The 139831-nt window shown below is 51.4% G+C and overlaps 4 protein-coding genes across 12 annotated transcripts in view; all 4 read right to left on the reverse strand.

The window, feature by feature from the left end:
* Positions 1 to 13148: 13148 nt before the first annotated feature.
* SLC41A1 (solute carrier family 41 member 1) lies at positions 13149 to 35340 on the reverse strand. Of its 2 annotated transcripts, none has more exons than XM_032878456.1 (11): positions 35282 to 35340; positions 31650 to 32689; positions 24180 to 24287; positions 23002 to 23073; positions 22239 to 22383; positions 21953 to 22099; positions 21184 to 21331; positions 20276 to 20355; positions 19226 to 19360; positions 18756 to 18904; positions 13149 to 15720 (listed from the first exon to the last, which is right to left on the reverse strand). In XM_032878456.1, the coding sequence occupies exons 2-11, from the start codon at positions 32022 to 32024 to the stop codon at positions 15535 to 15537; spliced, it is 1545 nt and encodes a 514-aa protein (XP_032734347.1). In that variant the 5' UTR covers positions 32025 to 32689; positions 35282 to 35340; the 3' UTR covers positions 13149 to 15534. The 2 variants fall into 2 exon arrangements, with proteins under 2 accessions (XP_032734347.1, XP_032734346.1); XM_032878455.1 differs by lacking the exon at positions 35282 to 35340 and adding an exon at positions 34393 to 34787.
* A 13868-nt stretch (positions 35341 to 49208) lies between these two features.
* Positions 49209 to 69458, reverse strand: PM20D1 (peptidase M20 domain containing 1). The gene is made up of 13 exons (XM_032878457.1): positions 69266 to 69458; positions 66156 to 66242; positions 64485 to 64717; positions 63982 to 64068; positions 62784 to 62917; positions 62318 to 62437; positions 61558 to 61633; positions 61121 to 61182; positions 60791 to 60869; positions 58862 to 58933; positions 53450 to 53618; positions 50671 to 50770; positions 49209 to 49487 (listed from the first exon to the last, which is right to left on the reverse strand). Exons 1-13 carry the CDS (start codon positions 69432 to 69434, stop codon positions 49364 to 49366), a joined length of 1512 nt encoding a protein of 503 aa, XP_032734348.1. The 5' UTR covers positions 69435 to 69458; the 3' UTR covers positions 49209 to 49363.
* Positions 69459 to 78555: 9097 nt separating this feature from the next.
* Positions 78556 to 105020, reverse strand: SLC26A9 (solute carrier family 26 member 9). 7 transcript variants are annotated; one of them, XM_032878461.1, is made up of 22 exons: positions 104838 to 105020; positions 97501 to 97605; positions 97186 to 97328; positions 94315 to 94454; positions 94083 to 94193; positions 93266 to 93441; positions 91300 to 91464; positions 90567 to 90719; positions 90177 to 90259; positions 89293 to 89440; positions 88881 to 88994; positions 88589 to 88666; positions 87941 to 88036; positions 85945 to 86051; positions 85213 to 85282; positions 84995 to 85087; positions 84766 to 84879; positions 83911 to 84192; positions 82792 to 82846; positions 81453 to 81598; positions 79896 to 79967; positions 78556 to 78678 (listed from the first exon to the last, which is right to left on the reverse strand). In XM_032878461.1, exons 3-22 carry the CDS (start codon positions 97308 to 97310, stop codon positions 78631 to 78633), a joined length of 2376 nt encoding a protein of 791 aa, XP_032734352.1. In that variant the 5' UTR covers positions 97311 to 97328; positions 97501 to 97605; positions 104838 to 105020; the 3' UTR covers positions 78556 to 78630. The 7 variants fall into 7 exon arrangements, with proteins under 7 accessions (XP_032734352.1, XP_032734354.1, XP_032734349.1 ...); XM_032878463.1 differs by lacking the exon at positions 97501 to 97605 and having other exon boundaries at positions 97186 to 97312; XM_032878458.1 differs by lacking the exon at positions 97501 to 97605.
* A 32325-nt stretch (positions 105021 to 137345) lies between these two features.
* The window catches only part of RAB7B (RAB7B, member RAS oncogene family), a 22377-nt gene continuing 19891 nt past the window's right edge, over positions 137346 to 139831 (reverse strand). For both annotated transcript variants that reach the window (XM_032878467.1, XM_032878466.1), the window contains one exon: positions 137346 to 137503. In XM_032878467.1, the coding sequence (XP_032734358.1) occupies positions 137423 to 137503 (81 nt within the window). In that variant the 3' untranslated portion in view covers positions 137346 to 137422. The remainder of the gene's footprint in view (positions 137504 to 139831) is intronic.

Here is a 139831-nt window from a genome sequence, read left to right on the forward strand (position 1 = left end):
AAATTCGGGGAAAAGAGCGGCTCACGCTTGGATTCCCGAGACCCTGGACCGCCTCAGGCTGCGCGGTCCCAGTTCTCCGCACGCGTCACGAGCGGGGCAGCTTGGAGCACTACGTTTCCCAGGTTACCACGCGGCGAAGAGACCTAGAAGAGTGCAGAAACTCGCCGCGAGGCCACCTGGGAAATGTAGTTTATGAACCCCCCCAAAATCTACACCTAATTTCAAGGCTTTCAAACTCCTTCGACGGTTCGAAATCTTATTTTAAAGTCATTCTGTTATAGAAAGATTCTTTGGAGGCTCTTTGTTCCATATGATTTCACCTGCCTGAATCCTTCTCCAGATTGATTTCTCATGATCTTTAAAGGTTTTATGGAACTGAGGCGTCTGGGTGGCTCAGTTGGTTGGGCCATTGCCTTTGGCTCTGGTGATGATCCCGGTTGGTCATCCCGGAGTCGTGGGATCAAGTCCCTTGTTGGGCTCCCTGCTCTGCCCTCTCACCTTCTCCCCTCTCATGCTCTCTCTCACTCTTTCTCTCTCTCTTTCAAATAAATAAATAAAATCTTTTTTTTTTAAATAAAGGTTTTATGGTACTAAGATTAAAAATTATTCCATAGATTCCATAAATTATTCTACTAATAGAAACTCAAGCCTCATCCTTCATGCTCCTAGCAAAGTCCATTTGCTATTACTTTAATATATTTATTTATTTTAGGGGCGCCTGGGTGGCTCAGTGGGTTAAGCCGCTGCCTTCGGCTCAGGTCATGATCTCAGGGTCCTGGGATCGAGCCCCGCATCGGGCTCTCTGCTCAGCAGGGAGCCTGCTTCCTCCTCTCTCTCTGCCTGCCTCTCTGCCTGCTTGTGATCTCTCTCTGTCAAATAAATAAATAAAATCTTTAAAAAAATATATATATATATTTATTTATTTTATATCTTTAAATTTATTTATATATTTATATATTTATATTATTTGTATATTTATATATTTATTTATATATATTTTTATTTATATTTACTTTAATTACTTTAAGATAGACAAGCCCAGGATCCTATGAATATGAAAGTTAGCTCTTTTATTTGCCATATGACCCAGTATCAGTCAGGTTTGGGAACATTTGATCAAGAGATTGACCCTTAGGAAATCTCATGCCATTAAATGTCAGATATTATCATTTGATAACTGGCCACAGCAGTAAAGGTAGAAAACAAAAGACAGTTCCTCATTCTCACTCCCACCATTCCTAGCCTATCATTTGAGCTGGATGGAAGTCCATTAGAGCACACTGGGAGACCTCCTCCATCTGTTGTTGCTGTTGCTCATAAATAATGATTAACCTACAGTTTTGCAATGACTTAAATTTTTCAGCCCATAATTTTTCTGACTTGTCCCATCGTTAGTTAAAGAGTTAAGGGGACATGAGTTTCATAGCAAGCAAAATAGCTCCGTTCTCTGGGCTGTTGGCCCAGAGGAGACGAGAAAAAAACAAGGCTATGGGAAACACAGCTCTGCCCAGGTCTCTTGATAGAGAGGCTATAACTTATACCCTGCGAGGAAAGAACATTGGCGTGGTTCTCAAGGTATTTAGCCCAAAATGTTTGTAACCCAGGTATGGGAGGTCAAGCTGGCTACCCATCTTTCCAGATGTCTGAGACCCCTTTCCAGCAGTCTCTTCTCAGTTCCCATTGGTTTTGACATTAACTACTCTTTGACATTTATTTCTCACATGGCTTTCTTGTTCATCCTCCTATCTCTCTGATGATAATCACCTTTTTCTTTTATGGTTTATTTTCTGTCCCATAGCCCCCCAAAGGGGCTATTTTCTAAGGCTTGGCTCTTAATCCCTGAGTTAATCATTCTTTAAACTCTCTCTCTTTTTTTTTCTTAAAGATTTATTTACTTATTTGAGAGGGAGAAAGGAGAGTGTGCACACTAGCAGGAGGCGCAGGGGGAGAGGGAGAGAGAATCTCGAGCAGACTTCACAGTGGAGCCCGAGGTGGGGCTCAATCTCACGACCCTGAGATCAGGATCTGAGCTGAAATCAAGAGTCAGACACTCAACTGCCTATGCCACCCAGGTGCCACTCATTCTTTAAACTCTTTAATGAAGGGGCACCTGGGTGGCTCAGTGGGTTAAAGCCTCTGCTTTCAGCTCAGGTCATGATCCCAGGGTCCTATGATCGAGCCCCGCATCGGGCTCTCTGCTAAGCAGGGAGCCTGCTTCCTCCTCTCTCTCTGCCTGCCTCTCTGCCTACTTGTGATCTCTGTCTGGCAAATAAATAATAAAATCTTTAAAAAATAAAAAAAAATTAGATAAATTCTTTAATGAATTGTCTTTGGCTTCATCTCTCTCTCTCTTTTTTAAAGATTTTATTTATTTATTTATTTATTTGACAGAGAGAGAGATCACAAGTAGGCAGAGAGACAGGCAGAGAGAGAGAGGGAGAAAGCAGGCTCCCCGCTGATCAGAGAGCCTGATGCAGGGCTCGATCCCAGGACCCCGAGATCATGACCTCAGCCAAAGGCAGAGGCTTAACCCACTGAGCTACCCAGGCGCCCTGGGTTCATATATCTCTTAGTCTTGATTTTATTTATATTTTTTATCTCCAATCGGTTATGTTCAACTGCCATGAAGGTACCTCTACTTGGATGTCCTTTCATAGCTTCCCTCTTACTACAGCTTCATGAAAACAGCTCCTTTTTTCAGGTTCCTCATTTTTGTCACTGATCTCATTGTTTCTTCCTTCCACTCAGGCTTTGAACCTCGAGCATTTAAAAATTTTTATTTTACTGTGGCAGGAATTCTTAACGTAAGACCTATTCTCTTAACAAAATTTTAAATGTGTAACACCATTCAAAAATTACAAATGTGTAAGTGTGCCATAGAGGTACTGTGTCTTACAGCAGATCTCTAGAACTTACTCATCTTGCTTAACTGAAACTTAGGCCCATTGATTAGTAACTCCCAATTCCTCCCTCCCCCATTTTTTTGGCAACCACTATTCCACCCTTTGATTCTATAAATTTGTCTGTTTTATTTTTATTTATTTATTTTTTTAAAGATTTTATTTATTTATTTCAGAGAGAGAGCACAGAGGGAGAGTAGGAGGCAGAAGAAGACTCCTTGCTGAGCAGGGAGCCTGAAGCCGTGCTTGATCCCAGGACCCTGAGATCATAACCTGAGCCAAAGGCAGACACTTAACCAACTGAGTTTCCCAGGTGCCCCATATTTGTATTTTTATTTTTTTTAAGATGTATTTATCTAGAGAGAGAGAGAGCGGGCATGCGCATGTGTGCTCGCACACAGTGTAGGGTGGTTGGGCAAAAGAAGAGAGAGAATCTCAAGCAGACTCCCCGTTGAGCTCTCCGGGGACCGAGACCCACTGGGGACTCCATCCCACGACCTGAGATCATGACCTCGGCCAAACCGAGAACTGGATGCCCAGACACCCCTAAATTTGTCTATTTTAGATATCATATAAATGGAATCACGCAGTAGTTAGTAGTTGTCTTTCTGTGATTTGGTCATTTCACTTAGCATAATGTCCTCAAGGTTCATTCATGTGGTTGCCTACTGCAGAATTTCCACTTTTATGGAAGGCTAAATGATATTCCACTGTAAGCATATACCCATTTCCTTCATCTATTTGTCTATCAATGGACATTTAGGTTGCTTCCATGTCTTGGTTATTTGTGAATAGAGGTTAATGAACATGGTAGTGCTATGCTAATATCTCTTCAAGCTTCTGATTTCAATTCTCTTGCATAATTACCCAGAAGTGGGATTGCTGGATCATATGGCAGTTCTATGATTAATTTTTTGAGGAACTGCCATACCGTTTTTCCAGAATGGCTGCACCATTTTGCTTTCCAACCAATAGTGTGCAAGGGTTCCAGTTTCTCCACATTCTTGCCTACAGCTGTCTTTTTATTTTTCTTGGGTAATAGCGATCTTAACAGGTGTGAAATAATATCCCATTGAGGTTTTGATTGGTATTTCCCTAATGATGAGTGACATTGAACATTCTTTTATCTACCTGTTGGCCCTCTGCATGTCTTCTTTGGAGAAATGCCATTTTTTAATCACGTTATTAGTTTTGTTATTATTATTATTATTATTTTTGCTATTGCAGGCCTCGAGTGTTATGAACACTTCCTTTTACACACATCACTTTATAGCCCCCTCCCTTTAAAAAAGCTGGTCACCACATCATCTGATTCTTCTTTCTTTCTTTTTTTTTTTTTAAGATTTTATTTATGTAGTATTTGACAGACAGAAATCACAGGTAGGCAGAGGCACCCAGGCGCCCATCTTTCTTTTCTTCCTTTTTTTTTTTTTTTAAGATTTTATTTATTTATTTGACAGACATCACAAGTAGGCAGAGAGGCAGGCGGGGGGGGGGTGGGGAAGTGGGCTCCCCGCTGAGCAGAGAGCCCGATGCGGGACTCGATCCCAGGACCCTGAGATCATGACCTGAGCTGAAGGCAGAGGCTTAACTCACTGAGCCACCCAGGAGCCCCCTGATTCTTCTTTCAAAACATTTCTCCACCCACTCTTTTTGCTTCATGTTAGGGTCCCTTTCCTGGTTTAGGCTTTCATTATCTCATGCCTCGATCATCTTTAATAACTTGTTCGTTGGTCTGCCTGATTCAAGTTTCTTTGTCTTCAGTTCATCCTACGTACTGGCCAGGATGATTTCCCTAAAACATCATTGTTCCTTCAACTGTCTAGCAAGTATCCAAAGATTTAGCAACCTCCCTGAGCTGGTATCCAACACCCTCTACCCTGCCACCCTCCCTGACCAACTTTATCTCACCTGATCTCAAATGGGAATTTCCCCCTTCAACAAGGTCAGGTTCCTTATACTCTTTAAAAGCCCTATTTCATTTCTGACTTTGCACCTTTGCCCAGGGCGCCTTACCTATCAGAGTACCCTGCAGGCTTCTCTTCACAAACCTCTCTTACCTCACTTCAAGTTCTCAAACTTCTGTGTGCACAAGAATCACCCAGTGTACTTGTTAAATATGGACATTCTGATCCAGGGAAAATTTTTTTGTTTGGTACCAACGTGATTCTTAGACCAGATTCCACTTTGAGAAATTATGTTAAGGCCTAACTTTAGTGTCAACTCACCGTGAACATTTCCTTGTAGCCCTCAACACCTGTAGCTTTTACAATCGGCTTGACTTGTAGTCACTTATGTGACCAATTTATAATAATCTAACTTAAAAGCAACCAGCATGTTGCAAAGTAAACAAAGACTTCAAATACAAAATTTTGGTTTTGGGCCCTGTTGTCTGTGAGAAGAACTTTCCGAAGTTTCCCAAATCGGAAAGGTGAGGACCAAAGATTTACGAGGGAAGATTAGCAAGTTCCTGGTGTCTCCCCCACCCCCGATCACAGTTTCTCTCCTCCCTTTGTTGGGGGCCAGGTATAATTCTTCCATAGTAAGTTGCTGTTTCGCAGAGAGGCAGTTATAAATAAGAGGGAGGGAAAGCCCATGCAGAGTGCCAAGCAACTGATTTGCATATGCATGTTTGGAACACAGTTGTTTGCAAGCTGGGGCAAGTGGTAAGCCTTGCTTTGTTACCATCACACTTCCTAGGGCTGTCTGCCTCACTCCATTTTACGTTTGATTTCTCACTTTTTATTCTGAAAATGTTCAAACCCACAGGAAATTTGAAAGAGGAGTACAATGCATACCAGTATGTCTTTGAGCTGGATTTCAATGACTAACATTGTGCCCCATCTGCTTTGTCTCTTTGTGTGTAGGGAATCATTTGAAAATAAGTAGTATACACTTCATCCCTAAATACTTCAGCACACAGCTCCTAATAATGAAATTTGCTTACAAAATCCAAATACCATGATCACACCTAAGAAAAGTAACCTCAGTTGAGGAGTATCTGAACCTTTACATGTTTCTATAGCATTGAAATATTTTTTCTTGCCTTTGATCTAGAATATTAAGTTCATGCATTGTGTTTAGTTCTTTTATTTCTTTCATTTTTTAAAAAAAGATTTTTAAATTTATTTGTCATAGAGAGAGAGCACAAGCAGGGGGAGCAGCCCACAGAAGGAGAAGCAGGCTCCCCACTGAGCAAGGAGGCTGATGCTGATCTCAGGACCCGGGGATCACGACCCAAGCTGAAGGCAGACGCTTAACCACTGAACCACCCAGGCACCCCTCTTTCATCTTATTTTAATAGAGAACTACGCTGTGTCCAGTACAGAACCCAGTAGCCACGTGTGGTTATTCATATTTAAATTAATTAAAATTAAATACATTTAAAAATCAGCTCATCAGTCATCCTGGCCACATTCCAAGGTGCTCAGGGGCCACACGGGCGCGGCTGGTGAACAGCCCAGATGTGACCATTTCCACCATCTGTCAGACAACATCAGTCTGTAATCTTCTTTTGCTTTTCATAACATTGACTTTCTTTCTAACGAGTCCAGGCCATTGTCTTGTAGACAGTCTCACAGTCTGGATTGTCTGTTTTTTTTCAGTGTTAGTTTCTGGAAGGCCATGTTTTGGCCAGAGCCCTACACAGAGGATGTGTTCCATTACTAATCGCAGGAGCCTGCTAGTGACACCTAAGGTATGAGTCGGTAAGTACTTACGGAAGTGGTGACCCAGCACTGGGCAGTCACCGAAGGGCTCAGGAGCTTGACTTCAAATAGAAGAACAAAGGGTAGGGACGCCGGGTGGCTCAGTCGGTTAAGCCTCTGCCTTTGGCTCAGGTGGGGATCCCAGGGTCCTGAGATCGAGTGCTGCATCGTGCTTCCCTGGGCTCCTTGTTTGTGGCGGGGCTGCTGCTCCCTCTGCTTGTGCTCTCTCTCTCTATGATGAATAAATAACATCTTAAAAAAAAATAAAAAAGAAGAGCGAAGGGTTTATATGGTCTCCAGAGCCTCTATCACTGTGCCAGAACAGGGAGGAAAATGCTTTGTGACATGAAATGCAGACAGAAGTGACACAGCAAGCAGCCCAGCAGCACAGAGGGAGAGGAGGCACGGACCCAGGAAGGGGGAGGTCATGGGGCTCTGGCTGTCCCTAGGCCCCAAACTCCATGCTCCTTTAAATAATCATAACTGTGGGGACTCTTGGGTGGCTCAGTTAGGTAAGCGGCCAGCTCTTGATTTCAGCTCAGGCCCTGATCTGGGGGGAGGGTCCTGGGATTGAGCCCCACATAGGGCTCCGTGCTCAGCAGGGAGTCTGCTTGAGGATTCTTCCCCTCTAGCTCTGCCCTTCCCCCTGCTCATGTATGCACTCTCTTGCTCTCAAATAAAGAAATAAATCTTAAAAAGAAATAAATAATCATAACTTTTTGGTGACTGCTTTGGGCACAGGAAGCAGCTTGGTGAGATGCCTGTGACCCAGCTAAGCATTCAGCCGGAAGGCTTCACAGCAAGGTCCCCTAGGGAACTCTCTAGAGAGAGGCTGGCAAGAGCAACTGCCACTCACTCCACAGGCTTGTGCCCTGGGTTAACTTTGCCCTCGGGAGCATCAAGGGAAAACACCGAACTCTAGTTTTTACAGTTTTGTTGCCACATTACCTCCTTGGAAGGATCCCCTCCCTTCCACCCCAAATAAAGTCCAGGGAAAGAAGACAGAAAAAGGGCAGAAGCTAGAGGGGAAATTTTGGTTTAAAGAACTGAGAGTATGGTCCCAACTGTCCATGTTGGGAAGTCGCGTCTGTAAAATGAAGGTGTTCTCTTCCAACACGGATGATTCTGCTCTAATTTTCTGTGTCCTTTTAGCTCTGCAAGAGGGGAGGAAGACAGAGATCATTGTACCTATAGACCATCCTTATTGTCCACCGACAATCCCTTGCCCCTCCACCAAGACCTGGAAATACCATTGTCTCCCTAGCTCTCGGAGTTGAACTCTAACGTGAACATTAATGAGAAGTCCCCAGGCCAGAGACTGACGAAAGTACACACAGATCTAAAGAAGGAATGCGTTGATCTATAGAGAAATTGGTCAACCTCAGAGGCAGGGAGAGGAGACTCGGGGAGTATACCGGTCTCACCTCTTCCTGCTCTGTCTGGTAAACACCAGAATCTTCAGGGAATATCTGGCTGGCTGTCAGGTATCCTTATCGTGGGGACTCATGGAGCTGAATAACAAGACCCGGTACCTTTCTATCTTCAAGTTATAAAATTAACTTCTCTGTTAGGATTCTAAACTCTCTGGGTACCTCCTGACTGCCTACCTTCCCACGTAGCTTGCTCTAGGGAGCGAATGTGCTGGGGAGCTGATGTGTCTTTTGTGCCCATTTGGTCTTAAGCCCAGGCCTGAAGGAGTCTGTGTGGGTCCAAGTCAGCCTCCCTGAGATGATTTCTGGATGGGAGCGAGTTTCTGAGCCTCTGAGAATGAAGCCAGGCTCAGGGGCAGGGTCTGTTCGCCCAGTGGAGACCTATCTGTGAAGACAGCGGGCCCCCCTCCCTGCACAGCTCTGTCCAACTTCAGCTGCACTCATGTCCCTGATGGGTAATATCCAGGATGGATCTGGGTCTGCTAACTTCTGGATTCACTAGTTCCTTCCTATCACCCCAAACTCTGTATTCTGAGTATTTCTCTTTTTGTTTTGCTCTACCACCAAATCAATCAACATTATATAGTAATAATAAAAGCTTCTGTTTATTGAATCTTCCATGTGCCCAATGGCCCCACAAAGAAGGCATTGTTGTCCTAATCCATAAATGGGACAACTGGGGGATCAGAAGAGGTGAATTATGGTCACCAGCTGAAAGAGGTGAGATTCAAATCTGTCTGTCTACCTCTAAAATTTGTGCTTAAATATTATTATTATTATTATTATTTTAAATATCTTATTTATTTTTAAAGAGAGAGAGAGAGCACATGAGCAGGGGAAGGGGCAGAGGGAGAAGCAGACTCCCCGCTGAGTGGGGAGCCTGATGTGGGACTCCATCCCAGGATCCTGGGATCATGACCTGAGCCAAAGGCAGATGCTTAACCAACCAAGCCACCCAGGCACTCTACTTAATATTATTTTAACAATTAAGCCCCATGAGATTAGGAGTTTTCTAAGTCTCCTCATTCTGAAAGTGGACATGGGGATTCTTACTTATTGAGGTCAAAGAATAAGAATCTGTCTTGACTGGAGAAGCAGCTTAGTGATCGTGCCTGGTGAGAGTAGGAGAATTCCAGTGCTGCCCTAGGGCATCCCAGGGGATTCTGACTGCCATCTTTGACCCTGATACAGGAAGGAAATAACCCAGATTCTACATGATGCCTTGTCCTGTCCTCCACAGCTCCACAGTTACCAGGGAGAAGGATCAGTAGCTGCTGTGCTCCAAGCTTGGGAGTGGCTCCCCCGAGAGCACCTCAGGCCTCGGGAACATTCCTCCACCCCAACCTCCCTGAACCTAGATGGAAGGACGGTTCAGATTTTGGCCTGGCAATCAGATCTTAGTAAATATTTCATATTTGACAGGGCATTTATTCTTTCAAAGCTTTAGTTTCTCTTTCTACAGATTTCTTTCTTTTTTATTTTATGTATATATTTTAATTTAAATTCAAGTTAGTTAGCATACAGTGTAGTATTGGTTTCAGAAGCAGAATTTGGTGATCCATTACTTACATTCAACACCCAGGGCTCATTCCAACAAGTGCCTTCCTTAATGCCTATCCCCAAGTTACCCCATCCCCCCACCCACTCCCCTCCAGCCCTCAGTCTGTTTCCATAGTTAAGAGTCTTATGGTTTGCCTTCCTCCCTGTTTTTATCTTATTTTATTTTTCCTTCCCTTCCCCTATGTTCATCTGTTTTGTTTCTTAAATTCCACATATGAGTGAAATTACATGATATTTGTCTTTCTCTGACTGACTTATTTTGTTTCTTCCCACAGGTTTCTAACTCCTAAAAACCAAACACTTCATTTCTGAATAACTTGTGAGGTAGTCAACAACTTGGGTAATGTACTTGAAACTCACACATGTGACAGTCTGTGGCAGAGTCAAGGACAGAAAAACATGTGGTTGTCCCCGGCCGACCGCAGTTTGGAGCAATGTTCTCTATCTACTCGTTCAACATTTCTTTGATTCCTTTGAACTCCCTTTGATGGGAGTTAAGAGAAAATAATTTCTATAATGTCCAAAATAAGGGATTTTTTTTTTTTTTTTTTTTTTGCCAGGTTACTGAGTGTGACATCACATTTAAACTTATTTGGAATTATTTTAAGTTTCTAAAAAAGGTCACCAATAGCTTGGCAGTATTAGTCACCATACTTAACTAAACATGAATGTTGCCATAAAGTCTTTCAAATTATGGTTAAGAAAAACCTTTTCTGGCTGGCCAAACTGTTCTCACTTTTCTGCAATTTCTCTTTTCTTTCAATTTGTTTGTTTGCTTGTTTTTAATTTCCCGAAGCCAGTCATTTTCTTGGGAGCCACATGAAAAGATGTTTGTATCTAGATAATGTAATAAAATGCAGTATAATGTGGTCAGCGGCCCGATACTGTCCATTAGTCAGTTTCTGGATTTTAGCTGGAGGAGAACGGATTTCAGGAGACTGTCCACTGGCACTGGTGAATCTTGGGGCTGGTGTTGTTGCCTGTAATTATGTTGCAAAGATACCATCAAGGATAGACTGGCGCCTGGGAGGCCTGCTTTTAAATGTCCACTGGAAGATATTATCTATTTCAGTAGACAATTAACACTGTGCGGTAATGTAAGGTGTCTCATGGGCAAAATGGACATAACAGGTACCACATTTCTGATCATTTCAGCGATGCCTTTGTCTTCTCTATATAAGGCACCTTGGCCAGCTGTTTTATCTGGCTCCAGGCGTGGTGGGAAGGCACTGGGCTGAGAGAAGCCTGGGTGTGAATATGTGACCTTGGGCAAGACACTTAACCCCGCTGAGACTCAGTTTCTCTCTTGTAAAAGGGCGATAACATCAATTTTGCAGAGTTATTAGAAATAATATTGAAGTTGCAAATGAGGCCATTATTATTTAAAAGTATACGGTATAGTACAATATACTGTGTATTAAAACATTATATAAATAATAATTAACAAGCAATTATCCTCTTTCTGTTAGTCCTTAATAAACCTTATTAACACATTGCTTCTTTGAAGAATTAGTTCCAGAGCCCAGGCCTGTTATAAAACACTGATTTCTGGACGCCTGGGTGGCTCAGTTGGTTAAGCGACTGCTTTCGGTTCAGGTCGTGATCCCGGGGTCCTGGGACCGAGTTCCACATCGGGCTCCCAGCTTCATGGGGAATCTGCTTCTCCCTCTGACCTCCCCTCTCATGCTCTCTCTCACTCTCTCTCTCCCAAATAAATAAATAAAATCTTAAAAAAAAAAAAAAACATACTGATTTCTTTTTTTTTTTTTACCTATTTTTTTTTTTTTAAGATTTTATTTATTTATTTGACAGACAGAGATCACAAGCAGGCAGAGATGCAGGCAGAGAGAGAGGAGAAAGCAGGCTCCCTGCAGAGCGGAGAGCCCGATGTGGGGCTCAATTGCAGGACCCTGGGATCATGACCTGAGCTGAAGGAGAGGCTTTAACCCACTGAGCCACCCAGGCGCCCCAACCATACTGATTTCTTAAATGTTCTCATGAAAAAAAAAAAAAAGAAAAGAAAGGAAAAGAAAAAAGAGGGGTGCCTGCATGGCTCAGTTGATTGGATGTCTGTCTTGATCATAATTACAGCTTGGTCATGATCCTAGAGTCCTGGGATCGAGCCTCATGTTGGGTTCCCTGCTTGCTGGGGAGCCTGCTTTGCCTCCTGCCCCTCACCTCACTCGTGCTCTACTCTCTCTAATAAATAAATAAATAAATACAAAATAAATAAATTCATTCTTTAAAGAGAAAAAACCGGTAAATATATGAAGTGAAGGGTGTGTTCATTAAGACAATGGGGGGGAGGAATCTTTTCTCAACGTATACATGTATCAAATCATTACGTTCTATTTTAAATATTTTACAAATGTATTTGTCTATTGTACCTTCATGAAGCTGGGAAAAAAAGGCTGATGACTGAGATGAGTAATGCTCAGCATTTAGCATATGCTCGGCAAGGTTGTCACATGTCCTGTGGGGGAAGGGTCCTGGGTGGGCAGGGGTTCCCGGCAGAGGCTTTGGAGTCTGACAGACTTGGGGGCACCGCACGGGGCCTCTGCTCTTCCATATCTGCTGTCTCAGAAACACGGCTTTGTCACAAACGTGTGTCAGCGTGTCTCATGAGGCCACGTTGTCACCCTTTGCCCTCCAAACTCCAGCCACATGCGACTGCCCGTGGTTTCCCAAAGCTAGAGGCTCACTTCCCCGCCTCGCATATTGCTCCCTCTGCAAGACGGACGGCTCTTGCTCGTCCCACTCTCTGCTAACTCTGATTCCCCTTGTCTTCCTCCCAGACTCCCCTGACCCTCGAAACTGGATTTCGTCTTTTCCATCCGCCGGCTCCCGTAGCCACCCTCCGTGTACCCCTGTGGTCACCGTACTGACACTGCCTTGTCATTGACTCATCCGCCACCCTTTAAATAGTGACTAGTTAGTACCTTGGGGTTTAGTGCGTGCTAGGCACAGAGCCCAGTGCTTTATGCATCACCTTGCTGAAGTCTCCTAGCAATTATAGGAAAGAGGTATTAATGCAGATAAGGAAGGCCAGGCTCAGAGAGGGTCCAGGATTCCCTAAAATCAGGAATGCAAGTGGAAGATCTGGGATCTGAATCTGGGCTGGTCTGACTCCAAACCTCTTGCAGTCCATTGTCAATTTCTAAGGGCTTCCAGGGTTGAGCACAGGGAAGGCACGTTCTCAGTACTCGACAAATTAGAGCTGTTAATAATTTTGACCGGACCAGATGGTAAGACTCTGCAGTGAGGGAATCTTACCCCACAGACGCTTGTGCTCCTCAGCACGGTACCCGAAGGAGGCGGGCTCCGTGTGGGGAAGGCGAGGACACGGCACTAGCTTCTGGTCTGTGTCCCAGAGCACTGTTCATTTTCAGTAAATGACTGATGCGCACTGTGGTTTTTTCTAATCACACATCTCTATTTAGGAGCTGTTTCTCTCCTGGTCACACTCTGGCCCCTTTCCGTTTCTGAGCGAGGACCGGGTGGGACTCCAGAGGGGACCGCTCTCGGGTGAGACGCATAGGAACCAGCCACCATCTAAATAAACGTCCTCTTTATTTTACCAAATATAATTTATCAGTTACGTTGACATTTGTCAATTCAGTTATAGTAACTATAAATAATTCTCTTAAGACACAGTTCTGTAACTTTTTAAGGATACAAGAGTAAACCAATGTCGCTCCTTGCAGCCAGGCCAAAAGTACATGCAGTTTGTGCAATCAGGGGAAAAGAAACGAATCTTCCACGGAAGTCCACTTCATTTTCTTTTCCCTCTCACCCCGCGGTCCTCCCTCTGCTCACGCACTTGGGGCTGGGGGCGCGCCCGCCTTCCTGCTTCTTCCGAAAAGAAGGAGGCTCCAGAGTCTCCAGGGTGGCCTGGCTGAACTCCAGAGATGAGGAAGAGGTGACGGACTGGGGCCAGGGCGACAGGAGGACACAGGGGAGTGGCCTCAGGGGCAGGGGAGCTGGTTTTGGTGCCTGTACAAGAGTGTGTGTGCAGCCGTGTTCGCAGGTGGATGGCGAGGCGAAAAGAGGGCCCGAGGGAAGAGTGGCAACAAGCCAGGGCTGGTGTTAATTAACTCTGCCGGCCCCAGCCCCAGCCCTGGGGCCTCTACCTTTCCTTCCAACTCGAAGACTCCAGAAGGTGGCGTGGGTGGAAGTGGAGGGAAAGGACAGACAGTCTCTGGAGGAACCGGCCAAGTTCTAGGGGTGAGGCACAGGGTCGGGAGGACCCGGGTCACTGCCTAGCCTACCCCTGGAGGTGGACCTTTTCTGCTACAGAGAGGAGGGTCGATGGCGAGGCTGCGGATGGGGAGCCTAGGGAAAAACCTGCATCCGAATGATCAGATTCACACACATGCGAGTGTGGACAGATTTCTCATGTGGTCAGAGCAATGGGTGGGGCGGATGCCGAGGCTCCCGTGTTTCCCGAAGCTTGTGCTGGGCAGAGAAGGGCAGCCGCAGCCGGTGCCGTCCAGCCTACTGGGTCTGAATCCTCTGTCGCGCGGCTGGTGAGGACAGGTGGAGGGAAGAAAAGGTGAGGAAGGGTATAGTTCAAGGAAGCGAGCTGCTGGTGGAGCGACGGGCCTGGGGGCTCTCGTGGGGGTCGGCCTGCACAGAGGGGAGATCAAGAGGCAGAAGCTGGCCTGATGACACAGATGCAAACCCTTCTAGCAAGGAACCTTTCTCTACCAGATTGGTAGGAGCACAAGACCTTTGTATCTGGGGATGAGGTGAGCTGAGAGCCAGCTCCCTGACCGCTGGCACAGGACCTACCATGCGGCTCAGCGGAAGCCTCAGACCACACCCGCACGGGACTCCTCTTGGGGAGGCTGTGTACTGGCTGAATGGGTGACTGAGGGCGTGATGGACGAGGGCAGAAGCCAAGACACAGGAAACCTCCACAGCAGGACAGCAGGAGTGATCTCAGGAAGTGATGGGGACTAAGGTGACCACGTGAAATGTCATCGGTGGCACTGAAACACCCCCGGTTGCCCTCTGCCTCCCAACCATACCCCGCGTCCTTGCTCCCTGTCCCTAATCTCGGAACCCAACCTGGCAAGCTCTGGGAAAGCTAGTGTTGAGAGACAATTAGACATCAAGATTGAAAAGAGATAAACAGTCGATGTTCTGGGCCCCAGAAGGACGTAGATCTTGGTAAACCTATTGGTGGCCTTGGGTCATCAGAGAGACCAGGCTCCGGTTCTTTTCTTCCCACTGTGACAGTCAATGGGAAGAAGATCAAAGGGAGGGGTTCGCCGTGTTTATCAGGCAATCGGGTAAGAGGTGTGTGTACAATTTGAATGGTTAGTCCACCTCAGTCTTTTTTGGGACAGAGGGCCGAGGATAGGGTTAGGGTTACAAGGGGCCAGGAGCAGCTATCTCTTTACTAGTGCTTTGAAGTTGGTCCATTTCTAGAAAAAAGTGTGTGTGTGTTTTAGGGGCTGGCGGGAGAGGGGAATGATACTTATCTCTCTGTTCAATCAAAAAGAAAAAATAAAGAAAAAAAAAAGAGAGAGAGAGAAAACAAAACAAACCCAAAAAGCCAGAGCCCACGCACAAAGGGTTTCTCATTAGGGCCACAACTCAGTTTCCTAAAGCTAAACCAAACGTCCCCCGACCCCAGATGGAAACCCCGCCTCAGTCCACCTCACCTGGAGGCACCCACCATGAAATTGCACTTGGTGATTGTCTCAAAAATCTACTTGTACTGCTTATCTCAGTCCATCTGTCCTGTCGGAATTCTTGCTATACAAACTTGGCTCAATGTATAAAAATTCCCATTGAAAATAATGAGAATTCGGTATCAAAGTGAAGTCCTAGAAAGAGGTGGGAGTGTGGAGCTGGGAAGGGGAACAAAAGAAAAAAATTTGAACAGAAAGTGCATGGGGCGGGGAGGGGGGCAAAGGTGGAGTGACCAGGCTAGTCCCCGACATCCGTGTCTCGGTCCCCGATGAGCCAGAGGACATGGAAGCTGAGTGCTAGGAGCCCAGTGCCAAGCAGGTCCCCCAGAGCCGTCAAGTACGGGATGGAGAAGTTGTCTGGGTCCAGGCCCCGGCCCCACATCCAGTGCACCATCCAGTCTGCGATGTACAGGAGAATCAGCACCTGGGGAGACAGACGGGCCCGGCCTATTGCCATCCCCTCTCTCCAGGGGGAGCCAGAGGCCACTCAAGAGAGCACATTCTTTGTAAGCCCGGGCTTGGCAAGCCACAGTCCCTATGCTGCGATAGTTCATCTTTCCACCCCAACCAGATCTTATGTTCCTCTGTTGCACAGCCACCGCCTGGGGCAGACAGTCTGCGTCCCGGGAAGATACTGCTACTCCCCAGGACCTCCCCCAGTGCCTGCCACGGGGCCCTCTCCAGGGGACTGGCAGGGGGCTGGGGCCTGGAGCTGGCTTTTCACACAGGGATTTCTCCTCAGAGCAGAATGGAATAAGGACAGTGTTTGAGGCGGCTGCCGGCACAGCTGTCTGAGGAACAGTCGGTTATCCCAAGCTAGCGTCCTCCTGGCCCTTTCCATTCTGCTGTTGTGGGCTCAGACAATGCAAGTCTAGTTTAACGTGAGCCCAGCAAAACAGAATTACGAGTAAGTCAGCCGAATAGAAAGCAGAGAGTGTGCATCGACTCAAAAGACATTTTGGATTATCTGCTGCTTTATCTGTGCCCTTGCTTCCCTTCCATGTCTACAGATCAAGCATGATCTCGACTAGACCTCTGCTAGTGGGCCCAGGACCAGTGGCATCAACAACAGCTGGAAGCGGGTTAGGAACGCAGAATCTCGGGGCGCCTGGGGGCTTGGCTGGTTGCATCTCTGCCTTCAGCTCAGGTTATGATCCTGGAGTCCCACGATCAAGCCCCGTGTTGGGCTCCCTGCTGGGCGGGGAGTCCGCTTCTTCCTCCCCTTCTGCTCCTCCCCAGCTCATGCTCATGCTCTCTCTCTCTCTGTGTCTCTCAAATAAATGAATGAAATCTTAAAAAAAAAAAAAAGAAAAAAAAAAAAAGAAAAAAAAAAAAAGAAAAAAAAAAAAAGAAATGCAGAATCTCAAGTCCGCTCTTGATCTCCCAAATCAGAATTTGCACTTTAGCAAGACTCCCATACACTCTCAAGTTGGCAAAGCACTTGATGTGCAACACCAGGGGAGAGTGGGCGGGCCTGCATCTTCTCTAGACTCGACACCAGTCCTGACATCTGGGCTCCTTAAATGACCGCATCTGCGTGAGGGTGAAATGCTTTCTAACGGTAAATCTCCAACACAGTCATTTGGGAGGGAGGTTTTACTCTTGACTGTACTTTGCAAAAACTGTGGTATGTAAATTCTGCCCTAAGGGGCTCAGATGCAGGAAATGGAGACCTTGGGTGATCCTGAAGCCAGAACTGATACCTAATTTTAGGCCAGCTTTTTTGTTCTCCAGTCTTCTCTCTGAGGCTCTAACACCCCCTGCTGCCCCACCCCCCCACCTTGCACACAGCTCCCTGGTGCTCCATGGCCTGCCCCTGGCCCTGTGTGAGGGCCGGTCCCCCATGGCCTTGCGCCCTTTCCAGCAGCTGCAGAAGAGTCCCAAATAAAGAGTGTGACCAGGACGTTGGGACATGCTCCAGGAAGGGCCTGGTAGCAGCTGTCCGCTCATTCCAGCCTCGTTCCAGAGACCATGGCCAAGCGGAGGGAGCAAAGCAATCAGGAAGCACTCTCCAGGGGACTCAGCACCCCGCTCTGGCCCTCCACAGGCCCAGAGGAGACTGCAGAGGTGAGAATAGGAGCCCAGGGCTAAGCCCCAGCAGCAGACCCTTGGCACCTCCCTGTTACAGCCCCCACCCCGCTTTCTCCATGGAGTATACTTAACTCCAGCTTGCAAGGGGGGAGTGGGGGCGAGGCAAGAGCCTATGGCTGGTTCTCGCTAAGCTGTCCCAACACACAGTCCTTTTAAGGTTTGGGGTGAGGGGCTGGAGGATGAGTGCTCACCTAGAGGGAACTGGTTACGTGAAATGATGTAATCTCTAGGGCAGAAGAATGCAGCCATAACAAATCTCCTCCTTATGTTTCCATGTGGAATGATCTCTAAGATCAACTGTGCTGCGAAAACACAGGCTGTGGACAGTGTGTAGAGTGCATGATGGGTGTGTAAAAAAAAAAAGGGAGGAAAACAAGAAAAATTATATGTTTGCTTGTATAAATATAGCAGGAGCTTAAAGGATATACAAGACACGGACTGCGTGGACGGCTGGGAGGAAGACTGGGTGACAGAAAGGGTGGGAAAGAAGAGCTTTCACTGTGAACCTTTAAAAAGTTTTGAACGATGGGACTGTTATTATTACTCAGAAGTCGTGTCTATGGAAATTGACAATGTCTAACAGGGTGAGTGTGGCCCCAAGCGGAGCATAGGAGGGGGCTTGTGAGGGGCGAACACTTCTGTGTCTTCATGGGTGCTGGATGGATGGATCAACACAGTGGACAGAACCGCACAGAATCACACACACGCGTGTGCATGCACACGGGTGTGCGTAAAGCCGCTGTCCTCTGAGGAAGCCCCATGGACTGTTCTGCGATGGGGCTGAGCTATGTGAGAGGCTTCCAGTGGGGAAAGCGGCTGAAGAGACATTAGGCCTCTGTGTACCTCCTATTTGCAGCCTCTTGTGAATGTATAATTCTTCCAAAATAAGTCGAAAAAAATAATGGGCTAACACTACCAGGGAGAAAGCAGATCGTGTCAGAGAACGTCAAGGCCGGGCAGGATCCCGCAGAGGACCCAGTGTGGTGGATCTGACACCGTTTTGAGCTCTGAAACCCTTCATTCAAATGACGTCTTCTCAGGAAGCCCCAGCATGCAAAGCAGCAAGAGGAACTCTGGGGCCAGGCCAGGGGGGGCGGCCCACCCCGGGCCCACCTGCCCGGCACCCAACAACCACCACCTGCCCACAAACCACTACCTTGGGCCCATTCTTCTCAATTGGCAAATGCATCCTGGAGGCTCAGAGAAGTGAAGCGACTGGGCCCCGAGTCACACAGCATGTGAGTGACCCTGCCAGACCCACACCTGGTTCTCCAGAGCCCCTGTCCTGCGTTTCTTGGCCAGCCAGGCCCAGAGCATGAGGCGACAGAGTGGGTGGCAGGCCCTCCCCGCGCTCCTGCTCGCCTATACCTGGAGCAGTGCAGCTGTCATGTAGAAGATGATGAAGATGAACGTGAGCGTCGTGTGCCCGCCCTGCATACAGCTGATGGTGTAGAGGAACACCAGGTGTCCTGGAACCACGAGGAGGAAGAGGACTCGGGCCGAGCGAGAATTCACATCTGTGGCCAGGGGAGAGAAGGGGGGAGGAGTGAGGAGGAGGAGCCCTGGCCCCAAGCCGGAGGTGCCCCACTATGCCCCAGGACAGCAGGTGGCTGACAGTCTCTACTCACCACCCCGAGGTCCCCTGCCCCAATGGCGTCCCCAGAAAGGACAGTCTCCCTGCCTAGGATCTACTCTCCAGAGAGCCAGTGCGGCCCGGCAGAGAGGGAGAAGCGACCTCGCCAGGTCCCAGCTGTTTCTGAAGGGAGGTTTCCTCCCTCACTATTGGCCCCCTCCCTCCAGGGCTGGCACGGACCAGGAGGCTGGGACTCTGCCATTACCGGGACTGAAGAAGGTGGTACAAGGACTGGGGCAGCGGCGAGGGGTTTGCTCAGAGTTCTCCCCTGGCATCCCATTCATGTGCAGGAAGGTGGAGATGCGGCTGGCCTGCACTGCCACCAGATTCCCCCCAACACCTGCAGAGGGACAAAAGTGCTTAGACGGGGTGGAGTGAGGAGCGGGGAGGGCGTGACACATTCACGGGTCCCCAGGAGGAGAGTGAGACTCCAAGAAGGAAGACAAAGATTACCGCCCCCCACCCCACCAGGGAGTCTTCTAGTTGCTTCTATCCTCCTCTCTATGGAGACACGGCTGTCCCACGTGCCCCCAGGGTGACTAAGAGTGCAGGAAGGGGCACCGACAGATCTGCCCACTCAGGCAGCCTGACTTCACCAGCATAGCCTGCACACCTGCTGTCCCACCCAGCCGAGGTGACAAGGCCTTGCCCTGCCCAGCCCCTCTCCGAGCCGACCCAGGCATCCCACGCTCCTGTGCTGGTTCCAGGAACCAAGTTCAAGTGTCAGGTTTGAGCTCTGGACTCTGGGGCCTGTACTAGGAACCGTGTTTGTTGTTTGCCCTCCCAGCCCTGACCTTGCCAGCCTTGCTGCTCTTGCCAGCCTTGCCTGGAGCTCTGAGAGGCTGACTACAGACCGCGTCCCCCAGGCTCCCTAGCAGGCTGCTTCTCATCCGGTTTGTTCAACAGGAGCCACCAGGACACACTCTGGGAGGTGGAAGGAGGGCGAGCTCAGGTATTTTTTTTCCTTTATCCCTCTCTTTTTGGCAGTGGCTTATCCCCATCGGGGGCAGAAGGGTGCTCTCTCTAGGCTCCTGTAACATTTTTTTCTCCCCTTGACCCTTGAGGATGAGCTTCCGGCTATTGTTCATCTCTGGGTCCTGCCCCCGATCCCCGCTCTGTGAGCCGCCCCTTCGTTCAAGTCTGAGCTATCTGAGCCAGATGCTCTTGCTGTGGGAGTCCTGACTGATACGAAGGCCCCCGCGTTCTCTTCTCCTGCCCCTTTCCTTTTCCCCAGCAGCTGATGCCAAGACCTCACCATTAATCACAGGCGTGAAGACGGCCATCCCTGCAAAGTTGGGGTCAGAGACAGTCTTGTCCAAGATGAGGCCTCCCACACTACAGACGAAGACAAAGTGACACAGAGATCACTGAGACGTTGTATGTCAGTTACGGGGAGGACAGGCCCATCTGGCCTTGGGGAGCAAGGGGCTCCCAGGGATCCCTTGTCTCCTTTGCCAGAACCAGTTGCTGCTTATAATATTCAGACTTGGCACAGTGCCCCCCAGAGCAAACTGGTGGTGTGGGGTCAGGCCCCTGCCACCTGTACCTGCCCCCCGGGTTGGCGAGAGGAGCCCCGGGCGAGCCGCCCACAAGGACCACTGGTGTTCTGCCCATTAGTCCCCCTTGTGGTAACAGCACTGGGCTTGTCCTCAGGAACCACCTCTCTCAAACTCAGCCCCTATGGTTCAGGTGACATTGTTCTAAGGATGGCTAGGCCCCAGCCCCAACCAATCAGAGCAGCACATCCCTGAGGCCACAGTGAGACAGGGACAGCCATGTGACTGGATGAGAGCCAGTGAAATTCTCTGGCGGGACTCCGTGGAACTGTGGACTGACTTCTTCCCGCCGGAGTAGTTGGAACCTCGAGCCACAGGCCATCACAGGGAAAAGCAGAACCGAGAGACACCACCACAGCCCAGATGGTGTCATCAATAGCCCTGAAACCAGCTGTGCCCTTCTTGTGCCTTAAGCCAGTGCATTCTACTTTTCAAGGAAACGCACGTCAGATGGTTTCTGTCACATGTGACAGAAGGCCATGGAGCTGATACACTCTGGAAGGTGTTTCTAGACTCTGTACCACTTTTTCTCTCTCCAGGGCTCACCAGGGCATCTGTGAGTGGGTGTGAGAGAGGGTGAGGGCATGTCCCAAGGGCCTGAGCCTACCTGCTGATGGCCATGGCGATGATGACAGGCTCCCAGCCCGAGTACAACACCTCCCTTGTGGCTGGGCTCCGTCGGGCCAGCACCACCCACACAGGCAGCAGGGCCACGAAGAAGGCACACACCAGGGGGTAGATGTATTGCCAGTCATCTGAGAGAGGCAGAGAAGAGGGAGGTAAGCGCTGCAGCTGCCCGCTCAGGCCTGCCCCGGCTCGGCCTGACAACGATCCTGCAGATCGGCAGGAACCAAAAACGCAACACAATACAACATGCAACACAACACAACACGGGACCTCATTGATCCTCCCTGCAAGCCTGGGGGGGGCGGCGGGGAGCCTTGTCCTTTGTGTGGATGAGAAACCAAGCTGAGAGCTCCCTAGGCCGGGGGCTAATCAGGGGCAGAGAGCAGCTTCTAACGTCCCCTGCTTGGAGACCCAGAAAGCACCGTCTCCCCGCCCCTTCTCCATGTTGCGGGCAGATTCCAGGCTTCAGCTTCTCTCTTTCAGCCTTTCCCCTTTACTCCTCCAAGGTAAGCAGGAGACTGCAGGACCAGGCAGGCACAGAGTTCTCAGATCCTTTCCCCTGTGGCCCTGCTGCCTTGTGACTTTGAGAGTACTAAGCCCCAGTCTCCAAGCTCGGGCACAAAACTTCGCTCCAACCAGATGGTTAAGAACATAGAGGAAAGCCTTACACATTTGCAAACCCACCGCCGTCTCCCCACATCCCACCCGGGGATCCGCCCTGGTCACACCCCCAGTGGCCTCAGCCTCACCTCGCTCTAGATAGAGTCCCCAGCTGATGCCTGAGAGCAGTGCCAAGGTGATGAGGTCACCCAGGCTGGCGGCAATGGGTGTGGCCACGTTGTCTGGGTTGATGCCAATCTTTCGAGAGCCAATGATGACTCCGATCATGATCATACCTGGGGAGGATGGGGTGGGGCCGGGCAGCGGAGAAGAGATAAAGGGGTATCAATGAACAAAAGGAGAAATTGGAGGTGCCAGGCCCCGCGACACCTCTGAGGCCACCCCCCCTCCCCTGCCCCTCCCTTCCTTCCTTACCCAGGACCAGGGAGGCGATGAAGGCCGTGGCCACGCTGCTGGCACAGAGCAGGAAGGCGTGCGGGATACTGAAGTGGCCGTCAGGGATCCAGCCGAAGACAACGGCTGCGATGGATGCCAGGAAGCCCACGACCGTGGCCTGCACCTGAGGCAGGAGTGGTAACTCAGAGGAGCCCAGGGGCCGCGGGTTTCCTAGCGCAGGTCGCCCGAGCGCCGGGCCAGCCTTCTGCCTGACTCTTAGCAGCCCCAGGAGGCAGGCTGGGCTGGACTGTGCAGTCCTCCCAGGCCGGAATGATGTCTTTATTTATTTAGTTTCTCCCCAGACACTAGTCCTGGGCAGTGCACCCCGCAGGAGCCGGTCATCCCTCTGGGGATTGGGGTGAGAATCAGCAGAGCCTAAGCCTGCAGTCAGGAGACAAGGCTGGGACTCAAGCGGGGAGACTCCCAGTCTGGAACCCATGTCGCCTCACACAGATTTGACAACGGTGGTCGAGGACAGTCCAGCACTCCTGAGTCTGGTCTGTGGGAACTCGAGCCCAGCGGACCCCTGAGAGCTGGGCCCTGACATGGGACCTGCTGGGGCCCTCCCCGTCTTGGCTGCTTGCCTGGGAAACTTGGTTCCCTCCTAGAGCCGCTTTGGGAGCGGCCAGCTCGGCAGGATGCTGGCGCCGCACTCACAAGCTGGCTGGGGCTGAGCTCAGTCTTTCAGATTCCTGACCAAGGGGGGAGCTTAGCCCACCCTCTCTAGTCCCTGCTTTCTTACCTGGATGAGGGCCATGTTCCCAGTGATCATACGCCAGAGCTCCTTGGGTGTGTCCATGTGCCCAATGTTGGCCTGGGAGAGGGAGGGCAAGGGCTGGAGCTCCAGGCTGGAAAAGGCCTGCGGCTCCTTCGTTAGGACCCTGCCTGGATCAGGAGGCGGTGCACGGGGTCTAGGACTCGGGGACCGGGACATAACCCCCAAGGAACATGAAGCCGCATCAAGGGGGCCAGAAGGCAGGAGCTAACAAGCCTGAGCTCATGCAGCTGGGCGGGGGCAGAAAGGAGGCTCCCAAGGCAGCCCCCTCCCGGTCCCCCTCTTTTCAGGACTGCTCCATCCTGCGCCCTGCTCATCCCAGGAAGCCCGCGCCCGCGTGGGTCAGAGGGACCCGATCCCTGGCCCTGCAGCCAGCCTGCCGTGCCGGCGCAGGTCAGCAGGTCAGGGCAGGTGCTGGTGCGGGGCTGAGTCTGCAAGAGGGTTTGGGAAGAACGAGGTGGCCCAGGAGTACGCCGGAAGCCAGGCCGTGGGTGGGGGTGGGGTGGGCGGGCTGGACCAGCTGCTGCTCTCTCTGCCTCCTCTAGACTTGTAGCCACATGGGCCAGCCCTGCCCCCCGGCCCCACTGAGCTTTTCTGCTTCCCACCTCCCACCCCAGAGCCCTGTACCCGGTTCAGTCTCGGGACTATCATGACCCATCTACGGGGCTGTGGGCAGGGGGACTGATAAGCAGCCCCCTCTCTATTCCCTTAGTGAGGAGCAAGCTGCCGCGAGGGAAAGGGAACGGGATGGATGGGGGGGCTGGGAAGCCCTGGCTCTGCTCCTGCCCAGCTGCGGAGCAGGGCTGGAGATCAGAGGAGGCCCCCATCTGTGCAGGTGGAGGGACCAGCGTGATGCTCGAGGGTCAAAGCTGCACAAACAGTCACGAGGCGGGTTGCAGAGCAGGGGGCGAGGCAAGAGTCCAGGGATGGCCGGGACATCCAGAAACCAAGCCTGGGAACCACTCTGGGCAGGGAGCCCCTGCGCAGGAGCAGGACACGCGGGCCGGGATCTCCCCACACCTTCCCACCCCAGCCCCACACTCCGGGCCTGGGCTCTTGGGAAAGGCCTGCAGTGAGCTCTCAGTCTGGCTCCACGCTGCCCCGAGTCTTCCGTGTGTCCCGTGTTTCCCCGCCAGGACACTCACTGCAGTGGACAGCCTCGACGCCAGGGTCATTTCCAGGTTCCCCTTAAGCCCCAGCAGCGCAGGCACCAGGATGAAGACCTCTGTCACCTTCTGGAAGACTTCCCAGTGCTACAAGGTGAAAACAGAACCCAGGAATTTCAGTGCCCCAAAGAGCTGGCATCAGGTTGAACAGATAGTCTGGGATCAGGGGCTTGAGGAGGAAGTGGAATCAGCAGGGTGTGAGCACGCCTGCCGCCTTTTCGCCAAGAACCCTGGACCCAAACCAAGACCACGGTGCTCCAACAACACAGCCTCCCACTTCTTGCCACCCAGAAACGGGGAGACATGGAGGTGCTCTTCCAGGTGGGAGACCCTAGCCTGGCTCTTCTCCCTCTGCCTGCTTTCTGGAGCCGACGGACAGGAGGTGGGAACCCACAAGGCCATCACCCCAGGCTAGCTCACACCCCAGAACTCCTTTGTGATCCCCCCTCAAATAGCAATCCCCAACCTCTTTGCCTTCAGCCTAGTTTCTCCGTGGCCTCAGCCTTGGGTGGTGTTGTCTCAGCTGTGAGAGCTGGGCACCATGGGGCTGGGCTGGGGCCGAGGAGGTTCGAGTTTGTTTGGTTTCTGTGTCCAAGGGCCTTGGGCCTCAGCCACAGCAACTCTCCTCTCCAATAGGCTCTGAATTAACACCGGGGCCCCCAGACCTCTGCAAGAGGTTTCTTACACGTCCTCTGCAGTCCCTCACCCCACATAGCTTCCCCAAGATCTCAGTTAGGAGAGGCGAGTGTACACCTGCAGGAAGAGCACTGGATTAGGAGTCAGGAGACCTGGGTTCTAGTCCCAGGCCCATCAGGCCCGCTCTCCTACCAGCTCTGTCAGCTGAGAGCCGTTCAGTGCCCACTGCGCGCTAGGCGAAGCGATCTCCTTGCATTTGCTCATTTCGGCAGATCAACAGTCCATTGCCATGGGGGCTGTTTTGATCTCCATTCTGTGCACAAGGATAGTGAGTTTCAGAGGCCACTGTGCTTGTTCCTGCTAAGGGGGAAAAGCCAAGGAGCCAGGATTGGCTATTTGAAAGCTACTTTAATTGCAAGTGAAACTGAAGACTTGCAAAAAAGCCTGGGATTGTGCCTCCCTGCCGGGGCTGCCGGCCACATGGGTTCCTTTCTTTGTTCTTTATTTGTTTCAGGAATGGAACGCCTTCAGGTTGGGAGGAGGGGGCAGGCAGCCCAGGCAGGCATATGGAGGTTGATGAGGGGGTCAGGAGGCAGAATGCTGTAGGTGTGAGGACACCGGACTGAGAGCCTTGGGTCTCCTACAGAGACCACGGTGATGGGCCTCAGGATATGTCCCAGCGTCCACCCACACGGACCAGCGTGGGGACCTCAGGCACACTATGGGGGCCTCAAGCTCCCGACTATAAAATGTACAATCTGGGGACCATGTCGGAGGGTCCCTAAAGGCAGTTTCAGCATTGACACTCCACAGTTGACACACTGCAAATCAAACCCACAATGAGATTTATCACCTTATACCCATTAGGATGTTACTACAAAGACACCCCAGGAGATAACAAGTGTCAGCACGGGTATAGAGAATCCAGAACCCTTGTACACTGTTGGTGGGGATGCAGAATGCTACACTATCTATGGGAAACAGGAGGGGGTGTCCCCCCAAAATTAAAAATAGAACTACCATGGACCCAGCAATCTTGCTGCTAGACACATATCCCAAAGAAGGGAAAGCAGAGTCCTGAATTCATGTTTGCTCACCCACGTTCCAGGCCGCATTATGCACAATGGCCGAGATGTATGAGCAACCGAGGCGTGCACGGGTGGATATGGACACACGAAGGGTGGTACACACATCCAGTGGGATCGTATCCGTCCTTCAAAAGGAAGGACATTCTGACCTGCACTACAGCACGGGTCAACCTGAAGGACATTATACTAAAGTGAAATAAGCCAGTCTCAAGAAGACAAATACTGTGTGATTCTACTCATGTCAGGTGTCCAAAGTAGTCAAATACACAGAATTGAAAAGTAGAACGGTTGGTTGCCAGGGGCTGGCAGAGGACTTAGTGTTCAGAGTTTCCGTTTTGTGAGATGAAAAGTTCCGGAGATGTTTCACAACGATGTGGATATACTTAACACTACTGAACGGTATATTTAAAAATGGGTGAGGTGACAAACTTTGTTAGGCGTTTAAAAAAAAATAGTAGTAATAACAAAATATGAGCAAGGAATAGCAGAGGGGGCCAGGGCTAGGGCCAGAGACCTGGGGAGGCTGAACACCAGGAGCGCCTATAAGGTAAGGATTTCTCTTCTCTTCTCAGAGTGCGTTTTGTTGGGGGGTGTGCCTGTGTGGTGGGGGGAACGTCCACACCAGGACTCTGGGGGAAGGGCACATCTCCTTAGGGCTACAATATATGCTGACCTGAGCTCCTGGTCTGGTCCCTCACAGGCAAAGGGCCTAGGACTCGATTCAGGGGACTCCCTCTCCAAGACGAAGGATGGGAAAGAACCCCCTTGCCCTGCTCCCTCTCCCCCAGCAACAGGTGCTGAGCTTTGAGATACCCACAGGAAGAACTAGGCTCTTGCAAATGCTGGAAGGGATGCGAATCCCTTCTCACTCCTCCGGGGAGCCCCGAGAGAAGGCAGTGGAAGTCCTGAAGGAACTCGGGCACTGTTACTCTTAGACACAGCTGGTGCCTACCATGGGGGTTCCAGTTCCCTGCAGGCCTGGCCACACTGGGCTTTGTCTCATCCTTTCTCACCTAAACTGGACCGAAACTGGACAAACAGCTCCAGAGAGGGGAAGAATTCCCCTCGGCTCCCCTCCTCTCATGAGGGTGGCTGACAGGGGGCTTTCGAAGCTTCTCTCGGAGCACAGCCTCATACCCCTCCTCCCTGCAGACCACCTGCTCCTCCCAGCTTCCAAGCTACTAGCTTTGTGTCGAGGCGTCTATGACGAATATGGGCTGGCAGCGTCAAGGAGCCTGGACAGACATACGCTAAGCGTATGCATGGAATATTGTCTCAATTGTTTGTAAGGAACACTGTCTTTGCGATTATTTAAAGACAAAATGTAGGAAGTACAGCTAGGCCCCTTTGGCTGCCCCCATCAACACTCCCAGAGCCCTCCGCCTCCCAGCACACACGTGAGCAGGACCTAGAAGGTACAGGGTTTCAGCAGTGATGAGCTGGGAGGCAGGCCAGGGGAACAAGGCGCCACAATAGCAGGCCCTGTGCAGAAGTCTTCCCAGCCCACACACTATTCAGCCCGGGATCTCACACCACCTGACCTCCAGCCCGGGGCTGGCCAATGCCTACACACATTCTCGACGCACAGAACCTTCTCAAAGAGGCAGCTCAGGCGTGGGCAGTGGGAGCTTCTGACACACACACACACAGGGGGCCCCCAGAGGCTGGGGATGTGGAACCAGCCTGGGGGGCAGGGCAGCCCTGAGGTTGAACGGGTAAAACGTGGCAGGCGAGGCAGTGAGCGTCTCTCTTTCTTCCTTTGGCCTAATTCAGGCCCATCCTGTTCATCCTGGCCAGGAGTGCCTGCCTGCCCCTGAAGCCGAACCTGTCAGCCAAGCCCACGCCCACGCCTTCCTGCTCTGCTGGGGATAGGAAAGGGCACGTTCCAGGAAACACTGCCCCACTTGGCAGGGGGAGGGCGTCCACAGAGAGCAGTGCTTTGCAGAAACACCGCTCCTCTTCCCTGCCTTTCTCCATCCTAGAGGGGCCTGAGGTTGGGGGCTCAGGGGGCTCTGCTATCCAGGGGTGAGAAATGAGACTGCTCCCCCCATACCCCTATAATCCTGATTCAAAGCGATCACCGTAAGTTTTATACTGCAGCAGCCCAGCTGGTACCCCTTCTCTGTCCTTCCCTCTTGCCTCTTCTGTCCCTCACCTCCTCCAGCCCCATATACTGACTCCTGCCTGTTTTGGGAGTGTTCGGCTCTGAGCTCTCCTCCCCACACCCCACACCCCACATCGGGACAGCAGAAGCAGGGAGGAAAGTCATAGCCAGGAAGAGTTGGAGTCAAGACATTAAGATGAAAATCCCTAGAGGTAAGCTCTGAGCACCAGGCTGTGGGAGGACCCCAGAAGCTGGGCTGGGGTTGATCTTGCGGGGTGAGGACTGAGTCAGATCCCCTGTCTGAGGCTTTCCCCCTCTGGAAGCATCCCAGGCATCCAAGGAGGAGGGCCTCAGGGCAGCGCCTGGGTATTCAGGGCTGTACAAAGTGTGAGAAAGGAGGTGGTCCAGGAGGACGGGTTCTGAGAGTCCCGTCCAGGAGCGCAGGAGGCCCCGGGAACAGTCCAGCCAGGGGGGACCGCTTCTTTCCCCTCCACTCCACTTTCATCTTGGTGGACTCCTCCATACACACAGCAGGGAAGGGAAGCTGGAGGAGGAGGTGTTTGGGTGAGGGGGTTGTCTCCTTTCCTTGAGATCCTCAGCAAGTGAGTAGTGAGTTAAAATAAGGACCTAGGGGTCCCACCTGTCTTAACACAGCTGGGAATTCCGAGGAAGCAACCTTCCCCAGCCTTCCCCACCACCTCTTGTCCCCCCTATCCGTCAAAAGGCTGACAGCAAAGGGGAGTGAGATGCCCCCCAATGGCCTAGGACCAGACTTGGGGGGGCGGGGCCCAGAGCACAGGTGGCAGATCCAGAGCCTATCATGTTCAACCCGCTCCAGTCCCAACGTGGGGCCTGATCCTGCTTTCCTTCCTAAATATGGGAGCTGGCAGCCACGGTGGGACCGTGGAGCGGGTGGCAGTCCATTTAGCCTTTTTCTACTTCTGGCTGGTACAACAGCCCCTTATCTCACTGTAGAGGCTGGCTGTGTACGTTGACTGGGCAGAAGGGCAGATAAGAGGCAACACAAATGACCTTCCAGAAAGAAACTGAGTCTTCTGCAGTAGTAGGGAAAGATGGGGGGCCCTGACCAAGGAGACACTGGCACCAACTCAGACTTCTGCTCATCTGCTCTGAGATACTGGGGACACTCTCTAGCCATCTCCTCCAGATGGCCCCAGTCTCTTAGGCACTCCCAGATTCTGTCTCACTGAAGGCCAGCTTAGCTTATGAAAGGGGGATGCAAGTGTGAATCCCTAGAAATCATCCTTCTCTTCCTGAATCTGAGCTTGTCAACCACCCCTCCCCTGCCCCTGACCTTTGCCTCCATGGATGTGGAATAAGAATGTCCCTGTGGTCCCATGTCCTGGTCTTTCTGCACCCTCCTCTTCCCCTGATATCACTGTAGCCATCTGCTTCAACCCAGCTGTGGCAGGAAGGCTGGGGGAGGGGAGCAAGGACAAACCAGCCATTGTCATCCACATCCAATGGACCCTAGCTTTAGGATTGAGCCTAAGGGCCACACCGAGGGCGATTGCTGGCCCTCTGTGGGCATGTTGGGCAGGCTCCAAAGGTCCCTACCAGTGTCTCTGGCTCATGGGTGCGGAGGGTAGTGGTGGGGCAAGAAGCTTCTTCCAGCTCTGGAATTCTTCAAGTATGTGGGAATGGGGGTGGGCGTGGGAGACTGCTAAGGACCTTTGCTCTTGTTCACTTTAGAATATAACTCCAATTGTCCCAGATTCTGATCCACCCTGTTCTTCAAGGGAAGACACAGAGAGCAGACTCCTCCTTAAGTCTTTAACCAATTAGTGAACCATGGACATGGTGTAGGCCAGAGAGGTTAACGGCATGGGCTCTGAGTCAAGATGACCAGGGACAAGTTACCCAATCCCTCTAAGCCAAAGTTCCCTAGCTACAAAATGGGAGATGATTACGTTTCCTCCTCACGGACCTACCTCCAGAAGGGCCCAACAAATGCTCCCCATTACTGTTATTAGTACCCAGAAAATAAAACAACTGGAACCTGGTGCTATGCCTCTATGTAAGTACCAAACCAGAACTCAAAACTCTTAAGAATGAGAATCAAGGTCACAGGAAAGGGATGGAAGAGGCGGAGAAACCGCTACCCCCGTCTTATTTCTCCTCCTGCCACCAGCCCCCCTCACTGCCCTAGGAGGCGAAGCAGCCACTAGGGGGAGGGATCCAAGGCCTGCCTTCCCAGCTCCAGCCTGGCTTCCCAATCTCCTTGAGGAACAACCTGGAAGATAGTAAGTTAGGGGAGAGGGATGGCAGCACATTCTGGCATGACATAAATACCATCCTCATTAGCAACAGGCTTCTCCTAAGGGCTCAAGTTAAAGTGGTCCGGGTGGACACCATTGACAGAACCACCTATAACCAACCACCCTCCGTTCCCTGGGACACCAGCATAGTGACCTCCATCCACCAGCAGGCCTCTCTGCATCACTGCACCAGTAGGGCTGGCTTGGCACTGAGAGGGGATACTGAGTTCCACGTCCTCCTGGGAGATTTCATGGTTAGGGACAAATCAGAAGGTCCTCAGGGCCAAGGCCAGATCTCCTGTAGTCTTTGCATTTCTCCAAGTACCTAGGACAGAGCTCAGCACCCAGCAGGAATTTGATACCTGCTAATGATTAACTTTGATAACCCTAGAGTCTTACGGGAAACCCTACCGCGCTTGTCATCCTCAACTTCAAAAACTCTCCCCTGGTAACAAGACTGGAATGATCTCTTGGACCTGAAGGTTCTGGGTGAGTCCTAACCTGCCGTACGTTACATAGCATATTCCTGGCTCTCAGCTTCCAGGTCCTGCCAGTTCCCACCCTTAACTTTACCCAGTAGCCCCACAAAGAGCCCTCTTTGCCTAGGGCAGGTTCATGAAAGACAGGTAAGAAGCAAAGAGAAGAGGGAGTTCTGCCCAGGCCTGGTTACATCCTGTCCCCATTTACGCCCCATAATTAGCACTTCCAGGTCTTGCCATGTCAAACACCCACCCCACCTCCTGCCCAAATCATGCATCAGATAGCATGTGCCCACCCCCGTTCCCCAAGGAGATCATGCCAAGGTTACAGGCAGATAAGCAACATGGAATGCCTTTAAGAACCTTCCCATTTAATCTGAGACCCTCTTGGCAGCCGAACAAATTCCTGCCCAGCAGGAGGATGGAGGGGAGACTTGAAACTGAACTTTCTACTGTGGCTATCCTTGAAACCCCAAGTGACGGGGTAAGTAAGAAAGCATAAAGAGGAGTCCCATGTAAGTGTCTCCCCTATGGAGCTGGCTCAGGAGGAAGGCCCGGGAGGGACAGCAGGCAACCACCTCATTCCATCTCTCCTCCTCCAAGCCTGAGCTCCGGAACAAATTCGGCTTCTGTTAAGCAATGCTGCGCTGACCACCTCCTCAGGGCTACTGGGCTTCCTCGAGGCTTCTGTAGGAAGTAACTAGACCAAGAAGAAATTGAGGACATGTTCCAAAGGGAAACGGTTCTAGGAAGCAGCAGCTGCTTCTCACAGGGAGGTGGAGAGAAAGCTACAGGAGTCGGTTTCCCAGGAGGAAACGGTAGCCCCGGGCTCATGGTCAAGAGTTGCCCTAGCCAGGTCCTACCTGCACGATGTCCAGCACCATGCCAGCAGCCACAGTCCCGAAGCCTGCCAGGAGGAAGGGGAACAGCACCTGCAGCCCGATGGAAAAGGAGGTCTCCTTGAGTGGGGAGGGCGGTGCGGGGCCACGGTCCGTGCTGACATCATCACTTTCATTGCTCTGGCTCCCGTTCTCCAGCAGGGCGTCCTCCTCCCGGACCCCCTTGGCGTTGGCCCGGGACTCAATCACCACCACCTCCACCCCGGCCCCATCAGGCCCCAGGAACTCGGAGGTCCCGGCCAATGGCTCTCGCCCGGGGCCATCTGAAGAGCAGGGTGAGGGAGCAGGGCCAGTCCCGTTGAGCTGGTGGGTGTCCTTCGGCTCTGGCTTAGAGGACATGACGGGAAGGGAGGAAGGGAAGGGGAACTTTCCTTTCTCTCGCCCTCTCTTTTTTTCTTTTTTCTTTCTCTCTCCCTAAGTCGGGCAAGCACTTAGTCTTGGGATGAACCCAGGCTTGGGCGCCGCGGGGCCTCTTCCCACGGCTCTCTGCTCCTACCAGGCGCTGCAAAAACGGATCGAGCGACAGGCAGCCCCATCAAGCACTGCAGCCGCGAGCTGGAGGGAAGCAGGAGACCCCCCACCAGACTCCGCAGCCAGCCACCAGGGGTGCAGAGGCCTGACTCCGGCCGGCCAGCGCACGGCTGCGGGGAAATGTATCTGGCCTCTTATCTTCTTTGGTTCTGAGCAGCAGGCTCCTCAGAGCCGGGGGCGTCCAGAGTAGAAGAGCCCAGCCAAGTTGGGGCACCCTCGGAGGTGGCCCTTCTTTCATGAAAAGTAGCCTGAGTTCGAATCCCCCAGAAGGCAGCCTTGGCCTAGGGCTGTGGCTCCCGCTCACGCCTCTGGCTGGGCTCCTTCGGCTTCCCACAGCTCCTCGGGCTCTGCTGGTCCCGGCGCACTGTCTGCTGTCCTTCCCCTTTCCTCCAGAGATTTCCTTCCTTCCTGGGAAGACCTTGTATTGCCCCAAATCCCTGGTCCTTCAAGTCACCGGAATCTGCGTGAAACACCTGGTGTGGGAAGGAAGAAGACAAAAAAGAGAATGTCATGACCTGGCCGAGGACAGTTCATACCCAGACGACTTTCCCACAAGGCAGGCATAAAGGGTTTGCTGATTTCCTCGTTCTTTTCACTAAAACTACCCATTCCTGCCCTGTGACCTCCGCAGGCCCCGCAGGAGCTATCCCTGCCCTCCTCCTGCCCAGCAGCCCACTGCCCCACAGAGCTCACCGCTGGTCAACAGCAGCGAGATGAGGCTGGCCTGGGGATTGGGACGATGTGACGCAAGAGACCCTGACATTGTCTTCTCGGCAACCAGGGGTGGCCAGGGATGTCCTAGGGGGAAATCCCTTCCTGAATGCTCATTAAAAACTCAGGATTATTTAAGTGTGGTCTCCCAGTGGGGTCAGTCATAAATTCAGTCACAAGCTCCCTGCCACACAGCGCAGACACCCCACTGTAGAAAGTGATTGTTTACAGCCACAAGACAGCTGCGCAAGACAAACAGGCAGAATCTGATCATTAAATGAGAGTCTCCAGACCCGTGTCCTAGCCCCCGAGAGGGGGAAAACAAAACAAAACTAGGAGGACTCCCTGGGCAATGGGGCAAGGCTGCCAGACCAAGGCCAAGAGCCAGAGGCCTACCCACTCCTGCCCTTGAGAGTCAGCAGTGTTGCAAAAAGCTCAGACGCTGACTGGGATCCAGGCTTCTGTCTCTACTTCTCTCCCCCCGGCTCTTGGCCCTGTGGGTCTGTCAGATAGGACAAGAGAGTTATCTCAGTTTGAACGGGGAGAGGGCAAAACTATTGGTTATTATGCACACGTTTCAGTTCCCTAGGTCCACCCTGTTCCCCTGGGTGACTGAGAGTTGGATATAGTGGAATTCTAAAAAACAAAAACAAAAAACAAAAGCAGCAACCCCCCCCCCAAAAAAGTAAAACAAAGCAAAAGCAAAGCAAAATACAAAGCAGTATAAGCCAAAATGCACTTGCTCCCAAAGGCCACCGTCTAGATGGAATGGCCCCACTTTTCTTGTTTAAGGAATCCCCAGGCTCTGATCCCACTCTACCCCGTTTCACCAAAATAGTTCTTACTAGGAGAAAAATAAATTTAAAGAGAATTTCCCTAGGCAGGATGAACAAGTACTTAAGTATTCCAGACACACACAATTAGTCAACTCCAGTTTGGGAAAGGGTGATTCAAACTCCAGTAACTGACCCATGGGAATTGTTTTCTCTTTCTATGGGCTCAAGTCACACATCCAGATTCCCTTTTCCAAACTCCTAAAACACAGTACAGTGGTTCTCTCAAAGACCCTCATGGGAGATCCAGAAACTGCCCTCAAGGCGGGAGAGATGCCCCTATGCCAGCAGCCGTCTGCTAGAACTTGACCCTCCCTCCTCCTCCCGTCTTCCTGCCAGGCCACCTAAACTGAAAGGGGGCTCGCAGGAAGAGAAGCCTGTCCCTCACTCCACTCCTTCCACTAAAGACACTCCGGACAGGCCTAAGGCCCTCGGATGAAAGCAGCAAAAGTGAACCAGGATGCCCTGAGGAGGGAACAAAAAAGGCCCGTTTCAGTATCTGCAAACCCAGGGAGGGGGAGAAGTAACTGGGTGGCCTCCCCCGCCTCTCTCGAATTCAGACTCAGCAAATGCGCTGCGCGCCAGGGCTCCCGCCCTCCGCCACCCACCGCCCCAGACCCCACAGGACTGACCTGCCTCTCGCTTGGGAGGAAGGGGGGCGCCTGGCGAGTGGCAGCAGGGACCCGTGGTCTCGGGGGGTGCAGGGCTCCCCCTCTTCTCATCACTCCTCCTCGGCAGTCCTCCTCGGCCCCCGGCGTGCCCACCCCCGCACCCCCGGCCAAGGCGAGCGTCCAGCCGCGACACCCGGCTCGCTACATTTCGCCTCTGCGTTACAGCGAGGCCGCCGCTCCGCTTCCACGAGGGGTAGGTGGCCGGGGAGGGCAGGATATACCGCCTCGGGCCCGGGCGGGGGGGACCCGGACGGGGGCACCGCGGGGCTGAACTCACTCGCCCCCAATCGCTTCTTGCCCGCGGACTTGGGCCCGACTGGTTGGCTGCTAGTGGCAAACGTGATCTGGGGCAGACTGGGTGGCACCCCCCCCATCAAAAATAGGTTCGGGATGGACAACGGCAGTAGCCAATCGGAGGCCGGGGAGGGGGCGGGCTCGGTCTCGGCCGGGCCTCTTTCCTTCGCTTTGTGCCCGGGAGGCGGGGCGCCGGGGAAACGCAGTGCGAGGAGTGACGGGAGCTGCGGGCCCGCGGCCGGTGTCGCGAGCTCGCGGGTCCCCTCGCCCGGCGGCCGGCGACCTGAGGTTCCCGCTGGCCGGCGCTCGCGGCGCAGGGCCACCCCCTCCGGGGCCGCCCCGCCCCGCCCCGCCGCGTCGGGAGCCCCCCTCGCCCTTTAAAGGCGTGTGCGCCTGTGCGCGTTTCCTCGCGCGTCTTGAGTGTTTCCTCCAACCTGTGGCCTCCGGGAGGACCGGGAAGCGTCGGTGTGGGGCTTGCCAGCTCTGGCCCCGCGGGCTCAAGCAGCCATCCCCGTGCTCCTTCCCGCGCTCGGCCCTCGGAGAGAACCGTCCCCACCTCGTTCTTGGACACAGCCCCTCTCTGGTTGGCTCGGCACCTCGCGCTGCCTCCGGATCCCGCCTTCCTCTAAGCAAATGGCTCAGCCCTGACGGAACCGGCCTTAATAACGTCCCAGTTTTGGAAGGGGTGGGGATGGGCGGGCGGGAGGGAAAAGAGGTCAGACTCGCGCCTAGGGTCCCACGGGCACCACCTGAGGGAGGGGCGGGTGGGAGGAGCCTGGCTTCCTCTGACCCACTGATCCTGGTGGCAGCACAGGGGAGAGAAGTCTCCATCCCGGCCTAAACGAAATCCAACTTTCCCTGACGCACCTTGTGGGATCAAAGAGGGGTGTTCCCATCTCGCTTTTTGCCACTTCCTCCCTGGGGTATCTCCACCTTTCCAACGCAAACTCAGTACCAGCTCTCTTTGGGATGTTTTTGTGTAGGGGGTGTGACCTACCCCAGAAAGGAACTGCCACCCCCCAGGTTTTCCCCTCTTGTCAGTGGAACCTGTGATCAGTGGTTCCTTCCTGCCCTCTTCCACTGGGAAAAGTGGTTCAGGGGACATTCTAGCGTGACTCCAGACCCCTGGATGCGGTTTGGAATAAAGATGGGCCTGGGAGAGAACACAGTACTGGGTTTGAAGCTGTTGGCTGCCCCTTCCTCTCTCAGACACACTCGAAAGCACAAGTACCCTGAGTAGGTAATTCCTTTGGATGCAGCGACCATCATGAGCGCCTGGCCCCCTATCCCCCACTCTAGTACTTAGGATTATTTCAGTTTAGCTGATAGGACATTTGCATCAACGGCCTGCCATCTCACAGGATCTCTAGAGGAAATGTCAGTGTCTTAGAACCCCAATTTTGGGGGCACCTGGGTGGCTCAGTCGGTTAAGCGTCTGCCTTCAGCTCAGGTCATGATCCCAGGATCCTGGGATAGAGCCCTGAGCAGGCTTCCTGACTTGAAGCTTCCCGAGCATCTCCCTGACTCTCTGCCCCTCCTCCTGCCCCCCCACCTCTTTCTGTTAAATAAATAAATAATTAATTAATTAAATAAGTAAAATCTTAAAAAAAAAAAGAACCCCAATTTTGGCTTAAAACACTGGGTCTCTTTGCCTGGAGACAGAAGTGGCTGTTAGACTGGGGAAACAGTGGGCTCCAGCCAGAAGGATCCGTTTTTGAATGAATAGAGGGTGTAGGATTAGGTGGGAAAGAAAGGCTGGTGTATCTGGAGACTTTTTGTCCAGGGACTGGAGACAATTCCTGTCCTGCTTGGTTCAACAGTCTTCCCTGTTACTTTAAATCGGTGCCACAGCTCAGCCCCTTGGCTGTAAAATCTTCATCTCCCCCTAGTCCATCCTCACCTTCCATTTTTTACCCACCTGAAAATAGTTCGCTCTCCTGTGGGTTTTGTTGTTGTTGTTTTTCATCAAAGTATACCAGACATGTGTGAAGATGCACAAAGCCTAAGTGTACAGGTCAACAAATTATGACACAGTGAACATACCCATGTAACAGTGACCCAAGTCAAGAATTAAATTGTTGCGGCGCCTGGGTGGCTCAGTGGGTTAAAGCCTCTGCCTTCGGCTCAGGTCATGATCTCAGGGTCCTGGGATCGAGTCCCACATCTGGCTCTCTGCTCCCCAGGGAGCCTGCTTCCTCCTATCTCTGCCTGCCTCTCTGCCTACTTGTGATCTCTGTCAAATTAATAAATAAGATCTTAAAAAAAAAAAAGAATTAACTTGTTACTGGCATCCCAGAAGCCCTCCTCGTTTTCCCTCCTAGCCACCACCCCACCCTCCTTACCAAAGGTAACCTCTAACACCGTAGAATGGTTTTGCCTGATTTTGAACCGGTATCGTTAGGTATCATTTTGTGTCTGGTTTCTCTCAATATTATGTTTGTGAAATTCATGCATATCACATTGTGGTAGCAGTGGTTCATCCATTTGCATTGCTTTACTGTATGGCATTAAATGAACATACTACAATTTAACTGTTATTCTATATATATATATATATTTTTTTTTTTTTTTAAAGTAGGCTCTATGCTCATGGAGCCCAACATGGGGCTTGAACTCACGATCCTGAGTTCAAGACCTGAGCTGAGATCAACAGTCAGATCATAACCAACCGAGCCACCCGGGTGCCCCTATCTGTTATTCTGTTGGTGGACATTTGAGTTGTTCCCAGTTTGGGGTTATTATGGATAATGCTGCTGTAGCACTTTTGTTTGTGTCCTTTGGTACACTTATGTTCATCTTTCTGTTGGGTATATACCTAGGAACAGAATTACTAGGTCATAGAGTAATCCTACGTTTAGTGTTAGTAAATGCTCCTAAATAATTTTTTGAGCGGCTCATGTTAATTATACTCCTGCCAGCAGTGTCTTAGAGTTCCAGTTACTTCACATTTTCAGCAACATTTTGTATTATCAATCTAAAAAGGTTTAAAAATTTTAGCCATTTAAAATTAACAAGTCAGGAAACGACAGATGTTGGCGAGGATGTGAAGAAAGGGGAACCCTCCTACACTGTTGGTGGGAATGCAAGCTGGTGCAGCCACTCTGCAAAACAGTATGGAGGTTTCTCAAAAAGTTGAAAATAGAGCTACTCTATGACCCAGCAATTGCACTATGGGGTATTTACCCTAAAGATACAAATGTAGTGATCTGAAAGGGCACGTGCACCCCAATGTTTATAGCAGCACTGTCCACAATAGCCAAACTGTGAAAGAACCTAGATGTCCTTCAACAGATGAATGGATAAAGAAGATGTGGTATCTATATACGATGGAATAGTATGCAGCCATCAGAAAATGAAATCTTGGGGTGCCTGGGCCGCTCAGTAGGTTAAGCATCTGCCGTTGGCCCAGGTCATGATCCCAAGGGTCCTGGGACTGAGCCCCACATCGGGCTCCTTGCTCAGCGGGGGGCCTGCTTCTCCCTCTCCCTCTGCCTGCCTGCATGCCACTCCCCCTGCTTGTGCTCTCTATCTCTGTGTGTCAAATAAATAAGTAAAATCTTCCAAAAAATGAAATCTTGCCATTTGCAATGGTGTGAATGGAACTAGAGGGTATTATGCTAAGCGAAATAAGTCAAAGAAAGACAATTATCATACGATTTCTCTGATATGAGGAATTGGAGAGGCGGGGGGGGGGGGTTGGGGGGAGGGAGGGGGAAAAAAATGAAACAAAAATGGGCCCAGGAGGGAAAAAAACCCTTAAGCACTCTTTTTTTTTTTATTTTTTTTTATTTTTTATAAACATATATTTTTCCCCCCGGGGTACAGGTCTGTGAATCGCCAGGTTTACACACTTCACAGCACTCACCATAGCACATACCCTCCCCAATGTCCATAACCCCACCCCCCCTCTCCCAACCCCCCTCCCCCCAGCAACCCTCAGTTTGTTTTGTGAGATTAAGAGTCACCCATAAGACACTCTTAATCTCGGGAAACAAACTGAGGGTTGCTGGGGGGTGGAGGGGGAGGGATAGGGCGGCTGGGTGATGGATATTGGGGAGGCTATGTGCTCTGGTGAGTGCTGTGAATTGTGTAAGACTGATGATTCACAGACCTGTGAATGAATCGAAGAAAATAATACATTGTATGTTAATAAAAAAATTTTTAGCCAATTCAGGTGGGTATGTAGCAGCATCGCATATACCCACCTGAATGGCGGTTTAAATTTACATTTCCCTGATAACCCATGAGGTGAAGCACCTTTTCATATCTTTTGTCATTTGGATATCTGTTCAAGTATTTTGTCCATTTTGGGGGGTCCATTTTTGTATCTGGCTTTCTGTCTTCTTGCTTTGCAGGAGTTCTTTAAATATTTCAAATATGATGGGGCGCCTGGGTGGCTCAGTGGGTTAAAGCCTCTGCCTTCGGCTCAGGTCATGATCTCAGGGTCCTGGGATCAAGCCCCGCATTGTGCTCTCTGCTCAGCGGGGAGCCTGCTCCCCACACCCCCGCCCCCCCCGCCTCTCTCCCTACTTGTGATCTCTGTCAAATAAATAAATAAAATATTAAAAAAATAAATATTTCAAATATGAGTCCTTTGTTGGCTTTAGATATTGCAAGTATTTCTACACATACATAAATACAGAAGACTTTGGTTTTGGGGTTTTCTAGCCCCAGGACCCCTGGGACAAGACTGTGAGCTCTGGGTCCATTTTGATCACTAGTGTATTCTCGGTTCTTGGCCCTTAGTAGGACTCGGAAAATACACTGCATGAGTAATGGATGGGAAGCTAAGACTCGTCCAGGTAGTTTGTCCTGTGTTGTGCTGATCCCTAGGGTCAGATCTCCAGAGGGGCTGGAGGGAGCAGATTTCCTTCCAGCCCAGCCAGCTGTGACCTTGGGAAGGGGAAGACACCCAGCCCTTCCCTACTAGAAGAGCAGAAATAGCTACAATCTGTGAAGACAGAAGCACGGATGTAGGGAGCAGAGGTCACAGATGAAAAGGCAGGAACTAGCAGCAGGTAGCAAGCCAGCCACATGCTTCAGAACGAGGGACCCAGTTGGGGGTGGATGCTCAGAGACTCCCAAGGAGACGGTGAGCATCACAGCAGACAAGAACCTTCGAAGTTCACATGGGCCTCCTACTGCCTCAAGACATGCCCACTCTTAAAGCTTGACAGCTGAGGGAGCTCACCTCCACTTAGACACACTTCCCTCTCTGAAGGAACTTCCTGGAGACTTTCCGTTGCCAGGTCTCCTTCCCACCTCCCCATGCGGAACTCTTTTTTTTCAGATCTGGGCCTTGATTTCCTCATGGCCTGTAATGTCTATCCTAAAGATGGAAGATAATTACGTCACTGCCAGTCCCTTTTCCGGGAAGTCTTTCCCCAGGCCTGTGGCATTCTCTAGCACTTCTCTGTCACTGTCCTTCTCTCCAGTGTCCTCTCCTTTCTTCCTTCAGCCATAGTAGATACCAGGTCAGCTCAGAAGTCTTTATAGGAGAGGGATTTCTCTCTTGCAACCCTCTAACACACTCACAGCGCCCCTCTCCCAGGTCCCTAGAAGACAGTGAGGTTAGCGGTGGCTTCAGAATTTTCTATATAGGATGAATGTGAGGTAGAAGACTGGTGGGAGAGAAGCTGGATGGTGTGTCATGAAATGGTGTTTGTATCGCACCCACAGTATTTTCACTCAGAATATGAGATTTTTGGTGGGGTTGAAGGACTTGGGGGGAGGGGGAGGTGTTGTTCACCGATAGGGGCCTGTGAAGGAGCCTGTGAAGGAAGCATCTCTGTGGGGCAGCCTGCTTCAGTCTTGCATGGCACTTTTTCTAATATGGGGTTCAACCAGCCTCAACCCTGAGGTCCTCCATGTCTTGTGGCCTTCCTTTAGGGACAGCTGGTCTACCAATGGCTTCTTCATTGACTACCTGGATACTCATCCTGAAACATCATAAAATTCCAGAGCACTGTACATCCTGGATCCCCCAACGAGTGTGGCATAGTCACAAGACTAGCCCTGACACGGCTGGAAACTTTTCTGTCTTTTGTTCCTGCTCGGGAAGGGATGCCCCCTCCCATTTTTCCCCTTGCCATAACCCCTCCCCTGCAATCTCCCTCCCAGAGGTCAACTTCTTTCCTGCTGCCCAGAGCTGAGGTGATATCCCCTTCCGGCTTCATTCAGTTCTAGGAGGATGTAGTGATGGGGGTGGGATAGGGAAGTGTGGCCATCTGTGCTCAGGGCTGGTTGCTCTCACCATTGCCTTTGCTTCCCTATAACTGAGCTCCCCTTTCCCAAAGTCCCCTGGATACTCTCTCTGGATTCCTGTGGACAGGAAGGTTCCAAGTATTTCCGAACTGCAGTTCTGAAATCACTGGCTATTGTTGGAAAGCCTCAGCTTCAAGTCAAATTGTCTGGTGAAGTGTAATTATCTATGCTCGGCCACATATTAGGCCTGTGACCTTGGGTAAGCTCCTTTATGTCTCTCAGCCATATCTGTAAAATGGAGACACGACTCCCTTTTGCAGAGATGCTGTGAGGGTTGGTGATAACAGAGCATTGGGAATACTTCCTGCACATGGTAGGAAAATTTTGATTCCACCAAAGAGGAAGAGGAAGCATCAAGGATGAGGCATATGGAAGGGGCAGGTTGGGTTCTCTCTGGGACGCACACCGAAGTCTAGGCTTTGAAGACTGTGTGGGTACTCCTAACTAGGAAGGGTTAAAGACGGACAGTCTTCAGCACCCGGATGCCCGTGGGGAGCTAGCAACCAGATATGGGTCATCTTTTTCTTTCCAGAGCCACAAGGCAAGAGGATCCTAATTTGCAAATCAGATTATCATTTTGATCTGCCCTCCATGTTTTCTGTTCTCTAATTATCCAAAAGCACAGGGTTTCCTAAACCGGCCTGGTCCTTGGAATCACCTGTGAGCACTTCTTTTAAAATATGGATTTCCACGCCTCTCTTCTGGAAATTCTGTTTCCAGAATCTGGTGCCAGGCCAGGAAATCCACTCTTTTAATTGGTGCCCCAGATGATTCCCATGATCTGACCAGTTTGGAGAATGGCACCCCAATCTGGTAGTTTTCAACCACGACTGCTATCAGAACCTCCCGGGAAGCTATAAAAGAAATAGACCTTTGTTGTAGGAGGAAACTCCGAACTTTGTCTGGGAAGGTTCTGGAAGTCTTCAAAGTCCTGGAGATGCTTCAGTTGAAACTTCCTGTGTGGATTTATCTATTAACTCACTTAATCCTAATAATTACACTATGAAGTGGGCTGTTGCAACACAACAGGTCACAAACAAGACCATGATTCAGAGAAAGGTAGGTATATTGAAAAGTTATTTAGTTTAGTCCTTAGGGAAACGCAAGTCAAAACCACAATGTGATACCACATCACACTCACTAGGTAGGCCATTAAAAAAAAAAGAAAGCAAATCCTAGGTTGGCGAGGATGTAGAGAAGTTGAAACCCTTGTACATTTGCTGGTGAGAATGTAAAAGGGTGCAACCACTGTAGAAACATTTCATTGTTTCCTCAAAAAGTTAAGCTTAGAATGAAGCTTAGAATTACCATGTCCCCAGCAATTCCACTCCTAAGTTGATGCCCAAAAGAATGGGGAGTAGAGAAAGGCATTCTAGTTGGACGAAACAGTGAAATGGCAGGACAGGGAGAATGTGGCATTTTGGGGGGGAACAGGTTTTTCAGTATGTAGCTAGATGCGTGTTGGGGTGCAGAGGGAAAAGACAGTGTGGTTTATGATGTTATCAGTTACACAGCTTGAGACTTATTTTACATGGACCTTTTGTTTGACATACTGGTTTTGTTTTCCTAAGTAGATTGCAAGGTCTTTGAGCATAGATACTTTATATTTTTAAATTTATACTAATTTTTAATGCCTTATATTTTAAAATTTCTGTGCTGTTGGCTGACACATTCTATTTTTTTTTTAAAGATGATTTTTTTTTTTTAGGAGTAGCTTTGGGTTTACAATAACAAAGGCACAGAGACTTCCCATATACCTCCTGCCCCGATAAACACATAGCCCCCCATCATCAATATCACTCACCAGAGTGGTACATTTCCTTCGAAGGATGAGCCAACATTGACATATTGTAATCCCCCAAAGTCTCTTGTTTACCTTAAGGTTCTCTCTTGCTGCTGTACATTCTATGGGTTTGGACAAAGGTATAATGGTATGTTCGTCATTAGAGTGTCATACACAGTATTTTCACTGCCTTAACAATTCTCTGTGCTCTGCCTATTCATAACACCCCCTCCCCATGACCACCGATCGGATTATTTTCCTGTCTCCATAGTTTTGTCTTTTCCAGAATATCCTATAGTTGGAACCATAGAGAGTGTAGCCTTTCCGACTGGCTTCTTTCACTTAATAATACAGATTGAAGCTTCCTCCATGTCTTTTCATGGCTTAATAACTCATTTCTGTTTAGTGCTGAATACTATTCCATCGTGTGGACGGACCCCAGTTTATCCATTCACCTACTGAAGGACATCTTCTTTGCTTCCACGTTTTGGCAATTGTGAACCAGGTCTTTGTGTAGATAAATGTCTTCCGCTCTTTCGGTTAAATAAATACCAGGGAGTGTGATTAGTGGATATTACGGTGAGGGTTTTGTGAGAAACTGCCAAACTGCTTTCCAAAGCTGCCGGCTGTTCTGTGTTCTCCCCAGCAATGAAAGAGAGTTTCTGTTGCTCCATATCCTCACCAGCATTTGGTGACGTCAGTGTTCTGGATTCTGGCCATTCTAATAGGTGTGTGGTGGTAGTCTCATTGTTTTAATTAGCGTTTTTCCTGATGATGTGTAATATGGAGCATTTTTTCATGTGCTTTATTTGCCATCTCCTTTGATGAGGTGTCTGTGAAGGTCTTTTTATTTCTTAATTTTTAAAGATGTATTTATTTGACACAGAGAGAGAGAGAGAGCACAAGCAGGAGGAGCAGCAGGCAGAGGGAGAGGGAGAAGCAGGCTCCCCACTGAGTAGGGAGCCCGATGCGGGGCTTGATCCCAGGACCATGATCTGAGCCGAAGGCAGACACTTAACCGACTGAGCCACCCGGGCACCCCAGGTCTTTTGTTTTAAACATTTTTTATTTGAATTCAATTAACTATTATGTATTATTGGTTTCAGAAGTAGAGGTCAGTGATTCATCAATCTTATATAACATTTATATAGCATTATCTATATATAACATTATATAACTTATATAACATTACATCACCTGTCCTCCTTGATGTCCACCACCCAGTTATCCCATCATCCCTGCACCTCCCTCCCTTCCATTAAAGTCTTTGGCCCAATTTTTATTGAGGTTGTTTGTTTTCCTTTTGTTCTAAGAGTTTTTTGGTTATGTTTTGGATAGCAGTCCCTTACCAAATATGTCTTTTGACATTTTTATTTAAACTCACAAATTGAGTTCTCCTTCCTCAGACCCTCAGATTGTGAGTCTCATTCACTTTCATAGTGTCAGTTTATGGTGTTAGGTTGATGACTCCCAGATACCGTTATCTTAGTCTTTTCTTCTGAGCTCTGGGCTTGGATGTCTCAGTACTTTCAGCTCATGATATCCAAAATGCAGCTTGTCACTTCCTGGGTATCTGCTCCTTCTTCAGTAAATGAAGTCACACCTCCCATTTGCTCATGTCCACCACCTGGGAGTAATTCTCAATGTCTTCCTCTACCCTACCTCCCTACTACCCATCAATCACCAAATGCCACCCATTGAGTCCACCTTCGAAATACCTCAAAAAGAATTTTTTTTCTTGAGGTAAAATTCACACATAAAAATGAGCCATTTCAAAGCATACAATCCATGGCATTTGGTAAACTCACCATGTTGTACAACCATCAGCTTTATTTAGTTCCAGGACATTTGCATCACCCCAAGAGGAAATCTTTTACCCATTAAGCTCCACTTCCCTCTTCCCCAGATCTACTAGCCTGCTTTCTCTCTCTGTGGATTTCCCTACTGTGGACATTTCATATAGGAAATACGGAAACCATGCTATAGGTGGCCTTCTGCGTCTGGCTTCTTTCATTCAGCATGAGGTTTAAAAGGTTTCCCCATGTTGTAGTGTGTGTCCGTATTTCACCTTTTTTTATGGCTGAAAAGTAGTTCGTAGTATGGATATAACATATTTTGTTTATCCCATTCATTCACTAATGGACATCTGGGTTGTTTCTACCTTTTGAATATTAGGAATAGTAATGCTATGAGCTATTGGGTACAAACTTTCGTTTGAGAACTTCGTTTCAGTTCTTTCGGGTACATATGTAGTGGAATTGCTGGCTCATATAGTAACTCTATGCTTCACTTTTTAAAAAGATTTTATTATTTATTTGACAGAGAGAGACAGCAAGAGAGGGAACTCAAGCAAGGGGAGTTGGAGAGGGAGAAGCAGGCTTCACGCTGAGCAGGGAGCCTGATGCTGGGTTCGATCCTAGGACTCTGGCATCATGACTTGAGTCAAAGGCAGCCATTTAATGCCTGAGCCACCCAGGTGCCCTTATGTTTCATTTTCTGATAATTTTTTTAAAATTTATTTATTTATTTGTCAGAGAGAGAGGAGCAAGAGTGAGCACAGGCGGACAGAGTGGCAGGCAGAGGCAAAGGGAGAAGCAGGCTCCCCGCCAAGCAAGAAGCCCGAAGCAGGACTCGATCCCAGGACGCCTTTTTGAGGGCAACAACCAGATAATGAAATCTATTAAAAACCCAGGGGTAGGGGGGGCACCTGGATGGCTCAGTGGGTTAAGCCTCTGCCTTTCGCTCAGGGCATGATCTCAGGGTCCTGGGATCGAGCCCCGCATCCGGCTCTCTGCTCAGCAGAGAGCCTGCTTCCTGCTCTCTCTCTGCCTACCTCTCTGCCTACTTGTGATCTCTCTCTCTGTCAGATAAATAAATAAAATCTTAAAAAAAAAAAAACCCCACAAAAACCTAGGGGTGGGGCTCCTGGCTGGCTCAGTCGACAGAGCACACTACTCTTGATCTTGGGGTTGTGAGTTCAAGCCCCACGTTGGGTGTAGAGTTTATTTGAAATGACATGTTAAAACGTGGTGAGATGGAGCCCTGCTTCTTCCTGCTCCATGCTTGGCTTGGGGTCTGCCTGAGATTCTCTCTCCCCCTTCCCCTCCCACTTGTGTTCTCTTTCTCTCAAATAAAATTACAGGAGAAAAAAAAAAAACCCAAGGATGTTTCTGCCACTTGGGGTTCAGCACGTGCGGAGCAATCTGTCCCGGCCCACATATTCCTGAGATGAACACAGCTCCAGCCCCAGAGAAATATGTACCCCCAGAGCTTGCCCTATGTGGTTGGAAAACAAATGACATGTGAACACCCTGAAGATGTGTAACTCTTGTCCCTGTGGACTTTAGAGACACCCGTGGCTTTGGAGCGCAGGGAGGAACTGAGCTGCCCATGTGCTTAGCTCAGAGCAAAGAAAATTGACTTGTCAAATCCTTCCTCTCAGATAGCATGACTGCAATGGATTCCTGTGTGACACGTTCTTTCTTAGGAGTGCTGAGTGTCCATTTTCCAGCTCCTCTTTGAGTTCCAGTTTCTGCTTCTGGACGTGGTCATGAGCTAGTGCAGTGTTTACAGCATTGCCCATGGTAGCTGAGGAATACTTTTTGGTATTAAACACTTTATGTATTTTTGTATTTGTAGGTTTGGGTGTAACCTACATGAAGCATGCTGCTTATCCTTTTTATTGACAGCTACATGGACCCTGAACACTAAAATGGAAAATAGTTTCATTTTTATACAATTATGTACATTTTCCAAAAAATGAATGAGTGCAGACTTTGTGTCTTTCTACTATCTCCTCTGGGGGAGAAGAATATTGGGTCCAAAAGGGCCAAGTTTTTAGCAACCCGGCTTCAACCTCCAAGGACTCCAGCCCCACTTTATTCCTTTCCTTTCCCTACTTCTTTGCATGACTGTTTTGTCTTCCTTCCAACCTCAGGGAGTGAGGTGTGAGTAAGAAGCTTGAGCCAAGTCCTCGATGGGGATGTAGAGTACACCTGCGATTACTGTAGGAGCTTTTCCAAGGTGGATTTGTGCAGTGGTAGATGGATGCAGGTAGGGGTGGAAGAAAGTTCCAGATTCATTGCCCCTTCCTGCCCAGAGTCTTAGAGCTCATGTTGTCCTGGTCTGGCCAGCCATCTTTGCAGAAGCCTTCAAGGGCCACAGGGCTGACAGGGCTGCATTTTTGGAACTGGGATTTGGAGCAGTTCCCTCTCGAGGGCTTTCCTTCCCCCTGCATCGTCTGGAACTAGACTATCCTTTCTGGCACTAGAAGAGAGCGGTGACACCCAGCGGGGACAAGGTCCCTGCTCATTCTTCTCTCAGTTATCCTGTGGATTATTGGAGACCCAGCTGTCCCCAAACTCAGACAAGGGAAAAAAACTGAACCCAGAAGCTGGGGTGGGGGTGGTAAGAAATGTTGGCAGACCGAGGGAGAGGTGTGAATAAAGAGAGAGGCCATTCCGGGGAACAGCGAGAGCTTGAGCTACGAACCAAAGCCAACGGTGAAACAGCCTTTGGCCTTGAGATCTCCTTGGACGGGTATGAATGAGCTACACACCACAGGGTCTGGGGGCGGGTGGTGGGGTATGACTGCTAAAGCGCTGGACTTGGGCTTTTTGCCTGGCACTGGAATTCCAGGGCTGCCCCTTAAGAGCTGTGGGATCTTGGGCAGATGACCTCTCCGAGTCCCAGCTTTCTCCCTCTTCAGTACTCTTAGCACAGGCTTTGGGCTCCAAGAGGTTTTGCCCCGAACACCTACATGACCTTGGGCAAATTACTTAATCTCTGGGCCTAAACTGCCTCATCTAGAAAATAGGAACAGTTTTCTAGTTTCTTCTTCGGAGCTGTTGTGAGGATTCAGTATGATAATGGATGGGAAGTTGACTCCATTATTGATTGAGACCATGGAACAATGGTGCACTTGGGGCCAGGTGACATGGGTTTGGATCTGCCCCCAGCTGGGTGTGTGACCCTCTGAGAACCAATTCCTCCTCTGATCGGAGGGCTGGGAATACTTTCTTCATGGAGCTCTTGCACGGCTCCGATGAAATCAGGTGTACGAAAGCACTTTGAGCAGCTCCGTAGGAAGGTGAGGGGTTATGTCTGTTCTTCAGCTCACCCTCTAACGAAGGCTAAGTTCTGAATTGGCCAAAAAAAGGAGGGTGAGGGAAGGAATGTGAATCGTAGGGGGAGGAGCAAAAAAGCTCAAATACTCCCCACACTGTGTTTCTAACTCTTTCCAGGGAGCCTAAGCTCCAAGGAAGAGCCCGTGGCCAAGGGCACGGAGGGAGGTAAGGTGAATTGGGGGTATGGGGGTTGTGAGGTGGAAAAAGGAGCCTTTGGTGTCAAACCCCAGAACGGCATGAAAGGTCTTGGGTGAGGGAAGAGGAGAGAGTCTCTCAAGTCCCAGCTCCTCGGTCTCCCTCTCTGACCCCAGCTCCCTTGTGACTCACAAAGCTCAGCTCCCAGCCTCGAGCCAAGAAAGGCTGCCTTCTAGTGCCCCTACCTGGCAGCCACTAATCGGATTCAAATCCGCTCAGGGTTGCATTCCAGAGAAAAAGGACAGGAGCGCTGCTGTGCCCTAAGGGAGCGTAGCTTGCCCCTTCCAGGCCCACCCCATGGGGCAGAGCCCCTCAAGTCAGGCTCCTCCATGCCATACCCCCCACTTCCCTCTGAGAGGTAAGAACCAGGACCTGATGCCAGGGCCAGAGCCCTGCTGGTCCCAGGCCCCACTGCAAGGCGGGATCGGGAGTGCCCTTCTCTTGGGAGCTCAGCCCACAGGATGTGCCAGCAAAATGTTTCCACAGATTAGTGCCTCCCGGGGTGGGACAGCAACAGCAGGTGGCAGAACAGGACAGGGGAGGGAGCAAAGCCCACGAAGCCCTTGGGAGGATCCCAAGGACAGAGGCTTTCTTCTCTAGCCTTCAGCCTCCAGAACCAAGAAGTTCTGGGGTTCCTGCAAAGCCCCCTGACTCAGTTTCACCTCTCAGTGACCGCTCAATGCTGCATTGCTCACTTTATTTGACCAGTTGTGGTAATTACAGTGGTCTTACAGTTTGACTAAGTTCTGCTCCAGAAATAGCATCAACTGGAGGGATGCAGGGGCAGGAGAGGAGAGATGAAGGGCCAGCTGAAAAATCCAAGGGAAGAGGGAGGACGAGAAAGGCAGTTACAGCACAAAGAAACGTATCAGTGATGGACAAGGCAGCCTGGAGAGTGTGCCCTAAATTAAACAGTTCTAGAAGATAAGACCTGGCTGAGGTTTTCCAAATCTGCATTTGTCGAGTCAGGCCTTAATAAGGAGCAGTTAAATAACCAGCATGAGACCAGCAAGCCTGGTAACTTGTAATATCGGGGCATGAAGGCAGTAAATGCTGGTTCAGCCGAGGTATGCGGATGTCTGGAGGAAGGAGGAAGTCAGGCTTGACTTCCTACCCCTTGGCCTTTTTCTTTGGTGACTCTGGAGTGAGTAAGGCAGGTGGGTGATGGATCACCAAGTGGTTTTGACCCCAAGTTTCATCAACATTAGCTTTCCCCTGGGGTTAGTCATGGCTGAGGTCAGGCACCCCAAATCCAGCTGGCTTCTTGACCTCACAGTTCATGCTGGTGGGGTGCTGGCTCCTGGTCTGCGTCAGCATTCTGGATGAACTCAAAGAGGAATTTCACCTGGGTCTCATAGGCCTGGACTGAGATTTTCTCATTGATTCCGTGGATGCTGAGCAAGAAAGTTTGGGGAAGAGAGGAGAGAGCCATGTGCTGTAGTGTGTATTACAGAGAACCCCCCCCACCCCACGTCCCCTGAAGCCACCAGCCTTTGACCCTCCAGGGGTAAGAAGTGAGGTTTCAGGAGACACAAGATCATCTCTCCAGGGTCCAGCCCCATGGCAGAGAACGGTATGGGGAATATAATAAAAATAAAATCCCAGGGAGTTCAGACTCATTTCCTGCTTGGGAATCTATGTGATAATTTCTCCTCTGAGGGGAAATTATTTTCTGAATTCTCTTTCCCTTAGGCCAGAGTCTCCTGGCCCCCACTTTACTCCCTCTCCAAAAGGAGAGGGAGGGCGACTGCCCAGGGTTGCTGTGGGGCCTCCACTTCACCTGGGAACTACCCATCAGATCTTGTGCTCATGACCTGCCTCCACACAGCGCAACACACAACCAAACCACACATGTAACTTCAAAGATAAATGTAATAGAGAGTAGCAACCTCCTCTTCCAGTTAACAAACAAAACCCACAAAGCTGTTCTTACACTCATATTCAAATATTTTCGTTCTATTGGCCTCTGACTTATGGTGGGGAAATTAAACTGGGTATGATAAGGAACAGAAAGGTAAATGGAATTCAACGACCCCCCCACCCCCCACCCAGGACTAAAAATTTGCTGAAGAACCCACCCACAAAGTAGTAATTCACACATAGTAGTTACAATTGGTGATCATGTCTTAGATTCCTATAGTGTGTTTTCTTCTGAGAATTCAAAGCATGTATCCATCTTTGACAACATACAGGTCTGGATTTCACTGAGTGGTCACTGAGAAGTCTGGAGTCTCCCTTTTTGGGGAGAAAATGAAGTCCAGAGGGTAAATACTCCTCCAAAGGGAGGAAGGAAGTGGGGGAATCAGAACCAAGGGTCCTACTTCTACCAGGTCCTTTCCAATCACCTGATTATCTCCACCCCAGAAAAACAGTGGCCAATTCCCCTACATTCTGGGGAGTGGCAAGACTCTGACAATGAGGAAAAAGTTGGCCAGTTGGGCTCAATAATGTCTTCATTTTAGTTTGTGCAAACCCTGGCTTTCCCCCATTCTGTGCACTGGCAGGAGAATGCGGTGGGGGTAGGCCAGATGTATCTCCTCTTTGGCCCTTGCCGTCCAAAGCATCTCCCTCACTCACCTACGGAAGCTCTGAGGAGTCAGGTAGAGGGGGTTGAACCGGTAGATGCCAGCAGTGAGGTTTGCATAGTGTCTGCTGTCTGTGTTGCCAATACAAATGCCTAGATGGAGAAAATCAAGAAGAATGGAGCTTTATGGGAGCCGCCAAGCCAAGGTAGATGGGGGAGGTGGGCTGACTGGGAAGTTAGGACTTCTGGGTCAATAAAAACATCACCAGGGCCCTCCAGGGAGCCTGCTGCTGTGAAATTTTGTCCTTCAGGCTACCCATTCTTAAAACCTTACTAAAACGCTCTTTCAGCCAGAAACATGGACTCTCGTCCCCACGACATGAGTGAGCTATCCCTCAAATGATCCAGACCAAAGTGTCCTCTCTCCACGATGACCAGGGAGGCCAATACCTTCATTTTATACCCTTATCTGGGCTATTTCAGAAACTGAGCTCTCTAGAAATCTAGGTATCCGTTCTTTATTGCCTCCGCTCTCTTTATACCGCCCTAGCTCCAAAAGAAACACCCTCCAGAGAGCTTTCCTGCTCTAAAGTGCAGTCCTCTTTAAGCAGAACATAATTTCCTGTTATTTTTATCCTCTGAAGGATGACTTTGTCTTCCAAGAGTCAAACTTCAGGTTAGGAAAATCCCAGGACGGTCTCCAGTGTGTTCATCTCCTGAAGATAGTGGCAGCTCACCCCACACTCCGGCTAGGGCTGGGACCTGTCCCCACTGGGAGTGGTCTCTGAGAAAAGACATTCCCCCCACTCCCCACCCCGAATCACCAATTAAAGAATGGTGGGATGATCTGAGATGTTAATTGTGTTTTATTTAATTTTCCACTCCTGGTTTCCAATGGGTAACTAGGCCCTTCAAACTCCTTGCTTTAGGGATTTCTACCAGTTGATGTCTGCCTATCTTTATTCTGTAAAGACCTAACCTTTAATGGGATTATGGTGGGTGCCCCAGAAGGGAGATGGTAGTTCAGGGAGGCTTTGAGGGCCAAGAAAGAAGAATTGGGACTAAGAGGGCCAGGATAGTGGAGACCCAGGCCTTGCTCTGTGGAAGGAGTTGGAAGAGGTGGCCGACCTCAGAGGGGATGGCTGTCTGGTATGCTCAGGGAGGTGGGGTCTTAGGTCCAGAGTCAAAGATCCCACTCCCCGAACAGGCCAGGAAATCAATGGAAATCTCCAACCTGAAGTGACTTTCTAGCTAGGCCATGGATGTCTAAGGTAACTGCTCAGGACCAGTGAACATTGGCCCAGAGACTCCCACGCCATGTTGCTTCCTAAGACCTCGAGCACTGGATTCAAAATGAGTGTGGTGGTAAAGGTGCCCCAAGACCCTAAAAGCTCCTGTAGTTGAATTGCCTGAAGAGTGGGACTTAGGGCCAGATTTAAGTTGATTAAAAACCAAGGCTGCCCTTTTCACACCTGAGGATATAGAACTTCACCGTGTGCTCCTTAAGGGGCCCGTGCCCAGCACAGAGGCGGGTCTGAGGTTTGCGCTTCGAAAATGAGGGACCTGGGGCATCTGGGTGGCTCAGTTGTTAAGTGTCCAACTCTTTTTTTTTTCTTTTTTTTTTAAAGATTTTATTTATTTATTTGACACAGAGAGAAATCACAAGTAGGCAAAGAGGCAGGCAGAGGGGGAGGGGGAAGCAGGCTCCCCACTGAGCAGAGAGCCCGGTGTGGGGCTCGATCCCAGGACCCCAGGATCATAACCTGAGCCAAAGGCAGAGGCTTTAACCCACTAAGCCACCCAGGTGCCCCAAGTGTCCAACTCTTGACTCTTACTTTTGACTCAGGTCATGATCTCAGGGTCTTGGGATTGAGTCCCACGTCAGGCTCCTAGCTCAGTACAGAGTCTGCTTGTCCCTCCCCCCCAACACCTGCTTTTGTTCTCAACTCTCTCTCTCAAATAAATTAACAAAATCTTAAAAAAAAAAAAAAGCAGATGAGGGAATCCATGATTAAACCTAGATTTTGAAAAACTGGTCTTAGCATTAGAGCATCCCCTTCCCTCGTCATGGACCGGAGATCCTCAAACTGTGGGCAGCCATCACCTGGTCCCAGGATGCCCTCAGGGGATTTGCTAAAAAGGTGGATTCCAGGGTCCTGCCCAGATCTGGTTAGCCTGAGTCTTTGGGAGTCCAGATTACCTGGACCCACTTTAATGAGTTCCCTATGGAATCCTCTTCCACTCAACCTGGGGAGCCACTGTCTCCCCAGCCTAGGTTTGGAAGGCAGGCTGGACAGCTAGGGAAGGGGCACAGAGGCACTGCTGCTGAAGGATGACTTTGTCTTCCAAGAGTCAAACCATTGAGCCAAACCAGACTGGTCTGGGCTGGGAGAGCAGAAGGGGGTTCCTGCCAATGGTATAGGCAGGGAGGCATTTCTGAGCTCTGATGCTGAGCTATTATCCTAGGATGGGCCAGAACCAGCCTCAGAGAAACCTGGCCCCTTTTGTGGCTCCTCCAGAGGAGTGTGTATATATGTGTGTGTGGGGGGGTGGGTTCTGGGCTGGGCTGATCCTGTCCTCCATGCCAGAGAGGCTGGACTAGGCTAAGCTAGGACCCAGGCATGACTGACCTAATTTATTGTTTCTGTTCTTTTCCTGTTTGCTTTCTGACTTCCACTCCGAGGGGAAAATACAGTTCCAATCTCATCACGAGGGGAGGCAGCCAGATGTTTCCAGGCTGAACAGCTGGGATGGAGGTGGGGCAGGAGACATTAGAGAGGAAAATGCTTCCCGCCCCCACCTCCCTCCAGCAACAGCTGATGAAGTCATTACCTGGGACAACAGTGCTGACTTCCGGGAAGATGGACTGTATGGTCTGGCGGAGCAGCTGGTAGCCCAAGGCCTGAGAATCAGAGGGGCTGATGGGAAGGGGGTCAAAGGCAGTCAACACATGGAACTGGACCCGGTCGTCAGCCACAATGTTCTTGACGAGGTCTAGAACCTTGAGGGAGCAAGGAGAGGGAGTGTGAGTTCATACTAGCTGCTCTCCAAGTACCACATGAACTGCAGTAAGGCAGAGCCCTGGAGCACACGGGGGAGCCCATTTCTGCACTGGGGCATCAATTTCAAGCACACCGGCTGTAGGAGATGGAAGAGTTGGGTCTTCCTGGCAAGCAATCTACAGCATGGCGGACAGAGGTTAAGTGTTCAGGGGGTTTGCCTCACAGCCACGAGGCAGGCAGGGAATTAGAAAATTAGGAAATCGTATGTCTTTCCTGTGGGCTGAGTCATGGGCCGGGTGGAATGCAGAAGACACAGCACAAAAGGGAACATGACCATCTTGAGGCAGAGTGACAGATGTGATGACCTCACTTCAACCTGGGAATCTGAGACAGTTGAGGAAAGGGTCACACACTTTTCTTCCTCCTCTCTGGGCATCCCTGCTTCCTGTTTGTAACCAACTGCACTGGAGCCAGGAAGATGAGCTCAACACAGACACAAAGTCAGGAGTTGGGGGACTGGTATTCAAGTTTTCTCTCTGCCTCCTTTCCTCAGGAAGGAACCTGAGGAAGCTCCTAGAAAATTCAGTCTGAAACAACTAGAGTTGAATCCAGCACAAGTCCTGGTCCCAGGCAGGACGTAGACCAGACCCTGAGGATCAGGTCCCATGGGAGAATGGACCGGGAGGCTGGCTTCGGGAGGCCCCCTGCCCCAGCCCACCCTGCAACCCAGGGAAAGCCACAGCACCGGTCTCATCCCATCTGATCAGCAGTTGTTTGAACTGCCTCTGCCCTAGAAAGAGGGGTGTCCCACAGCTGAGGGATCACCTGCATGGGGGGGCATTATCTCAAGAGTACCCCTTTTTATGGCACTGTCCCCTAGAATCATGCTAGGAGCTGAGTCTGGAAAGGAATGAGGGTCCTATTTCTGGTTTAGAAACCACCATTGAGCCAAACCAGACTCCCTACTGCTGGATTAGTCTGGGGGTGGTAGAGGACAATTCACTTATCAGAGCTTTTTTTTTTTTTTTGATGCCAGCACTTCTGTCCTAAATCCTCTAGTACATGAATTAGTACACAGTCCTGATGTGCCTTTAACCAACACAGAAGTTCCCAGTCATCCCCTTTAAGGTGGGTTGGGACTATGCCTAGCAAGCTCTGTCCCAAATTTTGAACATTCCTGCCCCTGGAAAGTGAAGAGCACACACAGATGGGACCCCCCCACAAGCGCCGCCACCTCCGTGAGAGGCCACAGGAGCGCCGATTCCCCACTAACTCTTAGGCAAGGTCCTGATGCAAGAGGAGCGGCCACCTCATTTCTGTGTTTTCAGGACCAGGAACGTAAAAGGCATGCGAGGGATGCTGGATACAAGAACTTGAAAAGATATGAACCAAGGGTGCCTGGGTGGCTCAGTGGGTTAAGCCTCTGCCTTTAGCTTGGGTCATGATCTCAGGGTCCTGGGATCGAGCCCCATATCGGGCTTCCTGCCCAGCGGGGAGCCTGCTTTCCCCTTCTCCCTGTCTGCCTCTCTTCCTAATTGTAATCCCTCCTTCTGTCAAATAAATAAATATATTTTAAAAAAAAGAAAAGATATGAACCAATAAAAAGAGTGGGCCTTGGCTCATGAACTTGTCCAGGATGATAGTGTCGCTGGACTGGGTTCTCTGAACCTGGTCTCTGACTTCCCAAGGATGAAGCTTTACTGCTTCCAAAGTGCCCCTGGGCTGAGGTGGTATAGAGCCGCACCCGCAAGAGGGCAGGGTGCATTAAGACAGATTCCTTGGTGGTGTGGATTCCGAGCCAGAATTTGAAGGAAGGCCATGAAATGCATGGAGAAGAGACAGTCTGGGCGGGAGAGGGCGTGCGCACAAACTGGGGAGTGACACCCAACTTGTGCCGTGGGTGTCACTTCGAGCTGTGTGACCTTGGGCGAGCTCCTTAAGCCCTTGTGAACTTAAGGGCTGACCTGGGAAGGGGGCTGTGGGCGCTACTCCATCCTGCCTTAGAGCACCTTGGTTGTGAATGTCTTCCTTACGAGGAACTCAGATGTGGCTTCCTGAGCACCTCACCCCTCTCCCTTTTTATCTTATGTATTTTATATCCTCCATGGGATACAGTACTTACAAGCCAGATCAACGGCATCTCACCTCTTTTGAAGTTCAAGGCCTGTGCCCTTGCTGCCTGGTCTCTGTTCTGCATCATGTTCCAGGGTAAATGTCACCCTGGAGGACTGATTGTCTGTTCCTACCCCACCCCACAGTCACTACTTTGTGACACAATATCCTAGGGTTTTCTTTATGGTACTTGCCTTTTAAAAAACCAACTTGGGGGGTGCCTGGGTGGCTCAGTGGGTTAAAGCCTCTGCCTTCGGCTCAGGTCATGATCCCAGGGTCCTGGGATCAAGCCCCACATCGGGCTCTCTGCCTGGCGGGAAGCCTGCTTCCTCCTCTCTCTCTACCTGCCTCTCTGCCTACTTGTGATCTCTGTCTGTCAAATAAATAAATAAAATCTTAAAAAAAAACACACCCCAACTTGGTCACGTACTTGACCACTTGCATATTGCTGTCCCTTCCCCACCAGAACATTAGTGCCATCAGGATGGGAATCTTGGCTGCCGTGCGCACCGTTCTTCCAAGTGCTTAGAAGAATGTCCAGCTCATAGCAGCCACTCAATAAACACTTGGTGAAGCAGTGAATGAAGGAAGGAAGGAATCTTCTGTGCTACACTCTAGAGAGGGGGGGCCATGACCCACCCCTTGAGAAGCTCATTACCATCCAAGGCGCCATATTCTTCCCCAACTCTCCTTCAAGTGGGGCTTCCTGCAACAGCTCCCAGTGATTTTATTTTTACTCCTTGAGGCCCACTCAGAACAAACCTTCTACAGGGCAGCCGATGACATTTCTGAAGGCTGCTCCTCACGCAGAGGTGCTGGGGACCTCTCTACACCCACAACAGTTGGAGATGGAGGACGAGGGTTCTGGCAACCGTGCATGCTCCTGCTGGATCCAGCCCAAAGCCCTGCACCCTTGGCCTTCAGACCAGCAGTGTCTGAGGATAGAACCCGATGCACGGACAAAGGGGGGATAGGGTGGGGAGGGACCAGAACAAAAGGGTGCTGTGTGCTTTCAGATGCTGGAGGCTTTCCATTCCTCACTGGGCAGGTGGGCTGGATGCGCCCAGGGATTCCAGGGATTTCATGAGATAGACCGGGAAGGAAGGCCACTCTGGTGGGAGACCAGAGAGGAGGGAAGAGTGCCAGCAGCTGGGGAGATGAAAGCCCCAGCTGGTGGAAAATAGCCCTTGGAAAGGGCATGGAGTTGGAATGAGGCTGGAAAAAAACTGGTAGAAAGAAGTTCAATGAGGGGAATTCAGTGATTTCCTGGCCCCATGATCCTCTAGGGAGAGGACAAAGGTTGGCACTTGATGAAAAGCAGCAGAGCCCAGGGCTCACACCGGTCGCAGCTTCCCCCGAAAGCTGGGTGACGCTGGGCTGGCCATCAATTCATTCCCCAACCCCCTGCAGGGAGGGGCGTGCCTTGCACCCTGCGCGAGGACGAACAAAACCCTCCAGGGTGAAGAAAGTAGGGAGAAAGGAGTGCAGAGGTCCGAGTGTGGCTGACCCTCAAGGATCTGCACCAGAGACTCAGGGACCACAACCTGCCCCTAAGCCTGCTTCATTCTGGAATGTACTAGTCATTCCATAGTTGTTGGGCTGCCTCTTGAGATGATTTTTTGAAGGATTAGATTTGCCTTTTGAACTTTTTTTTAGCTCAACCTGCTGTTTAAATAAGCTAGCCTTTCCTGCAGATGCCAAACATTCTGCGCAATGGCTACTCAAGCCTGTAACTTTCAGGTCACATGTCACTTCCCCGGGGAAGCCTTGCCTGACCCCATGCGAGGTCTGGTTCCCTGTTACGTTCTCCACTAGCACCTGGTCCCTCTTCGTCATGGCACTCATCACAGCTTGCATTTACGCACGATTTTAATCATTTTTAAATTGATGTTTCCAGAAGGCCACTCACTGTCAGGCTCTGTCCTCAATCCTCTTTACTTCTAATTTTATACATCCTTCCTGTGGGTTTTTATTGACTCTAGAGGTTTCATTTATGTTAGTAACACTCCAGCCTGTATCTCTAGTTTATTCTATCTCCAGATCCGAGGTATTTATAATTGCCGAGTTATAATTTATAAGCTTCTCACGCTTCTCAAACTTCTCAACCATTATACTTCTCGCCCAACATGCTCTACTTCCTGAACTCTCCATCTTGGTTAAAGGCATCAGCCCCTGGCCCACAATGCAGGTTAAAACCCTCGGAGCATCCTGCCTTCCTGTCTCCCCTTACCCATGACACACGACATTCTGCTGAACTCGGCCTTCTCTGTCCCATCACCGCCACTCCATCTGCTGCCTGAGAGGCTGTCACAGCTTCCCAACTGTCCCTTCCTCCATGCCCACCTCCTCTGCATTGCCACCGGCACCGTCTCCCCAGAAGCACATCCGAGGACATCAGGACCCTGTTTGAAGACCTCTGACAGGTCCCTCTGTCTGTGGCACACAACATCCTGCGCCCCACGCTCCATTTTCACCACTTGCCACTTCTGCCCAGGCTGTCGTCCTCTTCATCCCTACTTTACTTTAGCCGGAGTCTGAATGCCTGGCTTCTAGCTAAGTCCTACTTGTCTTTTATATGGTAGCTCACATGTCTTCTATATGGTAGCACTATTTCTACTGGTCAGGAAGCACTTTCTAGACCCTCAGAGACAGTGACAGTCCCCTTCTCTGCACCGGTCCTTCAGGAATTTGTTCATCCCAAATCACTCTGGTCCTGGTCTGGTGTGGTGATTGTGGAGCTAGACCTTAGATGCGTCACCTTGGGTATGTCACTTACTTGATCTGTGCCTCAGTTTCCCTGTTAAATAAGGATGACCGTAGGGTGGTCATGGACATTAAACGAGTATGCACATACCTTAGAACAGTGTCACGTACCAAGCAAGCCTGCGGGATATTTCTGCTACTATTGTTATCATTCATCAGACTCCAAGCTCCCCCCGACCAGAGGTCTCCTATCCTAGCCACCTTCCTGGAAGCCTCCAGAGAAGGCTGAACAGATGCTATTGGATAAACCAACCAAGGTTGGTTGAAAAATGGTGGCTGGCCAGCCCTGGGACGGCAGCTACACCCCCATCCTGAGCACCAAACATCCCTGATACTGAACCAGTGGCTGGGAGCAGAAGTCACACACCTCCTGGACAGTCTGTGCAGGGTCAATCCGGAAGTTGACCATGGCCTGGGCCACTGGGGGGATGACATTCACCTGGAGAGAGAACCACAAACCCTGGCCTGAGCCACACGTGCCTCCCACCCAGGAAAGGCCAACTACCACCAGTAGAGAAAGAGGAAGCTGATTTGATAAAGGCACAGGGCTCCATTTTCCGTCGGCCCCTTGTCTTCCTAGGGCTGCTGACAAGTGAGCTAGAGAGGTGTCTCTGTGTTAGGCCAGACCTCCACGCTTCTTGGTCGTGGGGTGGGGGGGTCACAGAGAGCTGCTCAGTCCAAGACTGTTTTCTCTGAGGCCACGCAGACCTCGCTCTCCTGGCCCCATGCAGCATCATGGGCTGTCTCCCACACATGCTCTCTTCCCAGGGTGCCTGGGCTGTCCCTGCAACAGCTAATGGTCGCTCAGGACAGGGCGCCCCGAGCCACTGCAGGCCCCCATCACGCTGTGCCTGATCCCCAAAGGCGGCAATGATGGTGGTTTCCCACGTCTAACTGCAAAATGTGACTCTGTTCTCTGCCTGCCCAGGAAGAACCCAAGACTAACTGGAAAAGAGAACTGGGCTCTGAGTGGATTTTTTCCTCAGAGGCCATGAGAGAACAGACTCCCCGACTCTGAATCTTTCTTTGAACTGCTGTGGTGCAAAAAATCACTAGAGTAGGGGCAGGAGAGCTGGGCTGTTATAAATTAGCCATGGGATTTTGCGTAATTATAACTTGTTTGTGCCTCTGTTACCCAAATGCCAACTGGGGCAGCGGTACCAGGAGGGCTGTGAGCAGATGAAAAGGAATAACAAATGTGACAGTATTCTGGACGGATAAAATGGCATTCACACACAAGGACACGGTATTACGATTTCGGGGAATACTCTAGGCACGCTGGTAAAGACAGCTCGGGTCCAGCGGACACACTGGACACTCCAGTCAGTGATGCTAGGAGGTCAGTGAAGTGCCATTCATTGGGGACCAGAGCTCCACGAGGCCACCCGGTAAGCTAGGGGTATGGCGCTCCCTAAAACAGTGCTGGTGGGACTGGTAGTAACTGGGACAGTCTCACCTTTCTCAAGACTGCAGGAAGGTCTAGGCCCAGGCTACCCAGGGTGGCTGTGGCTTGTTCCTTGAAACAGACACACCCCTTCGTGGCCAACCCAACTAGAAGTAGACCAAAAGCAGTTCTTGGAAACGAAAAATCCATCAAAGTCATCATTCACTCGAAGTTTATCTCCATGAGTGAATTTCTCCTAGAACTGAGGTCCTTTCAGATTACCCAGTATTTAGTGTGTTTTAGGAAATGACTAATATATGCCTTTAGGCGTTGTATACATCACAAAAGTTATTGTAGACTTTGTAAGTAGTAGGTGAGTTTCTCTCTTTTGACTCAGAATAGCACGAGGGTAAAATAATTAATCATGCATTAAATCTGTTGGCAGGATCAAACCTTTCCAAGGATGGTGAAGAATAACCAAAAGACCCTTGATGGTAGAAAAGTTAGAACCTTTAGTCTGCCTGACCAAAACGCTAGGTAAATATTTAACATGCTGAATGAGTATCCTTCACAGAAACTCCCAATAACTTCCCTTCAAACCAGTATCATGGCTGTTTTTTTTTTTTTTTTTGAAGGGGTACAGACCCAAGGAACCTGAGAGGGGCCACAGACACCCCCTAAAATACACATATACAAAATCTGGCCAGCAATTTCAGAAGGTTTGTGGCCCTCAGCTACAACATTTGTTTTTGAAGATTACCCAACCGGTACCACTGTGTAGTTCAGCCCTGGGCCTTCCTAGTATTCGAACTGCAATCAGAGGAGGAAAAAGGGGCAGGAGACAAAGCCAAAGGTTGGAGAGGTGGGTGGACAGTGAGGAAAAGGTGTAGGGGAGGATCCAGGAGATGTTACCTTGACTCCTGCGTTGAACATGGTGAGGGCCGCGGTGGTCCTGACCAGAGCGTTGGTTATGTAATTCCTCTCCATATACCTAAAGCAAAAGGACTAAGGTCAGACATTAGGAAGAACTGTCCAATGTGGAGAAAGAATGGGTTAGAAGATTACCCACTTTCCTGACTCTTGGAGATCTTTAAGACTAGGAGGGACATCCTATGTGTGAATTAGATGTAGTTCTGGTGGCGAAGGGATGATTAATCAGGCCCTGTTAAGCCAAGAAGAGGGGACTGGGTAGGGGGTAGGTCTGGGCTGGAGGATAAGAAAGAAGGAAAGATAAAACTTTACCTGCTTACAAGCGGCCCAAATAGCCATAGGTTGCTCAAGATAATATTGGCAGGGAAGGGGAACTGAAAGGGAAAGAACCAGATCAGTGGGATTTCAGAGGAGTCAGCATAACGGGGTCCCTATACCCGAGGCCTGGGTCTCTCCCTCCTTTAGATCTGCCTTGAGGGCCCTCAGCGGTAGCCTTGAGTGAGGATGAGTGGGAACCAGCTCCCAAAGTGTGCCTGGGTGTGCCAAGTCTTAGGGTCTCAGATGAGCACTGACACCCCTGGGAAGAGTCAGATCCTTGTGTCTTGGCTCGGCCTCTGGCTGAAAACAGGTGAGCACGTGCACAGCGCTGATCAGCAGTGGGCCCCTCTACTACTCTGGAAGCTACATTTCTGCCACCCTTTCTTCCTCTTCCACAGCCAACCAGGAATGTGGGAGATGCCTTTTCCCACCTCGTGGGCCAGTTGCTGCAGTGTCATTTTCAGTGGCCCCCTTCCAAACATGTTCGGCATTGGTGTCTGCTCCAGGCTGGAAGAGAAATGGAATTCTCAAGACTTCCCCAACCCCAGTTAAAGGTCTGCGATCTGAAGGCAAGAAGGAGGGAGACAGGATTTTTCAACAGGTCTGGCCAGGAGGTGTTGTCCCGTTCACCTGTCACCTCCACCGATCCACCTGTTTGGAGACCTCAACACCCAAACGGGACACTTCGAGTCCATTAGCAGAAGCTGTCCCTGTCCGGCAAGTCCAAGCAGGTACCCCGACTCTCATGACACCTATCACACTGCAGCAGAATTCTCAGTCTCTGCGGCTACCTGTGAGTTCCCTGAGGAAAGGGATGGTCTGTTCCTGGGCACAGAGCCTTAAACATTGGTCATCAGTTTCATCTTTAACTGAAGTAATATACTTCTTCCCACTTTGCTAAGAACACCCAAGCTTTGTTGTGACAGACCCTGCTGTGCTCACCCACGTCCTGCTGCCCTTAGGTCCTTCCCTGGCTTTTACTGCTAGCTCCTGCTTGCAATATGCGTAGATTCTTTTCTGACCTCTAATCCCTGCTTGGGTACTGGTGCCTCTGTCCTCCCCTCAGCCCTCTTCGTGGCTTCTCAGCCCAGCTCCACGGGGCAGGAAGCTTAGCCTCTTCCAACTCACAGTGGGAAAGTACCAGGTCTTCCATCCCGAGTGCGGCTAGGGAGTGGAGCCCGTGCTGCTTACCGGCTGACAGCGGCTGCGAGGACGCCGATGGCGGTCTCCTTTGGGGGAGCTGAGGAGTGGCCTGGACTCATGTTTACTTGCAGCCTGAGGTTAACTGAACCCTTCTCTGAGACCCCAATCCTGCAGGAGAGAATCGGAGAGGGACTTCCTGACTTCCTCCCACCCTGAATTATCCCATGGGCCCAGAGGTCTGCCTGCACAGTGATCTGGTGGTCTAGGAGATTGGCTTCATGCTGCCTAAAAAAACCAACCCTAGAGGAGAAGAAAGGGAAAGGGGAAACCCAAACCTGGTGGGCATTCAGGAGCAGAGGAGTAAAATAAGGAGTTGCCTCAGTATGACTTATGGACACAAGGCTGGGGTCATCTGAAGGGGGGGTGAGAATACCTTCCAAAGTAGGGGTGGGCAGGGGTATAGCTCGGTGGTAGAGCATTTGACTGCAAAGTAGGGGTGGGGTACTTTACTCACATAGCAAAGGGCTTCTTGAGGTGGGGAATGAAACCATCCAAGATGAAGTTACCCTCGTCCACAATGAAGGCTAGCTTGACACCCCTTGCCTGTAGCAGGGCTGAGATCTTCTGAGCCCCGTTATGTCCTGACACCTGCAGACATTGAACCCATGGCCACAGTCCTTTGCAGCCAGACCTCCAGTAGCCAGTGGAGACACATTCAACATAGTTGGGGGCTCTAGAACCATCCTGCCCAGTCTCTTCCTGGGGAAGGGGTGGGGGCAAGGGGCCTAGACAATCCTGCTTCACTAGACCCTGGAATATCACAGCTGGACAGCCAGACCACCCTCATTTCATAGATGAAGAGACTGGGACCCACAGAATGGGGTTACTGGCTCAGGGTCAATGTAGGTGACATCACTGGAAACAAAATACTGATTCCTTGCTCCCTGTTGGTTCTCTTTCTGTCACACCCATGTTTCTCAAGGTGTCACTGATGGAACACCTACCTGCCTTAGACATTACCAGGGAGTTTGTTAAAAAATTCAGCGCTATGCCTATCACTAAATGAAAGAAGCTGATCTGAAAAGGCTGTATCCTGGATGAGTCCAACTATAGGCCAGTCTGGAAAAGGCAAAACTATGGAGACAGTAAGAAAAAAAAAAATCAGTGGTTTCCACGACTTGCAGGAGGGAGAGAGGGATAAATAGGGGGAGCACAGAGGATTTCTAGGGCAGTGACACTACTCCGTATGACACTATAATGGTGGACCCATGTCACTGTTGGACCAAGCCAACAGAATGGACACCAAGAGTAAACCCCAGTGTAAACTAGGGCTTTGGGTAATTATGATGTAATCAGTGTAGGTTCATCACTTGTATCAAATACCCCTCCGCTGGAGATGCAGACAATGGGGGAGGCTATAAGGGAAGTCTCTGTACCTTCTCAGTTTTGCTGTGAATCTAAAACTGCTCTGAAAAATAAAGCCTTTTAAAACCAAATTCAGATCTATGGCCCAGGGTGTGGGAATCTGTACTTGGGTCCAGGGCCTTAGACCATCCTGGCACAAAGATACCCAGAGAAGCTGGCAAAAACCCCACACCATATTCTGGAGACCCTGCCGCTGGGGAGCAAACTGGCCTAGAGTGAAACTCCCTCCCCCCTCCCCCCCCCAAACAGAGGTTCTCGAGATGGTTTACAGGGTGAGGAGGCTTTACCTCTTCATCATGGCCCAGAGCAATGAAGAAAGATCTTCGGGGGATGTAGTTTCTGTTCAGCAGGAGTTCCAGGGCCTGTAAGATCGCCTGGGGGTGGGGAGAAGCAGAAGGGAAGAGGGAGAATCAGGGCATCGGTGACATGCAGCTGCCTTCATCAGGCCTGCTGGGGCTGGCATCAGACACTCTCTTTAAAGAGAACACATTCAAGGGGCCCAGTGGGAGGGAGGTGAGGAAGCTTAGCTCCTTTCCTAGCAGGAGGGAAGCATACATGTATCAATTCGCAGCTGAAAGGGTCCCTGGAGATCATCTACTCCAGTCCTTGTTTCACAGTTGAGAAATCAAGACCCAGAAAAGGACAGTGACCAAGCGATGGCTGGAACCCAGGTCGCCTGGAGCCAAGGTTCTTTCCACTATAACCTCCTGCATCCCAGGGGTCAGCAGAGCGTGCCCAACCTGGGGGACTCTTTAGGGCCCCCAGGCAGAGGGAACAAAGCATTTCAGACCATCAGAGAGTTCTTGTTGTCCACTGTGCCTCGGCCATGGATGAAACCATCACGCTCCAAGCCGGAGAACGGGGGCACCTCCCAGCCTTCGTCGGGGGCGGGCACCACGTCACTGTGCGCCATCAGCATGTAGGGCTGCAAGCTGGGGTCTGAGCCTCGGACAGTGAGCAGGTGACTATAGTCTCCTATGACTTCATGCTGAATAAAGCTGGTTTTGAAAATGGTCGGAAAGACTAGGGACAAAGGGATGAAAAGCAGGGAGAGAGAAAGTCAGATTTAACACTTTCCTTTGGATTTCCTACCATTTCATAGAAGATGTCTGCCCGGGGCCCCCCTTTTTAAAAATGTGCAGCGTCCTGTAGGAAGCCTTCCGGAACAAAGCCAGTGGGATTCCTGATGTGCCTGGTCGCTCTCTAAAATTCCTCTTCCTCATATTTTAATGTGCCACTACTATGCAGTAATGGGCATATCAAGATTCTGTCGTGGTGACAGCTGACAGAGGAAGATCTGGTTTGGTGTGACTCACAATGTTATCACAAGTATATGCTACCGGGCTATGAAGACGAGGAGTGTGTTAAATTTTAAATACAGCAGTCCCCAATATCCAAATTACTTGGAACCAAACATGACTTTTATATTAAAAAGAAAAAGAGAAAGGCCTTTTTTTACTTGAAAAATAGTATTCCTACTGCATGTATCATATGGAGAGAAGACTGCTCTGTCTAGCACAAGGCCACACTCCTGTGTGCCGGTGTGGATTTCTGAGGGTCGGTTACTCGGGTTGCAGACGATGTTAGAGAGGGGGTACTCACTATACACCTGGGCCGACTCCTCCCAGCTCTGATAACTTTGGAGGGGCTGTTTTTTCCCTTTGACTTAGGAAGAGTGCCTCACTACTCTCCAGGAGCTTTCCACATGGCGACTGGGGAGTTCCAAGCCTCCTTTTTCTTCTTGACCCATCCCTTCTTCCGCTCACATCGGGGTGAGGGACCGATAGGGCAGCTCAAAGTTGCCGAGGGCCTCGAAACTCAGAAATCAGTCAGTAAAGAATCCGGGGAAGGGCCCAGGTGGATGGAGTGTGTACATAGGTGTGTAGGTGTGTGTATGGAGGTAGGGGTGGGAAGAACCTGGGGTAGAGTTTCTAGAAACTTGCACGGGAAGAAGGAATGCCTAGTCCTACCTTTTTTTTCCTTTTTTAATCTGAGTATAGTGACACAAATGTCCCTCTGTTTTAGGTATGCGACATACTGTATACATTGCAAGTGTAGCTACTGTCTGTCCCGACACGTGGCTGTTAGACTAGGACCGACTATATTCCTTACCCTGTGCCTTTTATTCCCTTTCTTTGTCCCACCTGTTGATTACATCGTATTTACTGACCCTAACATATTCAGGGCAAAGATCGGAAGAGTTCAAACTCCAACCCAACAGCAACGTGCTTTAGTTTTTCAAAGGCCAAACAAAGCTTTAGTCTCTACTCTGCATTCGGACTCCCGGGGCACTTCTATTCCTCCCCACTGTGTGTAAACTCAAAATAGGCCCAGAGCAATTTGACTGTCCTCTGGTCAGTAACAAAAGACACTTCTTCATCACCTTATTAAAACACTGTCTGCCGTTCTGCACCCCCCCCCCCCCCCCCCCCGCCGCCCCTTTCCACAGCTTGCGGCAGACCTGTGTGAATGTATTCTCCAAACTGAGCCAGGGCTGTTGTGTTCAAGTTCTCGGGGCTGAAGGACACTGTTGGAATCTGGATGGCACCTGTCGGGGCAGATAGAGATGGGAGATTACGGATGATAACAACCAGTGGTTTTCCCATAGCTCTCTGTGCAGAGAGGACAGAACAGTCCTATGGGGTATTTTCTCTAATGCAAAGGTGGGAAAACAAGTTAGAGGGGTTAGGTGAGCTACTCAGGACTGTCCTGAAATAAGCAGCAGAACTGGGATTTAAACTCAGATCTTTAAGGCTTTTTAGACTAATATATATATATATATATTTAATTTATTTGACAGAGAAAGAGTATGTGCACGAGCGGGGGGAGGAGCCGGGGTGAGGGGCCTGTTTCTCCCTCTGCCTGCCGCTCCCCCACTTGTGCTCTCTCCCTTTTCTCTGTGACAAAAAAAATGGTGTGCTGACTATATTCATAGTTGCTTGGATTTACCCAAAAGGTCTCCAGGATACAAAGGAAGCTAATGCAAGTAGCTACCTCTGCGTATTTGTGGGGGCAAGAAAATGGTGGTGGCTGGTGGGAAACAGGGCCACAAAGACAGGGTGGGACTGAGACACCCCCTCCCCACCCCGGATCTCTTACATTATTTTGGGTTTTAACTATGTGAACGTATTACCTATCCAGAAATAAAGGAAACATTTTTTAATTGGCAAAAAAAGATATGTATGTGTGTGTGTGTGTGTGTGTGTGTGTGTGTAGTATTCAGTCACAAAAAGTGAAATCTTGCCATTTGTGACAGGACAGATGGACCTAGAGGGTATTATTCTAAGCGAGAAAGACAAACACCGTATGATTTTACTCCTATGTGGAATCTGAAGGAAGGAAAGAGAGAAAGAAAGAAATTAAACAAATAATCAAATTAAAACAAACATAAATACAGAGAACAGACTAGGGGGTTTCTAGAGGGGATCAACCATGTGTGATGGATGGGAACTAGACCTGTGGTGGTGATCATTTTTCATTGTATACAGATGTCAAATTACAAAGCTGTACACCTGACATTTTATAATAATAATAATAAAGAGTTAAAAAAAAGGAAAATAAAGTCCAAGATGGGAGGTGGGTAGTGGTAGGTGGACAGGAGTAGGTTTTGTGGATCCTGACCCTAAGTGGGAAGCTGCTATAAATTGCTTCTAAGCCTCACTCTGCCTCTGAAACCATCATCCCTCCAATGAACCGGAGAAGCCCACTATCCTGGATCCCTATATGAGAGAGGCTTTGTGTGCAGAAAGCAGATTTATTCCTCATGGACTGGCTCACCCAGAGTCTCACTGATCTTTCAACCAAGGCCAGCATTCTGGGCACATGAAGGAAGGTGTGGACTTAGGGGCCCCTGGGTGGCTCAGTGGGTTAAGCCTCTGCCTTCGGCTCAGGTCAGGATCTCAGGGTCCTGAGATTGCTCAGCAGGGAGCCTGCTTCCCCCTCTCTGCCCACTTGTGATCTGTCAAATAAATAAATAAAATCTTTAAAAAAAAAAAAAAAGGAAGGTGTGGATTTAGAAACTCCTCTACTCCTCAGTCCTTAATCATTTCATCCACTTTACCCAAATGTGTCAGGTCTTAAATTGCTACTAGGTTTATCCCTTCCAGGCCTGAAGCCTTTACACTTTGATCCATTATTACACGAAACACCTGTGGGAGGGGAATGCAGTAAGGGAGGACGTATTGAGTAGCTATCCCAAAACACAGTGGGAAGAACAAACACACCCAGGCACACAGTGCATTTATCAAGGGAGGGCCTCTGAAAGATATGCTTCCCTGTCAGTTTTGCTAAAGATCCACCCTGCATCACAGCCAACCACATATCCCACATAAGGATATGTAGGCCATATAGCCACGTGGTTATAAGGTCCCTACTTTGGGTTCTTTAAATAAGGAAGCTTTTGCTTTCTTCTAGGTGAAAAAGACTTGGGGTGAGCAGCTGCCCCCCCGGCTTTCAGAGAACTCACTATTTGTGCTGCTCTGCCTCCAAACCAACCGTTCAGGCACATGGACAACTTATCTTCAATCACGGGGGTTAGCTCTGGGTCCCTGCATCTGCCTGCATGTGTTTATGTAGGCAGTTTCTTTTAATCCATTATTTAATGAAAGGGAAAAGACTAGAGCTAAGCCCAGTGGTGAGGGTTTCATTATCCCCTAGGATCTAGCTCTCCACAGAACCTTTCCTCTTTTCTCCTGGAAAATGCAGACTGAGAAGGCAAATGAGTTTTTAACCTTGGTTTGAGGTCTAGGGGAGACATGTCTGTTAATTTGGAGAGGAAATCTGGAACATCTCACACCCCAGAGCTTCGGAGTCCTTCCGAGCTGGATGGATCCTACAAGCTAGAGATGTTATCACACCCTGCTCGCTCCTTGCCCTGGAGTCTCTGGGGAAGGTCATTTAATTGACCTAAGCTTCAATTTCCCTCCACTGTAGATAAGATTAAGATAATTTAGTTTTAAATCATAGAGATTTCACAGAAGTGAAAACTTTCTAAGGTTAAAAGTATGAAGAAAAGGGGCGCCTGGGCGGCTCAGTGGTTTAAGCCTCTGCTTTCGGCTCAGGTCATGATCTCGGGGTCCTGGGAGCCCCGCGTCAGGCTCTCTGCTCAGCAGGGAGCCTGCTTCCCTTCCTCTCTCTCTGCCTGCCTCTCTGCGTACTTGTGGTCTCTGTCAAATAAATAAATAAAATCTTAAAAAAAAAAAGTACGAAGAAAAGCTATTGCAATACTGAGGAAAAGCAGGGGGTGGGCTGGGTGATGGGCAAGGCAGCAGGGGCGATGGTGGAAGCTGGGGAAGATTCCGGACAAGGCAGGGAACACCGGAGTCCCCCAGACGCCAGATCTGGGGCAAGAGTGGCGTCCCCAAGGCAAGAGTGGCGTCCCCAAGGCAAGAGTGGCGTCCCCAAGCCCCGGCACGAGGTGCTGGGACTCGGGGCTAGTGCTGGTCTGGGGAGTGTGGTGGCGCTCCAGTTCTAGTAATGGACCCTCTGCGGAGGGCCTGGGGCGGCACGGGTTGGCCCCAGGAGAGAGGGACCCGCATCTGGGCGAAGCTGGCTGCAGGGGACCAGGCTCACCTTTCAGCGCTTCCTTCATCGCTAAGCGCTCGCCTAGGCTGAACTGAGAAGGGATTTGCGGTGCCTTCTGATGCTTCTGGTCCTTCAGGCCCTGCGATCTGGAGACTGTGGAGGTACCTAGCAGCAGCAGAGCCGCCAAAGCCGGCAGGCAAACACACTGCGGAACCATGCTTCCCTCCGCTCTGCAACTGGAGTTTGCGCTTCAACTACCAAGACGGAGATTGTCGTCCTGTCACTGCTCCAATTCCCGCAATTGCCTTAGCCCCACCCTATCCCCAGATCTGACCAATCGTCGCTTGCCCGGGGCTGAGGAACAACCAATCGACGGGACGGCTCCGCCCAGGTGCGCAGGGCCTTTTGGGAGTGGTGGTTTCTCGGTCAGGGGCCGGCAGAAGTAGGGCAGAGGTGAGGGCCCCAGGTCAACGGTAGGTCTGATGCGCCCTTGATCTTCTGCTTTGAAGTTCTCGGAAATCCCTTGCTATATGACAAGCCAGTTAAAGGGGGAAACGCAAAATAAAATCAGCAAAGCGTGTCAGACCTTAATCTGCTTCTCACTTCTGAAGTTTAGAACTTGATTACCAAGCCCCTGGATGGGGTGGGGGTGGTCCTGGCTTTATTTATTATTGGGCCCCCGGCTTTATTTAACCTGAAATTGAAACAGTATTCCTCTATCTATAGATGTGGCTTTGAATCAGCTCAAAGGGCTTGCCCCTGTTTAGAATTCGCTGGAAGTGTTTTAGATATTAATGTAAACACTGCATTTTTGCAACTCTAGGCAAATATATGAAGACTGAAGGATTTTGAGAAAGATTGTGTTTTAATAATTTTGATGTATTTAATAAACTGAAATTTTAATAGCTGTTCACAGTAAAGGATCATTTGGGGGAAAAAAAGAAAAGAAAATTAGGACACAGAATAAAATTAGATTTATGGGAGCCAGAAGAAAACATTCCTTTCATATCCCTTGATGCAATTTAATCTGCCACCAGTCACATATTTTAGAATTCTCTAGAAAAAAAATCAACAGTAGGGCTGCATAGCTACTCATGCCCAAAGCTGCAAATTCACACTCCTGGTGTCTGCCAAAGCTCAGAGAGGGAGTGCTTTGTTCCCTTTCAGGAATCCTACTTAAAGTAATAATAACAACAACAACAACAACAACAACAATAATTCCAAACAAAAGACTACAATCATATATTTACTTTTCAATAGCAATCTAAAAAACAGTATTATGAAACATTTCACACATACCGAAAGGTATAAAGAATAATATAATGAACATTTCTGTATTTACCACCCAGCTTAAGATCTAGAATATTAAAAATAGAGTTGAAGTGAGTTTTTAAAAGTATAAATAGTGGGGGTGCCTGGTATTGCCCTGGGTCATTAATTCAGGGTTGTGGGATGGAGCCCTAGGCCTATTGGGGTATCTGCTTGGGACTCTCCCTCTCCTTTTGTCCCTCCCCTTAAAATAAATAAATAAATCTTTTAAAAAATGTGAACATTGGCAGAATTTTTATACAAAGTGGCTTAATTTCTACCAAACTTCAAAAACATTTTTAATAAGATTTTTATATATTTGAGAGAGAGATCACAGAGGTAGAGGGGGAAAAGCAAGCTTCCTGCTGAAGGCAGAGCTGGACGCAGGGTTCCATCACAGGACACTTACCCAACTGAGCCACCCAGGCACCCCCAAACTTCAAAATTTTTATGATTTTAAGATTAGTACACATTTAGGCCCTTGAGAATTATTTGGAGAATACAAGGAAATATAAAGAAAACAAATCATGCTTCTTACACAGTTAGTCCTTTTTATTTTCTTGCTTAATAAATCTTTCTCTATTTCAGTGTCATACATATATTTTGATGTGTTATCTTTTACAGTTTTAAACTTTTGCCTTTTATATGAAAAATAAAAAATCATTATCCAGAGATACTCACTCATAATATTTTGATGTGTTATTCAACTTTTTTTATGCCCTCAAACACTCACATATAAGGTGTATGTCTTATTTATTTATTTATTTATTTATTTATTTATTTAAAGATTAATTTATTTATTTGACAGAGAGAGATCACAAGTAGGCAGAGAGGTAGGCAGAGAGAGAGAGAGAGAGAGAGAGGGAAGCAGGTTGATTTTTCTCAAACACAAGATCCAAGTGCATTTGGGAGATCTAGTTCCGTTTCCCTGATTTAAATAGAAAGACCACCCAAGGGAGGGGGTCAATTAAATCAAACAGGGTGGGGTGTGGGGGTGCGGTGGGGGGGGTGGGGGGTTGGGGGGTGGGGATGGCTAAATAAGGATGTCCACTGTAGTCATTTCAGAAGACAAAGAGGGAGAAGTGATATATTTATTTGGTTTAACATAATCTCTTTCCAGTAGATCACAAGTGACTTTAAAAACTCCTTTTTCCCCTGTATGCTTCCAACCCCCATGCTCGCTTTACACTCATAACATTCAACTAACTACATAGATACTGCCCCAAATCTCTTCAATTTAGGAGCTTCCAATGTGCGTCTGTTTAAAAAAAAACCAAAAAACCAGATATATACCATATACAAAGTCCTGTATTTTGCTTCTTTCCTTTAGCTTATATTAAAAATGTTTCCCTGAATTTAAATATCCTTTAAATTCTCTTACCATGTAACATTTGATACTCTCTATATGCAATGAAGGCGTAAAGCAAATAAGCGACCCCAAAATCAATAATGGTAAAGGCGTGTGTGTATCCTAGTGCCTCGCTTCTTCCGCTTCTTCCGTTCCCTGCTCTAGGTGACCACTCCCTGAAATGGGGTGTGTCTGAGTGTGCTTTCAATCATTCCACCAGGTAGAGGGTTAGGAGAAAGAAAGAGAGAGAAAGAGAGAGAGTTTGGTTTCGCTTGCTTTTATAAAAGTGACAGCATGCTTTTTACAGTCTGCGGTTTTCACCCTACCAGGAGTTTGTGGGCTTTGTCCCTACGGTTCTGTCCCACGGCAGGCTGTCCCGATTCCCTGTGCAGGCTACTGCATTCTGCAAATAATGTCAACACCGATCGTTCATGTGCCCTGAGCCACAGGGGAAAGAGATTCTCGGAGGTCTCTATCTAGGAGTGGGAATGTTGGGTTGCATTATATGCGAATGTTCAGCTTTATAGGATAATGCCGAGTTATTTTCCAAAGCCATTGAACTAGTTCACTCCCCTCAGTAAGCTGTGCTGAGTGTACGATCTCCTGTTGCTTCATGTTCTGCATAGTCTGATGAGCGCTTGGCATTTCAGACGTCTTAATTTTGCCCAGCTAGCGGCTGGAAAAAGGATATCTCATAGTGGTATTGATTTGTATTTCCAATTTATTAAGGACTTTAGGCATCTTTTCATTTGCTTACTGGATATTCTTGTGTCTCAGTAAAATCACTCTCTCTGTCTTTTGCCCATTTTTATTTTGAGTCATTTGTCTTACTGGCTCTTAGGAGTTTCTATACATATATTTATTTATTTTATTTATTTGACAGAGAGAGAGACATCACAAGTAGGCAGAGAGAGAGGGGGGGGGGGAAGCAGGCTCCCCGCTGAGCAGAGAGCCAGATGCAGCCCTCGATCCCAGGACCCTGAGATCATGACCTGAGCCAAAGGCAGGGGCTTAACTCACTGAGCCACCCAGGCACCCAGGAGTTTCTATATATTAAATACTAATATTTTATCAGTTATGCTTATGTTGCAATATTTCTATCCATTTGTGTCATGTGTTTTCACATTATGGTCTTCGATGAACTAAAGTCTTAATTTTCATGTTGGTGAACTTATCATTTAAAAAAATCATTGGTACTTTTTGTTTATTATTTAGTAAGTCTCTAGTTCAAGGTCATAAATATATTTTAATATGTTATCTCTTAAAAGGTTTAAACTTTTACAGTGAAGTTCTTAATCCATCTGGAATTGACTTTTTTGTAAGTGGTATAAGGTCACAGTCCAATTTCATTTTTTTTCCAATGAGATAACAAATTTTCCCAACACCCGTTCCTTAAATAGGCTACCCTGTCCTCAGAGATTGGCAGGACCAGCTCTGACATTTTACTATGTTTTCATATGTGAAAGGGCCTGTTAATGGGCTTTTTTTTTTTTTTTTTGCCTTGGTTTCTTTGTTTATTTCTATGCTAATATGACTAACTCAATTATTATAGCTTTAAAATGTGTTTCCATATCAGGCAAAACGCTTTTCTCCCTCAGTCTGTTAATGTAGTGAATCACATTAATAAATTAAAAAAATGTAAACCACCCTGGGAAAAACCATTACTTAGATAAACCCACTGCTGGATTTTTCCTTAAGGATTTTTGCAATTCTGTTTATGAATTTGATTTTGGCCTGTAGTTTTTCTTTCTAATAGTGTCTTTTTTGGGATTCAATATCAAGTGTTATAATAGCCTTGGAAATCTCAGACAAAATAGTAGAGATTTCCAGCTGACCCCATTATCATTCCCCTTCTTTCTAAGTAGCAAGAATCCTGGGTTTGAGCTCAGCAGTTGAATATTCAGCTGCAAGACCACATTTCCCAACCCTGGGCAGCTGACTTTTGCCCTATGACTACATTTGGAGAATGGAAGGTAAGCCAAAGTGTTCCATGTGATTCAAGGAGGTGTTTTTATAGACACACTCTTGTTAAATCCTTCTCTCCGTGCTCAGATGTGATGGCCACAGCTCTAGCAACCGTGTTGGACCATGATGGTGAGTTCTACACCTCAGGAGGAAAGTAGCCCGAGTCCTAGGGGAACCTCATGACAATCCCAGCCCGGGCATATCTACCTTTGGATTACTTTTACAGAGAGAGAGACTTATTTCTACTTGACTTTCCTCTCTCTCTCTTTTTTGCATTCTCTGAAATTTTATATATATATTATGAAATTGGCCCCGAAACATAATATATTTTTCTAACAATTCTAAAAAATAAAGTAATCTGAGCCTGGTGTTTTCTCTGTTTTACCTAATGGCTGGAGGATTTTCAGACTTTCTACTGTTTTTATTTTTTTTTTAATTTCATTTTGGTAAATTATATTTTATTAGCAATTTATTCATTTCACTTAAGTTTTTAACTTTGTAGTAGTTAAGAGCTGAAGCTCTAGAGCCAGATTACTTGGGTTGAAATCTTTTTTTTTTTTTTAAGATTTTATTTATTTATTTGACAGCAAGAGAGGGAACGCAAGCAGGGATAGACAGAGAGGGAGAAGTAGGCTTCCTGCTTCCTACCCTTCCTACCCCCCCGATGTGGGGCTTGAGCTGGGGACCCCGGGATCATGACCTGAGCGGAAGGCAGCTGCTTAACCGACTGAGCCACCCAGGTGCACCCCTTGGGTGGAAATATTAAGCTCCTTCATGTTCATGGAGTTGTGTTGAGTGGGAAACTTACATAAAACCTGTCTGGGGTTGCCTGGGTGGCTCAGTCAGTTAAGTGTGTGCCTTCAGCTCAGGTCCTGATCTCCAGGTCCTAGGATGGAACACCTCGTCCTCAGTTCCATGCTGAGCAGGGAGCTTGCTTCTCTCTCTGCCTCTGAGCCCCCCATCCCCAACTTGTGCTCGACCTCCCTCTTTCTCAAATGAATACATAAAAATCTTAAAAAACAAACAACAGACACACCTTTTTGAGTTTCAGTTTCCTTATCCATGAAATGGGGATAATAAGAATCTGTACCCCTCAGCATTGCTGGGAGGATTAATTGAGTTAATACGTCTAAAGCATTTGGAAGCTTATAGTAACAGCTCAATAAATGTTAGCTATACTATCATTACTATCTTTTTCTTTTGATTTCTTTGAGTTTATTTGTTTGTTTGTTTTTAACTACCACGGTTGAATATCTGGTTCATTAACTGTCAACTTTTTCTTTTCTGTTTTTGAAGATTTTATTTAAGTAATCTCTACAACCAGCGTAGGGCTTCAACCCACCCAATGTAGGGCTTGAACAACTGGGAGATCAAGAATTGCATGCCCTACTGACTAAGTCAGCCAGGTGCCCCTCCCTGCAGGGTTTTTTTTTTTTTCCTTCTTTAAAGATTTTATTTATTTATTTGACACAGAGAGAGAGAGAGACAGGGAGCATAAGCAGGGGGAGTGGCAGGCAGAGGGAGAAGCAGGCACCCTGTGGAGCAAGGAGCCCAATGTGAGAATCCATCCCAGGACCCTGGGATCATCACCTGAGCTGAAGGCAGACACTTAAGTGACCGAACCAGCTAGGTGCCCCTCCCTGTACTATTTTGATACGTAGTATTTGCATTCTTTTTTTTTTTTTAAAGATTTTATTTATTTATTTGTCAGAGAGAGAGGGAGAGAGAGCGAGCACAGGCAGACAGAATGGCAGGCAGAGGCAGAGGTAGAAGCAGGCTGCCTGCTGAGCAAGGAGCCCGATGTGGGACTCGATCCCAGGACGCTGGGATCATGTCCTGAGCCGAAGGCAGCTGCTTAACCAACTGAGCCACCCAGGCGTCCCTAGTATTTGCATTCTTGTTTAAGTCTGAATGTTTTCAGTTTTCCATATGATCTCTTTTTGGACTCTGGGTTATTTAGAAGTATTTAAAAAAAAAATTCTAAAGTTGGGGGGGTGCGCTTGGGTAGCTCAGTTGCTAAGTGTCTGGCTTGGGCTCAGGTCATGATCCCAGGGTCCTGGGATCGAGCCTTGCTTGCATCAGGCTCCCTCCTCCACGGGGAGCCTGCTTCTTCCTCTCCCTTTTCCTCTGCTATGTTCCCTCTCTCACTGTGTCTCTCTGTCAAATAAATAATAAATAAAATCTTAAAAAAATTCTAAAGGCATCCTTTTTTGGTGCAAGTTGTCTTTTTGTAATTGATTTTTAGCTTCGATGTATTGTGGTCATTGCTTGTGGAAAATGCCTCTTCTTCAAAATTTGTTGAGAATGATTTAGAGCCTAGAATGTGATCAACTTCTATAAATATGTTATGTGTACTTAGGAAGTAGAAATTTTAAATGTTGTGTGTGCAATGTAACACATGTCCACCAGATCAAGACAGTTGACTTTGTTGTTTAACTCTTTCATATCATACTCCTTTTTTTTTTTTCCATCCATATGATTTGCCAACAGTGAAAGAAATATCCTGAAATCTTCCATTGTATTGGTGGATGGCTGTTAGCCCCTCGTTTCCCTCTAGGACAGAGCAAAGCAAGGCCAACCTATTCTGGAGGTGACTTACTTTGCCTTGATGTAAAACCCGCCAAACACACGCATTTGTTCACATTTCAAAACCACTTTATTACCAAAATGAACAAAAGGAGAATGCTGTTTAAATTAAATAAATTACACAAATATCGCGAGTCCCGGGCTTCCCCGGGGATCCCATCGTCACAGGTCAGTATCACGAAGAACATTCAAAAGTATTGAAATTCTGGATTATTTCACTACCTTGGCCTCCTTTCCTGCCTCAGTCATGTCCAGACAGCGGTCTGTTTGACTTTGCTTGGGTTCTTTTCAAAGTCTTCCGGTAGTGAGGTCTTTGTCAAATTCTCCCTCTACCCCATGCGTTTCCAATTTTACCTCCACTGTCTGGAGACTTGGTTCAAAGGACACCTCCGCTTGGGATGTCTTGAGGCTCTGTGACCTTCCCCTACCTCCTGGGCCTGAGATGGACTTTGAAGGAGGTGGAGTAGGGGAGATGAGTTGTCATTGGCTAAAGTTCTTGTCCTCCTGGAATTTGGCACTTCAGGTGCTGGGCACAGTGAATCCCAGATAACATTGTATTCTGCCTTCCAAGTCTTGAGTTCCATTGGCAGCCAGATGGCATAATGAAATCACAGAGAAGCAATGATTGTAGGCCAAGAATCTGTTGGCTCTTTGCCAGCACCCTCTCCTTTAACTCTAAGAAGACTTGCTAGCTGACCGGCTCACTCAACACACAGACACACAGCATAGGTCAGGCTGATGTTAGGAATTGGGGCTTTTTTTTCCAGGTTGGGCCAGCCCAACCTGTTGGGCAGGGTCATTGAGTTGAAGGAGCTTGGAAGAAACAGTGGAGGGAAGACGGAAAGGTTTTCTGGGCACTTCCATGGGAATTTCCCCAAATACTTGCACATACCATCTATTTATTTTCAAGTCAACAGTAGGGTTCTTCAATTAACCCCTCACATCCATGAAGAACGTATCCCTCTTCTCATCTGTCCTAGACGATGACTTCAGGTCCTGAGTTTGTTAAGGAAGCCCATGGAGGAAGACCCAATCTGGATCAGCCCTTTGCCACGTTCTGCATCCACTTGGGGGGGTGCCACTGGCTCTCGGGGGGCTTCTTCTCCTGGCTGGCCAAAGGATCTAGGCCCCAAGCTGATAAGGGAGAGTCAAAATCATTGGCTCTTCAGCAAGTGAAAAAGCACAGTGGAAAGCTGATTTTCTAAGCGGGGGAGGCATTTCTGAAGTCAAGGGGACCGTCAGGGCTCAGGTCCCAGCAGCTGGCCCTTGGTTGCCCCTAGTACACCCTACCCCCCAAGTCTCTAGTACAAGAAAGGATTCCCAGGAGCTTTTACGCAGAATAACTGGCATCTGTTATTAGTTTGCCAGAGGACTCTGGTGGCTGCCCACCTGTCCTTTTTGGATCCCCCCCTGGGTTTCAAGTGGAGGGGAGCAGCCCCTGAAGGCAGCGGGGAGAGATCATGTTTGGGGACAGCTACGTTGGTGGGTTGCCCCAGGGGAGGTAGCTCTGGTGGCCCCAGGACCCTGGCCACCCCCTGGCTTGAGTCTGAAGTGCTGAATAGCAGTGGAGCTCCCAGTAGCCTTGAGATGAGGAGGAAGGAGGCAGAGTCAAGACTGAGAGTCCTGGGTCACAGAGAGCATGTGGCCCCAGGAGAGCACAGCTGCCAGGGACATAGTTGGGGCAGCTGGACGGGGCAAGCCGTTGAGTCCTAAGCAAGTTCGTTCCTGTGTCCTGTGATGGCTCGACACCATCTGACACCAAGCTGTTGGGGCGTGAGGGCCTTTGCACACTAGGTCAGCAGGGGCCCATTCTCCCTTCTGTTCTTGGCTCATTCTGAAGGCAGCAGTCTGGGCCAGGGAGTGGGGGTGCGGTGGGGGTCCCATCAGCTGCCTTGGGCAGGACATGGGTGGGTGTGGCGGGGTGAGCTGTAGGCTTTCTCCTTCTGGCCTGGGCCCTGAGCATCAGCAGGAGAGTGAAGAGGTGGTTTTCCTTGCTGCTGAGGTTGGCTGGCTCTAGAGATGCCAGGAGGCCCGCAGGGGAAGGAGAGAGGAGGAGGAGGAGGAGGAGGAGGAGGAGGGGGAGGGTAGGGAGGAGCGGAGGTCCTGGTGGATGTGCTCTCCTCTACCTCATGACCCCAGGCTCGTTCTTCTTGGGAGTCCCGGATGCCATGTGCTCTGGAGACAGTATGGAGGGCTGGCTGGGCCCTCACAGGGCAGTCAGGGTCTCCGTGTGAAACATACTCCCGAACATCTCCTGCAGGAGGACAAGGGAGGGGAAGGGAGGGCGTTAGACCTCTCAGATTCACAGTGGCTGCAACCGTGAGGTGACCCTATGAGCCTCTGGCCCGAGAGAGCTTCCTGAGGAAGCGTGTGAGTGTGAGTGTGTGCGTGAGCGGGGGAGAGGCGGGCCCCGCCTAAGAGGCAAACTGGTGCAGAGGGGAGGAGAGGAGATGCTTGGAACCTGCTCAGAATCACCTCTGGCAGGCTCTGTGACCTCCATGTGTCCCTCCTCCTTTTCAGCTTCACTTTCTTTGTTAGCTGACAGGAGGAGGAAGATCAGACACGCTCTAAAGTCCTTTCTTGCTCTGATAAGCTGTTCGGGGGCCTGGCCAAGGTTTTTGGAATGTGCTAGAGATTCCATGGGAGAACAGAAATCAGCCTGCCAAGTCTTTGTAGCTCCGGCTCTCTTTCCTAATACCTCCCACACGCCATCAGCACTCCCAGAGACCTGTTCGGAGGACATGGAACTCAAGCCCAGAAGGAATGAGAAGTACAAAGTGAAATGTGACCCCCAGGCCCAAAGCCAGACTCCTCCCCAGCTAGTCATCTGGGTTTCTTGTAAGTCAGGGCAGTGGGGTGGTCCTAGTTTCCCTGTCAGGACGACGGGGCCCTGTGGGGATGCTGACGCTTCCCCGCTGCGTGGCCACGAGCGCTAAAGGGCTGGCTGTAGGTGACAACATTTGTAGTCTTCGAATTCTTCTGACCCTCCCCAAATAGAAGTGTCCTGAGGGCAGGGGTCTCAGCGCTGGATGCCCTCCCTGGAACTGCGCCAGGCAAGCAGTCCTCACATGTCTGTTGCATTCGTGAAGGAACATGTGAATCCCTCAGGGATCCTGTGAGGTAGACGGGGCCAGCCGTCCCCCACAGCTCCCCTGCTCTACAGTGATAGAAACGGGGGCCTCGTGTGTTGTGTGTCCGTCCCAGATCATGTGTGGATACGGTGCAGAGTTCAGCATAGACGTCACCTCCTGAGAACCTTGTCCCGTGTCTCCCCCTTCCCCCCATGATGCCTGTCAGGGAGTGAGAAGAGGTGGGATCTGCTCTTACAGGAGAGTTGAGAGAGCAACATTGTGGCCTTCAAGGGGCCGGTTCTGGCTTGGTGGGGAGAGGCCCGTGAATACCTTGGGTTTGGGAGGGTCTCCTTCCCGTTCCTGGCCCCCCACCCCCCATACCTGCTGCCCCTCAGCTCACCTGCTCTAAGTCCCAGTAGCTGGGGCTATCCTCCTCCAAATCATATAAGGACAGCTCCGGGTCCACTGGAGCCTGGAAGGGGGGGAAGATGGGTGCAGGATGAGCTCCATGATTGGATGACACAGTCTGGTGCAAATGGCAGCCTCCAGAGGGGCACCATGTTTTCTGCCACATGACTTGCCCTCTTGCTTCTTCCCTCCCCTCCCTCATCTACCTCACAAAAGGTAGCATGGGTGGCCCTCCCCCTTACAGCAGAGGGGTGCATCTGGGGCTGCCCTCCTTTGTGGGCACCTTAGAGGCAGGGGAGGTTGCTAATTGACAAGGACGACTGGCTAGCTGCCTGACCTTGGGGAATCCATTTCCCTTCTCTGGGAATCTGTTTCCTCATCTGCAAAAGTAGGATGATTGAACTCACTTGGTGGGCTTCCTACCTCACGATGCTGTCGAAAAGGGGCGTGCGTGTGTGTATAATTTACATATATACACCTATGTATATGTGAATATATTTTGTAATATGTAAGAATAAATATAAATACATTCTACATCCATAAATCATTTTAGATCTATAACCATCGTAACTGGGCATAATTTCTGCAGTAATAAATGGTGAGGATTCTTCCAGTCTCCCTCTTTTTGCTCTGTGGAACCCAAAGGCCTATTCTTCCTGCTCAGTTGTTCTAAGAGTGGAAGACGGGTGCCAGGGCCCTGTGTTTTCCTGGGCAGTCTTTCAGCACTTAGAACAGATGGCTTCACCTTCATCAGTCTCTTACAGCAAAGAACAAATGGTTGCTTCGGGGCCAGAAAAGCCTTTCTTATGACCCAGGACAGGGGAGGTTTTATATATAAGGAGGTCTGGGACATGGAGTCTTGGGACGCCAAGGGCAGGGGCTGCTGAGCTGGGAGGGGCCCTGGGAGTGGAATGGGGGGGGAGGCTGGTGAGGTCCAGTCTGGGACCCCAGTCAGTGGGGTGGAGTTCTTCTGCCTCCCAGCTTTCTGGAGTTCTAGACAGTGTGATTTGTAGTTCATTTGCATACCACTTAGTGAGCTAACAAATTAAATGTCAAGAAACTGAGACCAAACTTGGATCCAGCTTCTTCATCTATCACCAGGCTGAAACCTCTAAGCTCTGCTAGATTAAAACGGGCAGAATCACTCCCCTTCCTTGCCCCAAACCTCTTCTAGAACTAGTGAAGGAGGAGGGCAGGTAGACAATGCCAGAATCCTGGGCATACTCTAATATGCTTTGAGTATTTGTGTGACCTGGAAATTAATACTAATAAAACATATTACAGTAGACAAAGTGCTTTCAAGTGACACAAAAGGCATGATTATCAGTTAATCTTAAAAAGGAAGCAAAAGAAAAACGCTGTGAGGTAGGTAAAGTTAATTTAGGCTGCTTGTCCTACAGATAAGGAACTCTGTAATGACAGTTTTAGAAAAGTGAAAGGACAGACTTGGTGTTGGAACCCAAACCTTCTCCTATGTTCTTTCTCATGCCCCCGGTCTTGCCATTTCAGTGCCCCAGGGCCTTGGCTTCCCAACGTGCAGGGCCCTTACCCCTTGGAAGTCACGTCCTGGGACCACTTCTCTGGCGTTTGCCTGGGCAAAGAGGACAGCATCATGTATGCTGGGAAAGACGTGGTCGCGCTCTAGACACCCATCTTCAAAGACGCCGCCGTGGCTGATGTCGTTGTACACCTGGGCTGGAAGGAGGAAAAGGCTTTCAGAAAGATAACAGTCATGTGGTCTGGAGCTGGGGGTGGAGGAAGGATGGTGACAGGGAAGGAAGGGAAAGAGAGAAGACTGAGGGTTGTGCTCTTTGGGGCATTCCCAAAGGCCCGACCAAGGCATTGGCCTTGCAGTATCCATTCTGGACAGCAGAGGGCAACGTGAGCTTGAGGATGGGAACGTCCAACCCAGGGCAGAAGGGACTCTGGTTTAGAGAGTCGGTACTTAGTGGGGATTGAGAGGGAAAGGCTACACCGTCTGCAAGGAGGCTGCTGGCAATTCTATCCCTGGATGGTTTGTTCTTCCTCTCGTTTCTCTAGACCTTTCCCACAACCTCCAATGCATGGAAAAGCCCTTACTTTTACCAAATGCTGGAGATGATTTCCGGAGGACTGTCCAGTGAGGGAGGAGCCCACTGACTCTAACTGCCATTGCAGGTTCTCCCTCTGAGCAGGTTCCTTGGAGCCTGGGTCCTGCTCAGGCTAATTCTGAAGTTGGGCCAGCCCCCAGGAGGGCACTGGATCTCTGCAGGAAGTGCGGTGTATGGGCCCCGTCAGTCCTGTTATATGTCTGTGTGTCCTTGCTTTCGGTTCAGACCTCGCACTCTGCATCCGCATAGATGATGTGAAAGTCTTCTGCTCTGTGGACATGTCCTCAGGGCCATGTCTACGCACCCTTCGGAGATGGTGTGTATATAAAATAGTGTGCCTGTGTGTTCCCCAGAGAGCTACCATGCGTGTGTGGTATCTGCTCATTCACGGGCTCACAGGTTTGGAGAAGACCCCAAATTCATCTAGTCAACCCCCTAATTTGACATAAGTAGAAACTGATGCCTAGACATGAAGTGACTTGGCCAAGGATGCAGGCAAATTAGTAGTGGGGCAAATTAGAATCCCGGTTGTCCCTCTTAGACGTCACACCCCTGTTTTCCCGCCTCCTTCCGTTACTGAGACCTCTAGGCTGTTTCCCCAGTCTGGCCACAGTCTCTTCTGACTTGTGCTCCAAGCACTTAGGCGCAGGCAGTGGCCGGTGGGTGGGAGGGGGGTGGTGGCGGGGGAGATATTTGAGTGCTCTCGTGTCCACCCTCCCACACAGCGTTCCGCCAACCTGGTCCTCCCCTCCCCCCACTCCCAACCTCCAGGTCCTCTAAATGTCCTCCTTCTCTCACCATGGATGTTCACCAAGAAGACCTTCACACCGATCTTCCCATAGGTGGAGCTCAGCTAGAAGTGTTGGGGGAAGGGTGTTGGGATAGGGAGACAAAAGGAAAGGAATGTTCTGAGTAGGTCTCAAAAGTGATTCACAAAACGCACTTCAGAAGGGAAGCCAAACAAACAAGCAGCCCCAAGCATCCTGGCAGCCAGAGATAAACATAGCAGCAAAGCACACCCCTTCTCCCTGGAGTGCTGGCCGCCAGCTTTTCTGGAAAGCAGGACAGAAATGGACGTTGCCAATGAGGCGGGCACTTAAAGACACCGTGGCCCCTTCTTGTGGGGTCAGAGCTTTTCCCTAGTAGCTTGAATGTCCGGATTTCACCTCTCTCCCAACACTGCAGCTTCAGGCAGAAGCTGCGGGGAGGCTGGAGACAGGCCTAGACTCCAGGTCCCGGCTAGGGAAGCAGGCTGAGCCCGCGGCTGGGGATGGGGTCTTCCGGGCACCCAGCAGATGCTCTGTGTGTGATACTCGGTCTCTGTGCTCTCCATAGGCCTCAGTTTTCCCAGGCTGCTTCTATCTGAGCCAGCTCTGAGGCTTGCTGACTCCCTACCCTTGGAGGCATTGCTGAAAAGGTATCAGATGGATAGATACCTCTACTCAGAGTGTCCCATGGACTGCCGGTTTGGCCTGAGAATGTGGGGCACTAATATTATGTCTTCTCTTCTCACTGGACTGGAATTGGCTGCTGTTGGAGTGTCTGGGTGAGGGTGGGAAGGAACAGCAGACCGTGACCCGGGGCCGGGCCGGACTCTACTCAGAGGACCCCTGGGTGGGTTCCTGGTGGCCTGAGAAGGACCTTGGGATGTCTCTCTGCTAGAGACAGGGGCTAAGGCAGGTGGGACAGCAACTATCCCTCTGGGATTCCTTTCCAGCTGCTCATCACTGTGGGCTGTCTAGGCCTGCTTTGCAGAGAGCAGCCTCTCCTGGTCATGTCCGGAGGAAAGCTCCCTTTTGAAATGAATGAAACCTCCCTTGTCAAAATGAGGGCTCCAAGGAAAGGAAGTGTGGGAGAGCAGCGAGGAGGGTGTTGGGGTGGAGGGTGGGCTGGCACTCCCTCTGCCTGGGGCCTCACCTTGCCCAGGGCTTTGATGCCCATCAGGTCCACAAAGCTGACCCCACTCATATCAAGGATGATGGTGTGGAAGGTGACAAAGGGTGGGACGCTGGCCAGCATGTCACTGGGCTCACTGGGCATCTCAGTGGAGGCTGGTGGCTCACAGTGGGCCGCTGGGGAGCTGTCAGGGCTGAAGGTGATGTAGGAGATGCTGGCGCCGTTAGCAGGAGTCTGGTTGTTGTTGGGGTCCGTCGGGGAGGCGTTCTCGAAGTCCTGCTGAAGCTCCTGAAGGGAGACGGTCTGGGGGTTGGGGGGTGGGGGGCAGGGCATCATCAAACTGAATCAGACTTTGCTATAGTTGAGGCAGGGGCAAGGAATGTGCAGGTGGGGGTCAGTGACGTCAAGAATGTCGAGGTGGTGAATACGAGCCCCCAGAAACCCGCAGGGAGGGCACCTCCCAATGGCCTTTCCCCAGGCGGGGCCTGTGTGCTCAGTCTCCCACCATCCAGACAACGCTGGAGGAGGCATCCGGGAGAGGCGCGGACACCTCGGCCCACTCCGCTGTGGGAGAAAGTGCCTCTGGAAACAACCGTGCCCGAGAACTCCCACCCTCACATCTAACCTGGGTGGGCACCCCAGCAAATTCACCGCTGCTCCCCATTTGGGGTTGTTCGTAAGTCTCTGCGCCACATCCCATCTTAGCCAGAAAATGAGGATGGGCCATGGGGCTCTGTGGTTACCCCCAGGAGCTGGGGTCCCCTCACCCAAGGGGAAGAATGCCCAGAGACTTTATGTCTTTGCTTCAAGGGGTGCTGGGAGGGGGCCCCCGGGGGCAGGATCCAGGAGCATAGGCTCCTCCTAGCATCAGTTCACCTTGGTTTTCATAAACAGAGACTTCCTCTGCTGTGTGGGCCTCAGCCTCCCCTTCTCCTGCCTCCTGAGGTATTTTTGCTTGGCCAGCAGCACTTTCTGGGGGTCCACACCCGTCTGCAGGGAGAGAACAATTGCAGTTTGGACCTCTTTGGAGGTGGCCTACCTCCCAGCCCTCTTTCTCCCATCTTCTCTGATCAGCCCCTCTGGCCACCAGAGTCCTGAATCCTACCTTGGCAATGACCTTTTGCCTGAAGATCTCCGAGTTGGCAAAGTAGAGAGGGGAGCAGTAAGTGACAATCTTAACCCCTTCGATTTCCTGGACCTAGGACAGGGAGACTGAGTTCAGGTGGCAGACATGTCTTTATTGGCTTTTTTTTTTTTTTAACCCTCTTTTCTTTGGGGTGGGGGCAGGGCAAAAGAAATAGGTCTTAACTTTGAATTACTTACCCTATTATAGGTCTTGGGATTAACATAAATGTCAGTGTCCATGACCTGGGCCAAAGCATAGCCATTTCGACTGGGTGAACAAGGAGAAGTAAAAAAAAAAAAAAAAGATCATGCTAAAAGCCAGTGGGCCTGGAAGGATGCTGGGATGGGAGCGGGGGGCAGAAGCAGGATGGGACGGGGTCCCTTTCTCCTCCCCGGGCAAGCTGGGTTGGTCTTTCTATACTGGAGACACATGCCTGGTGCCCTATGGCTGGGCTATGACCTGAAGGATGACAGGTGGGGCCTTGACATAGCTCCCAGCCTGGGGCTCAGCACAGAGAAGAGGTAGAGTAAGTGAGGTGACAAGCTTGGGTGGCCCCGAAGTCACCACTTCCTGGTTCTGGGTTCTCAAGGAAAGAAGACAGTGCTACCCTCACATAGAGCATCCTTCCTGCCCTGGCCTGAAACCTCTTCCTGCGGTGCCCCTGGCCTGTACCCTTTAACCTTTTTATAGGAAGGACATGGCATCTGTCCTCTGGCCTGGTATTCCCCTGGGGAGGGTCCCGTTTGGTCTAGGGACTGGCAATGCCCTTGGACAGACTCCTGTTCTTCTCCTACTTTGTCTGGCCCCCAGCCCTCCGAGCCCAGGAGGGCTTCCTCTGGGGCTTTTGGGATATGGCAGTCAGTCAGCCCAGCCTGGGTGCGGGGGGGCCCCACTGCTGTGCCTTGCGGGGGTGGGGGGCCGTTACTTACAACTGAGTCTGGAAGACCACCACCAGGGCGGAGAAGGCGACGCCCACGGCCACACCGTACGGCAGGCTCAGGAAGAACGAAGATAGGAAGCTTACCATCCAGACACACTGTGAGGACAGACACGTCAGAGCAGGCCTGGGGAGAAGGCTGCCTCTTCTGGGAGGTCTTTTGGGAATAGCCAAGGCCATTCAACAGGCCAAGGCCTGTTTTTGCAAACTCAGACCCGTCTTCCCCTTTTCACAGCGTTTTTGCCCTGTCTTATGTATTGCGGCTCTGGGTGCGCTTGCCCGTCTCCCCCAGATGGAGCGTGGCTAGGAAGCTCGCTGGGTTTTTAGGAGACGGACAGGCCATCCAGGGATGCAGCATGGAGCACACTGAGAGCATGAGGGTCAGATCCACCCGGGTTCAAAGTTTCATTCTCTCACTCACTAGTGATGTGAACCAAGTTGCCTGACCCACAAAAGGGGAGCAGTGACACCTGTTTCATGAAAAGATGAAAGAGCTAAGCCACCTAAAGGTCCTAGCCTAGCGACGGGCACCCAGTGGTCACTCCACAAGCGTGAGCTCCCTTTCTCCACCTAACGGGAGGCTGTGTATGCCCGACACAGTCTCAGTGGTCTTCCCCGCCTACCCGCCTGGGGTCTGGCTATGTGGGTGGGGGCAGGGTTGGATGCTGTTTGTTGGACCCCTTGATTGTCCTTTACAGTCTCCCAAATTCCTCTAAAGGAAACAAATCTGCCCACATTCCTGTAGAGAACAGTGAGGCTCAGATAAGAGCCCAAACACAATGTAAATATCAGGGACGATTGTCATGGTGGGGGATTGTTGCAAAAAGCAGATCATTAGGGTGGGCATTGGAACATTACTTTCCCCTATCCTCATCACTCACTGGGGGACCCCAGATGGACCGCTCACTTCTCTGGCTTTAAGGATTTTCCTCATGCAGGCAACCCCAGGAGACAGTACAACGTAGAGGTTTGCCTGTCTAAGATTTGGGTTCCAATCCTGACTACTACTTACCACCCCCGTGGCCTTTGACAAGTTCTGTAACCTCTCTGAGCCTTGGTTTCCTTATCTTTTTTTTTTTTTTTAAGTTTTATGTATCTAAGTCATTTCTATACCCGATGTGGGGCTCGATCTCACGACCCAGAGATCAAGAGCTGCACGTTTGTCTGAGTGAGTCAGCCAGCGGCCCCTTGGTTTCATCATCTTGAAGAGAAGTCAGTAAATCCTCTCATAAGTTATGGTGGAGCTTAACTGGGGATGGTGGTTGTAGTTGTCAGTACGTGGTAATCTTAATACTCTTGTCCAACGCAAGATGCGTTGGAACCGTGACTAATCATGACAATCATGTTTGCTGAGCTTTGCATGGCTGCCCGGTGCTTTCCCATATGATCTCATTTAATCCTCAACCGCAGTGTGTGATGCAGCCGTGACTGTCATCCCCATTACAGAGGAGGAAACAGCACTCCAGAGAAATCTGGCAGCTCACTTAAGATCCTGGTACACTGGCTTTAGGTTCTAGGGTTTTTGTTGTCACTGTTTTTTTAGAACTATTTCTTTCTGCTTTTGCTTTTTTTTGCAACTACAGATCATAAAAATAACCATAGCTACGTTTTACTGGACCCGGGGTACAATTCAGATAACATGCTTCTTGCTTGTATTATCTCATTTCTTCCTCATAAACACCCCCGGGGCGGGGGTGGGTACAGAGTATAAGATACCCATTTCTCAGATGAGAAAGCCAAGACTCAGAGAAGTTAAGGGACTTGCTGGGGACTTGCTGGTTTAGGGCCAAGCACAGAGCCAGTGAGCAGCTGAGATAGGGTGTGAGCACAGGATGTCTCACTCCAAACCCTGGTCTCTTGGTAGCTGGTTCCTCAACAAGGGAGCCGCAGAGCAAAAGGATCACGGACAGAAAGAGCTGACGGGGCTGTGGGGTTGGAGGAGGGAACCAGGGGCCTGGAGGGGTACCCAGAGGCCCCCCTATACCTACACAATCCAGCTTGCTCTTCTTCCACAGGTAGTAAGGGTCAGCGAGCTGCCTGAGCGAGTTCTTGAGGTTGACAGCGATCAGTGCTCCCAGCACAGACTAGAGAAACAGAATGTCATTCTTCCTCACCTGGGGGACCCCCTTCTTTCTCCCATCCTACACACTCCCGACCCTGGTGCCTCGCAGGACAAAGCTGCAGTTCCAGAACATCTCTGCTGGCAGAGCCCCCAGATCTCTGCACTCCATCTTAGGGATGGAGAGTGCAGGTCCAAGGCCGTGGGTCCCCCTCCTGGCCCTTCTCCATGCCACCCCTCCCCCCTCTCCAAACACCCCGGTGCCCAGAGCCTTCTGAGTCAGACACTCCTAAGTACTTGTAAACACTGGTGGGGGGACTGACACTGGGGTCAGAAGGCTGGAGTTGGTGACCAGCCCTGCGCTATGAGCTGTATCACCACAGATCATTAAGACTTCCTCAGCCTCAGTTTCCCTCACCTATAAAAGGAGGAAAGTAAACCCTGTGTTGTCTACTTCACAGGTTGTGATCGGGACAAAGCGTGACCACGTTGTCACTTTGTAGAGGGTTACACAATGCCTAGGGATTGTTCTTACTGGAGTCTCCTGTCTGCCTCCACTCTCCCGCTGCACTCTTACCTTGGGGAGAGGGTATAGATAGGACCCCAGGACCAGCATGGTGATCATCACGACCAGGGACACACACAGGCTTGCCACCTGTTCCGGAGAAAGAGTTGGGAACAGGGCATAGGGGTGAAATTCTCATTCTTGACTTATTTCCAATAGATGCCTTTGGTGGAGTGGAGACCGATGAGGGGAGAAAAAGGTTGGAGAAGCAGCTGGCCCAGCTTGCAGATGCCCCGGCTTCTCTGGGGCCGCTGTTTTGTTTCCCTCTCACCTCTCCCCCCAAATGCCCTGCTACAGCACTCACCTGGGACTTTCCTCCAGCTCCATCCACAGCCAGAGTGACAGAGAGGGCACAGCAAATGACGTGGATTTTAAAGAAGGAGCCAAAGAAGTTGCTGCAGCCCAGGGCGATCATCTCCTGTGGGGACAGGGGCAGGATCGGAGGTGGGGGCCATGGGGGGCGGGCAGCAGGTAGAGACCAAACATAGTCATCCATGCAAGCTGGATGTTGGGCCTCGGACTTGAGAATGACCCTACAGCTAGAAGGCCAGACACTCCCAAGCAAGCTGAAGGCAGCCTCCTGTGGTCCGAGCCCCTCTTGCTCACCGGCAGGCACCTTGCTCACCACAGCCCCAGGAGCCCCACAGTACTTGTCGCCAGGCATCTGTGGGATGGGGCCCGTCCTGCTTTGCCCTGCCGGCGGTGGCTGGACCTACCTGGTTCGAATCCACATCATAGCCGTGCTTGCTGGCCAGGGTCCGGCCCATGGCCAGGTTGATGACATAGCCCACAATGGCCAGCGAGAAGGCCGTGCCCATCATGTCCTTCCACTGGGAAACCACAGGCAACACGGGAGTGGGGAACCTGCCAAGGAGCCAGAGAGCAGGCAGGGCCCGGAAATGTGAGAAAAGGAGGGTGAGTCCTTTCTCAACCCACAGGGACCAGCCAGGCCCCACAGTGTGCCTGGGTCTACGTCCTCAGTATGACCCTGTGGGGCAGCTGCCATCACTCCCGTCAACAAAGCAGAAACCAAGACGTAGAAACTCACTCCTCTGAGGTCCTAAAGCCAGTAATTTGTGGGGTCTCAAGTGTTCACGCCCAGGTTCTGGACTCTGTGCTCACTAGTCCACAGATCCACAATCCCCAACTCCCCGCCCTCTCCCTCTCCCCCTCCAGCCTTCTCTCCAGCCCTGCAACACAGGCACCACCTCCCCCTCCCAGGGCCCGGCATGGTGCCTGGCACAGAGTCGATGCTCCATATGTGTTGTTTTGAGGCTAATAGCTTCCAACACATTAGAGCAGGCGAAGAGCCGGCAAAGGGCTGATCAGAGAGGCTTTGCTCTGGCAGCATCCAGTAAGTGGGACATTTGGGGAGCTGTATGGTGGTTAAGATTCGCTGTTTGTAATACAGCTAGCATTGGCTGATTGCATGCATGGCTCTCTTCCAAAACAAATAACAGAAATCACTTCCACTTGGTCATTGTCATAGAGTCTACAGTGCTTCCTCATCGAGATTGTCCTCTCTGGGTCTCTGAGCCCAGGCCTTCATGCAGGACATGTTGTTGGGGGGTGGGCAGGCTTCTTGGGCACCCGGACTCACCCATGTTGGATCTCTCCCACGATCTGCATGTGATACTTTTGGGGCATCTTACAGCCCCCAGAGATAGCGGTCGCCACCACCACCTGCAAACCCCAAATTGCAGAATGGGGATGGGCAGGGCAGGGCTCTCCCAAGCCTCCCTTTTCTCTGGGGACCCCAAATCCAACTCTCCTTCTCCATCAAAGGGGAACAACCCCAGGAGCAGGAAGAGTGGGAGCCATGTACAGGGAGATAGAATGGATTTACCCAACCTCCGGTTCTACTGACTGCCAGTGGAGGGGGAGGCAAAGGTTGGTAGGGGCTCCCTTGGCCTTGGGTGGAGCTGAACTCCATTTCTCATGGCCTCTCCAGCCTGGCCCCCAACACTCCAGCCCCAGACAGGGTCCTTACCACGATCATCTCTGTAGGGATGGGAAAGCGGATCCTGTGCATATAGCGAGCGTTGAGTTCCTTCACCAGCACCAGGAAGACGCCACTGATGAGGGCGAAGATGAGCGAGGCGATGTTGGTGTGGGGGAGGTTTTTGCAAATGTCAATGAAGGTCTGGGGGAGAGAGCGCCATGCTCATGGACTCCCACCTCTTCTTCCTGTGCTATCCCCACCCTTGGGTGTCTAACCCAGTGGAAGGATGTCATCAATGTGAATGGAGGCACACCAAAGCAGTATTCAGACCCTGGTCTCCCACAGCTCCCATTTTCCTCCTGCCTCTCCCAAAGGGTTTGCTGGGAGTTCACGCAAAAGTGTGGGAATGCTGATTCTTTTTCTCTCTTTCTCTAGAAAGAATCTGAGCTCAAGGAAGAGAGTTGGAGATAAGATGTAAGGTAGGAATTCCCAGGCAAGGAGGGGTTGAGGCACTACATCAAGGAACTGATGGAGAATGGACAATTCCTTTTCTTCAGGGATTAACCAGAGAGAGCCTCAGTGAGCCCTCAAGGTCATGGTTTCACCTTTGCTCCCAAAGTGGGAGCCCCCAGAGAATCCTCTCGGAACCGTGGGTCAACCGGGGGTCAACCTTGTTTCCGTACATCGTGTAAGGAGGAGCTCACAGCTTCTTCCAACAGTAACCCCTGCTCTGTGCCTGCTTGAGCCCCTCCCCATCTGCAGGGATGTCTCCTAGACTCACAAAGATGATGGACCCCGGGCCTGCGTAGGAAGGAATGGTCAGTCCAAAGATGTACTTGAGCACCGAGATTAGGATCTGCAGGCCGGCCGCCGTCATGAAGCCCCGGATGAAGGACTCGGACAGGTAGATGGCCACAAAACCAAACTGCACGAAGCCCAGGCCCATCTGAGACGAGAGGGGTGGGGGTGGGGGGGATGAACGAGAGGGGTTGGCAGCGCCTGCATCGGCCGGACCCAAACCTGCGCTGGAGTTCCAGGCAGCAGCCCCAGGGAAATGAGCCCTTTATGACAGGGTCTGGCCCTCTGCTGTGCCAGGCGGATCCCGAGTCGGCTTGGGGGAACAGGCCTCTCTGTCGCTTCCTCTCTCTGGGTTTGGTTTTCTTATCTGAAGAAGACACCAGGTCCTCCCCCAGAGAAGCCCCTCCTCTCTCAGTAGACGACACCACCATCCACCCAGTGAGCTAACCAAAAACTTGGGGGTCATCCTCCCTCAACCCCACATCCAGCCTACCACCAACGCCTTTAACGGCCCTGGCCAAATGTTCCATAAGTTCGCCTTGTCGCGGGGGCCTTCTCTGTGACTGCCACCCTGGTCTAGCCCTCGTGAGTCTTGCCTGGGCCTCTGCAGAGTCTCCTGACAGGCCCTGCTTTGGTCCTTCTAAACCACTTCCCAATTCTCCTCTCTGTGGCCTGAATGACCTTGGAGACCGCCAATCCCACCCAAAGGCACTGTGTAGGGGACGGACCTCAGCCTCCATTGTCTAGCCTCTGCCTCTATTTCCAGCCCCGTCTCTGGACCATCCCCAAAAGCCACCTGCTGTCCAGCCACCCCAGACTTCTTGCCTCATCATTCCCTGGTCAGTTCACACCCTCAGGTCTCCATGCTTTGGGGTACGTTTCCTCTGCCTGGACTGTCCTTCTGCGCCTCTTTTGTTCGGTTCCCGGCCAACCTCTACTCATCCTTTAGACTCAGGTCAAATGTCACCTCCTCTCTGAGGCGAGGCCTTCCCCAACTCTCGACTCGCTCTTCGCTGCTCCCACACCCTTTGAACACAGCTCTGTTACGCAGCTTATCTCACGGCCTACACGTTGGTCTGTTGACACGACTACTTCCTCTGCTGGGCTGGGAGCTCCTGGGGAACCGGGCCCCTTCTCTGCTTATTGTTCCCCTGAGGCCTAGCCCAGCTCCTAGCACAGAGAAGCAACCAGAAACATTAACTGAATGAGCGGACGAATTAAAGGCGTTGTCTGAGGTTGGTTGCTTTCTGCTCTAGTGTCCCACCAGGCAGTGTTTCCCGTCATAAAACCTAGCAGAGGGGCGCCCGGGTGCCTCAGTCGGTTAAGCATCTGCCTTCGGCTCAGGTCCTGGGATGGAGCCCCACATTGGGCCCCCTGCTGGGTGGGGTCTGCTTCTCCTTCTCTGTCTGCTCCTCCCTCAGCTCATGCTGTCTCTCTCTTTCTCAAATCAATAAAATCCTAAAACAAAAAACACCAAGCACCCCCCAGCAAAAAAAAAAAAAAAAAAACAAACCCCCAAAACCAAAACAAACAAACAACCTAGCAGAGGCCTCTGCCATTTGTGTAACTGATGTGGAACAGGTGAGGCTGTGGCTTGGGGTAGAGGAGGTGGAGAGGGGTGAGGGATGTTAGAGAACTAGGACGACTGTGCTGGCAGAGGGACGGGCATTGGAGAGGGTGGCAGAGAGAGTCGGTGAGCCTTCCGGATAGTCTAGGACTCGGGACAGTTTTACCAGGGGCAGATGCTGGTCTCAGGGACCTGCGGGAGGCAGGTGAGGAGAGACACCAATTTCTGGAGGTCTTTTGTGGCCCTGGGAATGGGGAAGTGGGAGGAGGTAGAGTCTTGAATCAGCTTCAGTGTCAAAAACTAGGCTTTGGAGGCAGGGGCAGGACGGAAAAGATGCTCTCCCAAGGCTGAGCCCTCGGCAGGGACGTGGCCGTCCCCTCACCTGGATGACGGCCGTCAGACAGGCCAGCGTTGCGGACACGTGCAGCCTCTCGGCCTCCATGGCCGCCGTGTCCACGTAGCTCTTGTTGGTGGCATTGTCGAAGACCCAGAACTTCGACTCTGGGGCCAGCTGCAGACAGATGTTACCCACCAGGATGCTGATAACGGCAAAGGTACCTGCGGTGCCCACCCAGCCAGCGAGTCAGAGGTTTGGACCACAGCCCTGGACAACAGAAAGGGGCCCAGCAGAGCTTCCCTGTCCCCGGAGGGATGGGTCCCCCCACCTCCAACGTTCCTCTCCAGCAACACAACAGCCGCTCACACGTAACCGTGACCTGCACTTTCAAGATGCTTTCACCTGGGCTGCTAGTGTGATTTCGTCGGGCGCATGAAGAAATGAGCTTGGAAACGCAAGCAGTGCCTGACCCAGAAGCAGGCCTTGTGAGGAGGCCCCTTGTTTCCCCGTCACTTAGCACCAGAGAGCGCCAAGTGTCCCTGCAGGGACCAGCGTGAGAGTGATGGGGCAGTTTCCCACGTCTGTTGGGCACTTTGGGGCTCACAGTATATCCTGGTCCACCGAGTGCTCCCCACATTCCGGGGAGGGGGACGGAACAGGGAGTGCTAAATGGGCTCACGGCAGTTCCGCGGTTTCTCTAAGGTCGCAGGGGACCTAGGAATGACACTCACAGTGACAGTCCCTTTGGGACCAACGGGCACCCGCTCTAGGAGAACGCAGATGGAAGACAGAAACCCCTCTGCCACGCCCCCTGTCCTCGGGGTCCAGGCCACCTTGCCCGCTGAGAGGGGAGAGGCCTTACCTGGCACCATCTGGTGTATACCCCCCAGGAAGAAGTAGGTGAGGAGGGGGAAGAAGGAGGAGTAGAGGCCATTGACGGCAGGAAGGTTGGCCAGCAGAGCAAATGCCATGCCTGCAGAGGACAAACAGATTGCAGGCTCAGGAGTAGGGCTGGGTTGTGGAGGTCACAGGGGGCCGGGAGAGAAGGAGCGGGGAGCGGCAGGCCAAGCCCACCTAGGGCATGGACCCCTCACCTTGTGGGACCTGGATGGATCCACCACTGAGTCCGCCCAGCAGGTCGGGGATGATGTAGTCTTTGATCTTGTACTTGGGGAGCCAGGAGAGCACAGGGAGCAGCCCAAACACCACAGCTTTGATCTTGGCCGAGGAACATCTGAGGGAAGAGGGCAGGCTTCCAGTCAGCACGGCATGGTTTGGACACTCTGCGTTGCAGAGGGATTACAAGGTCCCATTCCTGGTCATTCATTCATCCACTCATTCATTCGGAATTCACTCAGCATTCAGTAAGCACCCACGCTGGGCCTGATGCCGGGGACACCGAGGAGAAGGGGCAGGGCTTTCTTTAGGGAGCCGTCCACAAGCCCTGGGCTTTAGCTGGGCGTCTTCCGAAGCTGGCTGCTCCCCTAGGACATCACATGACTTGGTGTGAAGGCATGGATTTGGGGTCGCTTAGCCTTCCAAGCCACAGGGTCCAGCCCCCATCTCAGATGGCCTTTCTCCAGAGTCTGACGGAACACAGGGCTGGGCACCCAGGTCTGAGCTTCTGCAGCTTGGTGTACACACCCCGTTGTAATTACTTGCTTTTCATCTCTCGCTCTCACTGGACAGCAAACCCCACCATGGCCAAGAGTCTGGCTGTCTTGTTCATCTTGTGTATCTTGTACATTGTATCGGGCTGCTTAGTAAATATTTGAGGAGTAACTGAATGAATGGATGATTGAGAGGGTGGGCCGGTGTTGGAACTCAGTCGGAGTAGGGGCTACCGCCATCTTTCTCAGCACAGCCCCCCAAAGAAAGCTCCATTGTGCTTGCAGAGTATGCTCTGCGGACCCACCGTCCCTCATGTGTGATGACTCCGATGTTGGAGTTCTTCTTACTGTTAATTCATCGGGGGTGCGGAAAGAATCGGGGAGCTGTTCGTTTGTCAGGGCAGGGTGGGGAAAGTTGATTCCTTCCCTGTTTGTTGAACACCTGGAGGTCTTTTCATCGAAACTCAGGAGAGGTAGGAACAAGGGCCTACAAACTCGTGGGTGACAGCTTGTGGATTGATGACTGGAAGGAGGTGGGAGGCATTTGCTTTTCTTCTCCCAGTTGAGGGAACTCAAATACTCGGGGCCCACGTGGTGACTCACTGGCCTGCTCTGATTAGGACTCCTTTCCTTCCCGGCACCAATTCGGGCTCTTTGCTGTTGTTCAACAATAGTTTCCCTGATCCTGGGTCCCCTGGATGGCACCCAAGACTAAAATCAATACAGACAATGCTTTGTACAATGCTGGACAGATTTTCTGTCCCAGCCTCCACTCTGGGAAGGGCATCACCACCAACACCCTCTGGGGGCAGGTGGCTGCCTCTCCCATCCTGGGGATGGTGGACAGGGCATTGGACCAGTGGCAAATAGCTGAAAGCATCTCTAAAGCTTTGTCGTAAGGGAGACCCAGCCCTGCGGGAACTCACTCAAGTTCATTGGTGGCAGAGAAACTGTACTCCCCAACACAGAGCTGACTAGGGGAAGACACACCACCGCCCTGGGGCTCATACCTGCCCGGCTGTGCGGCAAGCCTGCCATATGTTGGGCAAGGCGATCTGAGGCCCCAGAGAAGGGCTGGAAACAAATGCCAAACACCTCTACAGAGGCTTCAGAGCCCAAGAGGGAAGTGGACAGAGGGATTAGTTTCTAGCCATTCATTCATTCCTTCATTGAACAAATATTTATTGGAGCACCTTCTAGGTGTCAGGCACTGTTTAAGTCTCAGTGCCAGCCTCGTGGGAATTGTTAGTTTCCCTCTACCACTTCATAGTTTTAATCTATAATCTTTTTGGCCAACAGCAGATACCCTCAACCCTCCAGCACAGAAACAACCCAAACTCCAGCTGTTTGGGAACCAAGGCTGCTAGGGCCCGCCTGTCCGAGGAGCCCAGCTGTGGGTACGGTGCCCCGGCACTGGACACCCAAGGCTTTGGCTGTAGCCTGGCAGAAAGGAGCCTCCTGGGAGAAGCAGGGTTGGACCAGGGCTAGTAGTAAAGACTCCAGTGGGTGATTCCCCCAGCCTAAACCAGTTCCACCAGCATCTCCACTTCAGCCATTGCCAGTGACCTCAATCCAGGTAACTGAATCAGCTGTTTCCCCAGGGGCGTGAGGAAGAGCAAGCCAGCCCACAGCCAGGCCCGAGCAAGGTCTGCCAGGAGTGTAGGAAGAGGGAAGGTGAAGCTCATAGCCTCGGGTTTCTGCAGGATGAGCAGAGATCATCTCATGAAGCCCCCCACCCCCATTGGAGGTGAGGTTCTGCTACCCCCCAGCACAGTGCCAGAGATCTGAGAGTGGAAAGAGCCCAGGGGTCTGGAAGGACCGTATCCTGGTAGGGCCCCTCTAGGAAAGCCCGGGAGTTTAGGGGCTGCCTTTGGGCCATCTCTGGATCCGCAGAAGGAAGGAACATCTAGGCAGGAAAGAGGACAAAGGGCAGGGAGTGGTGACGGCTTCAGATTTGTCTTGATCAGGAGGAAAAGGACATTAAAGGAAGGGCTCTGATGACCCCACTGCCCCTGGGGTAGCACGCCCATCTCGAGCTCCCTTAAGAACCCAAGAGAGACTTGAGTGGACAGAGAATACAGCAGGATCTCATGCCAGGGATTGGAGATGCCCTACAGCTCTTCTGGAACTGGGGCTGCTAGTCCCTCCCCCACACCCCCCCGGCCCCACTCCAGGTGTGGGCGTCAGTCCAGGAGAGCTTGTAGGATTTTAAAGTCAGGGTTCCAGAACCTTCCCTCCCCATGGCTTCCCCCAGCCCTGTCTCAGCCGTACAGGTACAGGAGCCATACCCCAGTGCAGAAGGGATTTTTGGTGGGGAGCAGCAGAAAGAGGCATCTGGGCTCTGGGCCATATTACCTGAAGGCATGGCGAAGTTTCTCTCCCAGGGGGTACGTCCGGTCCTTCTTCTCAAACTCATCATCAAGGACGGTGAGAGAGTATACAGCTCGGTCTACCACGTAGCGGGGCCTGGGCTGGCTCATGTCTGGGGCATTGACAAGCTTTGGAAGAGGCAGAGGAGGGGGAGACGAGGGGCATCTCTGGCCAGCGCCAGCTCGGGCCTTCTCTCTCTCTCTCCAGTTCGGGCCAAGCAGGCTTTTATCCTGGTTTTTCCCCGCCCCCACCCAGCAAGGTGCCTCCCTTCCCGCTTTCAGGTCTTTCCACCAGACTCACTTCTTTTGGTGGCCTTCCTTCCCAGGCACTGATGAGGCACACACTTGCCCTGGCTGTTTTGCTTGGCGCCCAGCACGTGGCTGGCACGCCACCCCTGTGACGTCACTGTCACCCCCGCCGCACACCAGGCAAAGAGGAGGTGGGAGTACAAGGGCAGGAGTCACAGCTGGATATCAGCCCATTGGTCCTGTCCCCCGCCCCCAGCCCCAGCCCTGGTGCCCCCACGAGCCTCAGGACACCCTCTCCAGACCTCAGTTTCCCTGGCAGAAAGGCTCATACCATTCAGTCAGTCATCTTGGGGGAAATAGAGAAAATGGCCTGCCTGGAGGCAGGGGGATGGCTGAGATGACCTCAGGAGGACCCTTCTTGAAAGAGACACCTCGGACTTCACCAACAGGTTTTCCCAGGGGGATAATGGCGCGTTTGGGGAAATCAGGATGGTCTGAACCGGCTGGCTCTCCCACGGCTTCCTGGGCCTAACCTTTCCCCCACCCTTGTGTACTGGTGTTTCTCTCCTCCTTGCTTTTTGCGCAACGCTGCTGATGTTCCAGGAGCTGAGCAGGGCAGAGCTGAGTGCCGGGGCCCCTGAGGCCCAGAGGAGCTCCCTGTGGGAACCATCCCCCATCCTTCCTACAACGACTGGTCCCTCCTCTTGTCCCCTGCTCCTGGCAGCTGGGAGAACCCCGTGGGGGGACCTTGGAGGAAGGAGGGAGAGGGAAGAGGTAGGGCAGGTTTGAAGGAAGGAGGTGGGGAGTGTGGAGTGACCATGGCCAGTCTGACAAAAGATTGGAAATAGGGTTGAAAGTGAGAAACCACTTAGGGGGCTAGGGACAACCCTTGGCTTCCTCTGGGAGAACCTGGGTGCATAGGGTTTGTCGGAGGGGAGCAGGCTGGTGGATGACTTTTGTGGAAGAGACCATGGCAGAGAGATGGAAAGTACATTAACAAGGGTCCAGAAACCTGGCTTCTGGTCCTGGCTTTACTGGTGAGCGGGAACAGACATCACCCCGCTAAGCCTCAGATTCCTTGTCGGTAAAATGGGAGTAACATATCTGTCTCACTGGGTTGTGAGCACCAGATGAGTTATGGGCAAGAAAGGGATGTTTAAAATGTACAAAAAACGAGGCAAATGTGAGTGGCTATTATTGGTAAGATTTTACCCAAGCTGTTGAAGTTTGGGCTGGTGAATTCCATTCATTTGCTCATGGGACCCTGAAGCCCGTCAGAACGTATAAGTAGAGGGACCTGGGTGGCTCAGTCAATTGAGCATCTGCCTTCAGCTCAGGTCATGATCTCAGGGTCCTGGGATCGAGTCCCACGTTGGGCTCCTTGCTCATCGGGGAGCCTCCTTCTCCCTCTCCCTCTGCCCTTCCCCTCTGCTCATGTTTTTTCTCTCTCTTTTTCTTTCTCTCTCAAATAAATAAATAAAATCTTAAAAAAAAAAAAAAGAAAAAAAGAGCCTAAAAGCAAAGGTGGGATAACTGGCAAACCCCCAGGGTGATAGCCAGCTGGGAGGGAACTGGGGAGAGAAACTGCCCACAGTGCCTATGCCCAGCCCCTCGCCAGGCGCTCTGTGCATCCTCACCAGATACTTTTGGAACGAATCAATAAATGGTGTTTTGGAGAAGACATGGGCAGACATGAGTAAGAGGAATGACACAAGAGACATTTCAGTGGGAGAAGCAAGAGACAGAGTGGCGTAAAGAAAACCAGCACCTGCTTTAGAACCAGAATGAGCTGGGTTCAAAAATTCAGTTTCTTCATCTGTAAATGGGGATAATAACAGTCCCGGGTGGCCGCTGTGAGGACGAAATGAGACCGCATGTGCGAAGTGGCTGGGCTTCCCAGGCGCCCAGTAAATGGTAACGGTGATGATTACTATTATTAAGGTGGGAGGGTGCTTCCTTCGTCTTGGGAGAGACTACTGAAAGACAACCAGCCCTTCACCCTCCAGTGAGGTGGATGCCCTTCCCCCGCCTCCTCCCCACCCTCTCCAGGGGCTTCGAGGCTCTAGCTTTCCAGTGGCTTCCCTGGCTGGCCCTCTGGGAGCGATGAGTAAGGAGCATGACCGTCCAGAGGAACCAGAGCTCCAGCCCGGCTTGGGAGAAGGACTGTGGTTTGGAGGAAGGGGTCTGTCCCCGGCCACCACCAAACAGACTGTCTGCAAAGGAATGGCCAAGATGTTCAAGGGGAGCTGGACCCGAAGAGAGAGCCCTTTGGGAGAGCCCGTTGGAAGAGGGGGTAGTGGGAGACCTTGCCTCCGTGCCCCTGGCAGGTGGTGGGGGGCCCCTGAAGCCCCTTCCCAGGCTGCTCTCAAAGATTCTAAGTTCTAGTGGGCGGGGGAGGGGCTTAACATCCGATTCCACAGAGCCCTGCTAGCCCAGCGCCCCGCACTTCCCCATTTCCTCAGTGGGATCTTCCTCCCTGTCACCCAGGCCACCTCCACATGTGTCCCTGCCCTTTCTTTCCCCACCCGGCCTCCGCCTTCAGCTCTTCACCAAATGTCATTGCTATTTCTTTCCACTGTCCCTCCTGTCCCTCACCCCCTCAGCTCTTATCGCACACCTGGGCTATTGCATTAGTCTTCTGATTTCCCCGGCTCCAGCCTACACCCCCTTATCAGAAACCCTCAGCCTCCTCATTTCCAGGTGGATCAAACCCTAACTCCTTATTTTGGCATGTTCATCCTTTCACCATCTGGCCCTGTTTTGGTGGAGTTGGGAGAATTGTTGGCTGGGTCCCCTGGCACCATTCAGCAACAACCCCCTCGACAGGCTTGGCCCCGTTTTACCCCTGTGCTCTGTCCACACTTTCCTCCTTACCTGCGATGCCCTGACTCACTCTGCCTCCCTAGACCAGCCCAGCCTTAAGACCTGCTTACGTTCCTCCTCCTCCCCTCCCCTCCCCTCCCTCGCCTCTTTGCTGTGCCCTTTTCCTCCTCCTCCTCTTCCTCTTCTATGAAGCTTTTCCTGACCATCCTGGCCTAGGATCTCTTTTTCTCCTCTGACCTCCCTTTATTTGAGCCCCTCCAGTCTGCACACCAGTATTGGCTTTGGGTACTCCCAGCTGTCACTTCCAGGGAAGGGAGGGAGGCAAGGGGGGAGTGGTGGTGGAAATCCTTCTGGGAGGGGGATGACTCAGCACTGTTTCTGCCCCAGTGGCAGGCTTCCTATGGATGGGGACCAGATGCTAGGGGAGTTCCCGCTTGCACAGGCTAACCGAGGAGAAAAACTCCCTTGCTTAACTGGAATGCAAAATCGGCCCGGTCCCATACACTCTGCCTGTTTCATTCAAGAAATAAGGTGTTGAAATCGAGAAGGCTCTGGGAGCTCTCCCAATCCCGACTTGGTACCACACCAAAGAAGAGGAACCCAGCAGCCAGCTCCACTCCAGAACTTTTGTCTAGAAGGGAACTTAAGTCTGAGGCTGGTCTAATCTCATTTTGTCGATAAAGAGACTGAGTCTTAGTGGGAGGTGGTGTGGGGATTCGAACGGGGGCCTTGGACTCCATCTTAGCTGCTCCCATTGGGTCCCCGACCTTCCAGGGGTGACCCTGCTCTTGCTTTCTGGGGGTCGTCCCTCAGTGGCCTCCAGAGTACTCCTTTTGGAACACCCCAGCTGACGAGGCAGGACTCCCAGGTTCTGCCTCTCCTCTCCAGAATTCTGTAGGGGCTCTGACGCCTCTTCATGCCCTTGGCTTTCCCAGGAGAATGGCAGACCGAGTGGCAAATCTGCAGCCATGGGAGCTGCCCCAGCTCCTGGTGAGGAGGTGGCCCGGTCCTACTTCCTAATTCCAAGAGTAGGGTTGAGGTGGGGTGGGGCTTAGGAGGGGGGTTACTTCATCCCCGGGCCAGTTCTGTGGGCTGAGAGGGAGAGGGGGATGGGAGAGGCCAAGTGGCAGGAGGCACGGGCTCTGGAGAGGGAAGGGGTTCCCAGGGACCCCTGTAGAGGGCTCCTGCAATGCTAGATTAGGGGTGGGAAGGTGAAAGAGGGAGCAAGAAAGGGAGAGGTGTAGGGGACAGAAGACTTGATCACTGGTTAAACAAACACAGCCCTGCTGAGTGATGTCAGCCTCGCTGAAAAAAGTCGAGGGCTCTGTTGCCCTAGGTGTGTAGCAAGGAGCCCGGCCTCTCTCGTCAAACAGTGTCAGCCCCTCTGCGCCTCCCCTCCCTCACCGGATCAGGGAGAAATGGCAGGTGCCATGTGACAATATTGAGGAACAAAAGGGTGCCCCTGCCGCCTTCTGCTCTGTGGAGAGAAGGAGGGGCAGGTCCCGATTTGCTGGAGAGACCTGGTTTGGCAGGGGAGCGGGGGAGAGCTGTGGGGTTTAAGGGAAGTAGAGGGCCAGAAGGAAAGGGCATGCAGAGGGTAGGAGGGGTGGGTGTGTGGACAATTTCTAAGGCTTGGCAGGGAAATGGGGTCACATCTGGGGCAAGGGGGATTCAGGGGTTTTGCGGCCCTAAGGAGCTGGTGGGGAACAAAGGGGAAATAGACTCCATGTGTGGGGCGGTATGGGCTGAGTAGAGCTCCTCCCGGGCTTCTTTGGGGCCCCTCATCAGGATCCTAACTCCCCCCCACCCACCCCCCGCAGTGAATTCATGCGAAAGAAAGCCCACAGGTATCTCTTCCCCGGCACGTTTCTGACTGGGTCTGTCTACATCTGTACAAAACTGGGCAGAGATGGGCTTGGGCATGGTGCCCGAGTTAATGCGTAGAAAGGCTTGGAACGGTGCCTGTGGGAGCGTGCAACAGATTCTGAGCGTGTCCTTATTGTTTCCGCTTTGATTACTCTGGAGGATTCTCCTCCGCTCTCTGAAACCTCGGGCAGGTCATTCTGCCTTTCTTGGCCTTTCTTTTCCTATCTGTCCCTGCAGCCACAGCCAGGCCACCCCTTCCCTCTTCATGCCCTTGTCCCTCTCAAATTTCCCAGAACTGGTGAGAAGAAAAGCAGAACATCTCTTTACATGAGGGCAGGACATCTAGGGAGCCGGGAGGCCAAGAGCACTCTGTGGGGTTTTGGTCAGGTCTGAAGGTGATTCTGTCATTGTGGCCCAGGCTGACTTCCTCCTCAGTCCCGCTGTGTGTGGGAGGGGGAGAAGGGGAGGGGTGGGGGGGGGTTCCTGGATGACCACCTGTGCCAGGCACGGGAGCAGGCACAGGAGCAGCACTGGCGTGGCCAGCTCACCCTGGCATTCTTATCACTTGTCCCGACCTGGGCGGTCACTATGTTCTGGGAAAGGAAAGGTCACTCTGAGGTTTCCCCTTTGCTTTAGCGGCTGCTTGCTTCCCGCCTCATCCAGGGCAGGACCCCCAGGGAAAGTGCCATCTCTGAGTGGGCTGGTGGGTGGGAGCTGGGGATGGGATAGGAGGCTTGGCGTCTCAGCTGGGGACTGTGTCCTTGACAGGAGAGGTGAGGGTATAGAGGCTATAGGTCTCCAAAGCGTTTTTATCAATATCCTTTTATTTTATTGTCCCCATGTCTCTTGGGCAAATTTCTTACCCCCTTTCTACCCTGGCATGATTTCCTCATCAGTCACTTGAAGGGGAAGAGGAGATGTCCCTGAGTGGCCTTCCTGTCCCCTGGCTCGTCTGGGGACACTTGCAGCCTAGAGATTCACAGTTACCAGCCCCAAATCCCACTCCTTATCTCTACGCCCACTCTCCCCTCCTTCTCTGCTGTCCCTGCTGGGGATGGAGATGGATGCTGGGCTGAAGAAAACCAACTCCAGCAAAAGGGATTGAGGTCAGACTCTGAAAAGCACTTTCCAGCAGGGAGACCCGACCAAGGTCATGGGCTCCCTGATACAGACACTTAAAATAGACTCCTAGAGGTCTGCAAGGAGAGGAGGGTTAGTCTTACTTGGAAGTGGGCAAATGGACAAGGAGACCAGCGAAGGACCCTGCTGGTCTCGATCAAGGAGTCCAGAGTTTCTTCTGCACAGAACTGGTCCCTCTTTCCTTCAGGGAGCTCACCGGTGTCAGTTTGGTTCAGTTCAACACACACTCTCTAAATACGATGATGTGTCAGTCTCTGGGAAGGCTCTGGACATTAAGAGATAAGAAAGAGTCCATCTCTGCCCCCCCAGGGATTTATCCAGATGAGCATTTAGAACAGTCTTTCAGGCCTGGGAAGCACCCGGAAGAGGCCATTATGGTGATGGAGGAGAGGTGTGTGTCAGTGCCCATGCCGCCCGAGGAGGGTTTTGCCAGGTTCTCAACACCAGGACTGTGGGGTTCTGGGTGTGAGGAGGGAGTGGGGAGGATTGTGAGGCTCTGGGAGAGGGTTGTCCATGTGAGTGAAGCCATGGAGGGGGGATAGCTTTCTCTTTAGTTCGCCCTCCTTGGGACACTCTCCCACCCGAGGGGCACACTCTGAAAGTGGATCTTCCTCCTGGTGGCTCAGACCCGATGGGGCCAAGGGTAAGTGGGGAATTTATGCTAGAAAGAGGAAAGATTTCATGACCTAGGCTGGGGACCTCACTGGCTGATTTGGAGGAATGGGGGCACCGTCTGAGGGTGACTTGGGACCCCTCACAGCCTCAGGATGAGAAGTTAGGAAGCGGGGAGCTGATGGAGATGGCCCACCCCACTGTCCTCATCCCTACCCTCCTGTGCTGAAGCATTTGCCTGGGACCATGTCCCCTGGGTCCTGTTTCCCCGGCCCGATGGAGCTGTGCCCTTGCTGACCCTCTCCTGATCCTCCGGCTCCCTTCCTTCCGCCTCCTCCAACCTCTCAGGATTAATGGGGACAGATGGGATCCTATGCCGCCCATACAGCGGCCCTGAGCTGGTGGAGAGGTGAATGAGTAAAAGAGAACATCTGGGGGGCAAAAGGAGGGGGAGACAGCCACACAGAAGCAAGCCAGCGAGCCAGGCATCAAGAGCTTTTTGCTTCCAAGACTTGAAAAGAGGGGAGCGGTGCAGCCAGCAACTTCAAAGGCCGGTGCTCCGAGGAAGAGCCAATATTTTTGTTCTTTCCTTTGCGAAGGAAAGCGGCGCTTGGGAACGAGTTAGCTCTTTCCCCTCACTCTGTTTTGGGGTCTGGCAGACCTCCTCCACGAGAGCTCCCATCCCACCAGCCCCCTTCAGCCTCCTGCCCCGCAGCTGAGGTCCTTCCATGCAAGGGAGGACCCTGGGGGCCCCTCAGAGGTGAAGGGCTGGGGGCTGCTCTCACACTTGGGGGCCCCAGCGGCTTTCCCACATGGGCTCAGATTGACCAACAGCCTACCCCGTGACCGGTGGGCTCCTGTCAGCCCTCGTCTCTATGTCCCCGCTGCCTGCCCTCCTCAAGGCATGACCCCCAGCCCCATGGCGGAGGCCCTGGGAGGGGTGCTTACCAGTGGGTGAGAGGAGCCAGCCGGGCAGGGCTGCAGGTGTGTCTGGGGAGCGGGGAGCCGAAAGGTGTTCCGAGGTGTGCAAAAGGGCTCTGCTCAAATAATCCAGGGAGGCGTTTATAAATAACTTTACCTCAGGGCCACGGGGTGAGCCCCGGCTTCTGATTGGCTCTGAGGGGAAGTGGTTTTGAACACTACACCATAGCTAAGCCTGAGGAGATAGGAAAAGGAGATAAGGGGGAAAAGTTCCTAAATGAACAGCCCTTTTTTTGTTTTACCTGAGGAGCAGAGCTGTTTGATGGGAGCTTGGCACTTCCTAAATCCACCCTGAAGACAATAGGTCACATTCAGTGGGGCCCCTGCCCCACAGGCTCCCCCAAGGCGGCCGGCAGAGGCTGAGGAGGGGACAAGGGAGACCCCTCTCTGAGCTTGCTGTCCTGCCGCTCAGAGGGCTGGGGTCAAGCCAAAGAGCCTCTTGGACAATGGAACCCATTGAGGCCACCCGAAGGGTGGGGTCCCGGGGCTGCTTGCTTTGAAGAAGGGAGAGCTGGGCGGGTGTTGGGGGGCAGTAGACCTCTGAGTGAGGGGACGAGCCATAGCTGAGGGCCCGCTGGACATATGGGGCTGCCGTGGAGATCTGGTTCCCGGTTCTGTCCCCAACCTTAAGGCACTCCTCAGCTCTGCACCTTGGTCTGTCTGCCAGTGCCACAGGGAAAGTACGCCTTGCCCTCCTAACTTGCCAGGTGGGGTGCAGGGGGGACATGGGGCTTGGGATTAGGTAAAGGAGCTCAAGAAATAGGATTTACCACAATTATATGTAAGGTGACTGGGAGGCCGGCGAGTCTCTAAATCACAGGCCTCTGTCACTCTCAGGAATTAATGTCTGCCCGGTCAGGGCTCTGCTCAGGCTGCTACCTGCCTTCTTGACGAGAGCTGCCTGCCCATCCCAGGCCCACTGAGCACTGTGGGAGAGCCTCCGACAGGGTAGATAGAGGGCTGGGGGAGTTTCTTGATATATCTCCTGGGAGGGAGTGTACCCCCTGCCCCTCCCTGAAGCCAAGAGCTCCTTTCTTTGGGACACCTGGGGTCAGTTCTGGTCCTGAATTTTCTTCCCATCCCTCCAGAAGAAAACAGAGGCTCTGAGGTGAGCGGAAACCAGTACAGAATCCTTCAGTAAGGCCTGCTTGGAAGTCAGCGTGAAAATCCCCCTGGGAAGGCAAAAGGAGCTAGTTTCATATAATAGGGACTCAATAAATATTTGTTGAATCAACGAAAGAATGAATTGTATGGGAGCCCAACCCAAGGGAGAGTTCATAGATGCGTTGGCCGTGGGGACCAGAGAAACGCCAGAGGTCACTGAGAGTTGTCAGGGTGTAGCCGGGGGCCGGGACGTGACTGCGGGGAGCTAGAATGCAAGCACCCTACTACCTGCTGAAGGAAGGATGATGTGTGTATGGACACTTCCTCGAGAAGCCCTTCCCCAGACTCCCACGCTGGCTTAGCTGCTGGGTTCCCATGATGCCCCTTGCTTCACCATGGTAACAACACACTGATCACGACGGATGGGAATTAAGCATTCAATTATCAGCGTTTCTCCAAAGACCTGGAACTCCAGAAGAAGGGCGGGGCATGTCTATTTTGCTCACTTGGATATCCCTACGACCTAGCCCCAGACCTGCACTTAGTAGGAGGTCAGAGCAGACGTACGGAATAAGGGAAGGATGGTCTGATGGAGTCTCTAAGCAAAGCAGAGCCAGAGCACAGGGCCCCATCCATGGACCTCTAGCCTCGTCCAGTGGCATGGGGAGCTTAACCTGTTCTAAATTTTGGGCAGGCAATTCCTAGAAAGTAGATGAGGCATCAGGCTCTCCTGAAGCCAGGGCGATAGGAGCTACCAAGATCCCACAACTAAAATCCCCTTCCTGGGACACCAGGCCAGGCAGGGAAACTTTTGGTTATAATTTGGTTCTTTGAGAACAGAGAGGCATTGCCCGACTGACTGGAGCATCTGGGCTGCCTGCAGGTACATTTATTGTTGTTGTTGTTGTTGTTGTTTTAAATTGGCCCATGGACATTCTGGTCTATCAATTGGCCTAGTGTGTTTTGTTAATGTGAGTCAGCCTCCCCTGAGTCTGACTGACTTTCCATTGTAACATTTGGCTTTCACACAGGTGATCTGGGTTAATTCTCATAACAATCATGTCATATAGGCATGTTGCTCTCATTTTTCAGTTGAGGAATCTGAGGTTGACTCAAGTGAAATACCTTGTCATTAGGTCACAAAGGTCTGGAAGGAAGAGAAGGAATCAAGCCTGGATATTATGGTTTCAAATCTTACACTTAGTCTACTGTATCACTTTTAGGTTTGAGCCTGCAAAGCTAGGAATGAGACCTTATCCAAGACCCCACCTTTTAGACACTTTCAGTTTCCCTTATAGGTTTATCTCCAAAGGTAACCTGGATAAAGACGACTGGGGCCTCCAGAATAGGTTCTGGGGTTAATAATTCATTGGCCGTCCTCTCTCAACCCCTCTCCTGCAGTTTTGGTGAAATTTGGGATGGACAGATCTTGTATAATTAGGACTGGAAGGATAGATGACCCCAGAGTTTTCTACAAAGTCACCAAGGGAGCTGGACAGAGGTCTCAGAATCTGGGGACTGGTTATGGGAGGGAGACCCAGGAAGGAGGCAGTCCGACCGGAGGTCAGATGAGCAGAGGACAGGAGCGGGAGAAGCCCTGATCAAAAGGGCGTGTTATGGGTATCGTGGGTGGAGTTAAACTGTGGGACAGAGGTAGAGCTGGTGGGGAGAAAACAAAGACATGGAGAGAGGGCAGATGGCAACAGTAAAAGTATGCAGAAAAAGAGATTCAGAAACAGAGAGAGGAGCAAAAACAAACAAACAAAAAAACTACCTACTGTTTTGCTCCCCAGGCAGCTCAGCCTTGAGGTTTGTTAAATCATTGTTTTCACTGTGAAAGCAGGTGAGCATCCCGCCTTTACCTCTCTCTGGGGGCAGAATAGATGTTCCTTTGCAAGCAAGCTACTTTACCTCCCCCTCCAGGACTGGAAGCTGTGTTCATTCGTTCATTCATTCCTTCTCATTCATTCACTTAAAACCCCTTAACCTGTCCTGGGGATACTGAGATGAATAAGACACAACCTCTTCCCTGAAAAGATCTCACGCTGGTGGGGAAGACAGGGAGACAAGGAAGGCACCGTTGTCTAGACCATGGGGTGCGGTGGGAGAGCAGAACAGAGACCCCATTCTCTGCCCTTGAGGGGAAAAGAGGTCGGGGCAGACACCCCCGGGGCGGGGGGAGCTGGGGGGCCACAGAGGGCCTGCCAAGGCTGGAGCCTGGAGACACGAGCTCTAAACCCCAGGTCGGCTGCTGCTGTGAGGAAGTGGGAGGGGGGCTGCCTCTGGAAACACTATTTTTAGAAGGGGTTTCCGGCTTGTCCCCAAACCCACTGACTTCTGAGCCCACTAAAGGTTTTCTGCCATAAGCCCATTTCTGTTTCCTTCTGACCCAGAGGTTGGTCATTCCCTTTAACCCTGTTGTTCAACACCTCTCAACACACACACACACACACACACACACACACACGCATGCATGCACACACTCACTCACTCATACCAAACAGGTTTTGGAGATTTACTGAATTATGCAGATAAAGCCCAAGCATTCACAAATTGCCCTCCCGACACCCCACTTTTGAGCTGGTCCAGTCAAGTTTTCAGATGACCAAACTGGGGCTACCCCCCCAAGAAGGAGTCTAATTCTGCCACCTCTGTCCATCCTTGGGCCTCTGGCCTTATCTGTACCTGCTGGCCTCTTGCAAGTGCGCTCTCTGTGGGACCTGTGCCAAAGGTGTGGGCAGGATCATGTTTTGGGCAGTGACTTAAACAAACACCTCAAGGCTGGGGACAGAAAAATCTTTACCACCCTGCCTTGCAGTGGCAAGGTGCCTCCAGAGCGACCAGTTTCACGAGTGCATGGGAACTGGGCAGGCTGTGGAGAAACCCAAGGAACAGCGAATTCTCACCTCTCTCCGCAGGGAAGCCAGGGGCTCCATCCCCCAGCTGGGAGCATCTTAGGCTGGTCAGGAGATGGGAGGTGGGGTGAGTAGGGGAGGCCAGCCTGTGTCTGGCCTTTCCGCTCAGGGAAGCTGAGCTCCTGCCATGTGCCTAGAACAGTGCTTGGTGCTGGGGACACCAGACCCATGGGAGCCAGTCCTTAGGAGATCGAGTCTGAAGGAAGCAGGAGGAGGGCTTCTTGGAGTACATCTAGTGACATCTGGGGGGCAGTTGTTGGAAGGAAGCTAGCTGGGGGCTCTGAGGTATGGAGGATAAGGGCTCTTTGGAGAGTCAGATTGGAATTGGCCAAGAACCCCCGACATCTGAGGTCAGAGTAAAGGGGGTATCGCAGACCCACAGAACGTGGAGAAGAGCAATGAGCCTTAGGGTTCATCAGAGCCGTCTCCTCCCTGTGTCACAGATGAGAAGCTTGAGGCCCCAGAGATGGGAGGGCCTTGCTCAAGGTCACCCTGAGAGGCATTAACAGGCACCTGAAGTCAGGGCTCGCCCCAGGACTCCAGCCTGGCCTTGAAGCACAAAGCAGGTTCTCTGCCTACAGAGAGAACAGGGGATTACTTGGGGGACCCCCTCCCGGTCCCCATTCTCGGTATTGCTCAATTGTTACCCTGAGACATGCTGTTCTTCTGAGGTGGGCACATGCAGAGGGACGGCCTTGCTCCTTGAGCACCAGTTTTGTGAAGGTTGGGGTTTGGGGGAAGCAGATGTTATAAAGTTACGGTGTGGGGGAAGCAGGCCTGTGTGTTGGGGCCCGAGAGCCCGGGGATGCGGTTCCTGGGTGGGCCAGTCCTGCAGCTTCCAGACAGAGGAAAAGATCCAGCTCAGAACCAGGAGCAGGCGGACTGGGCGAGGGTGGAGGCAGTTCCTGCCACCCTGGCCATGCAGAGGATCAGGCTGAAGGTGGGGAGGGGGGAGTTCCAGGTTATTAACGTTGACTGACAGCCTCCTGGCTCTAATTCTGCTTTGGGGCCTTAAGCCAGGCACATATTAACCTGAGTGTTGGGGCTGCCTCTAAGCAGGGTGGGGGGCGTAGAGGCCCAAGACCCCCAATTCAGGGAGACTGAGGTAGCTGGAGGAGCTGGGCACTGCTAAGGGAGGGTTCTAGGGCCTCACCCTGTCTCCAGGGTGTAGCTGGGGCAGCAAGAGAATTGGGTCCAGACGTGTTGCTTTGTGACCTTGGGACCTTTGTGGCCTTGGGAAAGTTGTAAGAAAATGATGTCCCTTTTCCTAGTGCCACATTCTCCAGGACAGAGTCAGAGTGGAAGGGACCTGTTTCCCCACCCAGCCCCCCAAGCCTGGTGCCTCCCACTCTTCCTCCCAGGTTGCTGCCTGGACCACACAGACCTGTTCTCTCCGAACGCTGCAGTGGTGCTCTCTGAACGCTGCTGCTGGCCCAAGTGGGGGTGTTGTAGGTCTTTCTGGGTGTCATCTCCCTCACAGCTCCTTGTGAGGGAGAGTGTCGCATGCCCTGGGCAGGCATCAAAGTAGACACTCAGGGTTTGCTAGTCATGTGACCTCGGGCCAAGTAGGGACCTGTCTGAGGCTCAGTCTGTTCATCTGTAAAAGGGGTCACTGGGCAAAAATGAAGTGCTTTCATCAGGCTGGGTCCTTTCCTTTGGGCAAACACACGCACATGCCCCCAGAGGACTGCGCACGGCGCAGCCATTGCTTCTCTCCATCGGCTCTGATACCCCATGGCTTCAGCCACCTCCTGGCCGGCGACACCCTTCCTTCCCCTGCACGGTGAATGCCCCTTGCGCCCTCGTCCCGGGGAACCAGCAAACTGGGGGTGCTGAGCTCCACTCACAGGTCTTGCCCTCACTCTCTCAGGAGACAGCCAGTTGGCAGCATGGATTCTGGAAGGCTCTTCTCCCAGGCTGCTATAGTAGAACAAAACCCTCATAGCGTCTCCTGCACCCAGATTTTGGAGCCCCGGTCCCCTCTGCCCCCCTTTGTCTCTGGGCGGTGCCGAGGGTGGAGGCGGGAATGTGAGTGTGAGCATCTGTGCTGTGCGGTCTGGGCGAGAGCGGCTGCTTCTGTAAGAGGGAGCAGGCTAGGGGCAAGCTCCTCCCTCACCCCCCCTCCTCGCCTGGTCCCGTGGCAGCGTGGCAGCAGGCAGTCTGGTGGGCTGGTGGGAGCCCACTCACCCTTTAGGTTCTGGAGCCCTCCTTCCTGAGGAATTTAACTTGCCCCTCTCGGGTCAGACTCACAGTAGGCGTGGGCAGCCTTTGCAAGAGCAGAACCTGGCAGGGGGAGCTGCCCTCAGTTCGAGAGAGGGTGAACGGGAGCGTGTCTACCATTAGTTTGTTCCCAGAGGCTGTCTGGGGGGACATGTCCAGGAATTTGGCAGTGCCCCTCCCCCAAATAAACCTCCAAATCATGTCAAAAAAACCTCCTATGGCTGGTTTTGGTTGTTTTTTCACCTTCCAAGGTCAGGGCGCTTAGCCCCCGATTCCTCCCTTGCCTTCCTTCTGGCAAACTCCTCTGTGCCGTGCTACTCATGAGGGACTCAGGCAGAGGTGGGAGCGTGGTCACGGATAGCTTTTCAGCCCTCAAGGGGCTTGTCCACTCTGGGTACTGCCTGGGACCAAGCCGGTGCTGTGGCCTGGGACAGACGCAGGATTCGGGGTCCCTGAGGCTGCTCTGCTGACCAGCCTGAGCCCCGTTGTCCCTCTGGGAGTTGGGGGCATGTGGGATGTGGCTGGAATTCCCTGAGCATGCGGTTCCAGTGAGGGTGCAGGAGGGAGTTAGGGCTTGGCCCCCCTGGGACTTCTGCCGAGGCCACTTTTCTAGGTTTTCCAGCACAGCCGGCAGCGGTGGGGATGACAGGGGCGGGCTGGGTGGCTCTGGGGTCCAAAACACAAGAAGTGCGTTTCCCCCAACACACACAAAACAGGTAATCATGTCCAAAAATGGGCAGAAAGCATGAACAGACACTTCTCCAATGAAGATATACAAATAGCTATCAGACACATGAAAAAATGTTCATCATCACTAGCCATCAGGGAGATTCAAATTAAAACCACACTGAGATATCACCTTACACCAGTTAGAATGGCCAAAATTAGCAAGACAGGAAACAACGTGTGTTGGAGAGGATGTGGAGAAAGGCAAACCCTCTTACACTGTTGGTGGGAATGCAAGTTGGTGCAGCCGCTTTGGAGAACAATGTGGAGATTCCTCAGGAAATTAAAAATAGAGCTTCCCTATGACCCTGCAATTGCACTACTGGGTATTTACCATAAAGATACAGATGGAGTGAAAAGAAGGGCCATCTGTACCCCAATGTTCATAGCAGCAATGGCCATGGTCGCCAAACTGTGGAAAGAGCCAAGATGCCCTCCAACGGACGAATGGATAAGGAAGATGTGGTCCATATACACTATGGAGTATTATGCCTCCATCAGAAAGGATGAATACCCAACTTTTGTAGCAACATGGACGGGACTGGAAGAGATTATGCTGAGTGAAATAAGTCAATCAGAGAGAGTCAATTATCATATGGTTTCACTTATTTGTGGAGCATAACAAATAACACGGAGATTGTGGGGAGATGGAGAGGAGAAGGGAGTTAAGAGAAATTGGAGGGGGAGATGAACCATGAGAGACTATGGACTCTGAAAAACAATCTGAGGGTTTTGAAGGGGCGGGGGGTGGGAAGTTGGGCCAGCCTGGTGGTGGGTATTATGGAGGGCATGTATTGCATGGAGAACTGGGTGTGGTGCATAAACAATGAATTCTAGTACACTGAAAAGTAATTAAAAAAAAGAAGTGCATTTCCTACCTGCCCCCCCACACTCCCCCAGAGTGCAGGGAACAGGCCACAGCACGACTAGGCTCTGGGGAGTCCTGGGGACAGCTTGCCTGGCGGGGGCTAGTTCCTGTCAGCTCTCCAGGGCCGGGCCCCAGCCTGGGCTACTCACAGAGCGGCTTTGTTCCCTGGGAGCCTCTTGAGCATTTAGCTTGTCTCGTCCTGCTGGGACATTGGTTGGCTGTGATTCCCACCGAAGACATCTTCAGGGGGCAGGCAGGGCGCCAGGCTTGTGGGCGGGACCAGACCGCGCCACTGAGCAGGGAGCTCCAAAGCAGCAGGGGCTCATCAGCCCGTGGTGTGACCATCAGGGCTCTTGGCCAAGGGCCTCGGCAAGTTTGCCTGGGAAGTTCTGACACTGTTGTTGGCCCCGGCCGGGAGGCTCAGAGCAGACGCAGGACTGGCCCCGGCTCCCCGGCAACGAGCTGCCTGCTTATGGGCAAGTTACGGAACTTTTCTGAGCTATCGGTTTCCTCATCCACAAGATGTGGATAATAACACACCTACCTCAGAGTGGCCCTGGACGGATTAAACAAGGCCATGCACGGAAAGCACTGGCATTTTCCACCCACTCCCCCAACACTGTCCTTTCTCTTCTGCCTTCTCCCCAGGCAGCTTGAAATATTCTCCCTTCCCTTCTCAGTTGTCCATCAACTCAAGCCACACCTCCTCCATGAAGCCCGCCCTGTTTGCTCTGATTGCACCCACACTCCTGCAGTACTCTCAGGTGATAACCGAAGCTAGGAGCCTGACCACGTGCTGTTAGGGATTTGGCTCTAATGGTTTGCAGAAAGCTACTTTCCTGCACCATAGGATTTGGGTGTTTGACTTCTGTGGTGTCCTTCTCTGACCAAAGTGTACTCTGCAGACTAACACAGAGTGCCCCCATCCTGGGCCCTGCCCACAGCAATGAGAAGAATCAGCATTTCTTGCGGTTTCAGCCCTGAGCTGTGGAGGTCCATGGGTGCTGAAGAAGGCTTCGGTCGCAGCCACACCCCAGCAGCTGGTGCGCTCTGATTATTATGACCTGCCCACAATTTTTCCAGCTTGTGTCCTCTTCCTCTGACTCAGAGCCTGAGTCTCCCATGCCTCGGGAGGCTCCGGGGGTCTCTGGGTAGGTTTTTCTGCTTCCAAATCATTCTTACTGTCTGTAGTCCACCAGCCATGGAGAGAGGGCTCTGCTTTGAGAATTCTGCCTGGCTGCCTCCCGGGGCTCCAATCCCGAGGGCCCAGCATCTCAGCGCACACTGTAATGGGCACCCTCTTCATGTGTCACACATAAATGTGGGTGGTGGCTTCTCCCCGGTCTGTGTCACACTGCGTTGGTCCCACCCTGGGGTTGCTGTGGTACACTGCTTGCTATTTACCATCAGGGACAGTATGACCCTGAGGCACATGAAGGGAGGCTGGAACCCATTTCCCAGTTCTCCTTACAAGGAGGTGTGGCCATATGACCGAGCCCTCAGCAGTGGCATGTAGAATGAGGCGGACCGCTTCCAGGTCTGGCCTTAAAGAGCTGGGCATGCCTTGGTCACCCTCTTCCTTCCCCTTGCCATGCTGGGGACCCAGCTTCCATCATGCATGATGACCATGGCCTGGCAAATGGGAAAGCAACAGGTGGAGAGGATCTGAGCCCACGAAGGACCTCAGAAAGCTGAGGGCTCCTCCAGGTTGGGTGATTCACCTTGAAACTGTTGTATGCGAGAAAAAGTCCTATATTCTGTGATGCATGGTACTGGGGTTCTCCACAGTGTGCTGGACTTGAGTCTTTAACACACACATGGGCCTGGTGTGATGAGAACACAGCCCCTCCAGCCTCTGCTGCTAGTTCTGCACCCAGTACTCCGAGGGCTGGACCAATTCCCAGGACTTGGCCTGGCAAAGGGGTGGTAGAGACCCATTTCCTGGGTTCTCTTTCTCTGTTCCAAAGACTTGACCACTGGGGTTCTTCCTCTCCTGTAAAGAGAGGTCCGGAGCGCCTCTGATTCACCCAGGCTCTGGATCCCAGTTTTGGGTTAGCTGGGATTCCCAGCCCTGTGAGCCTCTAGGAGTAGGATTTTCCTGATGGATGCCTGCAGTGAAGGCGAGCCTCCCTGGGTGAGGGCTCAGCCCTCATGCTTGAGAAGACGGGGACAGGCATAAGGGGTCTTTAAGGTCAGGAAAGCCCCCCGTGGGGTGATAACTTCTAGGCTGTCCTTCATAGGCTCCCTGGGACTAGCAAGCTGGTCATGCATAAAGTTGTGCTACTAATGGAGGTTAAAAAAAAATAACGCTTTAATGACTGCTAGCGTCTGCAGACTTACCGTGTACGGGGTGCTTTCACATGGGTCATCTAATTGCTGGCCACATCCTGGGGCGTGGGTGGGGCTACTCATTCCATCTTACATTCTCGGAGACCGAGGGTCAGTTTCCCACTCAGCTGGGAAAGGCCCAGGCTCGCACCAGACCTCAAGGTTCCTGATCTCTAGCCTTGTGCTCTTGCTGGGCGGAATAGCCGTGTGTTCTGACGTAGGCTCGTGAGGGGCTGGGCACTGAAGGCCATGTTGAAAAGAAGGTACTGCGTAGACTTCGCTGAGCCCTTTAACCAGCCCAGGCCTTAACTTCTCCTTCTGCAAATGGGAAGGACACCCCTGTCATTCCCCAACCAAGCAGAGGCTTTGTTGTTCCTCCCACGCACCCTGTCCCCACCCAATTCCTGCCTTCACTCCAAGACTGCAAGGTGAATCGGTCTGTGGGCACCGTTGTCTTGTCCAGGGGAGCTGGGGTCTGCGGAGGAAGAGGCATCGTGAGGCTGCTGCCCCCAGATGGGCCCACCTGGGGAAGACCGCTCTAGGCTGCTCCTGGGAAGTGTCATTGAGAGAAGTCCGCAGGCTGGGGAGACTTGGGGAAGGGGGAGGGGGACTTGCTCTTTCACCTTGAGCAGCCCGGCCATACCTGGTGCTTGGGTGGAGCGCAGGATAAGGGGCCAGTGGGAGAGAAAGGTTGGTTTAACCTCAGTGCCCCTGGTTTTGCTGCCCCACCAATTATACAAACACAGGCCTGTGCACCTGACACGAGAACACCCACGTGCCGGGCGCCACCGACCCTAGGCCCCACAAAACTTTAGCTTCTGTAGAAAAGCAGCCCGTGGGACTTAAGTTAGACACAGAGGAGAACTTTCTGGGGGTGAGAAAATTAATCAGAGACTGAACAATGTGAAATCTTCTGAAAGAAGTATGGTAGCCTTGATAAATGTGGAAGAAATGCTTATCCCTCTCCCTTACCCCTTACTATGGGGGATAAAGGTGGGAGAGGGGAGACCCTTAAACCAGACTTGCCCGTAGGCAGCTGCATAATAAAGGCGTGCAGTCCCTTTTGGTGAGCTGCTTCAAGCCCAGGAGGAAAGAAAAGGAATGAAGGACCAAAGTAAGAGATGCAGAGGAACTATACCCCTTATTCCTGTGCCTGGGGATGGGAGAGAAAGAGGGATTCTGGGCTTGGAATTCAGCAGTAAGGGGCTACTTGCCTGCTGGCCAACAAGTTACCCAGGAAGCAGGATTCTTCGGTCTTTAGAACAAGGAGGTTGTGAAGAGTCTGTGGGAATGCGACATTTCCCTGTGTCCAGCGGGCTGGTGACAGCTGGAGCGGTCGTCAGGGCACCGGGTCTGCCCAGGCACCAGAACTCTGGCATCTGAGCCGGAGGGGAGCCTGGTGATGGGCACTAATAAGGGTGACTGGCCCCTCTGCTCAGCCAGAATCTACCACGTGGAATGAGCCGAGGCCCCGGGAGAGGGATGGAGAAAGTCCTAGGGAAGTAGGATGATTCCCTGATGTCTGGATTCTCTTTAGACCCATGTTCTGTTATGAAAATTGTAAACATACAGGTCAGCGAGCTAAATTTCCACCATCAGTATTCCGCAAACTAGTTTCATCACATCTGTCCAACTCTCCATTCCTCTATCCGTCCATCAGCCCCTCGTATATGTGGATGTGTTTTATTTATTTGTTCGTTTGTTTGTTTATCTAAAGATGTTATTTATTTATTTGAGAGAGAGAGAGAGAATGAGCAGGGAGAGGGAAAAGGAGAAGCAGGCTCCCCGCAGGACCCAGGATCGTGACCTGAGCTGAAGGCAGACACTTAACCGACTGAGCCACCCAGGCGGCCCGGGATGTATTTTAAAGTAAGGTGCAGACGTGAGTACCCACCTAGCCGGTTCCAAGATCATAGCCTTACCAAGAGTTCAGTATTTTTCGGTTAATTATTTACGTCTTATAGGTGACAATGCGTGGATCTCAAGCGCAGTACGTATGAATGCTGACAAACACCTATACCTGTGCAGTTCAAACCCCTCTCAAGGTACAGAATTTGGTGATGGCTCCAGAAAGTTCCCTCATGCCCCTTCCCCCTAAACCCCACCCTTCCCCCACCCTTCCCCCACCCAACAACTGCCCTGATGTTTTTCTACCACGGATTCGTTTTGCCTGTTCTATAACTTCATTCGTATAATGGGAATCATGCAATAAGTACGCTTGGAAAGGTTTCTCTCCCTCAGCAAAATGACTCCACATTCTCTGGGAAAGCGTCTACTTTATATAAAGTCAGGCCTTTTTTTTTTTTTTTTTTTTTTTTTTTCCAAACTACCTAAAACCATGTCCCCAAATCTAATCTTCATTGAGTGCAAGGAAGCTGTATTTACAAGGGCACGGTCAACAAACAGCTCAGCACGCCCATTCTGTTTGTCCTTGACCCGCCAAACAGGGCTGAGCCCCCGGAGATCTGTGGGGTGTGCGAGGTTTCTCAGCACCCCCTCCTCTCTGCTGCGAACTGCCCTCCCCCAGCCCCCGTTTTGTATCTTCTTTCCACTTGGTAGCGGATGCACTGACCGGTGCCCTGAGGGCTCTGCCTTCGCCACTCACTCCCCCAACCCAGCAGGATCTGATAACCAGTCATTTACACGCCATAACTGATAGCCAGCCGGTTACACTGTAACTAGACCGCCTTCCACAGTCCCTGCCTCCCCTGGGTATAGACTTGTTCCAGCTTTTATCCCCCAGTGGGGCGCGGATAGGCTTCCCAGCCCTCTGTCTCTCTGACTTCCACGGAGGCTCCCTAAGGACAGGGAGCCCTGACCGTGTCCCCAGCTAACTCAGCAGTGCTCAGGGGGCGCCGCATTTCTCCGAAAAAAGCTATCCTAGGTTTTTAGTCATTATTAGGATCCACCCAGAGATGTAGCACCGAAGGCTTAAAACTTGGGTGACAGAAAAGTAATGCTGTGCTGGCAGAAACAGGGAGGAAAGGCAGTAGGGTATGTTTCTGAAAGACCAAAGGCCAGAAAACCCCAAATGACAAAAATTCGGGAAGTGGGTAGACCAGATGAACAGTTTCAAAAGTGTCGTTGAAGAATTGTGTATTTCCTCAAAAGTGCCTGTGAGTGAGCCATCCCATGATAGACTACATTCAGGTTTATTCATAATATGAGATACCCCACCCCCCAAACCCGTCAGATCTCTGAGTCAAAGCCAGCTTTAGAATTGTATCTAGATTTCCGGTGGCTCAGAGTTCTCCTGGGCACCCGGTCCCACACACATCCTGGGTTGAAGGCACAAACTTCAGCAAAGGCATTGTAGGCATTGGTGGGGAATGGGAAATGGGTATGTAGAGTCCATGGGGCCCAGACAATCTCTCTAAGTCGAACTTGTTGGACCTGAAGGGAAATCCAAATTGGTCCTTTTATCAGGAGTTGGTTGTTGGAGGGGGTACCCAATGGGCTGGACGCCTCCCCACAGCCCCCTGACCCCAGGCACCCCCAGCCCCTCTCTGGGCTCTTTAAGCAGTGGAATCAATGATACCATCTTGGTCTATGATCCCCAGAGAGGAAACTTGAGTTAAGTTATGGGGATTGGACTCCTCCTAGCCTTTTCTTTCCAGGGCATTGGTAGTAGGGGAAAAAAAAGAAAAAAAAAGGAAAAAGAAAAAAGAAAAAAAATCTGTAGGAAGAAGGTGAGAAGGGCCTAGCCCTAAAATAAAATTTCAAGCAGCAGGTGAAGATGTCTTTTGGGATCGGGGACATTGTTGGTGCCCCTCAAATTACAACCACTTTCTACAGTCCCCACTGTGAATGTGTGTGTGTTTGATTGGTTCATCCGAATTATGGCTTGCAAGTGGCTTCTTCCTTGTCTGCCAAAGGACAAACAGAGGAAGCTCCTACTAATACTGAGGGTATAAAAAATAAGTGATATCTGTAGAAAACTCTTTTTGACCTTTCAAAGGAGTTTTCTCCTTTGAGGAATATATATATAAAATATATATTATATATTTCATATATTTTAAAATATTTAATATTTAATATTTTATTTTTATATCAAATATATTTTATATATTATATATACGTACCATGTATATATATATATATATATATATATTTTTTTTTTTTTTTTTTTTAATAAATGACCTTCAAAGAGCTTCAGGCATTTTGTCCTTCACTGGTCTAGCCCAGGTTCAGGCTGGGGAGTGAGGTGGTGGAGCAGAGACAGGGCCAAGAGAAACACCCTGATTAGGAGCCTGGAACCCTTTCAAGCTGCCAATGAAACCACCTCTCAGCTTCACCCCAGCCCGGTCCCAGCCTAACGGAGCTTTAGCAGGGGGGCACCAGAGCCCCCAAATCTGCTAACTACCTGGAACACATCAGCTTAAGTTGATGGACATTCCCCCTGGGCTGCCCTGTGGCAGTCAGGGAAAGGACTCCCCCAATTAATGAGCACTCCAGCCACCGCCTGGGGGCTGGAGTCAGACCCACTGCTTCTCCGGGCCCTGGGGACTTTTGACAGCTCCCTGCATTTCCCCCTCCAATTTCATGCTCCACAAACACCGTGCTTCTTAAAGTTCCATCGTATGCAGAACAGTCTCTCCTTGTATATATATTTTTTTCTGCTTATGAAAGTAATTCTTACTTATTGCAAAAGTTTCACACAAAATAGTAATGTACAAATAAGAAAGCAAAAGCCTCTATAATCTAATTTTCCTGAGATAACCAGCCTTAGCAGCTGAGTGTACACCCTTCCAGATCCTTCTCTAAGCAGGTGCAGTTTATTCATGTCCTGCTACATGTTTCTCCACACCTCCGCTCATGCTATCTGTACTTGCTTCTTGGAATGCCCTTGCTTCGCTTTTGCTGGGTTCACATCTCTACATTCTTCTGAATTCAGAACACATTTTCCTTTTGTCACCCGTCCACCCGGACCAGGTTCCTCTCCCTGGGCTCCTTGAGCCTCTGCACAGCCTTATCACAGCAACTAGCATGATGAACAATCAATTCCTTGTTGACGTGTTTGTCTCTCCAATTCGAATCTAGGTTATTGGTCAAGAGATGAGGGTCATGGTGGACCGCAGCCCCTCTGGCTCTGCTCTGCTGTCCTGTTCACTTTGGCATCCTCAGGGTCTCGCACACTGCCTCACTGACCCATGATCGGCATTCCATACGTGTTTTTTGAATGAGTGAGTGAATGAGTAAGTTCTGGGTCATGGCCGCTGTCCCCACCATGGGACTTTTATATGATGAAGGTAGAGGGCTACTGAGGGAGGCAACAGCCCAAGAACAGAAGTTCTATACGTTGCTTCGTTTCAAGAGTTGCCTCTAGTTTACTTACAGGAGTTGTGTAATCTTGGGGGAACAGTCCCTTCAGGGTGTTGTGAAGGTAAGAGTTTATGAAGTGAGCTTACCTCCCATTCCCTACCTCAACAGCTCTCCTGCTCGCACCCAGGAGGCAAGGGGCCCTTTTCCTTCAAGCCCAGATAAACACGAAGAGATCAGGTCTCTGATAGAGCTTGTCCTAACTGGCTTCCCAGGGGCAGAGCTCCGGATCTGCTAGCTGTGTGACTTCAGGCAGGTGGACCCACAATGCTGAGCCCCCTTCCACGAGAATAAAATGAAAATGCTACTAAGGACACCTGCCTCCCAGGTTAGAGAAGACTCAATGAAAGATGATTGCTAAGCACTTTGTAAATTCCCCAGCCCTTATCCTTATCCGTCCCAGTGGGGTTCAGAGTAAGAGCAGGGTGCCAGGAAATCTGGACTCCAGCTCTGCTCCTCTCTTCCAAGGTGACCTTGGGCAGGTCACTTCCTGTTTCCTCATCTGTAAAGTGGAGGTGGGAGGGGGATGTGGTCTCTAAGTTTCCTTCCAGCTCTAACATTCAACATGGCCTGGAAAGTAAAAAGTATTGCAACACGTCCCAGTTCCCCGTACTATATCATCTGGCCGTGGGCAGAAAGTTCTCTGCTAGTGGCCAGCACTGCTGGGGGTGGCGGTGGGGGGGCGTCTCTCTTTCACCAAAGCCACTGAATAGGAGAAGTGAACACTGCCACTGGCAGGTCCCCAGCTAGAATGCCCCTCCACCCCACCTCTGGTCTTGTTTTCTGTGCTGGGTCACTGTGACCTCACCTGATGCTACAGAATCCTCTGCTAGCTTCTGAGTCCCCAGAGAGGGACCGGCTCGGGGACGGCTTGAGCGATGTGTCTTTCATGACATTTGAATTCTTTGGAACCTGATCATTTGAGGTTGGGATTAAAGAGATAAATCCCAGAGTCTGCTTTTGGGGAGGGTGGAGTGTCTGCGGGGAGAGAAGGCTTACGGGTGACCTGGTCTGGGGAGTGACGGAAGAATTCAGTACGTGGGCTGGAGTCTGCAGGCTTGGGAGTTGCGTAGGATTTGGGTTTACAGAGGGAGGGTGTCTGAAGGCCACGGACAAGGCCAGGCCAGCTGAGGCTGAGCGGCCAGTGTCTGGGCAACAGAGTGCACATGTATTTGATTGATCAAGCACTCCTTTTCCAGAGAGTGCCAGATACCCCCCAGAAGGAGCACTGGGAGGACATGTTTATTTGGAAGTCACCTCCTTGAGTACCACAGAAGCCGACTAGACGACTGCTTTTGTTGGTTCCCCGGGCGGGCCTACGGTAGGAGCATGGAGAACATTCAAAGGGAGAGGTTCACACTAGACTCCTCCTGACAGTTTATCTCGCCGTCTGATTCTCAAGGGCACTCTGGGCCCCATTAACAGACGAAGAAACCAGTGCTCAGAAATGCCAGGACCCTACCCCAGGTCACAACGCTGGTTAGTGGCAGTCAGGTTTCTGGAGCAGAAAGGCCTCCTGCTCCAAGTCCTGAGCACCATGCTGCCTGGAGTCCCCTGGGGCTCTCTGATAAGCGGCTGGGGTGCAGCAGGTTTGCACAGAGCCTAGCCGAACCTGGGGGTCGGAGTGCAGGACTGTGGAAGGGTCCCTGGACCAGGTGGAGAAAATCAGCAATTTGGGGTGTTTTCTGCTCATCTTTAGGCTGGGGGACACTCAAGAGCCTTGAGCTGCGCTGTTGGAATGACTCCTAAAAGAGGCAGAGACTGGAGGAAAAACTGGACAGCCTTACAGATCACAGAGGGACCATCCCCCCGGGTGGAGGTGGACCATCGCCCAGCCCTTGCCCCCTCATCCAGTAATCAGATGTCCCCGTTAACCAGGCAGCCAGGCTGGGCTCGTTTGTTGCCCTGGGACCCAGGGACCCAGGGAAACCTTAGTCACTACAGAAGTTGCCTGGCCAGGATGTATCATTTTTTCTCTTCTCTGGGGCTTGTCTGCCTTTCCCTCTCTGGCTTCTTGCTACCCTGGGCTCTGAGCTGAGGGATGGTGGGAGAGGGGTCACTTTCCCATGGTGGCTAGATCCCAGATCTTGGCTTGCGTCCTGCCCCACCTCTCCATCTGCCTCCTGCCTGGTGTAGGCAGCAAAACCAACTCTTTGCTTCCTTTGCAGGAGCTGTCCACCTCCCATCCTGCCCTCTGGTCTCTTAGGAGAGGTGGTCTGGGGCCAGTGCTCTAGACCAGCAGCACCTGGGAGGCTGGTTAAAGTCAAGGTGGTTGGGCCTTAACCCAGAACCTTGGGATCAGAATGTTTGAAGATGGGGCTCGGGAATCCGCATTCTGACAGGCTCTCTTGAAGAGTTCTGAGGAACTGAAGGTCAGGAGCCAAGAGCCCCGGCATGAGGTCATCATACCATACCCTGCTGGAGGGACTAATCTCCCAGGATGCCAGGAAGGAGTCTGGGTCGGTAGCAGTGAGATAAGACCGGTTGAATGAGCAGAGTTTCAGAAACCCAGGCAGGAAGGCAGTTCCCTGGCTGGAGGCCCTTGAAGTAGAAAGTTGCTCTCACCTCGCAGTCCCCACCCCCACCCCACCCCCACCTTGGGCTTCTTCACAGGAGAGCTCTCTTGGCCCGAGCCAGCCAGGAATGCTCAGGTTTGGGTCCAAGGAGGAAATGTGAGGAAGGGCTTGGAGATGGGCCAAGAGGAGAGCCAAGGAAGTGATGAAAGATATTTTTAGGATTACTTATTCCAGCAAAGGCTGAGGGGGCGTCTTATCGCCATCCAAGAACTTGGAGAGGCTTATTAGACTCTTGACCTAACAATCAGAGATTAAACAAGAAAGGACCGAGCGAAGACGGCAGGAAGGGACCTGTGGGGTGCTGACACGGGTCCAGGACGAAGGCTGTGGAAGCTTCTATCCTGGTGTTTTCTGAGGACAGTTCGTCTACTTGTTTTCCTCAGATACTGTTTAATGTCTACCCGGTGCCCGCCACTTGTTCAGTACAGGGAAGAGAAAGATAAACCAAGGCCTGATTCCTGCCCTCCTGAGCGGAAGTTTACGTGGAGAGTCCCTTCTGACTGGAAAGCCTTTGTCCTTGTGTCTGCCCAGGGCAGACCTGGGAGGCTGTGGCTCACAGAGTTGTGGTTTTTGCCCAGAGAGACTGGCATGGTTTGGATCCCCAAAGCAAGGGTGGGGTGGGGGAGTGGAGGATGTGTGGGGATCCTGGTGGGTGTGGGAGGTGGTGCTGGCGGAGGGGGGGGGCGCTGGAATGCCTTTCTGTGGCGTCATTCTCCTCCCTGGGGAGATACCTGTCCCCCCACCACTGCCTTCATGATCCTGCGGGGAAACATCCAGAGAGCTGGACTGGTGGCCAGCTTTCAAGCATGGGACCGCATTTCCACAGAAGCCTCCTTCCATGGGACTATGAGGGCTGTGGGCAAGCCTCTGACTGTCCCCTTGGGGAAACTCCTGCCTCAGAACCGTTGCCCCCAGCCAGGCCTGCCAGGGATCTTCCCGGAATGTCCTCCCCACCCCCCTGAGGACTGCCAGAGTCACTAGGGTGCTGCTCCCCACTGCTGGATGCCTGGGCCACCTGGGCACCCCTGTTGGGTGCTGGCGTCCTCAGGTCCGTTCAGGTTTCCCTGAGGAACCTGGGTGATCAGGGAACTCCTTCTGCTTCGCCGTCTGTCAGCCTCCCCGCTATTCAGTTTCTGAGGCTTTCTACAGCCTAGCACTGCCGAGGGGTTAAGAGGCACACGGGAGGCCCGTTGCTGCCTCCTGGGGTGGCCTGGGCTTGTACGTATGAAGTAATGAGAGAATGATTCAAGTCCCAAACCACAAGGAAATGGGAGTAGAAACTGGGGCACCCTAGGTCTGTCCAACTCCCCTTCCTGAGTCATCAGTAACCCGCATTAAGTTCCGGAACCTCTCTGGGTTCTCCTTCTGTTAAATGGGAGGATGATCTGTGTGCTTCCCCAAACCGAGGTGAGGCTGAGTTCGGGGACAGGCTGAACAGTGGCTTGTCCCCCTCGAGCCCATCAGAGGTGCGGGCAGCTCTGCTAAATCTTTTAATCATTTCATCTAAGCTTCTTGGCGGCCCTGGGAGGTAGTGCTGCTATGACTTCTGTTTTACAGGGGAAGACGTCGAGGCAGAGAGCGATGGGTAACTTGGGCCCTGAGTGATTGGATTCAGCCCCCCAACTGCCCAGGATTTTTTGCTTCCAGTAACCAGGAGCGTGAAAGGGCAGGAAGGAACGGGCCAGCTGTTTTCAGGCCCGGTTGCCTCCTGGGGTTCCCGGTCCTAGAGAAGCAGACTCTCAGTCTTGGGCTTCAGACCTGGAAGCAGGACCTCCATGTCTCCACCCAGCTCCTGGGACAGGTGGCAGCTGGGGGCCTGCTGGAACCTTCCACGTCCTGCCTGAAGAACCCCTTTGCCACTCCTGAGGTGGCCTCCTTGCGCTGAGCCAGGGTCCTTCACATCTCCCCACGAAACAGCTCATGCATTAACTTCTTGGCCATTTCCAGAACATTCTCTCCATCTTCCCATTGTTTTTCTTCCCATTTGCCAGAAGAGGGGACTGAGGCTCAGGGTGTGTGTGGTTGGGGGGTGGGGATCAGAGACTTGACAAACATCCTATGGGTGGTAAACTATCAGCTCAGTAGTACTCACCAGACAGATGCCTCCAGAAAGACAGAGATTCGTGGTCCTTCCCCTCTCCAGGTCCCTTCGTGACTCCACATCACTTTGGTCAGAATTCTGGGGACTCAAGGCCCAGGCATGGCCCACACCTGCTGAGTTCATTCAGCCACGCATTTATTGAACCATACTCACCGCCATGCTCTGGGAGTTGTGCCGTGTGGGGGTGTTGTGGGGAACTGCCCCCGGGTTGCTCAGAGGTGGAGGTGTCAGAGGGGCGGGGAAGAGGACTCCGAACCGATGGTTATATTCCCATGTTCGATTACTGAGGAGGGACACCTAAATATGAGAAGCAAAGATGGCTTCCTGGAGGAGGTGATGAGGCAAAATCTAATCAGAGACCAGGAGGATGAAGAAAACTAGCTTTGGAAAATGAGGCTGATGAATGGAAGGGAGGAATGTTCCAGGCGGGGGGTAATAGCATTTGGGAAGGCCTGATGGAAAGGAGCACTTGGTGGCCTTGCCCCCGTGCCCAGCCCCCACTTCCTGTCTGCTGGGCAAGCGGGCTGTGGGCACCCTTGCATCCGCCTGCCCACTGCCCTGGCCTGGAGATGTCCGTGCGAATGTGGATTATTTCCCTCTGGGGGTAACTGGAGAAGAAGCGGCAGGTGAGGCGGCAGGTACATAGCCAGGAACATCCTGGCGCTGGCTCCGTCCTGGAGACCCGCGGAAAGCCTTTGTCCCCACTGCCTGTAATGGGTTTCAGGAGAGAGCTTTAATATTTGCAGCAAACAGAGGCACAAAAGATGTGGAGGGCTATTGTGGGCTCTCCAAAGAGGAGCTAATCCTCAGGCAAGCCACCTCAGCCAGAAGGGGTTCAAGAGCTGGGCGGGGGTGTTGTCATTTATGAGCAACTGTAGAAGATAATAGCAGGGAGGGGGAAGAGCTCTACACAGGTGGAGGGAGGTGGTGAGAGGCACAGAGGCACTGGGGGGTGAGGTGGGGGAGGGGATAGCACCTGTCTTGAAAGCTCAGGGCACAAGCGACACTCTCCCACCCCCACCCATCACCGCTGGGCTCCTGTTCCGGCTCTGTGCCCAGAATCGGAATCGGCTCTGCAGCTCCCTCCAGGCGGCCTGGACCGCCTTGTCAGCTGTCCTTTGCCCGGGGGTCAGTTGAGTCTGGGGGTGGGGTGTCCGCCAGGGCTCTCGGCCTCTCTTTCTTCCTTTTCCCTCTCTCGAGCTCGCTCTCTGGGCCTCTTTTTGGTCCACTGCACATAGACAAGTCATTTCTTGGCTCCAGGGGGCCGAGGAAAGAAAACTCCGCTGTATTTGCATATCATTAGCATAAAAAGACTCTATTAGCATGAGTCTGTTTTCAGCTCCTCCCTCCTCCAAACCTGCCCCATCATCTCTAAGTCTGGTGCAACGATGTCCTATCCAGTTGCTAGGACAAAGGGAAATCTTGGCAGGGCGGGGATGGGGTGGTGGGAAACGGGCTTTGCCCTGTGGCGGGTGTGGGGGGAAATAGCCCAAGTAAGAAATCTGCAGTCCTAGAAGTGAGAGGTTGAAAAATCCAACTCTGCAAGCTTTTCATTATTAGGACAGGGGGTTCTGCCAGAATCCCCTCACCCCCAAACAATTTCAGGGGTACAAAGGCTGAGGTTGGAAATAATGAGGAGGAAATGTGACTGTGTATACTGATTGGCATTACAATTTGCATAATTCTTTGTGATTTGCTGGGCGGGGACGGGGGTGGGCGTGGGGTGATTCTGTTTTCTAGAAATTTTGAAATACAATCTTTTTGCTTCTTAAAAGTTGCTTTCTTGGAGTTTTCTTTCCTTCGCTTCTTATCAGCTTCCTAAGATGCGGATCTGCTTTCTCTCTAGGAGGGAGAAGAGGGCTAGATAGGATCATGGAGAAGGGGACGGGGAGAAGCCTGGCTGTTAGATACCTGACTTGGAGAAGAGAGGCAGGGCTCTGCCAGGACCCAGGACACCCAGGGATCCTGACGTGTGTGGGATGCCCTCTTAAAGCCCTCCCTTGGCCATTGCTCTGTGGGATCTTGTCTTCGCTTGTACATTCATAGACGTGGTGCTGAGATGAGGCTGGGTCTGTCTGTCCACTTCCCACAGGACAGCCTTATCTTATAGGATAAGAACCCAGAGAAAGTCTGACTCCCAGGCCATGCTCCAAAGGAGACTGAACTGATGGGGAAATCCAGAGCCTTGTTCCTGGGGAGAAGGTTCCCCCAAAGGGCTCAACAGTACCTCCTCCAGACAGAAGGATTAGCTCCAGGGTTATGAGCCACCTCTTTCCTTGGAGTGGAAAGACAAGGGAGAAGAAATCTGATCCCTCTTGTAATGGAACCCTGGACATTGATTTAGTTATTTCCATCTGCAGCCCATTATTATTATATATAAGATGAATAAGGCTGAATTCAGTTGAAGCTGAGCCGAAGGAAAACACCTGCAAAGTCCTTTGTTCGCCGAACGACTTTCTCCACTCCCACCCTGCTCCACCTTCTCTGCCCTCTTTTGTTCACTCTCTTCTAAACACATTAAAAATATATTGTTATATTTACTATTAACAAACCTCAATGCTATTTATTTATTTATTTATTTATTTATTTATTTATTTTTAAAAGTTTTTACTTACACCCAGCATTGGGGCTCAAACTCAGGACCCCAAGATCAAGAGCGGCACGCTCTTCCCACGGAGGCAGCCAGGAACCCCTCCAATGCTATTTAAACAATAATAATATCTCTTCTAAAACACAAATCAGATCACATCGCTCTTCTGCCTGGAAACTCTGGAAGCTTCCCCGGTGCTCCTTTTTGCCGTGTCTAAGGACCCGCACAGTGTGGGTCCGGCTTCCTTTCTCACCTCACCCCTTACAGCTGTCTGCCTTTCTCAGGACTCTTCATTAACTTTTTATTTTTAAAAAGATTTTATTTGAGAGAGAGAGAGAGAGAGTGGTGTTGGGGTATGGGGGAGAAGGAGAGGGGGAGAAGCAGCGGGGGAGGGAGAGGGAGGGGAAAGAATCCCCAGTGAATTCTGTGGTGAGCGTAGAGCCTGACTCCGATGACTCCTAGTTCAATCTCACGACCTTGAGATCATGACTTGAGCTGAAATCAAGGGTGGGAGGCTTAACCCGCTGAGCCACGCAGGTGCCCCTCTCTAGACTCTTCAGGCTCCATGGCCACCCTATGGCTTGGAGAAGCCCACCTCACTCCCACCTCGGCTTCTTTGTCTTTGTTGGTTCTTCTGCAAGGTCTGCTGGAGACCAGCTTCTTCTCACAGTGCAGGCTCAGTCTGCAGGCGCTTTCTCAGGCAGATCCTCCTTAGTCTCCCCTCCCTGGACAAGAGTCTTGGAGTGTCACAGCAGCGCCAATCTTACTCATTTGTTAAATCATTCATCGTGCCTGCCGTATGGACATTGGCCTCACTGGCCTCCTCCATCTCCATGTAAAGCTCCTGGAACGTGCTCGTGAAATATTTGCTGCATGAATGAGTGAGTGTGAATAACAGTATCCAAGGACAGCTTGGGGTTGGTGACAGAGAGGGGATTTTGGAGTCAGAGAGATGCAGCTTCCTGTCATGGCTCTCTCACTCACTGGTGAATGGCCACGGGCAAGTTACTCTGTCTTCCTAGCCTCTGTCCCTCCTCTGGGAACAGGGATAACAGTAACGTCTACATGGAAGATTAAATTCAGCATTATGTACGAGTGTCTGCCACTAGTAGGGGGCAATTAAAGAGTGATTATTGGCATGAATAATTGTACCTCTGTTTCCTACTTATTGTGTACCAGGATCTGGTCCTGCCCTCAAAAATGCACAGTTTAGGGGCACCTGGGTGGCTCAGTCACTTAGAGTCTGCCTTTGGCTCAAGTCATGATCTCCCAGTTCTGGCATCGAGCCCTGTGTTGGGGGCACCTGTTCAGTGGGGAGCCTGCTTCTTCCCCTCCCACTGCCCCTCCTCCCCCTCGTGCTCTCTCTCTCTCAAATAAATTAATAAAAATATCTTTAAAAAAATTCACAGTTTATTGAGAGACAGAAAACTACATGGCCAACTATGAAAACAACAGGGGGACACACTAAGTAGAGAGATGATCCAAGCAGTACAGGAACGAAGAGACAACCACAAACGCTACAATGCCTGTGTTGGGAGAGCCTTTTATGGTTTATACGCCACGTAGACCTCCCGAGACAAAGCCCGTCTCAGTATGCCCACTTGACAAGAAAACAGTGGCCCAAAGAGATGACAACATTGGTCCCTGGACCCTCTATTCCCCTGCCCTGTTGTGTGTGTGTGTCCCTCTAAATTCATATGTTGAATTGTAAAGTTCATTTATTTATTTTTTAAAAATAATTTCTATGCCCATTGAGGGACTCAAACTCATGACCCCAAGATCCAAAGTGGCCAGCTCTTCTGACCAAGCCACCTGGCGCCCCCATGTGTTGAATCCTAATCCCCAAGCCGATGATGTTAGGAGGTAAGTCATGAGAGTGGAACCCTCCTGAATGGCGTTAGAGCCCTTAGAAAAGAGACCCCAGGGGAGCTAGCACACTTCTTCCACCTTTCAGAGACACAGTAGGAAGTCAGCCATCTGTGCCCCAGAAAAGGGTTCTTACCAGAACCTGACCGTGCTGGCCCCTGATTTCCAGCCTCCAAAGCTGTGAGGAATAAAAGTCTGCTGTTTATTCTTTTTATTTATACCCAATCGGTGGTATTTTGTTATAGCAACTCAAACAGACTATGACACCTGCTTTGTTTTTCTTCCACTGTCCTTGCGGCTCTGGACACCTTGCGGGATTTTGGCGAGTGGATCTCCCACACTGGAATGCAGGCCCTGCGTCAGTCTGTCTCATTTCCTGGGGCAGCACTCGGTAAATATATGTGTTGTACGTATTTTAGTTTGTACATGGCAGAGGTAGGCTTCAAAACTCTCAAGCAGGCAGCAGAAGAGCTGGCGAAGGGCCAGACTCTGGAGCCTGACCGTCTGGGTCTGGATCTCAGCTCTGCAACATGCTAACTACTGTGCAACTTTGGCAAGTTACTTAACATCTCTGTGCCCCATGCCCCCCGCTGTCTGATGGGGGTGATCATTCACCCCTTAGTTCGTAGGATTGTTGGCGAGGACTACATGAATTAATATTCATAAAATGCTTAGAACGTGGATGGTGTATAATAAGTCTCGGTACATAATTGACAGCTTACAACCAACCAACCAATCAACCAACCAAGTCAGTTGCATTTCTTGACTCTAAACGCAATATTCTTTCTCTACATCATATTATATAGTGCTGGGGAATTTCCAAATCACCCACATAGTCACGATTTCTTTTATCTTCACATCATCTTTCTGAAGGAGGCAAGAAATAATTATTGCCCCATTTTCTAGAGGAGAAAATCACATGATACTAGACTTCAAGGCTGAAGGTCACCTAAAGGCTTAAGATGGTCTGACTTCAAATACACAACTCTAGCACGATCTCACACCTAATTCCCTCCCCCAGAGGTATCATCTGAAACGGGGTAAAAAAAATCTAATCAGAGATGGGTAGGGATTCCAGAAGGCTTACAAATATCAGTCTCTCCTATTTTCAGGGTTTGGAAAACCACTTATATTTCCCCTATTCATGGGTTGTCATTGTGTGTAAGACAAATGCTGCTGAAACTTGAAGGTCAAGGGAAACTCCTACGATTCAGGGGTGACAGCCCAAGGATACAAGAAGGTCCGGGAAGCTCCCTGTAGACCAAAGGCCTCTCGTTTCCCAAAGCACCTGTCTCGGTGAGCACTGCGTGGGCCCAGAACTCTGCCAGCTACTGTGGGGCCAGGGAGGACACAGCGAGTTCCTCCCCCAGGGATCTTCGGTTCAGTTTGGGGAGCGGAAGCAGGATCTACCCCGAGCTAAGCTTGCTAGCTGCCTGTTTCTAGCAACTCCGGGTGGGTGTGAGAATGGTATTATAATTTTGTTTGAAGTGACCATGACACTAAGCAGACCATTTGGATCTCGGAGCCCACTCAGGGGAGGACGCGTAGAAATACGGATGAAGGATTTCATTTGTTTATTTGCTCATTCATTGACTTAATTCCCATTTACTTCGCCCTTAGCCTGCGACAGGGATGCCAGAGTCTTACGCCTTTATTTGCAAATAGATTTAAAACAAACACTCCTGCAACTGTTCCTGACCCAGTGCAAACCACCGTCTATTGAATATTGAGCACGAATTAGACACCATACATACAGTCTCCCCGGAAGCAGCTGAACTTCCTGATTAATCTCAGAAGGTCAGGGGCAGCTTCACGGTTTGCCATAATGCCTCGGTCACTCCCCGCACTTCATCTCATCAGGTAGACACGTTATCATGTCCCATCATCACAAGAAGTGTGAGTACAGTGCAATTAGAGATTTATTATAGTGCATTGTTGTAATTGTTCTATTTTTGTTATTCGTTATTGCTGCTAATCCCTTGCTATGCCTCACTTATATACATCCACAGGTAGATATGTATAGGAAAGCAGCATAATACATAGGGTTCAGTACTATCTGTGGTTTCGCGCATCCCCTGAAGGGAGGGTCTAGGAACGTAACCCCATATGGGAAAGGGGGAGGACCGACTGTACCTAACTAGAACCCTGCAAGGTTAGCATCACAATTCCCACTTTACAGGTGAGACAACGGAAGCTCTGAGAGGTCAGGTCATGTGCCCAAGGTCACACAGCGATGGAAAAGAGAGTCAGGGTTCAAACTCAAGTGAGCTTGACTCCAAAGCCCAGGCTGTTGGTGAAGTTTTAAAATCTGGATATTTGAGGGGCGCCTGGGTGGCTCAGTGGGTTAAGCCTCTGACTTTGGCTCAGGTCATGATTCCAGGGTCCTGGGATCGAGACCCCACATTGGGCTCTCTGCTCAGCAGGGAGCCTGCTTCCCTTCCCCTCTCTCTCTGCCTGCCTCTCTGCCTGCTTGTGATCTCTGAAGTAAATAAATAAATCTTTAAAGAAACAAAACAAAAAGAATTTGAATATTTGAGTCGTAAAAAGCATCTGTGTACCACACATCTAAGATGCAGAGTGTAGTAATAAGGTGACTGCCTGTGGCCCCCCAGCCCCGCTGGAGGACCGGACGGTCCCCACATTGTCCAGTTGCCTTGTGTGTCTCCCCAAACCTGACCCCCATCCAAGGTAACAGCTGTCTGAGTTTTGGGCTCATCGTCCCCGTTTGGATGTGTTTTATTGTTTTATGTTGTCTTACCAGATGTGTTTGGGATAAATATGTGTGAAGGTAAACTGTCTAGTTTTGCTTACTTTTGAACTTTACTTAAACGGTAACCGTTTGTCTCCTTCCATGCTTGTTATCTTCCATACGCTTTTGAGATGCCCCCAGGTGATGTACGAGGCTTTCGTTTATTCATTTCCACTGCCGTGAAATTCCATTGTTTGACTGTTATCACATTTTATTTATCCAATTTTCTGTAGAACAACTGGGTCATTTCCAGTTTTGTTTTGTTTCTTTCCTTTTCTTTTTTCTATTACAAACAGTGCTACAGAGAAAATTCTCGATCATGTCCTAAGTGCCCACCAGCAAGGGTTACATATAGGCCGGGTGGAGTTGCAGGGTCACGGAGCCTGTATGCCGTGTTTTTATTCAACACAGCCCCGATGTAGCTGTTTCAGTTGATCTTGGAGCTCACCCTTGGAGGAGGATCTTTGCTGGGGTCAGGGTTGGGCTTAGGAAAGGGGGCTCCAGAGTGTTGACTAACCGGTAAGTCTTGATATTAGGCTTGGGGAATACCTACCCCTGTGTATAGTCACTCACATGGTAATTCACAGAGCAGTGTGCAAACTTGATCATTTCTCTCCAGTGCTAAGCTTCTGGGGTTGGAAACACCTGTTCAGTTATTGACCAACATCCCAGGGGAACCAAAAACCCAGACGATCTTGTCCCACCTGGGAGACTTGGCTCCTTGGCCAGAGCATGTGGTCTTGGGGGATTTCTTATGTGTGTCCTTCTACAACGAGTCCAAATTTGTCAGCCCTGGATTCAGGGCTCTGTGTTGTAACTGACCGAAGGCAGCTGGGTCTTGGTTAGAGTTTGACCTGTTTCCCTGCTTGTTCTTTTGCCCCTTCTTCCTTCCACCAATATTTTCATTTTTTTTTTTAAGATTTTATCTATTCATTTCAGAGAGAGAAAGAGAATGTACAAGCAGGCAGAGGGGCAGAGGGAGAGGGACAAGCAGACTCCCCGCTGAGCAAGGAGCCTGACCTGGGGCTCCATCCCAGGACCTTGGGATCAAGACCTGAGCCAAAGGCAGGTACCCAACTCACTGAGCCACCCAGGTGCCCCAGTTCATTTTCCTTTTCAAAAATGTTTGATCACATAATAAATTCAAAGAGTTGAAAATTCAAAGTGTAAGATGACGTAAGCAGACTCTGATTCCTGTATCTGACTCCCACCTGCCCAGCCCCCCTTTTGAAAGGTAGTCACTTTTATTAATTTTGTATACATCCTTCTAGAGTTTTCTTTATGTATAAGCAAAAATGAATATAAAGGGGTACCTGGGTGGCTCAGTCAGTTAAGCGTCTGCCTTCGGCTCAGGTTATGATCTCAGGGTCCTGGGTTCGAGGCCTGCATCAGGCTCCCTGCTCAGTAGGGAGCCTGCTTCTCCCCCTCCCTCTGCCTGCTGCTCCCTCTGTGTGTGCTCCCTCTCAGTCAAATAAATAAATAAAATCTTTAAAAAAAATGAATATAAAGTCTTACTTAGTCCTCTTTTTACCGAGAAGATAGCATCTTATACCTAAGACTCCACCATTGCCTTTTCGGGTAGCAATGCTTGCTTCCTTGGTGCTGTACTCTGTGGCATCACACAGAACGTTCCATCGTCCTCTTTGATACCCGCCCATGTCTCTACTGAGTGCGGGGGCTAATGGTGAATCAAGGCCGGCTTTAGGGAGCCCACAGTCCAAGGGCACGCGGACCAATGGTTAGGATGAAGTATTCCAGGAGCTGATCTTTCCAGAACATTTACCGGGAATCACGGACTTGTCAGGCAGCGCTCTGGGCTGACGATGGGGAGCAGAGCTGGCGAACCCCCCCACCCCGCTGTGGCAGAGCTGGTGGTCTGGCACAGAGAGTGGGGGGGTCCTGTGGGGGGGCCCATGGAAGACCCCGACCTGGTCTGGGGGTCCGAGAAGCCTGGCTAGCAGCTGAGGAGGACTGGCCAGGGGAAGCGCTGGAGGGAGGCGTCTTTGGGGAACCCAGAGAAGTTCCTGAGTGCCGAGCTGAGGGGGGCGGGGGCCAGAGCGGGAGGCCTGGGCAGCAGCACCCCGGTGAGGGCCTTGTTACCACAGAGGGATTCTGTCCCCATGGGTGCCACGGGGAAGGCCGGAGTGTGGAGTGGCTGGGAAAAGAACAAGAGGGCTGGCAGGAGCCCCACGGGGAGTGCCGAGGGTGGTCCAGGCATAACAGGCCAGCCGCCCAGAACTGCCGGTAGAGGAGAGGGGAAGGGGGAAGGGAATGGCTGGCACCAACCCCCAGGCCCAGCCCAGGTTTACTTGGTAATAATATTTGGTTTTGTTTTTTCCCAAGGCCTAGGGGTATGCGCTGCTCAGAGCCTGGGCCTAGACCCTCCCTGTTATTCATACAGCCTGGAGCGCCCCTCGGAGCAGGGCTGTGGTGGGACAGGGGTGGCCTGGGTCGGAGCCGTCTTGTTTATTGGGGTCCTCTTCTCTGAAGGGAGGGTGATGAAGGGGCCCCCAGAAGTGCTGCCCACCCCCACTCCTGGGCCCTGGTGGTCTCACTTAGCCCAGAGTTGCAGCCCCCACAGGCGGCCTCTCTCTGCAGGGACCTGCCCTTACCGGGTCTGTACTGAGTCACTGGAAAGTTCTGTCCTGCTCCTGACACTGGAGAGGACGCAGAATGGCCATTTAGGCCTGGGGTCGACTCTCCGCATGGTTCTGGCAAAGACAGATCCTCACCTTCAAGCCGCTGTGTGTCTGCCACCAGGGGGGCCTGGCTGGGGGCTCTGGCATTATGGAGAGCACTGAACGCAAACTTGCTTCCTCAGGACAGCTGCGGGTGTGTGTAACCCGCTCTCCAAAGACCATGCACTTGGTTTAAAGATCCGCTGTCACCGTCTTGAAATTCATTTTGGAATAAGAGGTAGGGCGCTTTCCTTTTGCTGCCCCGGGCCCCCCAGTTACTTAAGCCAGTCCTAACTTTTTGTGTCTTCTCTTCAGTATCTTTTGAATTTTGAACTGTAGCAACATGTTTGTTTGCATTTTATTTCACTTAAAAAAAAAAAAAAGACTTTATTTGAGAGAGAGAGAGAGCATAAGCAGGGGTAACAGCAGAGGGAGAAGCAGGCTCCCCGCTGAGCAGGGAGCCCGATGTGGGGCTCGATCCCAGGACCCCGGGATCATGATCTGACCCGAAGGCAGATGCTTAACCGACTGAGCCACCTAGGTGTTGTTTTTGAAACTTAATAAAATGCCAAAAAGAAGAACAATAAAGTACAAGTTTATTATTGTGGCACACAGTTTGCAACAGTTCATACGCCCATTGCACGAGCTGCGGTAGACACACACCCGAACACCATATGTCCAAGCCACAGTCCAGGGGACTCCCAGGAAGCCCGCGTGAAGGACACAGACAGTGCCTTACTCCCAGACACATGCCGCTGCCCAGGATGAGCCAGTCCTTATCCCACAGCTGGGTGGGGAGACAAGGCTCCCCAGACTCTCCTGCTGACCCCTTCCCCCCAGGACTCCCTACCTCCGGGAGTATCGTCAGAGTCAGAGGACATCAGAAGTCCTGTGCTCGCACGCCAGCTCTGCTCGGAGCTGAGGGCAGGGTGCATCTGTGCAGACAGGAGACCTCCGTGGCGGGCAGTCATGTGGCCTGGGAGCCTCCGAATGGTCATCTCATCCACCCCTGTCAGCTGGGCCCTGCCTGTGCTCTCTGTTGCCAGAGAGTCTGCAGGGACAGGGAGTCTACGAGTTTTCCAGAACCCTCATCCTAGTATGGGTCACTGATGTGGATTTCTGGCCTGAATCATTCATGCTTCAGTTTTTGCCCATTTCTTGCCAGGTGGAGGAAACTGGGATTCTCCTGCCCCTCAGATCTCACGGGTTAAACATACCCACAGCCTGAGGACCAGCTTTGAGGATTGGCATGGAGAGAAAGGCCCTTGCTTCAAGGGTCAGGCAGTGGCCGCGGGCCGCTCAGCCTGCAAGGAGCACGGCTGCCCTCTGGTGGCCAATCAGCGGCAGCTCAAGGAGCCGCTGCGGGGGGGGCGGGGTCCGCTTTGCTTGTCTCTGGGACAGCAGCAGCTTTGAGTCTACAGGTCAATGAATGTCCTTGCACTGTTGCTGGACCACAGCAAGCCTGTCCTCACCTCAGGGCCTTGGCTCTTGCTGCCTCCTCTCCCTGAAATGCTCTTTGTCTAGATCTCCAGTGGCAGTCCCCTGTGCATTCTCTAGTCCTTATGCCAAATGACACCTCCTCAGGGAAGCCTTCCTGGACCACTTTGTCTGAAACAGCACCAACTGCCATTCCTGTTTCTTTCTACCCCATTTCCTTGTATGCTTTGTTCAAGCGCGTATCTACTATTTGAGAATAGGTTTCAATTCTGTGCCTGTGACTTCTCTCCCTTATCAGAACGTGGGCTTCCGGAGAGCAGGGTCCCTGTTGGTTTCATCTGTCACTGGACCTCCGTGCATTGTACCTCAGAGATACCCAACGATACTCATTGAAGGAATAAATAAATGCATACCAACGAGAGCAACTGAGATTTAAGCTGACCTTCAGGTCCTCGAAATCATATCTGAGCTACCAGCAGAGAGGAATGAGCCAGTCCTTGGTGCGTTTTCCTGGGCTCCATACCCTGGGGGGGACAGAGCGATGTTCCAGGCCTGAACCATGGCCACCAAGGGTTGAGGCAGGCCCTCCCTTCTGGCCTGGTGACCAAGGGACCCTGAGCTGCGGCCTGATCCCAAGCTGTTCTGTGGTTCTGCAGGTGTGTGGTGGCCTGGGCGAGGAAGGCCAGCTCACAGGAGAGTAGAACAGGACTCCGGAGACCATGGCCCATCTGCCCGCAGAGCTGCGTCTTCTGGAGCAGGACTGTGTTGGGGAGGGCGGGAAGCAGGAAGGCTGGAGCCAGCGAGGAATGGTGACTCCTCCAGGGTCCAGATTTGGCTGTGACATTCTGGGTTCCATCGGGGCCCCTGAGGGCCCAGCCGTGTCCTCAATGTACTCAGCCCGAGGCAGGGGCTGCACTCTGATCTGGGCCCGGCACAGATGCGAGGGGATAGGGGGCTCCAGCCTCAGAGCCTGGATTCCTGGGGCTGGGCTCGGGCAGGCGGGGGGCTGGCGGGGGCTGGGATGCCCAGGTCCCAGGCAGGCTTCATCTGAGCACCAGGGCGGGAGTCTGAATGATCAGCAACATTTACTCCTGGACTGGTCTTCTGGTGAGAGCTTGATGGAGTCTGTGAGGTAGTTCTCTAAGATGCTGCGATACTGGGGAGGGAAAGAGAAGCCAGAGCTCACATCCTGAGAGGTAAAGCGCCTCACCTGCCTTCGGTCTCATACTGGCTCCTGGTGGTTGGGCTTTTTATTCCTTCCCTTGTGCATTGGGAGGAAGTGGAGGTCCAGGTGGAGCGGGGTGGGGGGGCAGGCACTGGTCTTCCCCACGCTCTTCTTTCCTCCCCTTCTCCTCCAGCTTCTTCCCTGGAGCCCAGAGCAGGTGGACGGCACGAGTCTCCTGACCTCCAACGAGGACCCACAACTCTCCATTCTCCAGAGGGAGAAACCGAGGTGACATCGGACCTCAGGCAGACATGACAACCCACTCCTTCTTTCTGTTGGAGACCTCTCCTCACAAACACCCACCACGTCTGCCTCCCAGCCTCCCCCACCGCTGCCAGGGCACCCGGAGGGGCCCAGTCAGTCCTCGGCCCTTCCCATGGCCTCTGTCCTCCCTAAAACACACTCAACGCTTCCGAGGGGCCTGTTTGCTTCTCCGCCCACCTTCCCTTGGGTCCCGACAATGTCCAGAGAAAGCCTCTCCCAACCCAGCGGGCTGCTTCTCTCCCAGGACCCACCCTGCTTGGCTTGGGGTGAGGGAGGCGTGGGGCAAGGGGACCCTTCCTCCAGGAGATGAATTCAAGGGCGAAAGGGTCTCTACTTACAGGGACCCCACGTCTTTACTCTGCCCGGCTCTCACCAGTCACCAGGCTTAGGCATCCGAGCCCGCACCCCTGATACTGCGTGTGTGAGCGTGTGAGTCGGCGAGGGCCTCTGGCTGCCTTGGCGTGGACCCGAGCTACCCCCGTCACTACTGGTGCAATGTCACAGCCCTTAACGCTGTGGCCCTGGGTCCCAGGAGGTGGTGTCAGGGCTCCCCTGCTGCGCCCTGAGACACAGAAGATGGTCCCCTGCTGCCCCATGATTCACTGCCACCCCCGGACAGCGTGGTCATTTAGCCTGATGTGCAGAGCCGGGATCCGGCCCTTTTCCACGTAGTTTGTTTCTGGAGAGCCCTTGTCCCTCAGCCCTCCCACAGAGGGTCTCACGGGGCCTTCGTCAGCCTGGGTATCCCTGGACAGATTATTTAGAGTTATTAGAATGTATATAATAGAATAATAACAATGATAATAATTTTAACAGGAAGGATTAGTGCCGGGGGGTGAGGGGCTGTGTTTGCTCCGCAAGGGGTCCATCACTCTGGAGATGTCTCCACACCCCAGATCGGTCTCCCCCAGCTGCGGAGGATGCCTCGCTTGACCCAGGGCCATCCCAGACCTTCCCCAGCTCCCTGAGAGAGAACCCCACTGGAGGTGTCTGAAAAGAGGAAATGGGGCCGAGTGGCTCCTTGCCAGCACCATGCAGCCTGGCGTGCGGGCTCCGGCCTGGGCAGCCCTGCGTGTGTCCAGTCCTCCCGCTGGCCCTTTCTGCTGGGTGCGGGGTCCTCTCACGTCACGGAGCGAATGTGACCATCCTGACATTTCCAAACCTCCCCGCGAGGGCCGAGGAAGAGCACAGCGTCCCTGACTGAGGCCCTCATTACACCGAGAGAGCCGGCTGTCCCTGAGAGGAAGGTTTTGGAAGGATTCTCCTATTGTCTGGTGTTTTCTGGGTCCCTCCCTCATCATGAAAGCCCGAGACCTTGGCTGGGATCTGGAACTTTCCTCATCAGATCTTTGGACCCAGGTGGCAGGGCCTGCTGGTTCATCCCCCCAAGTGTGCCCCACCCTCATGTCCATGCAAGGCCCCAGTGGGACCCCAGAGCCCCTCATGACCAGAAGCCTGTGCCACTGTCCACAACGCCAGCCTCTGCGGAAGGAGACTGGGTGTACCCGGAGGGGCTGCGGCCGGGCTTTCTGGCTCCTTTGCATTTTATTCTAGAGTCAACCAGATCACAGGAAGGTGTGAGAAACCTCCTCATTCATTACACTGGCAAAGCCTGAGGTCTTCACACCAGCCTTCTTCACCCAGTAATAGTCACACCTCCCCAGGTCCCTGTCACCAGAGTGCTTCCCATTTCTGACATCATTTCCGTGCCCTTGGCAATGTGTGCGTCTAACTGGAAAGTCACACAGTACCATCCTCACACATGCACCTGTGGGCCCAAGTGCTGTGACTGACTGTGGCATCTGTCCTCGCAAGCCTGGTCACCGATATGGCCCTGCCTTTAGATCCTGCCTCTGGGGGACCTCAGAAAGGTCCTGCCCCTTCACCAAGCTTACTTGCTCACCAGCCAGCCTGCTTCCCTCCTGGACGTGGTGATTGTGTCTTTTTCCTGTTAGCTTAGAAAGAACTGGGCCTCCAGGCTGCAGGTCACACCAC

This window comes from Lontra canadensis, unplaced genomic scaffold (assembly GCF_010015895.1).
Source record: "Lontra canadensis isolate GAN:19392208 unplaced genomic scaffold, GSC_riverotter_1.0 scaffold63, whole genome shotgun sequence".
Lineage (NCBI taxonomy): Eukaryota > Metazoa > Chordata > Mammalia > Carnivora > Mustelidae > Lontra > Lontra canadensis.

Bases quoted from the DNA above. Each gene is read 5' to 3' on its own strand.
- SLC41A1 (XM_032878456.1), bottom strand. From the start codon at position 32,024: ATGTCCTCTAAGCCAGAGCCGAAGGACACCCACCAGCTCAACGGGACT. The intron at 24,288-31,649 runs GTAGGACCTGGC...TTCACCTTGTAG, and splicing joins TGGTGCTGGACATCGTGCAG to CACTGGGAAGTCTTCCAGAA. The intron at 22,100-22,238 runs GTAAGGAAGGAA...CATCCTCCCCAG, and splicing joins CATCGCCTCCCTGGTCCTGG to GTATGATCATGATCGGAGTC.
- PM20D1 (XM_032878457.1), bottom strand. From the start codon at position 69,434: ATGGTTCCGCAGTGTGTTTGCCTGCCGGCTTTGGCGGCTCTGCTGCTG. The intron at 64,718-66,155 runs GTCTGCCGCAAG...CTTTGTCCCTAG, and splicing joins TGGAGAATACATTCACACAG to TCTTTCCGACCATTTTCAAA. The intron at 50,771-53,449 runs GTAATGACTTCA...TTCTCCATCTAG, and splicing joins AGTCAGCACTGTTGTCCCAG to GCATTTGTATTGGCAACACA.
- SLC26A9 (XM_032878463.1), bottom strand. From the start codon at position 97,310: ATGAGCCAGCCCAGGCCCCGCTACGTGGTAGACCGAGCTGTATACTCT. The intron at 94,455-97,185 runs GTAATATGGCCC...CTCTTCCCTCAG, and splicing joins AAACTTCGCCATGCCTTCAG to ATGTTCCTCGGCCAAGATCA. The intron at 94,194-94,314 runs GTGAGGGGTCCA...TGTCCTCTGCAG, and splicing joins ATCCATCCAGGTCCCACAAG to GCATGGCATTTGCTCTGCTG.